Raw genomic sequence first — 144,179 nt, forward strand, 5'->3', positions numbered from 1 at the left:
CCGCTGAGAGAGAAGAATGGTCAGCTGTTGTAAACACAGCCGTCTGTCCTCCCTGGGAGGATCACAGAGCTCATGTGATCCTGCTATATAGGATCACATGTCTCTATGGCCATCTCAGAAGCCGCCACCCCCCCCCCCCCACAGTTAGAATCACTCCCCTAGGCTTACATTTAACCCCTTGATCACCCACACTTAACCCCTTCCCTGCCAGTGTCATTTTTACAGTAACAGTGCATATGTATAGCACTGATTACTGTAGTAATGTCACTGGTACCCCCAAAAGTGTCAAAAATGTCAGTCAAGGGTCCGATCTGTCCGCCGCAATGTCACAGTCCAGCAAAAAAAGAAAAAAAAAAAAAAATCGCAGATCGCCGCCATTACTCGTTAAAAAAAAAAACAACCAACAAAAATGACAAAAATCTTTCCCGTAGTTAGTAAACGCAATAACTTTTGCGCAAACCAATCAAAATACGCTTATTGCGATTTTTTTTTTTTACCAAACATATGTAGCAGAAAACAAATTGGCCAAAAAATAAAAAAATTTTGATTTTTTTACATTTTTTTGGGGGGGAATTTCATATAAAATAAATGTGAAAATAGTTATTTTTTTCAAAATTTACGCTCTTTTTTTGTTTATAGTGCATGATCAAAAAAAAACGCACAGGTGATCAAATACCACCAAAAGAAAGCTCTGTTTGTGGGAAAAAAATTACGTCAAATTTGTTTAGGTACAGCGTCACACGACCGCGCAATTGTCCGTTAAAGCCACGCAGTGCGGAATCGCAAAATTAGGCCTGGTCAGGAAGGGGGTAAAATCTTCCGGGGCTTAAGTGGTTAAAAAAAAAAAAAAAGATTTTTTTACACCAGTCCATACCCCTGATTGCCGCTACACCAATTGTATGTAAAAAAAAAAGAAAAAATTGTACATTTTTTTTTCATTTTCAAAAAAACTGACAAAAACGTTGCTTTAAAAAACTCGCCATGCTTCTTATAAAAACTTTAGACTGTCTACTTTTCAAAAAAGGGGTCATGTAGGGCAGTGGTCCTCAACCCTGGTCCTCGGGGCCCACTAACAGGCCAGGTTTGCAAGATAACTGAAATCCATCCCAGGTGATATCATTTGCTGCTCAGTGATTGCAGTACTCTAGTCTGCATCTCCCCAAGGTAATACTTAAAATCTGGCCTGTTACTGTGCCCTGAGGACCACTGTTTTAGGGGATATTTGTACTGTCCATGGCGGTTTCGGGCCTCAAGAAATTAGTCAGTACATCAGAACTGATCAATTTTCAGATATACCCTCCCTGTATATAGTTTGTGGATAGCTTTCCAATATATACACTGATTTGGGTTTTTTTATCCAAAGAAATGTAGCAGAGTACATTTGGACTTAAATTTGTGAAGAAAGTTTATTTATTTGCAAAATTTTATAACAGAAAGGAAGAAAAACGCAGTTTTTTTTTTTTCAAAATTGTCTTTTTATTTGTTTCACTAAACCAAAAAAAAAAAAAAAAACCCCAGGTTTGATTAAATACCACTACCACTAACAGAAAACTATTTGTGGGGAAAAAAAATTATTTTTTTTATGGATACAATGTTGCATGATCGTGCAATTGTTGTTCAAAATGTGACAGTGCTGAAAATTGGCCTGGGCAGGGAGAGGGTGGAAGTGCCCGGTATTGAAGCGATATTGGCAGTCAGCAGTACACAGCAGCCTGATGATCGTATATAGGCAGTAATAGGATTCATCTGTTCAGCCAATCAGGATGGAGGAAATGCAGTGGATCCAGTCCTGGGATCAGAGAAGACGGATGAGAGAAGATTTGGTCATCTTGTCTTCCTCTTTGCCTGTAATAGGAGAGATACAGAGATCTGTGAGCTCGGTCCTGTATATACCTTTGCACTAAATATAATAATCTACCTAGTTCGCCATCTAAATACCTTTTTTTTTTTTTCCCTCCCCTTCCCAGTCATGTGACCACAGAGCTCACTCTTCCTTCCTGTACGGTAGGTGGTCATGAACTCTTCCCAGCCGACAACTCCTCGGAGCTGTGCACATGATGTCACTGCTCTGTAGGACTAAATGCTTCTAATAGGGACAGGCAGACCCTGCAGCTTTCCTCATCAGAACACAGAGAGTGCACCAGGTGATTATAATGAACCCGACCCTTCCATTCAGAATCACTCTGCACAGGACATGGGGAAACAAACCGCTATTTCTTCAGAGCAACAAAAGGTAGAAATCTGCTACAAAGTTTGTTACAATCCCTGCAATGAACACACACTCACCGGCCACTTTACTATTAGGTACACCTGTTCAATTGCTTGGTAACATTTGCGTTTAGCACAGCAGAGTAGGGACTGGCCAGAGAGGGATTACTTTCACACAGTTGGCCAGTTTACCATGCATTGCAATATACCAGTGATGGCAAACCTTGGCACCCCAGATGTTTTGGAACTACATTTCCCATGATGCTCATGCACTCTGCAGTGTAGCTTAGCATCATGGGAAATGTAGTTCCAAAACATCTGGGGTGCCAAGATTCGCCATCCCTGCACTATACACTCACTGGTCACTTTATTAGGTACACCTGTTCAATTGCTTGGTAACACAAATTGCTAATCAGCCAATCACATGGCAGCAACTCAATGCATTTAGGCATCTAGACGTGGTGAAGACGACTTGCTGAACTTCAAACTGAGCATCCGAATGGGGAAGAAAGGGGATTTAAGTGACTTTGAACATGGCATGGTTGTTGGTGGCAGACGGGCTGCTCTGAGTATTTTTGGGATTTTCACACACAACCATCTCTCGGGTTTACAGAGAATGGTGGGAAAAAGAGAAAATATCCAGTGAGCGGCAGTGGTGTGGAGAAAAATACCTTTTTAGTCCCGGTTCACACAAAATAGCGATGTCAGACATCGCATGTGATTCGGGGGGGGGGAGCACCGCACTGAAAATCACATGGCTGTGCGATGCGAATTCTGCCATACAGATTGTACGGCTGAATTTGCATCAGATTCGGACAAAACACGCACAGGACCCTTTTTGGGACTGCACCAGAATTGAGGATCGCATGGGTGTTCACACCTATGCGATCCAATTAATGTCCAAACTGACAGTTCGCACCGCGATATGCAAACTGATCTGGGGGTGTCGTTAACTTTGTATTGACACCCCCAGCAATTCGCATATGGGCAGTGTGAACTGCCTGTGAGCTGAATGCGATGTGGGAACCCGCAGTGGATTCGCAGGGTTCCCGTATTGGATATGTGTGAACCGGCACTTAAGGTCAGAGAAGAATGGGTAGAGATGCTAGAAAGGCAACAGTATCTCAAATAACCACTCATTACATCCAGGGTAGGATGAACCTTGAAGCAGATGGGCTACAGCAGCAGAAGACCACACCGGGTGCCACTCCTGTCAGCTAAGAACAGGAAACTGAGGCTACAATTGGCACAGGATCACCAAAATTAGACAATAGAAGATTGGAAAAACGTTAACTGGTCTGATGAGTCTCGATTTCAGCTGCGGCATTCAGAAAGTGGGGTCAGAATTTGGCGTAAACATAAAAGAATGGATCCATTGTATTGAACACCTTGTAGAATCTATTCCATGAAGAATGACGGCAAAAGGGGGTCCAACCCGCTACTAGCAAGGTGTACCCAATAAAGTGACCGGTGGGTGTATATCACCCAGAGGGGGGAGGGGTTTTATTTCTCGACAAAACCATTACAGCCCAACTCCAGGTTTACAAAGTTTAAAATAGTTGGGCCAAGCTGACCAAATTAACCACTTAAGGACCGCCAGCTGCAGTTACACTGCGGCAGGCAGCCCCTCCTGCCCAAACCGACGTAGGTATGCGTCGGTCGCACACCTGCAGCTAGGGGGCGCCCCCACTCATCAGCGGGGACCCCGATGCGTGTGTCAGGTGGCTACGATTGCCGCCAGCCACCCGCAATCGTTCCCCACTGAGAGAGAAGGACGGTCGGCTGTTGTAAACACAGCTGACCGTTCTTCTCCCTGGAATGATCACAGAGCTCCTGTGATCCTTCTATATAGGATCACATGTCTCTGTGATCATTTCACAAGCCACACACCCCCCCCATAGTTAGAATCACTCCCCTAGGCTCACATTTAACCCCTTGATCACCCACAATGTTAACCCCTTCTCTGCCAGTATCTATTATAGTAACAGTGCATATTTATAGCACTGATTACTGTAGTAATGTCACTGGTACCCCCAAAAGTGTCAAAATGTCAGTCAGGGGTCCGATCTGTCCGCCGCAATGTCACAGTCCCGCAAAAAAAAAAAAAAAAAAAAAAAATTACTATTAATTACTAGTAAAACAGAAAAAAACAGACAAATCTTTCCCGTAGTTAGTAGACGCGATAACTTTTGCGCAAACCAATCAAAATACGCTTATTGCGATTTTTTTTTTTTTTTTTACCAAAAATATGTAGCGGAAAACAAATTGGTCTAAAATGTTACATTTTGATTTTTAATTTTTTTTGGGGAATGTTATATAGCAGAATGTGGAAATATTGTTTTTTTTTTTTCAGAATTGTCGCTTTTTTTTGTTTATAGTGCAAAAAAAATAAATAAAAAAAAAAAAAAAAAAAAAACGCAGAGGTGATCAAATACCACCAAAAGAAAACTCTGTTTGTGGGAAAAAAAGGACATCAATTTTATTTGGGTACAGCGCCGCACGACCGCGCAATTGTCCGTTAAAGTAATGCAGTGCCGAATCACAAAAAATGGCCTGCTCATTAAGGGGGAAAATCCTTCCGGTCCAGAAGTGTTTAAAATAGTTGTTTGGGCCAAGCTGACCAAACTAACTATTTCCATTACTAATTGCTTCTAGCGCTGTCAGTGCTGTGTAATATGTATACAGCCTCAGCCACATCCAGTATACAGCTCTGTGTCCTGCCAATGCTATGGAGATTTCCCATCCTGGTCCCCCAACAAAATCACTGCTCATCCATTCACAGGAAGCTTTGTAATCAGAGGAAGCCTCGTAATCATTCATAACAATACAAAGCGTCCTGTGAATGGATGAGCAGCACTCAGCCCAACTTTGTGTTCAGGGAAGGGGACCGGAAGTCTCCATCCCGCAGTGCTATATACACTGTGTGTATATATATATATATATATACACACAGCACTGACAGGAGGCTCCGGAATTCAACTTACCGCTTTGATGATGCATCGCTTTAACTCTTCAAACTCCTTTCCACAAACTCCTCTCTGCAGCTCCGCCTTCCCTGTGACTCCAGCAGACACGCACTTCCCATAGGACGCAGCCTGGAGGGAAATAATAAAATATGTGAACAACAATTTCCTGATTGTTAAATGTGACCAAAGGAGACTGGGGGGAGGGGAGACTGAGGAAATGCTTCCTCCTCCTCCTACAAAGTTACAATGTACAGTCTGATCACTGGGGGAGGGGAGACTGAGGAAACGCTTCCTCCTCTTTCTACAAAGTTACAATGTACAGTCTGATCACTGGGGGGAGGGGAGACTGAGGAAACGCTTCCTCCTCTTTCTACAAAGTTACAATGTACAGTCTGATCACTGGGGGAGGGGAGACTGAGGAAACGCTTCCTCCTCTTTCTACAAAGTTACAATGTACAGTCTGATCACTGGGGGGAGGGGAGACTGAGGAAATGCCTCCTCCTACAAAGTTACAATGTACGTCTGATCACTGGGGGAGGGGAGACTGAGGAAATACTTCCTCCTCCTCCTACAAAGTTACAATGTACAGTCTGATCACTGGGGGAGGGGAGACTGAGGAAATGCTTCCTCCTCCTCCTACAAAGTTACAATGTACAGTCTGATCACTGGGGGAGGGGAGACTGAGGAAATGCTTCCTCCTCCTCCTACAAAGTTACAATGTAGAGTCTGATCACTGGGGGAGGGGAGACTGAAGAAATACTTCCTCCTCCTCCTACAAAGTTACAATGTACAGTCTGATCACTGGGGGAGGGGAGACTGAGGAAATGCTTCCTCCTCCTTCTACAAAGTTACAATGTACAGTCTGATCACTGGGGGAGGGGAGACTGAGGAAACGCTTCCTCCTCTTTCTACAAAGTTACAATGTACAGTCTGATCACTGGGGGAGGGGAGACTGAGGAAATGCTTCCTCCTCCTCCTACAAAGTTACAATGAACAGTCTGATCACTGGGGGGAGGGGAGACTGAAGAAATACTTCCTCCTCCTCCTACAAAGTTACAATGTACAGTCTGATCACTGGGGGAGGGGAGACTGAGGAAATGCTTCCTCCTCCTCCTACAAAGTTACAATGTAGAGTCTGATCACTGGGGGAGGGGAGACTGAAGAAACGCTTCCTCCTCTTTCTACAAAGTTACAATGTACAGTCTGATCACTGGGGGAGGGGAGACTGAAGAAATACTTCCTCCTCCTTCTACAAAGTTACAATGTACAGTCTGATCCTGTGTCTCTACAAAGCAGGTAGTAGACTCCTGCCTTCCCCTAGTAAAAGCAGCACACTAAAACACTGGCTAGGCACACATTTAACCCTTTGATCACCCGTTAACCCCTTCCCAGCCAGTGTCATTAGTACAGTGATAGTGCATATTTTTGCCCGCAGTCCCACTATAAGACGCCGCCCCTCCCCCCCATTACTAGTATAAAAATTGCATTAGAATATCCCATAGTTTGTAGACACGACAACTTTTGTGCAAACCAATCATTATACGCTTATTGGGATTTTTTGGGGGTTTTTCTTTTTTAGTGCTTCTCATCTAGCAGAATAATATTGGCCTAAATTGATGAAGAAATTTAATTTTTTTTTTTTTAAATGTTTTTATTGGATGTTTGATAGCCGAAAAGTATTTTTTATTATTCGAAATTGTCCGTCATTTTTTGTTTATAGCACAAAAAAAATAAATCGCACAGGTGATCAAATACCACCAAAAGAAAGCTTTGTTTGTGGGGAAAAAAAAGGAAATCAATTTTATTTTGGCACGTTGTCGCACGACCGCGCAATTTTTTGTTAACCACTTGCCGACCGCTCACTGAGCTGGTACTGCGGCAAAGCGGCTCGTTATCGTCCAGCGATGTAGACCTACGTCACTGGACAACGCCCCCCTCTCGGCGGTGCGCGCGCGCCGCTGGAGGCGCGCTCCCGCTGTATTCAGTCACAGCGGGAGTCGGGCCAGGGGAGGAGCGGCGGTGATCACCGCAGCTCTTCCCCGATCGTCGGGGATCGAGTGTGGAAATCCGCCCACTTGTGTAAACAGAGCGGGCGGATCTCCTAAGTGACAGGCAGGGACAGATTGCAGGATTCAGCATAGCTGAACCTGCAATCTGTCCCTGTGTCACTCAGTCCCCTCCCCCCACACACGTCAGTAAGCATGAGGCATACATTAACCCCTTGATCACCAATAAAATTAACCCCTTCCCTGCCAGTGTCATTATTACAGTGACAGTGCATATATATAGCACTGATTACTATAGTAATGTCACTGGTACCCCCAAAAGTGTCAAAAATATCAGTCAGGGGTCCGATCTGTCCGCTGCAATGTCGCAGTCCCGCATAAAAATTAAAAAAAATAAAAAAAAAAAAAAATCGCAGATCGCCGCCATTACTAGTTGAAAAAATAAACAATAAAAATGACAAATCTTTCCCATAGTTAGTAAACACGATAACTTTTGCGCAAACCAATCAAAATACGCTTATTGCGATTTTTTTTTACCAAAAATATGTAGCAGAAAACAAATTACCCTAAAATGTTAAAAAAATTTTGATTTTTACATTTTTTTTTGGGGGGGGGGGGAATTTCATATAAAAAAAAATTGGATAAATATTGTTATTTTTTCAGAATTGTCGCTCTTTTTTTGTTTATAGCACAAAAATAAAAAAACTAAAATAAAAATCGCAGAGGTGATCAAATACCACCAAAAGAAAGCTCTGTTTGTGGGGGGGAAAAAAACACATCAATTTTATTTGGGTACAGCGTCGCACGACCGCGCAATTGTCCGTTAAATGAACGCAGTGCCGAATCACAAAATATGGCCTGGTCAGGAATGGGGTAAAATCTTCCGGTCTTAAAGCGGTTAAAAATACACTCATTGAGAATTTTTCTGTCAAAGACATGTAGCTAAATACATTTTGGCCCAAATATATGACAAAAATTGAATACATTGGATATTTGGTAACTTTCAAAGTAGAAAATGTCAATTTTTTTCGCAAAATTTTCGCTTTTTTTTTATTAATATCGCAAAAAATGAAAAGCGCACAGGTGATCAAATACCACCAAAAGAAAGCTCTGTTTGTGGGGAAAAAAGGACGTCAATTGTATTTGGGTACGGCGTTGCATGACCGCGCAATTGTCAGTTAAAGTTGCGCAGCGCCAAGTTGCAAAAAGTGGCCTGGGCGTAAAGCAGGAAAATCCTCCGGTGGTTTAGTGGTTAATGTAACGCAGTGTGAGCGAATTCAGATTCATCCGGAGTTTATCGGCTGGAACACACAGGAGAGGCGCTCAGACTTCACTGGCTGCATGCTTGTTGTAGGTCAGGTGACAGACCAGCAGCTCTTTATATACAGATCCCTCCCCCCCCCCGGCCGCTCACCTGAGCCCCGCACTCCGCCATCAGCCCAGACAGACCCCCGACCCTCCCCGGAGTCACCACCTTCCCCGACATCACTCTTCTATGGGCGCCGCCATGTTGCCAACCAGTACGGAAAATGCAGCCAACCATCTCCTGATTGGTGGGCCGCTGAAAGCTACGCCTACCAGGGAGGAGAAAACAGAGCAGGAAGCAAGTCCTCGATTGGTTGAGGGTGCTGGTATGAGCGTGGTGATTGGCTGAGGATGGAGACCAGTGCGTTGATTGGTTGGAGGAGAAAGACCAGGCTGGCACTCGCGGGGAGGAGACTGTGCTGTGATTGGTGGGCGGTGGCTGGCCCTGTCAGAGAGGCCACAGAGGCTGTCAAGGGAGGAGGATGGCGGTGTTGGACCGGCTGGCATTCCTTCACCAGGTACCGGGGCAGATCCGGGGGGTGGGGGGTGCCGTGTACTCTGTACGGGGTCCTACAGATATGAGGAGCGATCAGTGGGGCCCTCCATACCTCAGGGACCCTCACCAGCCTGCTGGAGCCCAACTCCACCCCAATGTCTGTCTTCTTTTTACCTTTGGAAAGGTTCAAATGTGTCAGACTTATATTTCCTGTCTGTGACCCCATTGGGGGGATTTCCTCTCACTTCCTGTCCTGGTGACACCTCTAGAGCGGTTGTCATGGTGACATAAGCCCCTCCCCCTCCTCTCTGTGTCTTATGAGAGGAGCTGGAATGTCCTCATTTCTTCCTGATGAGTCAAAATTCTGGGTCAAGAATCCGACCCGCCCGGGACCAACTCAGATCACGTTCCCAGCGATCCCTATTCCTCCCTGGTCCTCCCTACATCATATCCCAATCAGTTACCCCTTCATGCTGCTGCACACCCTATAAGAGGGCCTTAAAGGAGAACTAAACACAAGGGAGGGAGATTTTTTTTATTTTGCCATCTGTGTCCCATTGCAGAGATTTCTCATCACTTCCTGTCCCACAATAATAACAGGAAGTGAGAGGAAATCCTTCGAACTAGTGTCCCCATTGGAAGGTTTTCCCTCTATTCCTGTTCTGGTGACAACCCAAAATATGGGATATTCTTTCAAAAGTCTGACAGGGGGGTCTAATTCCTGACCCTAACACTGACCCTAACCCTGACCCTGGCACTGACCCTGGCACTAACACTGACCCTGGCACTAACACTGACCCTGGCACTAACACTGACCCTGGCACTGACACTGACCCAAACACTGGCACTGACACTGACGCTAACCCTGACCCTGGCACTAACCCTGACCCTAACCCTGACCCTAACACTGACCCTGGCACTAACACTGACACTGACCCTGGCACTGACACTGACACTGACCCTGGCACTAACACTGACACTGACCCTGGCACTAACACTGACCCTGGCACTAACACTGACCCTGGCACTAACACTGACCCTGACCCTGGCACTAACACTGACCCTGGCACTAACACTGACCCTGGCACTAACACTGACCCTGACACTAACACTGACCCTAACCCTGACCCTAATACTGACCCTGGCACTAACACTAACCCTGACCCTAACACTGACCCTAGCCCTGACCCTGGCACTAACCCTGACCCTAACACTGACCCCCAGAATTGACACTGACCCCCTAACACTGACATTGACTCACTGAAACTGATCCCCAGCACTGACACTGACTGCCCTAGCACTGACACTGACCCCCAGCACTGACACTGACTGCCCTAAAACTGACACAGACCCTCCCCGACACTGACCCCCAGCACTGACACTGACTGCCCTAACACTGACCCCCAGCGTTGACACTGACTGCCCCAGCACTGACACTGACTGCCCCAGCACTGACACTGACCCCCCAACACTGTCCCCTAGCAATGACGCTGACCCCCAACACTAACCTCAAACACTGATCCCCAATATTGACACTGACCACCAACACTAACCTCCAACACCGACCCCCCCCGATGCTGACCCCAAACACTAACACTGACCCCCAACACTGACCCTGACCCCCATGTCCTGATCAAACAATTTTTTTATTATTCTCATACTCTTCAGATACAATGTATCATTCTTTCCTCACAGAGGATACACAGGATTGATACACACAATGTACACATAGTGAATACCGGACAGCACAGCTCAGGACCCGCTCCATACTCCTACATATCGTTGTGTATTGCTGCCAGGAAGGGGTTAATCTAAAGGTGCAGTTGAGCTATAAAGTGTTCCTGTCACCTGCAGACATCTTCCCCCCCCTGCTGGAGGATTCTGGTACAGCACACAGTACAGGGATCACTGGCTGCATGGCAGGAATAAGGGAAAATCTCCCCAATGAGGATCTAACAGTCCTTTATGCAGTCCAGTTTTGGGATTCCCGTCCTATAATTCTTCTAATACTCTGTGATCTCTTCTGTCTTCCCAGCTTCCTGTGCTGCTGAAGGGGACCTCCGATGACGACACCCCCTGCCCAGGATACTTATATGAAGAGATTGCCAGTATCCTTTGTGAATTGGTCAGTGAAGTGTGTTGAGGGATCTGACATGGATCAGCGCTTGCCGAGTGGTTTCTCTCTAGAATTATCTAAAGATTAGGGTTCAGCAAAGTCCTAATTGGGGACGGGGGGGGGGGGGCAATAATAAAAGCTTTGTGTTTGATGTCAAGGTGCCTCAGTTGGATCGAAGGTTAGTGCAATGATTGTGGAAACCTGAAATCACAGCACATAGAAAAAGTGCACGGGGGTAATGAACCGACCTCTAAAGAGGAAGGGCCTCCTTCCCTGAATCCCCCCCCCCCCCCCAGTGTGCAAGGCTTCTGACAAGGGTGAGGTACTCTAGTCCAGTGGTCCTCAACTCCAGTCCTCAGGGCCCACTAACAGGCCAGATTTTAAGTATTACCTTGGGGAGATGCAGACCAGCATACTGCAATCACTGAGCAGCAAATTATATCACCTGGAATGTATTTAAGTTATCTTGCAAACCTGGCCTGTTAGTGGGCCCTGAGGACCAGGGTTGAGGACCACTGCTCTAGTCCACCAGATGTACTCCACTCCCTGGTTGGAGAAGACCCAAAGACCACAAATTCAAAATCTCTCTTTGACATCAGGACAGGCCCTGACAATCCTGCACCCTCCAAATAAGTGAAATAAATAGCGCCCTGGCCTCCTGGCTGGTATAAAAATTGCTCTGAACTAGCCAAAAAAGGCCATCCAAGAAGCCTGTGCAAGTATAGCAAAGTGACATCCCTGGTAGAACTCATTGAGGTTTCAGCACCCCTATGATGCCATCCACAGGGGGCACATCACTAGGAGCTCCTCGTGCCTCCCTGCCACTGACCAGATAAATGCAGCCCCTACCAGGAAGCCTTTAAGGAAGTCCTGCCTACAACCAGGGACTAGCCTAGGGAACCAGACAAGATCCAACCCAGGAGGAAAGGATCCCTTCCCCCAGTAGTATGTCACGGGCAGGGTCAGAGATTTAGTATCTATAGCAGTAGAGAGGCTGCCACTGACCAGCAGGATAAGTACAGAAGCAGCTGACCCTGGCAGATGACTTGGGCTCACCTGAGATGTTGACTCCAAGCACTATCCAGTCTTCACCAGAGCTCCTGATGGAGTGGATGGGTTTTTACTGTGTGTTACTACCAGGTCACTGTCCTCAGGATTGTCCCACCAGGAGGTGAGCAAGCCGGGGTCCAGTAGCAGATATAGGAGGTCTGGATCAAGCAGAAATGTAGTCAGTAAACAAGCCAAAGGTGGGTAACAAGTAGTTGCAGGTAGGGATCAAGCGGAAGTGTAGTCAGTGAACAGGTCAAAGGTCGGTAAAAAGTGGTTGTCGGCAGGGACCAAGCAGAAGTTTAGTCAATAAACAGGCCAAAGTTGGGTAAAAAGTGGTTGCAGGTAGAGATTAGGCAGAAGTGTAGTTAGTAAACAAGCCAAAGGCCGGTAACAAGTGGTTGCAGGTAAGGATCAAGCAGAAGTGCGGTCAGTAAACAAGCCAATGGTCGGTAACAAGTGGTTGCAGGTAGGGATCGAGCGGAAGCGTAGTTAGTAAACAAGCCAATGGTCATGAAACAAGTGGCTGCAGGTAAGGATCAAGCAGAAGTGTAGTTAGTAAACAGGCCAAAGGTTGGTAAAAAGTGGTTGCAGGTAGGGATCAACCAGAAGTATAGTCAGTAAACAGGCCAAAGTTGGGTAGAAAGTGGTTGCAGGTAGAGATCAAGTGAAAGTGTATTCAGTAAACAAACCAAAGGTTGGTAACAAGTGGTTGCAGGTAGGGATCAAACGGAAGTGTGGTCAGTAAACAGGCCAAAGGTTGGTAAAAAGTGGATGCAGGTAGGGATCAAGCGGCAGTGTAGTCGGTAAACAAGCCAAAGGTCGGTAACAAGTGGTTGCAGGTAGGGATCAAGCGGCAGTGTAGTCAGTAAACAAGCCAATGGTCAGTACCAAGTGGTTGCAAGTTGGGATCAATTGGAATCTTCATCGAGGAACAAGCCAAATGTTGGTAACCAGTAGTAGTGGAAATACAGATAGCAGCAGGTGTGACAGGAGTGAGATATCGGCTGGTGAGAGCACAATAATCTGGGAAACAGGAAGTGCAGAGATATGGCTTAAATAGGAAGTGCATGGGAGGAGCAAAGGGTTCAGGGTTTAATGGAAACACAAGGTTTAAAGCATGATTGTCCAGGGAGTTGTCCAGCATCTCAGGTGGCTCAGCAAGACAAGATACTGCCAGACACAACAGAGGTCGTAGGTTCAGACTTGGGTCCTGACACAGTACCTCCCTTATTACATCAATTAACCAGCCATCCCCCCCTTCGGTTCGGGCCGCCAGTATAATCTCCACCTCTAAAAAGCCACTCTCTATCATACAGGATATCCCTACAGGTCCCCGGAGTAGTCCAAGAAGAGTGCAAAAGAACAAGAACGCCACACACGTGTAACCAGTCCACTATACATTTATTAAACCTGGTTTGTCTCATCTCTCTAACCCACATATGTCAAACACAAGGCCTGCGGGCCGAATGCGGCCCTCCAGGCCTTGTCTTTTGGCCCTCACACCAAGTTTTGCAGCCAGAGCATGGCCGGAACTCCCTTCCGCCACCTCCGTCTCTCACCCTCTGCTCCCACTTCCTGCTGTCACTTGTAAATACAGAAGCCTGTATACAGCTTAGCTCCCAGATCTAACAGATTCCTGGACACACTCACAGTGGGGACAGATCTCCAGAATCTAAAAGAAAGCATGATCTCCCCACAAATACACAGGTAGTAGAGCCACTTACACAGGGAGGTGCTAAAGCCAGGTAGGTGAAAGAGATGCGAGGAAGCTTTATGGGGGGGTTGGGGGTTACAAACTCAGTGCACCCCTAAACCCTGCACTGTGTAGACAGCACACCCGACTACTGCACTCTGTACTTAACGCACCCCTGGACCCTGCACTCTGTACGTAGTGCACTCCTGAACCTTGTACTCTGTACATAGCATAGTCCTGAACTCTGCACTCTGTATGTAACACCCTCCTGAACTCTACACTCTGTACGTAGTGCACTCCTGAACCTTGTACTCTGTACATAGCATAGTCCTGAACTCTGCACTCTGTATGTAACACCCTCCTGAACTCTACACTCTGTACGTAGAGCACTCCTGAACCTTGTACTCTGTACATAGCATAGTCCTGAACTCTGCACTCTGTACGTAACACCCTCCTGAACTCTGCACTCTGTACGTAGCGCACTCCTGAACCTTGTACTCTGTACATAGCACAGTCCTGAACTCTGCACTCTGTATGTAACACCCTCCTGAACTCTACACTCTGTACGTAGTGCACTCCTGAACCTTGTACTCTGTACATAGCATAGTCCTGAACTCTGCACTTTGTATGTAACACCCTCCTGAACTCTACACTCTGTACGTAGCGCACTCCTGAACCTTTTACTCTGTACATAGCATAGTCCTGAACTCTGCACTCTGTACGTAACACCCTCCTGAACTCTGCACTCTGTACATGGCCTAGCTCTAAACTCTGCACATAATGCACTCCTGAACCTTGTACTCTGTACATAGCATAGTCCTGAACTCTGCACTCTGTATGTAACACCCTCCTGAACTCTACACTCTGTACGTAGCGCACTCCTGAACCTTGTACTCTGTACATAGCATAGTCCTGAACTCTGCACTCTGTATGTAACACCCTCCTGAACTCTGCACTCTGTACGTAGCGCACTCCTGAACCTTGTACTCTGTACATAGCACAGTCCTGAACTCTGCACTCTGTATGTAACACCCTCCTGAACTCTACACTCTGTACGTAGTGCACTCCTGAACCTTGTACTCTGTACATAGCATAGTCCTGAACTCTGCACTTTGTATGTAACACCCTCCTGAACTCTACACTCTGTACGTAGCGCACTCCTGAACCTTTTACTCTGTACATAGCATAGTCCTGAACTCTGCACTCTGTACGTAACACCCTCCTGAACTCTGCACTCTGTACATGGCCTAGCTCTAAACTCTGCACATAATGCACTCCTGAACCTTGTACTCTGTACATAGCATAGTCCTGAACTCAGCACTCTGTAGGTAACACCCTCCTGAACTCTGGACATGGCCTAGCCCTGAACTCTGCACATAATGCACTTCTGAACCTTGCATTCTGTACATAGAGCACCCCAGATACAACCGGCCCGTTGAGAGCAACCATACTGCTGATGCGGCCCGCGATGAAATTGAGTTTGACACCCCTGTAACTGGTTTATTAAACCTTAAAAGGTAAAGTCAACGTGTTTCAGGTGACAGCTTTCCCTTCATCAGGGCTTGAATGTTGATGCTGATCAGGTAAAATGCTGGACTAGCAAAGTGGCAAAAATTAGACTGGTGCCAATCTGAGAGGGGGGTTCATTTTCAGGAACTGAATGAGATAGAAGAGTGCAGATGATAAACCTGACTCTATGGTAATCCATTCTGTGATCAAAAGGTTTCCCAGATAGTAACATTGTCACCTATTGGATGAATGTCGCCGTATCTGAAAAGAATTGCTTTGTTTTGGTATCCCTAACCCGACCCCCAGGAATCTCCTACGAATCCTCCGGCAGCGGGCAGTGCCTCCTAGAATACCTGCTGAACCGCCTACAGAACAACTCCTGCCGTGTGAAGTTAAAGGTGGGTTTACCCAGAACCTCTGAAGGGGGGAGGGGACTGGGTGCTGCTTAGACTCTTCCTGAATTCTGTCTGCTCTCCAGGTGCTGAAGATTCTCCTCTATCTGTGCGCTCACAGCACCGACCCGTTCCTCCAGGATCTCCGGCGCAACGTGGCTTACATCCAGGAGGCTGCAGGTACGGCTTATTCCGCTACACTGATCTCTATATCCAAAACTAGTCCTGGAATGACACAGGCGTCTTCCTCTTTAACCACTTCTGGACCGGAAGGATTTTCCCCCTTAATGACCAGGCCCTATTTTGCAAGTCGGCACTGCATTACTTTAACGGACAATTGCACGGTCGTGCGACGCTGTACCCGAATAAAATTGATGTCCTTTTTTCCCCACAAATAGAGCTTTCCTTTGGTGGTATTTGATCACCTGTTCAATTTTTTTTTTTTGCGCTATAAACAAAAAAAGAGCGACAATTTTGAAATAAAAAAACAATATTTTTCACATTCTGCTATATAACATTCTCAAAAAAAAAAAATTAAAAAATCTAGATTTTTTTAACATTTTAGGCCAATTTGTTTTCTGCTACATATTTTTAGTAAAAAAAAAATTGCAATAAGTGTATTTTGATTGGTTTGCGCAAAAGTTATCGCGTCTACAAACTACGGGAAAGATTTATGTAATTTTTTGTTTTGTTTTTTGTTTTTTTTTTACTAGTAATGGCGGCGATCTGTGATTTTTAGCGGGACTGCGACATTGCGGCGGACAGATCGGACCCCTGACTGACATTTTTGACACTTTTGGGGGGACCAGTGACATTACTACAGTAATCAGTGCTAAAAATATTTACTGTTACTGTAATAATGACACTGGCAGGGAAGGGGTTAACCCATGGAGTGATCAAATGGTTAAGTGTGAGCCTAGGGGAGTGTTTCCTAACTGTGGGTGGGCGTGGCTTGTGAAATGATCATAGAGACATGTGTTCCTATATAGAAGGATCACAGGAGCTCTGTGATCATTCCAGGGAGAAGAACGGTCAGATGTGTTTACAACAGCCAACCGTCCTTCTCTCTCACAGTGGGGAACGATCGCGGGTGTTAGGCGGCAATCGGAACCGCCTGACCCGTGCATCGGAGTCCCCGCTGCCTAAAATCGGGCATTCACTTGCCCCCTAGCTGCAGGCGCCAGACCATCATAGGTCTACGTCAGTTCGCACAGGAGGGCCGCACTGCCGCAGTAAAAAGGCGGCGGGCGGTCGGGAAGAGGTTAAAAAATAAATGTGGTATTAAACCAGAAATGTCATATATTGCAGCTTACCAATCATTAGATTGGGCGACTGCATTCGTTTTTTTTTTTTTCCTTTGTCTTCATCTGGTGATCTGGCCAGTGACACACCTCTCTTATTAGAGCGCCCCCACTCTGGATGAAGGAGAACAGGGGGCCACTTATTAACAGCAGCATTGTGGCTCTCCTGCGTGAACCTACGTACCTGTATGTCAGCTCGTGGTCTGGGGCATGCTGCTGCTGTGATTGGACACAGCAGAAGCCAATCGGCGAGTCTGCCAGGACCCGACGATCATTCGGAAGAAAGGCAGAATGGCGGTCTGTCTATGTAAACAAGGCGGACCGCGTGTTTTGTCACAGGAAGATGGAGATCTTGTGTTTTTGCTGAGCATGGAATTTGCATGTTCTCCATGTGCTTGCATGGGTTCCCTCCAGGGAATCGGATTTCCTCCACCACTCCAAGGACATGCTGGTGGGTTGACTGGCTCGGCTCCTCTCTAAACTGGATCTTGTCTTAGGCCCCTTTCATACGATCGGACCGATCAGGTCCACCAGTCAGTTTTCCGGCGGACCTGATCGGGCCACCCATTCTCCTCTATGGTCTCTCCTCTATAAACAACAGAGCGATCCCCCGCTGAGGTAGCGGAGTCCGTCCAAACGGATCCCCACCGTGTGAAAGGGGCCTTAGACTGTAAGCCCCCATGAATGTACAATATGTAAAGTGCTGTGTAAATATGCAGCTGTGTGTGCTGAGGGGAAGGGATCAGCAAGTATCATTGCCAACTCATGTGTGGCCCTTCCTCTTCCCTGGCATGTTTCGGCTCTGTACTAGGAGACAATTCTGCTCCTGACTCCCTCTGTTGATGGTCATGTGACTAGAAGCCTAGATGTGTGGTCATGTGATACCCTTTGGAGGGGAGACTCATGTAGCTGGACAGGTTGTAATATATTGTCTGTTTTGCTGTGTTACCCCCTTTCCTTATTGATGTTCATTATCATTGCAGCTGTTAGCGGGGCTCCGGACCCTCTTCATGGTATCAGCCTGTACCAGAAAGTTCGATCCACAGCTCAGGTAAGTCCATGTCATAGGTGTGCTAGTGCGCGGAGAATGTACTACAGTGTCATTTTGGGCAGCAAATAAAACCTCAGTGAACGACCGTCTAGACCAGGGGTCTCCAAACTTTCTAAACAAAGGGCCAGTTAACGCCTCTTGCACACTGCAGCTTGAAAAAGCTCAGTACAGCTTTTTTTTTTTTTTTTAGCTAAAATGCAGTTCTGTTTGCATAGGCGCACAGTGCAATTAATTGTAATGTGCCTATACAAGAGGAGCCTGAAAATGGCGCCTGCAACGAGTGGACGCTAACCACCAGGGAGCACCCATCCAGGGGAAGGTGAGCATGCAAGCCCGAGCGGCTGCGTACAGCGATCCCGGCCCTGCCCGCACTCAGTATTAGCCCCCACCAGCTCTAGCCCCAGTCCTGCCTAGCGCCGGATACTGGACTTACCGAGGCGGCTCCAGAGGCTTCGAGCAAGATGGGAGCGGGAGTCGCAGGACGCAGCGAGAGCCGGTGAAGCCTGCGCCTGGTGCGCTGAGCACGGTGGACATCCCCCCATAGGCGTGCGCACAGGGTGTGCCTGGGCACACCCTAATCACCTAGGGCACATTAGCATTATCGCTCTGTTTGCCAGTGAGGAGATGGGAAAGATCTCCCTCGGACCTGCTCTGCCATAATAGAAGTGCCACACACTTCTATTTCACTTTGCCAGCAGGGAGAGTAATGTATCGGGGCCATATACATGTAGGCAAACACATGCATGTGTATTTAAACTTTGGGGTGCACACCCTAATGCAATAGGCTGCACACACCTATGCACCCCCCCCCCCCCTCCCCTGCAACGTGTCAGCCAGTCGGACAACGGTCAGACTTGGAGGAGGAGAGACACAGGGGGAAAGGAGTTTGGAGGAGCCGCAGCAAGGGGGAGAGTCGGACGTGTCCAACAAGACAGGAGGGTCTCGGTGATCGGAGGAGGCTGAGGAGGTGAGAGGGGTAAACCCCCCCCCCCCCCCCCCATAAAGATTGAACTGTAACGTAATGCTTTACTATGATTTATAGAGAGTGAAAAATAATAACTTCTCTATTTGCAATACCCCTATCATAATGTATGAGATGGATTTCTGCAGAAAAAAAAAAAAATGAATTGTGACTGTATCTGTAATAACGGTTGATAGCTTAGAGTATGTTGGGTGTCCAGTGCGCCCCTGTGCCTTTAAGGAGGGGTGGGCTCCCTCCAGGCTCACCTGCCCTCTGGCTATCTATTATAACGCATACCGTTAGACAGGAAAATTTGGTAGGTTGCACGCGGGTCAGTAAGTTGAGCTAGGAATTTTCTTTAGTCTTGTTTAACAGGCGTCACCCTTCCATGTGCCTCTTCCTCTTCCAAGGAGGGGTGGGCTCCCTTCAGGCTCACCTGCCCTCTGGCTATCTATTTTAATGCATGTGCTTACACTATGGAGGCTCTCAAAATTTAGAGTTGGGACTACAGATAATACTGGGGTGCTGTGAAGTGGTTGGTTGCAGGCTGGTCGGTAAATTGAGCTGGGAATTTTCTTTGGTCTTGTTTAACATGTGTTGCCCTAGTGGCGGCCCATCCATTGGGGGCGCCCCCCCTATCCATGCATCCGGCCCCACAATCTACATGCAGGGCGCCGGACGCATAGATTCCAATGGGGTTTTCTTTTTTTTTTTTTGAAGCATGTGATTAGGGCCAGAGGCTCTAATAGGCTTCAAAAAAGGGTGGGCTTGGGGCGCCGAGCACTGCGCCCTTAGCCCACCCAGTTGTGTTACAATGGCAAATGAATATTCGCTATTATCACACACAGATCCTCCTCCTGGCCAATCAGGAAGTGGGTCCTGAGACCTGTTTCCCGATTGGCTGAAAGGAGAAGCCATGCCATTGGCCGAGGAGGAGGGAGGAAACGCAGGTGACTGAGGGGAAGCCGCCAATGCTGTCGCTGCTGCCTGCCCTCCACATGGTGAATGAGCTGGCGACCCGGGGGAGGGGGTATGGTGTGGTCTGGGGGGGAGGGGGTATGGTGTGTTCTGGGGGGGAGGGGGTATGGTGTGTTCTGGGGGGGAGGGGGTATGGTGTGGTCTGGGGGGGAGGGGGTATGGTGTGTTCTGGGGGGGAGGGGTTATGGTGTGGTCTGGGGGGGAGGGGGTATGGTGTGTTCTGGGGGGGAGGGGGTATGGTGTGTTCTGGGGGGGAGGGGGTATGGTGTGGTCTGGGGGGGGGTATGGTGTGGTCTGGGGGGAGGGGGTATGGTGTGGTCTGGGGGGGGGGTATGGTGTGGTCTGGGGGAGGTGGTATGGTGTGTTCTGGGGGGGAGGGGGTATGGTGTGTTCTGGGGGGGAGGGGGTATGGTGTGTTCTGGGGGGGGAGGGGGTATGGTGTGTTCTGGGGGGGGAGGGGGTATGGTGTGTTCTGGGGGGGAGGGGGGTATGGTGTGTTCTGGGGGGGAGGGGGGTATGGTGTGTTCTGGGGGGGAGGGGGTATGGTGTGTTCTGGGGGGAGGGGGTATGGTGTGTTCTGGGGGGAGGGGGTATGGTGTGTTCTGGGGGGAGGGGGTATGGTGTGTTCTGGGGGGGGGTATGGTGTGGTCTGGGGGGGGGGGGGTATGGTGTGGTCTGGGGGGAGGGGGTATGGTGTGGTCGGGGGGGGGTATGGTGTGGTCTGGGGGAGGGGGTATGGTGTGGTCTGGGGGGGGTGTATGGTGTGTTCTGGGGGGAGGGGGTATGGTGTGGTCTGGGGGGGGGGTATGGTGTGGTCTGGGGGGAGGGGGTATGGTGTGGTCTGGGGGGAGGGGGTATGGTGTGGTCTGGGGGGGGGTATGGTGTGGTCTGGGGGAGGGGGTATGGTGTGGTCTGGGGGGGGTGTATGGTGTGGTCTGGGGGGAGGGGGTATGGTGTGGTCTGGGGGGGGTATGGTGTGGTCTGGGGGGGGGTATGGTGTGGTCTGGGGGAGGGGGTATGGTGTGGTCTGGGGGAGGGGGTATGGTGTGGTCTGGGGGGAGGGGGTATGGTGTGGTCTGGGGGGAGGGGGTATGGTGTGGTCTGGGGGGAGGGGGTATGGTGTGGTCTGGGGGGGGGGTATGGTGTGGTCTGGGGGAGGTGTATGGTGTGGTCTGGGGGGGGGGTGTATGGTGTGGTCTGGGGGGGGGTGTATGGTGTGGTCCGTCCGACGCCCCCCCCCCCCCGGCCCATGGAGCACCAGCCGCCACTGGGTGGGGGCAATGGCCATTTGTTTGTACTGTTTATGTTTTCACTTTACTTTTATTATATTTCTATTCATAGTTTGATTTATGAACGTGGGACAATTGTTTATGGAGGGTAGCGCAGCTCTTGTTTCTAAGTGTTTTAGGTTAAGATGATGATGTCATCAGTCTGCTGCAGGCCGGAGGAAGCGATTGTCCACACTAATGTTTAGGTCTGAGCGGAGCTTCCCTTTAATGCAGTCCTTACAGCAGAGATGCAAAGCAGTCATTTGTGGATGTTTATCAGAGTTCCTGAGAGCTGTCTGTGTTGCTTTCAGCCTGATTCCCCTTTTCATTCTGCACTGGTCATGCTCCGGTACAGGCCGGGGTCTGATTGTTTGCTGTAGGACAACAGTCGTATAACCCTCTCTGTAGATCCTTCTGTCCTCTCTAGTACAATGTTAGACGTTGATGTGGAGCTTTGTGTTTTCTCTTCTTCAGGAACTTGTCAGCAGTTTGTTCACAGATGTGTCACCGCACGGCTCCACCATGCCGCCTGCTAAGGAGAAACCCCCAACAGGTAACCCAGTGACCCCAAAGTCTACCTATCTATTTTATCTTCTAGAACAGGGGTGTCAAACTAAATTTCATTGCGGGTCGCATCAGCATTATGGTTGCCCTCAAAGGGCCGGTTATATCTGTAGGATTAGAGGTCCAGAGCACCCCACACCCCTTCCACCCTTACATGGGATGTCAAGAACCCCCCCACCATCAGAAGTCAAGAGTCACCCACCCTTTCTTCCATCACAATGCACCCCCTTACCTTGTGCTGCTGCCAGGAAGAAGATGCGGGTGAATCTGGGAAGAAGTGCAGGGTCTGGAGGAGAACCAGAGGAGGGCTTGAGTCAGCTTCCAGAGTCTGCTGAATGCTGAGACCAGGGGAGGCAGAGGCAAGGTGGTGGTGCAGGATCTGCAGTAGGAGTTCTGCCCTCCTCTCTGCTGCGGACTGCTGAGAAGGGGGGTGGGCAAAGATGAGCTTTTCTGCAGCGGCACAGAGGAGTGCAGGATCTGGCAAAGGAGTTCTGTCCTCTCTGCTGCCGACTACAGAGACAAGGTGGGGCTGAGACAGGAAGGGTGCCGCAGCTGCGGGAGAGGTGTGAGGGCCACATGAAATGTCTTGGTGGGGCCGCATTCGGCCCTTGGGCCTTGTGTTTGACACCTGTGTTCTAGAAGGTCCTTCTCAACCAGGGTTCCTTCAGAGGGTGCAAGGAGTTCCTTGAGGAGTGACAGTCAGTCTGTGGAGGAAAGAGATAGATGATGCTGAACATCCTCCAAATGAGGCAGACTCTATCTGACTTGAAAAATAATTTCACTGACCACATTCTCATTTACAGGAATGGGTTCCCAGGTGTGTCACCCCCATACTCTGCAAGGATTTGGATATTCTCAGGATAAACCCGGTTCAGGTAGATTCTCCTCTTGCTGTGTTTAATTACATTGTTCCTCCCCTGTATTCCCTGACAGTCCGAGAATCTATATTTTATGTAATCTATTTACTGACGCCCCCTATTGGCCCTTGAGAAATAAATGGCTTCACTGGCCAATGGTATAGTTAGGGAGAGACTGGCCACTGTTACTGGTCAAGTCAAGATTTGCATAAAATAGCGCCAAGATTTAAGGATTCTGGAGTCTGCCACTGAGTGCTGAGAGGGAGGAAGGGCTTCCAGACATGGCTGTCTATTCTCGCCGAGCGCATTCTCAGGTATAAATTACAGGCTTGTTTCTAGGCTGGAGAAGGACGGCTGGACACAGCAGCGTGGTGACATCACACAACCGTGTAGTCCAGCTACTCTTCTTCAATACCCCTTACAGAAGGTCCATACAGACCTGGGGCTGGAGGAAAAGTAAATAGAGCCTGGTCATGAACAACACATGGTTGGTTACATAATCACTACCAAAAACTGGTGAAGGATGGCTGGACGCAGCAGCGTGGTGACGTCGCACAACCGTGTAGTCCAGCTACTCTTCTTCAATACCCCTTACAGAACGTCCATACAGATCTGGGGCTGGAGGAAAAGTAAATAGAGCCCGGTCATGAACAATACGTGGGTGGTTACATAATCACAACCAAAAACTGGTGCCCCGACGCGTTTCGACCTATTATAGTACAGGCGGTTCCTGGATTACAAACATCTGACTTACAAATGGAGGTAGACAACAGGAAGTGAGGAGAAATCCCCCCCCCCCAGGAAGGGAAATTCACTCCTGGAAGAGTTCTCATGGGAAAAAGGTGAAGCTTTATTACTAATCCTTGTTTCCACAACAACCCAAAATTTTCAAAATCCAGTTGTCCCAGGGACAGAAATTGAGGTGATATCTTCTGAACAGTGGTACAGACAGCAAAACAAATAGTACAGGGGTGTTAACCCTTCCCTATGCTATCCAAAAAACGTAAAAATTCTTCTTTAGACTGGCGCTACACTTGTACCTGATCCGACTTGCAAACAAATTCAACAAACCTACAGTCCCTATCTTGTTTGTAACTCGGGGACTGCCTGTAGTGGTCTTCTTCAGGGGGTTTGTGATATCTACAAAATACATTGGATTTTGTAGATATCACCATCCCTCTGAAGAAGACCACTACTATAATAGGTCGAAACGCGTCGGTTCACCAGTTTTTGGTAGTGATTATGTAACCACCCATGTATTGTTCAATTTTTTTCCCTTGTTGGTACTTGGATGGTTTAAAAACATTGTAACCAGAGCTCATATTTTTATCCCATGTGGAATCAATTTTTAATAATTTGTTTAATAAAATTAAAAACCATAACTCTTTATAAAATCTGTTTTCAATAGTTATTTGTTGCTTAAAAACCCCCCTGGGGGAATTTTCTCTTTTTTTTTTTTCTAAATATAATTTTGGGGTGTGCAGCCCTCTCCTTCCTTTATGTATTTTCCCATTTCTAAAGTAAATAGAGGCCGGTCATTGCACCCATGAAGTACTGATTGCGGGTGCAATGCTTTGCAGGCTTCTTTGCAAAAATTAGCAAATGTACATTCATCATTGGAGTAATGTTGCTGCATTTACAATTTGTTTCCAAAAGGTAGACTATGCCTTTTTAGAGTCGGTTCACACTGATCCGACACGACTTTGGCGCGGCTTGCAACGACTTCACATAATGGAAGTCAATGCAAGTCGCTCCGACTTTGCAAAAAAAAGGTGCAGGAACCTTTTTCTAAGTCGGAGCGACTTGAGTCGCTCCTATTAGAACGGTTCCCATTGCACAGCACGGTCCGCTACTTGTCAGGCGACCAAGTCGCCTGACAAGTCGGAACAGTGTGAACCGGCAGTGTAAATTGAGGCATGATGCCAAAATTACTAAAAGGTAGATTTTGGGCATACATGCACTTTATACATCATAGGGGAATATACACTGCTCAGAAATTTTAAAGGAACACTTTTTTTATTTAGAGTATAGCATCAAGTGAATTAAACTCCTGGAATATTGATCTGGTCAGTTAAGTAGCGGAGGGGGTTGTTAATCGGTTTCAGCTGTTTTGGTGTTTAATGAAATTAAAACAGGTGCACTAGATGGGCAATAATGAGACAACCTCCAAAACAGGAATGGTTTACATGTTTTTCCCTACTCATTTTTTCTGACTGTTTTTCACTAGTTTTGCATTTGGCTAGGGTCAGTGTCACTACTGGTAGTATGAGGCGATACCTGGACCCTATAGAGGTTGCACAGGCAGTCCAACTCCTCCAGGATGGCCCATCAATACGTGACACTGCCAGAAGGTGTTCTGTGTCTCCCAGCACAGTCTCAGGAGCATGGAGGAGATTCCAGGAGACAGGCAGTTACTTTAGGAGAGCTGGACAGGGCCATAGAAGGTCCTTAACCCATCAGCAGGACCGGTATCTGCTCCTTTGTGCAAGGAGGAACAGGATGAGCACTGCCAGAGCCCTACAAAATGACCTCCAGCAGCCACTGGTGTGAATGTCTCTGACCAAACAATCAGAAACAGACTTCATGATGGCGGCCTGAGGGCCCGACATCCTCTAGTGGGCCCTGTGCTCACTGCCCGGCACTGTGGAGCTTGATTGGCATTTGCCATTGAAAACCAGAATTGGCAGCTCCACCACTGGCACCCTGTGCTTCTCACAGATGAGAGCAGATTCACCCTGAGTACATGTGATAGACGTGAAAGGGTCTGGAGAAGCCGTGGAGAACGTTATGCTGCCTGTAACATTGTTCAGCATGACCGGTTTGGTGGTGGGTCAGTGATGGTCTGGGGAGGAATATCCATGGAGGGACGCACAGAGCTCTACAGGCTAGACAATGGCACCCTGACTGCCAATAGGTATCGGGATGAAATCCTTGGACCCATTGTCAGACCCTACACTGGTGCAGGGGGTCCTGGGAGACCTCCTGGTGCACAACAATGCCCGGCCTCATGTGGTGAGAGTATGCAGTCGGTTCCTGGAGGAGGAAGGAATTGATACCATTGAATGGCCCCCACACTCGCCTGACCTCTTCTTTCCCTTCCTCTTATTCCATTTTCTCTTCCTCTTCCTGCTCTTCTTCTACCTCCTCTTCTTTCTTGTTTTTTTTTTTTTTTCCAGCATTACACTTACCTCAGTGGATGCAGCATCTGTCCCTGCCAGCTCTAAGACTGAGGACTGAGCGATCAAACATCGCTGATCGCTCGGTTCTCAGGCCTCCCTGAGCAGAGAGGTGGTGACTGTCAGTTGTCAGTCACCGCTGTCTGCTCTGCCCCCCCCCCCCCCACTCACTGGAGTGCTGAGCTGTGGAGGGGGCGTGAGCGGTTGGCTCAGTGCTTGCTGAGAGGCTGAACTGGGTGCCAATCCAGTGTTGTGGGGGCATCCGGACTCCATCGACTGCTTCAGCCCGCTGTCTGCTGAAGATGGGTCACTAGAGTGCAGAACGAACTGCACTCCTTTGATCCAACATTCCAGTCAACATTCCAGTTCAGTAGGGTTGAGGTCAGGACTCTGTGCAGGACAATCGAGTTCCTCCAAACCAAACTGGTCACACCATGTCTTTATGGAGGTAGATTTGTACACAGGGGTACAGTGATGGTGGAACAGAAAAGAGTCTTCACCAAACTGTTACTACAAAGTTGGAAGAGCACAATTGTCTACAATGTCTTTGTATGATGGAGGATTACCAGGACCCTTCACTGGAGACACCTGAACTCCAACATTTGGAGAGGGGTTCACATAATCTTTCCCATGTAGTGTAATACAATGTTCTTATATATTTAGGAACAACCAGTGAAGCTCTGCTCAGCGGTATACAGAGGGCCGCAGTAGCGGTGACCCAGGCAGTGGTTGGAGCCGGTTTTCAGTCTCCTTGTCCCGGTGACCAAGCTGATAACACATACAAAGCCGTAACAGTGCCATTAGGTGTTGGACAGCCTCTTGCCGATAAACCGGTTTCTAAAGGTGCATGCAGCAACAGAGGTAAACAGTTGTTTAAGTTATTGTGATATTTTTTTTTATTTTATTTATTTGCAATTTCAGACTTTTTTTAAAAAAAATCAATATACACCCCACAGTCCAAGAGACAACCAGACCATTCACTGGTCCAGAACATCCTGCAGCCAATTGGACTGTCGTAGCATTCACTAAGCCAGCATAATGTAGCCAATGGGTGTATTCAATTTTTCCTAGCACACCTTGAGCCAATCAGATTTTTTTGGACCATTGACATATCTGTACAATCCTTGAGCCAATCAGAGTATCAGAAAAAATTATATTCTGAAGCTACTAAGAATACAACATCCAGCTGTAGCTGAAAGAAAAGTATTTTTAATCAGTACACTTTGCCCTGTTTTAGGGTTAAAGAACCTTTTTTTTTTTTTTTTTTTTTTTTTTTTTTTTTTGACCAGAATGCATCAAAAATGGGCATGTAAAAGTACATCTGGAACTCAAAAATTGTGGTGTGAACAAGTCCTTAAAGAGGACCTGTTACCAGCAATATGCTATGACCTAGGCCCATAGGGGGTCTATTTTTCCCTTTATAAAGCTATAAAATTTTTTTATAAAAAATTAAAGTAACAAATAAAAAGAATCCAAAAAAAATGAAGGGGTTTTTAAGTCATCTTTAGGTCTAAAATGGCAAAAACAGCTCTGGTAGTTAAAAGTTTAAATATTTCTCTGGATTTATAACATAAAAATATAGAAGTGTTTATTTGTGATTGTGATTTTTTTTTTTTTTTTCTTTTACTGTATATAGAATCTGGGTGGAAACGGGCAAAAAAATAGTGGAGCTCATTTTAATAAATAGGCAAAATTCTAGTTCATAGGGGAAAAAAAAAAACAGGCACTTTATCTGAATAAACAGACCACAGTGTGATCCATTCTGGTGGTGCAGACTGGTAATATGTGATCTCTTCATTTCCTTCCCTTGCACGTTTTTTTTTTTTTCTTTTCGTTTTTACACATTATTTACATCTTGCAGGTTGTCACCACTCTCTGAATTTATAACCTAAAAATATAGAAGAGTTTTTTTTTTTTGTAATGGTGATTTTTTTATTTTTTTTTTATTTTTTCTTTTACTGTATGTAGAATCTGGGAGGAAACGGGCAAAAAATTGGGGAGCTCATCTTAATAAATAAGCAAAGTTATATTTCATGTGGGAATAAAAACAGGCACTTTATCTGAATAAACAGACCACAGTGTGATCCATGCCGGTGGTGCAGACTGGTAATATGTGATCTCTCCATTTCCACACATTATTTACATCTTGCAGGTTGTCACCGCTCGGGGGTGCCCGGCGGGGGCTGGGATGACAGCGACAGCGGCCACAGCTCACAGGACTCCGTCCAGGACAAGTCCTCCCGCAGTCTCTCCTCTGACGCCGCCAGCAAAACCGGCAGTGACTGCCAATCCCGGAGTAGCAATAGAGAGAGCGCAGAAACCACTGACAGGTAAAGTGACATTTACTGCTGGGAGAATAAAAATCTTCTCTCGCTTTCTTTGTAATCCTAAAAAGTTACAATTGAAGAAAAGAACAGCAATGCACCTTCACAGGATTCAAGATTGTTGGAGGGGGATTGTCAGACCTCTGCAGAGATACCACGGCTTCCACAGAGAGAGAGCAAGGGTCCTTCTCTGAAGAAGCCCGGCAGTCTGTGGCTACTTTCTAAAGAAAACACAATTAGTGTCCTTTTCCTAGAATCCTCATCTTTGCTCCCAGTGTTCCCAGCCCCAGCCTCCATTTGTATATAGGGTTTATACATATGTGTAAAAACTAGAAGTATTAAAACCCGCGCTATAGTGAAAATTGAATAAATAAATAAATACTTCCTGAATCTGCTACTCACTTAGGTAAAAACCAAGAAAAACTAAAAAACAATCTTGAAACATCGCTTACAGGCATATAATTGATGTGAAAAATAATAAAGTGAATCAGTGCATATATATAATCAATACATACAAAATTGATAAGCAATAAAGTGCATAAATGGATTAAAGTGCATTCATAAAATATTCGTAGTGAAAACAATGCGAATAGTGTATAAATTGTTGAATAAAAGTGCAGTCCAAAGTAGTAAATAGTTCACTTAGGTAGAACTAAGGATTCCACATAGGTGCCAAGGTGCTCTCAAAGAAGAAACCCTTATGGGGATGCACTCACCAGACCTGGAATATAAACAAACCTCGAACTGTGACAATATTCCCTGGATGGATGGATGGATGGATGGATGGATGGATGGATGGATGGATGGGTCTAGTACAGCCTCCAAGTACCTCTGTTCCAGCTCCTCTATGCTCTCTCCTTAATCAGATGTTCAAAAAAAGGGGGAAGGAGCCAGACATAGTGAAGCCTGTAGGGTGTTTTATTAGATAAAATATATTAAAACTACTCACAAAAGTGCAGTAATTAACAGCATTAGAATATAGCAGAATCACAACGAATCATTCCACTTCCGCGTACGCTGCCGGCGAGCGTTCAACGGTGGTTTCAGGAAGTGAACTTATATTGACAATATTTTTGTGACGTCATTCTGCCTTCTTAGGCCGCCTCCCTCGCCTTGGACATCCTCGTCTGGAGTCGGGACTAATCTCGCGGGAGTGTATCACAGCCCGGTGCCAGCCAGCCACCCACACCCACAGGCCCTGTACCAGCCAGCCAGCCACCCACAGGCCCTGTACCAGCCAGCCACCCACATCCACAGGCCCTGTACCAGCCAGCCACCCACATCCACAGGCCCTGTACCAGCCAGCCACCCACATCCACAGGCCCTGTACCAGCCAGCCAGCCAGCCACCCACATCCACAGGCCCTGTACCAGCCACCCACATCCACAGGCCCTGTACCAGCCACCCACATCCACAGGCCCTGTACCAGCCAGCCAGCCACCCACAGGCCCTGTACCAGCCAGCCACCCACATCCACAGGCCCTGTACCAGCCATCCACAGGCCCTGTACCAGCCAGCCACCCACATCCACAGGCCCTGTACCAGCCAGCCACCCACATCTACAGGCCCTGTACCAGCCATCCACAGGCCCTGTACCAGCCAGCCAGCCACCCACATCCACAGGCCCTGTACCAGCCATCCACAGGCCCTGTACCAGCCAGCCACCCACAGGGCCTGTACCAGCCAGCCACAGGCCCTGTACCAGCCAACCACAGTCACTGTACCAGCCACCCACCACAGGGTTCCTGCAAGCCAGCCATTAAGCATTAAACAAAAATTAACATGTTCAGTACCAGATTTGTGTCCAAAATTGTCTCTATTTTTCAAAACTTTAAATGTACAAAATATCGGCCCATACCGATACGTTGTGACCAAAATATCAGTATCGGCCCTGAAAAAACCATATCGGTCTATCCCTAGTACCTACATTCAAAATTCCTTACATGCAGACACTTCCTGCTATAGGGTGACAACGCTCTGTCTCTGGTACCCGAATGCCCTCACACGTTGTCACCCCTCCAGATAGACTGTCGATGAAGACTACAAGTAGCCACTTCAACATTACCCACCTATGGACCACTGTTGTCACCATCAGGAAATCTACCCTGAGAAAAAAACACGCAGCCATCACTGGAGTGTAATGTGGACAGGGAATGGCTGCAAAGAAGCTGCAGAAAATCACAACACTGAAATGTAACAAATCATGAAGTGGAAGCGAAAACAAGGATTTTATTTAAAAATTTATGATACACAGAGCCAAGTTATGTTTACATCCTTAACCTGTCACCATATAAGCGCAACACCTAAGAGCCATGGAAGTAGCCGATATTACATAATAATATATAGAGTTGTTAGTATTATATAACCGGACCGCTTCCTTCTCATTTTAGGGCCCCTGGTTGCATTTGTTACAGACTTGGCATTTGCACATGGCATTGTAATAAAAAGGCAGTATGTACCCCTCCCCCACCCCCTTGTCTCAGCCTGTAGGGTATGTAGCAGTGAGACTGACTTCTCTCTCCTCTCCCTGCACAGAGTGGAGCCGTCTCACCCCGGCGATTGTCTACAAGAGGCTCAGCTGGTTCTGACGGTGACCCGGGGGGACAGAGTGTTCCTGACACAGGACGAGGTGCAACACTTCATCAGGGGGTGAGTGGGGTGACCCTGCCGGGACGCAGCTTCTCTGACAAATTCATCCTGACAGGGACAGTCGCACACACTGCAGCCAAGGTTAAAGTCACTGCACAGCGAATTAAAGGGAACCTGTCTTTTATTTTTATTTTTGTAAAAGATCTGTACATTTTTAACCTCTTCCTGCCCAGCCCTTTTGACTCTTTAGGAGGGGCAGTAAAGTTTTGCTGACCACTGTCAGGAGCGCTGAAACCTCCTGTACCGGGCCCCCATCAGTTCAAAAGGGGGGCCCAGGCACCTGCCGAGCTGGAGGGATGGCTGTCCTGCCTTATTGCTGCTCTTACAGTTCCCCTTGTAGTGCTGCTGGCTTCTCCCCCTCTCCCTCCCTCCGGCTGCACTGCAGGGCGATCCATTCATTCCATTTATGTATTTTTTTATTTTATTTTTTAAAGATCTGTAAATTTTTAGCCTCTTCCTGCCCAACCCTGTTGTCTCTTTAGGAGGGGCGGTAAAGTTTTGCTGACCACTGTCAGGAGCGCTTATACTGCTGATCCCTTCTGTACCAGGCCCTGATCCATTCATATATCTGAACCCCCTACCCCCCCCCCCTGTCCAGGCCTCCCTGTCCCTGGACGTCCCAGAACCCCCCCCCCCCCCCCCCCCCCGCCGCCTTCTGTGGCTCGCCGGGTCTCACGTTCCACCCAGAGGCCCGAGCAACCAGCCTGCATGGCTGCCGAAGACCTGATCAAAGGGCTCTGATCGGGTCTCCATGTAAAAACCCGGGTACTCGGCGCCAAATTAAAAAAAATGACAGCATTCAAAACAGCCAAACTTGGCGTTTTGAATGCTTTTAACCCCCATATCCCTCTACAAAAGTACCAAGTAAAAAAAAAAATATCGACCAATACCGATACGCGATGACCAAAATATATATTTTTTTTTTTTTACCTTCATTCTATGTATGAAGGTAAAAACCTTCTTGGTGCAGCCCCTCCCCCCAGCCCCACTTAATACTTACCTGAGCCTAATTTTCCTCCAGCGCTGTGCAATGGAGCCTCGGCTCTCCTGGGTCTCTCCCTCCTCATTGGCTGAGACAGCAAGTGAGCCACCCTCTGTGTGCGTATAGACACACAGAGCAGCAGCTTGGGAGTGAGCCTGCTTGGGTGCCCCCATAGCAAGCTGTTTGCTCTGGGGGCACTTGGCAGGAGGGAGGGGCCAGGAGCACCGGCAGGGGACCTGAAAAGGGGCTTCTCTGAAAAACCATTATAGAGCCAGTAAGTATGTTATTAAAAACAAAATAAAAAATCTGCTGCAGACAGTAAATCTACCTTGAATGCCGCTGATGAGATAATGCCACCTCCTACAGGTTGGGGACCAGGGAGCAGGGGGGTTCAATATACTACCCCTTGCAGGTTTCCCCAAAAACTGAAATCGTATTATAAGGTGGGGTTGACCGGTAATTCGTCCAGTGTTCTTTTATAAATGGGATCCTGTTCTGTTTCCTTCAGATGCTCTCTCCTGAACTGTGAGGTTGTCTTCGAGATGTTAAATCGATCGCTGGAAGATGACAATGCTTGTGTGAAACTGGTGAGGAGAAGACGGTGAACCGCACTTCTGAGAATCGCTTTCATGTCACCCAATCCGCCCACTACATATATAACTGTGGAAGTACAGCTGGGGGACTCCAGTAGCCTCTCACCCGATGGTCGGGGGATTGCTGGCTGCATTTGTATGTCCATACTGGACTCCGGTACCAATCTGAGGTCATTCCACTGTAGACCTACAAGCCGCCGGTGCCGCTTTCTCTGCGTCTGTTTCCTCCCACACAAGTTAGGAAAATGTTTCTCTATTTAGTATTTCTCGACCTTTCAGTCACCGCACCCTTTACAACTATGCCAAACCTGGAGGCACCCCGGTCTACAGTGTAAAATATGTAAATGTTAGTCATCAGTGGAAAACCTGAGCCTGGGATAATGTACACAACCAACTGGATGAACCCCCCCCCCCCTTCTTATCACAGGGTCCTCCATGACATCAGACCTCTACTTAACACCAGAGCTCCCCTCCCCCATCACGTCAGAGGTTCCCCCCCATTATGTCACAGATTCTCCCCACCACTTCAGAGCCCCCCCCCCGTCACGTCAGAGTCCCCCCCCCCCCCGTCACGTCAGAGTCCCCCCCCCCCCGTCACGTCAGAGTCCCCCCCCCCCCGTCACGTCAGAGTTTCCCCCCCCGCCACGTCAGAGTTTCCCCCCCCCCCGTCACGTCAGAGTTTCCCCCCCCTGTCACGTCAGAGTTTCCCCCCCCCTGTCACGTCAGAGTTTCCCCCCCCTGTCACGTCAGAGTTTCCCCCCCTGTCACGTCAGAGTTTCCCCCCCTGTCACGTCAGAGTTTCCCCCCCTGTCACGTCAGAGTTTCCCCCCCTGTCACGTCAGAGTTTCCCCCCCTGTCACGTCAGAGTTTCCCCCCCTGTCACGTCAGAGTTTCCCCCCCTGTCACGTCAGAGTTTCCCCCCCTGTCACGTCCGAGGTTTCGCCCCTGTCACGTCCGAGGTTTCCCCCCTGTCACGACAGAGGTTCTCCCCCATCAAGTCAGAGGTTCCCCCCACCCCCATTATGTCAGAGTTTCCCCCCCATTATGTCAGGAGTTTCCCCCCCCATCACGTCAGAGGTTCTCCCCCCCATCACGTCAGAGGTTCTCCCCATTACGTCAGAGGTTCTCCCCATTACGTCAGAGTTTCCCCCCCATCACGTCAGAGGTTTCCCCCCATCACGTCAGAGGTTTCCCCCCATCACGTCAGAGGTTTCCCCCCATCACGTCAGAGGTTTCCCCCCCCTTCACGTCAGAGGTTTCCCCCCCATCACGTCAGAGGTTTCCCCCCCATCATCACGTCAGAGGTTCCCCCCCCTCATCACGTCAGAGGTTCCCCCCCCTCATCACGTCAGAGGTTCCCCCCCTCATCACGTCAGAGGTTCCCCCCCTCATCACGTCAGTGGTTCCCCTCCCATTACGTCAGAGGTTCCCCCCCCCCCATCACGTCAGAGGTCCCCCCATCAGGTCAGAGGTTCCCCCCATCACTTCAGAGATTCTCCCAGCAAATTAGAGGACCCCGTCACATTGGAGCTCCACTTTATATCATAGCCTCCCATCACATTAGAGCTCCACTTTATATGGGAGGTCCCCCCATTACATCAGAGGTCACCCATCACATCAGAAATCCACTTTATTACAGAGCCCCCCCACCCATCATGTCAGAGGTCCTCTCCCTGACAGGTTTCTCCCTTCAGGTCAAAGGTCCCCTATGACATCAGAGTCGCCCATATACATCAGAGGCCCACTATGCATGGTTTGCATCACATCAGTCGCCCCCCCCCATTACAGATCCCCCCCCCCCCAATCAAACCACCCCACCATCCAAATCACACAGCCCCCTCTTCACATCAGAGCCCATCCTTTTGGCTCCAGATGGTAGGAGGTAGAAGACATGTGGAGGAGGCGAACTTTTGTCTTCTGCTGAATGCTAGGGATGGCCCTGCATGCCGCCTTGGCTTTGGACCTGAGTCATGCATTGCTTTGGTGCGGGAGAGCCGGCAGCCATTACCATGGCAACGAATGATACCGTGTGTTTTGGCTGTAGCGTGTCACTGGTTGTTATGGTGCTGGATAGCTGCCCACACTATGGAGACCCATGAACCTGATCCAGGGCAGTCTGGGTCCTGCGCTTGCGTCACCGTGATTGAGAAATACTGAATTATTGTATGAATGGACCTGCACATCGCTGTTCTGGAAAAGCAGAATCCACTATATTTTTTTTTAGCACATCACAGAAAGCTCAACACCAGCACTACCTACAGACACGTTTTACCCCCAGTTGGGGCATCTACACTTAAGCCCCAGTAGAGGGCGTATCATCAAGTGGTGCTGGCGTGAAGTGTTCAATGATGCGCTGGAACAATAAAGTTGATTTTAGCCCTCCGTTGCTTCATTCATCCATACACATGTGTTAGAAATGTTGGGTCAATCTATAATCCAGGTTGTATTTTCTTGCAGCGCTCCATGTGTGCTATCGCTTCCCTCATGACCTCTGACCTGTTGTCACATGACCACATGTTGGCCGTAGTGAGATGCAACTTGCAAAAACTAAGCGGAGGACCCACAGGCCCGGTGATGGACAAAGCCAGAAAGGTGATGCTCATAGTAGTTTGAAAGCCTTGTGTATTGTTTTGGAAACATTATTATTATTATTATCATTATTATTATACCAAATTTATACAGCGCTTTACAACATGAGGGCAGACAGTACAATTACAATACAATTTAATACAGTAGGAAACAGAGCCCTGCTAATTAGAGCTTGCAATCTAAACATATTGATATAGACCAGCCTTTCTCAACCAGTGTGCCGCAGCACACTGGTGTGCCGCCAGAGGTCCTCAGGTGTGCCGCGGGATCATGGGAGAGAAGGGCTGTCAGATGAGCCTGATCTCCTGATCCCTTGCTGAACTTTACATCGGCACTGTGAAGGAGCTCCGTCGGCCTCATACATATATGTACATATGTGTCTGTATGTGTGTACTTGTGTTCGTGATGTATGTGTTTGTACACGTGTCTTTATATGTCTGTATGTGTGTGTGCATGTGTGTATATGTATGTTACTTTTAATCCTGACCCTACCCGCAGAAATGCAGGGAAAGAAGTCCCTGACTATTTTTTTTAAAAATTGCCCCGCACCAAAAGCACCCCACATTTGCCAATGTGTGGGCTACCATTAAGAATTAATGGCACCCCTAACCATCAGAGCATTTGTCTTTGTGTCAAGAATGAACGCGATTTTGCGCGTGTTCCGCAACATACAGTAATGTGAACCAAGCTTTGTGGACAGGGGTGCCTCAAGACTGTAAACACTTTTCAAGGACGCCCCGACTAGAAAAAGGTTGAGAAATACTGGTGTAGACAAATGTATCACAGTTCAACAACTGATCACTTGCAGAAAGACCCAGAGACGCTCTGCCAGCCTTGCACAGCTTCAAGATCCTCCTTCCTCTGCACTCATCCCTCCACCAGTCGGGGAGCACAGAGTCATAACCTCATCACTAGTCGCACTCCTCGGGATTAGGTGTCCTGTCTGTTCCAGGGATACCGTGCATGAATATCCCATGCACAGACAGCCCGGAATACATACACAAGATACGACTCTGCTCCTCCTTCAGTGGAAGTGATTGACAGCGGCTTCAGAAACCGTGCCTGGTCTGCTTTCTTTGCAGATGAGCGCAAACGAAGAGGTTCACCCTAATCCCGGCCCTTCAGCTTCTTTTTCACTCCCCAACTGCAGGATGTAATTTTTTTTCCTTATTGCAAGGAATATAAACATCCTTTGTAATAGAAATAAGCATGACAGGTCCTCTTTATTGAGAGATCGGGGGGGGGGGGGGGCACCACTCCCCCCTCCTCCTAAAAGTGATCTTGTGGGGAATCCGATCGGCAGCCGGGACCCGCAGTACAAAGAAATGCCTAGGTTAGCTGCCATTACAATGGTATTTAACATCTAAGTGATGACGTAAATGTACTGTGGACGGTCATCAAGTGGTAATTCTGCAGGTCCTTTGCTTTCAGAAAACATATATTTGGGAGGGAGGGGAGGTCTTTTACTAACTTGAAATGCTGTGCAGAAGGTGGAAAATAGTGCAAATAACAAAATACACTCCAGCCCCTTGATATGAGAAACAGGAGGCGGGGCCTGGCAGTGACAGGGTTAAAGCAACCTTGCAGGAACCAATCACAGACTGAGAGCAGATCTCGTATCTATAAACTGCTTGTTTGTTTTTCTGCAGATCCTGCTCCAGTTTGAAGCACTTACCAGACATTCTCCTAAACGTGAAGCTTCCCAGCATTCGCTGTTACCGGCCCCGCCCCAGAGGAGCACCCTGGACCTTTTAAATGACATTATACCTCAATCAGAAGAGGAGACTCTGCTGGCCCCATCCAATGTCCCCCCTTCTCCCTCTCCAGGACTGACTGCTGCTCTGGGTAATTGTTGTAGCACATTGAAGGAAGGCCAAGTTACGGACCCGGAGACATCGGCACCCGATCAGAATTCTGGAACCCGGCATTGTTCAGAAGCACCCTCCCTGAACGGCGTGCAGGGGTGTTTGTCGCTGTTTGATGGAATGGATTTGGTGACACAAGTGCGGAGGGGTGCAAAAACTAAATCGGCGTTAGAACGTTCCGTCACAAAACTTCACACGGATTCAGTATTACAGCAGAGAACTGCCCAGCCGTGTCTCCCCTCTGCATTCTCTTTTCTGAACACATGAGGAGCACTAACCCACACACAGCGTCCCCTCTGGTGTGGACAAGTATCTGCAGTGCATTGCATCTGTAAAATGATGGTGAATCTGTTAAGTGATCAAGCAAAATAAATTGAGGCCGTGGCGCCCTGGACCGGCCCGCAGGAGAACACGCACGAGTGCCAAAGGTGCACTGAGTATTTATATTAAAGTATAAGTAAACTCAATCACTCCCGTCTCATGTAAGCTTTAATTATTATTATTATGCAGGATTTATATAGCGCCAACCGTTTGAGCAGCGCTTAACAAAATGAAGGCAGACATTACAGTTACAATAATGCACATACGAGCAGCGCTAGTATACAACTACTATTAATAAATTAAAGTCCATCAAATGATGCCACAGGATCAGTGGTTGCGCAAAAGATGAAAAACTGTGAACTCTTCACCCAGGTGCTTAATATGGTTAAGACAGTGAACAAAACCAGCCACCACACACTGACTTTTACCAACGGTAAAGATGTGAATAGCAGTAAGCAGTTATGGGACCGCTAAACCCCGTTCACAGGAACCAAGTAGCTGCAGACATCCATTTTTGCATCGCAATCATTTCCAATCCTAGGCGGGAATACTCCTCATACAATATAAACACAGGACCCCATCCTCCTATTGGTGTTCCGATTCACACTCAACCTCATATAAGGGAAGATATTAAGAGGAGAAGGCCCATAGTGTAGTACTTTAAAAAGCAAGGTATGCACTCACCATGTAAAAGGCAAGCAGAGCATGTAAACACACGAGTATATGCTAGACAACGTTCCTTTGGTTACAACCAACAAAATGGCCGACCTCCAACTTCCGGGTGTGACGTGGTGACGCTTGGCAAGCTCCTTCGATGTGTTTCGTCACTACGACGTCTTGCCAAGCATCACCACGTCACACCCGGAATTTGGAGGTCGGCCATTTTGTTGGTTGTATCCAAAGGAACGTTGTCTAGCATATACTCGTGTGTTTACATGCTCTGCTTGCCTTTTACATGGTGAGTGCATACCTTGCTTTTTAAATAAAGGCTTTTTAAAGTACTACACTATGGGCCTTCTCCTCTTAATATCTTCCCTTATATGAGGTTGAGTGTGAATCGGAACACCAATAGGAGGATCGGGTCCTGTGTTTATATTGTATGAGGAGTATTGCCGCCTAGGATTGGAAATTATTGCGATGCAAAAATGGATGTCTGCAGCTACTTGGTTCCTGTGAACGGGGTTTAGCGGTCCCATAACTGCTTACTGCTATTCAAATCTTTACCGTTGGTAAGAGTCAGTGTGTGGTGGCTGGTTTTGTTCACTGTCTTAACCATATTAAGCACCTGGGTGAAGAGTTCAGTTTTTCATCTTTTGCGCAACCACCGCTCTCAATAAGTCCACTCCTTTTCCCTCTTTGGGGGTCCTTTATATCATGAGTTATCATGGCCCCTATGGGAGGTTCATACTGATCTCCAACCAGGCCATAGATGGAAGGGGATCACATGGCCCCTATGGGAGGTTCATACTGATCTCCAACCAGGCCATAGACGGAAAGGGATCACATGGCCCCTATGGGAGGTTCATACTGATCTCCAACCAGGCCATAGACGGAAGGGGATCACATGGCCCCTATGGGAGGTTCATACTGATCTCCAACCAGGCCATAGACGGAAGGGGATCACATGGCCCCTATGGGAGGTTCATACTGATCTCCAACCAGGCCATAGACGGAAGGGGATCACATGGCCCCTATGGGAGGTTCATACTGATCTCCAACCAGGCCATAGACGGAAGGGGATCACATGGCCCCTATGGGAGGTTCATACTGATCTCCAACCAGGCCATAGACGGAAGGGGATCACATGGCCCCTATGGGAGGTTCATACTGATCTCCAACCAGGCCATAGACGGAAGGGGATCACATGGCCCCTATGGGAGGTTCATACTGATCTCCAACCAGGCCATAGACAGGAAGGAATCACATGGCCCCTATGCTAGGTCCTTACTGATCTCCAAACAGACCATAGACGGAAGGGGATCACATGGCCCCTATGGGAGGTTCATACTGATCTCCAACCATGCCATAGACGGAAAGGGATCACATGGCCCCTATGGGAGGTTCATAGTGATCTCTGACCAGGACATAGAAAGGAAGGGTTCACATAGCCTTCATGGTAGGTTCATAGTAATCTCCAGGCAGGGCATAGAAAGTGATAACATGGCCCCCATTTTTTTGGTAAAAAAAATCCCAATAGGCGTATATTAATTAATTTTCTGTACTAGTAATGGTGGCGATCAGCGATTTTTTTTTTAATGGGACTGCAACATTGCGGCGAACAAATCCGACATTTAAGTGCCACTTTTTGGGGACCAGTGACACCAATACATTGATCAATGCTAAAGAAAAAATTCACTGTCACTGTACTGACACTGTCAGGTAAGTGATTAAAATCAGGGGCGATCAAGGGGTTAAGTGTGCTCCTAGGGAGTGTTTTTTAACTGTGTGGGGGAGGGGCCTAACTTGAGGAAGACGGAGATCCGTGTTCCTGCTTAGCAGAAACACAAGATCTCCATCTTCCTCTGTGACAGAACGGCGGTCTGCCTTACAGGCAGCAAAATAGGCCACGCCCACCAGGGGCCTTCTATTGAACACATGATAGTGATTGAGAGCTGTATGTATCAGGAAACGTGCGTACAATTATTAAAGTGACATTACAAGCCTGCTGACGCATTTCAGGGAACCAATCCTTGTCCACCAACTCTGTAGAGGGAGGAGTTTATCAGGGTGTCTTGGAGCCGCAGCGCGCTCCCGCCCCCACTCGGCAAGGGAGATTCCGATGCACGGGGCAGGCGGCTCTGATTGCCGCCTGACACCCGCGATCGCTCCCCGCCGAGAGAGAAGGATGGTCAGCTGTTTTAAACACATCTGACCATTCTTCTCCCTGGAATGATCACAGAGCTCCTGTGATCCTTCTATGTAGGATGACAGGTCTCTGTGATCATTTCACAAGCCCCGTCCCCATACAGTTAAAAACACGCCCCTAGGTACACATTTAACCCTTTGATCACTTACTGTGTTAACCCCTTCCCTGCCAGTGTCATTATTACAGTAACAGTGCATATTTTTAGCACTGATTACTGTAGTAATGTCACTGGTCCCCCCAAAAGTGTCAAAAATGTCAGTCAGGGGTCCGATCTGTCCGCCGCAATGTCGCAGTCCTGCAAAAAATCGCAGATCGCTGCCATTACTAGTAAAAATAAAAATGACATAAATCTTTCCCGTAGTTAGTAGATGCGATACCTTTTGCGCAAACCAATCAAAATACGCTTATTGTGATTTTTTTTTTTTTTTTTACCAACAACAATTTGTAGCAGAAAACAAATTGGCCTAAAATGTTAAAAAAATTTTGATTTTTAAATTTTTCTTTTTGGGAATGTTATATATCAGAATGTGAAAAATATTGTTTTTTTTTTTTCAGAATTGTCGCTCTTTTTTTGTTTATAGCGCAAAAAATAAAAATTGCACAGGTGATCAAATACCACCAAAAGAAAGCTCTGTTTGTGGGAAAAAAAGGACATCAATTTTATTTGGGTAACAAATCACAACCATGCAATTGTCTGTTAAAGTAACACAGTGATGTTTTGCAAAAAATGGCCTGGTCATTAAGGGGGCAAATCCTTCCGGTCCAGAAGTCGTTAATATTGCACCTTACCAATCATTAGATGTGGCGACTGCATTCGTGTTTTTTACCCCCCCCCCCCCCCCCCGTTGGGATTTGTATAAACAGCGATCTGAATGTGCAGTGCTTCAGAGCAGCGATCCCCACTTTCTCCCTTTCCCACCTGGCACACAGCAGGAAAGGCTGAAGGAGATTCATGGGACCTGTAGTCCCCTTGGGAGCATTGGTCTCTGAAAGTAAAGGGGCCTGAACTACCGCCCCCACTAGACCCTGCCCCCCTCCCCCGCCTCTGTTGGGACCTGTATAAACTTATAAACAGCGGTCTGTGTGTGCAGTGCTTCAACGCAGTGATCCCCACTTGCTCCCTTTCCCACCTGGCCGACAGAAGGGAGGCCAATCAGGAAAGGCTGAAGGAGGATCATGGGACATGTAGTCCCCTTGGGAGCACTGGTCTCTGAAAGTAAAGGGTCCTGAACTACCGCCCCCCCCCCCCACTAGACCCCGCAGAAGAAGCAGGATGACTGAGGACTTTTATCAAGTAGGACCTGTGTGCCAAGGGACTAAGCTACTGCCAGGATACAGTCTGTACTGAGTAGATCAACGAAGTCACCCCAGGCCACCGAGAAGCGAGCGGACACCTGACCAGAAGGACCACTGTTGCTGTGACGCTGGGTCTGGTGGCCATAACCGGTTGCTGTTAGAGGGACTAAGCTTTGAGAACCGACTTCACAGCTGCCTGCAGGTCTGAATGGGACTGTTCTTAAATGCCCCCCCCCCCCAAACACCATGGCGGGGATACTGTTTGCCGTAGCCACAAGGCAAAGCACTGAACACCCCCATCCACTGCCTCTGCATCCTAAAGGGGAGGTGGTTGGGGTTGGTAAGACCTTGGCTCAACCGCTTGTTTTCACCCCCCCCCCCCCCCCCAACCACACCAGGCCCTTCCACAGAGTCCTCCAGGAAGAGCCAAACAGCTGCAACCAAATTGTGTAAATCTGATGATGCAAAATGAGAGATGCCATCCATGCAGCAGAGTATACAAACATTTTATTATAGATATATTTTTATATAAAACTTTATTAACAATAAATGTGAAAATAGTAAAAAATAAAAAAATGGATCTCTTTATTTGCATAGAATAATATTTAGAATGTAAACAGGCAAATCCAGATTACCGGAAAATAATCCGTCCCTCATTAGGACTCCTACACACCATAGATGGATTATTATTATTATTATACAGGATTTATATGGCGCCAACAGTTTGTGCAGCACTTTACAATGTATAGGGGGGGGGGGGGAGAACAATTACAATACAGTTTAATACAGAAGGAATAGGAGGGCTTACAATCTAAAGGGAGGGGGAGGTGGTACAAAAAGTAATAGCTGCAAGGGGTGATCTGATGATGGCGACTCGGGTAAAGTTCTTAGGTGGAGGTTGAGTAGGCTTCCCTGAAGAAGTGAGTTTTTAGGGATCGCCTAAAGGCGGACAGGATAAGGGCTGACCAGACATACTGGGGTAGGGAGTTCCAGAGGATGGGATAGGCTCTGGAGAAGTCCTGGAGGCAAGCGTGGGAGGAGGTGACAAGGGAGCTGGAGAGCAGGAGGTCCTAGGAGGAGCGGAGAGGACAATTTGGGCGATATCTGTAGATGAGGTCGGTGATGTAGCTGGGGGAGATGTTGTAGATGGCCTTGTCCGTTGTGGTTAGTATTTTGGATTTTATACAGTGGGGGTAGCGGAAGCCAGTGAAGGGATTGGCAGAGAGGGGAAGCAGTCACGGATCGGTTGGTAAGGTGTATTAGTCTAGCAGCATTCATAATAGACTGAAGGGTGGATAGATAGCCTATGTAAAGGTCGGCCAGGGAGGAGGGAGTTGCCGTAGTCAAGGTGGACAATACCCAAGGAGTGAATAAACTGTTTTGTGATGTCGTAAGTCAGGAAGGGGCGAATTCTGGAAATGTTGCGCAGGTTAGGGCGGCAAGATGTAGCCAGTGATTGGATGTTGGGACTGAAGGAGAGGTCCGAGTCTAGGAATACAAGCACCTTGGCGTGTGTGGAGGGGCCAAAGGTTGTGCCATGGAGCTCAATGGTAAAGTCATGGGAACGGGGAGCCGGTGTTCTGCCGAAAACTCCAACCACGTTACTTCCGGTGACCGTACAGCAGCAACAATTGGAGATTTGCTGTTTTTCACGGAACAGCGGCAGCCTTTACCCTCCGGTACACAATGAAATGAGTGGACGTTGTTAGTCCACCAAAAATATTGCCAAAAAAAAACCACTAACTAAAAACATTGCTGCCTCCGAGGTGGCGACAATTTTTTTTCCTACTTACCCGGTGTTCGGTCAAAACACTCTACTCATCGTGTACCGGAGTGTATTGGCTGCCGGTGTTCTGTGAAAACAGCAACTCGTTGAAATCTCCAATTATTCCTTCTGTAGAGCCAACAGAAGTGACGTCGTTGGAGATTTTGGCGAGTTGGAGTTTTCGGCAGAACACCGGGAGGAGGAAATAATACAAGCTAAGCTTTAGAAAGATTGAGTTTGAGGAAGTAGTGTGACATCAATACTGATATGCAAAAGGATACTGATACTGATATGTCGCTCAATAAGTTTGTAAAACAGGAGGAGATTTGGGGTGGTGGACAGATGGATTGCATAGAAGTGGTAATGGAAGCCATAGAAGGTTATCAGCTGGCCCAGGAAAGAGGTATAGAGAGAGAATAGGAGGGGTCCAAGGTCAGAACCTTGGGGTACCCCAACGTAAAGAGGAGGAGAAGTGGAGGAAATGTTGTTGTATGTGACACTGAAAGTGTGGTGAGATATGAATCAAGGACAAGTCCATATATTCAATAACAGCCCCCCCCCCCCCCCAACCCACTTATACTCAACTTCTTAATGCTCTATACCCAGTACTCCCAGGCAGTGCCAGGACAAGGCCACCTAGAGCCCAGGGCAAAATATGCCAAACTTACCCCCCCCCCCCCCCCCCTCAAGATGTATGAGCACTTTCACCAAAATTCCCCCTCCCATAAAAAAAAAAATTTGGAAAATTGGGCACTAATCTGCATGATTACCCCTAAGCATAAATTCCCCCTCCTTCCAGTACAAACCTGCCCACTGCTAAAATCCCCCCTCCCAGCACAAATCTCTGTCCTCTCCATCCCCCAAATCCCCCCAGCACAAATGCAACCCCCCTTAAAAAAAATCACCCCTCTTAGCACAAATCCTTCACCCCTAAAATGTCCTCTCATTTTGCCCCCCCCTACTCCAAATCCCCCCATCCACCCTCCTAGCGCAAACACCCCCTAATGATTCCTCCTAGCACAAATCCTTCACCCCTAAAATGTCCCAGAGTACACATTTTGTCCCCCCTACTCCAAATCCCCCCCCCCATCCATTCTTCTAGCGCAAACACCCCCTAATGATTCCTCCTAGCATAAATCCTTCACCCCTCAAATGTCCCCTCCGAGTACACATTTTGTCCCCCCTACTCCAAATCTCCCCATCCACCCTCCTAGCGCAAACACCCCCTAATGATTCCTCCTAGCACAAATCCTTCACCCCCTAAAGTGTCCCCTCCGAGTACACATTTTGCCCCCCCCTACTCCTAATCCCCCCACCCGCCATCCACCCTCCTAGCACAAACACCCCCTAATGATTCCTACTAGCACAAATCCTTCACCATTCAAAAGGCCCCTCCGAGTACAAATTTTGTCCCCCCCTACTCCAAACCCCCCCCCCCCCATCCACCCTCCTAGCACAAACACCCCCTAATGATTCCTACTAGCATAAATCCTTCACCCTTCAAAAGGCCCCTCCGAGTACAAATTTTGTCCCCCCTAGTCCAAATCCCCCCCCCTTTCCTATCCACCCTCCAAGCGCAAACACATCTCCAATGATTCCTCCTAGCACAAATCCCTCCCCCCCCCAAAAAAAATGTCTCCTCCTAGCACAAATACCCCCCCCCCCTATCATATCACCACTTCTAGCACAAACCCCCCCCCCCCCCCCAATTGAACCCTCTTAACACAAATCTTTTTCTCCGACCCACCTCCCAACACAAATTCACCTGAATCACCACTCCTACCACACACACACATTTCTACTTCTAGAACAATTCTTTCCCCTTGTTGCCCCCCAAATTCCTCCTCCCAACACAAATCCCCTCCCCCCTCAATCTCCATGTTGTGCCCCCCCCCCCCTCCACCTCCCATGATACCACAGTGTCCCTCCTGCCCACCCCTTGTCCTGGCCCGCTCCCAGGTATATTTGGGCATGTGACCTCCCATGATGCAACACTCGGGCCCGAACAGACTATCACCAGATTTGAGCACAGGGTAAGGACATAGGAGGGATGGAGGGGCAGGAAAGTGTGTAATTGGGCCCATTCATATGTGTGCAGCACGTTAAGGCACACGTGTCAACATAAGCCACCAACACATCAAAAAAATCACATCTCCAAAAAAATTTGCCAGGAGGTCTAACTCTTCCCCCATTTTATCCAAAACTAAAAAAGTTTTCGGTTTAAATGCAAATTAGGGTCTAGTTATAAAGAAAAATAATTGCTGGACGAACGTCACAAGCAGTCGCCCAGCCGTAACGAATTTCCTCCTTATTTTGATTAATATGAATATTTTCTGTGATCATCAGCACCATCTAGTGACCAGAGCACACTTTCAAGATTGAGGTATTTCAGGAAAAATACTTTACTATGGCCACTAGATGGTGCTGAAGATCATGAAAAAAAAAAATGATATATGGGGAAGATTCGTAACAGCTGGGCGAACGCTTATAAGCATTCTTTTTTAATTAAATGGATCCCTTTAACTTAGCACATTGCCTTTTATTTATCTTGTGGTGTTTTCAGCTGCATGTTTATCTCTCCGTTTATTATTTTGGTATCCCGGAGATGCGACTTTGATCCAAAATATCCTGTATCCAAAAAAAAGGGCGTGTCAAATATCCCAAAAACAAACTTCCACCTATGGACTAAAAAGTATAAAAGAGAAAAAAACTATTTATTTACTAAGATGTGCTAGAGATCTTATACAAGCCAATGAAGCTGGATGTGTTTGGAAGCCCCCTTCGGCCTCTTCGTCGTCTATGATTGGTTATTCGAAGGTCGGACTTTTTTGACTCTCCGTGTCTGCGTGCCTTGGTTGGTCAGAATTCCACCTGATAGCTGCAGAGTCGGGACATTGATCGATTGATCTGCGTTCGGAGGAGGCCTCGCGGGTTGGACTTGCCGGCCGGCGCTCATTTGGTCCACGAAGGCCTCCACGGTGTCAAATTTGTTGGTCAGCTCCCCCAGCCGTTCCTTCAGGGCATTGAACTCCTTGTACAGGTCATCCAAGGCTTCGGAGAGGGATTTAATCCTGGGGGGGGGGGGGGGGGGAGAAGAGGCCGGGGGGTCAGAAAAATCTACCAGCAGAAGGCATATTGCAGTTCAATATAAGTAGATTAACCACTTGAGCTCTAGGGGGTTTTACCCCCTTCATGACCCAGCCATTTTTTGCTATTCAGCAAAATCTTAACCACTTCCCGACCGCCGCACGACTATTTACTGCAGCAGTCAGCCCCCTACAAGCAAAGCGACGTAGACCATGAGCCTGTAGGGGGCGCCCACGAGCCTGTAGGGGGCGAGCTCGCACCGTCGCCGGTGCGCTCCCGCCGCCGCTCGTTCCCTGCCTAGCCAGCGCATGTGACCGGCAGCTCCGATGTCCACCTGTCACTCGCGATCTCCCGCAGGAGAGGGAGAAAGACAGACGGCTGATGTAAACACAGCCGTCTGTCATTCTCCCTGAAGTAATGACAGAGGCTATGCAATCCTGCTATGTAGGATCGTATGTCTCTGTGATTACTTCACTAGCCACGCCCCCACAGTTAGAATCACGCCCCTAGGGACACACTTAACCCCTTGCTCACCAATAAAGTTAACCCCTTCCCTGCCAGTGTCATTATTACAGTAACCGTGCATATTTTTAGCACTGATTACTGTAGTGATGTCACTGGTACACCCAAAAGTGTCAAAAATGTCAGTCAGGGGTCCAATCTGTCCACCGTAATGTCGCAGTCCCGCAAAGAAATCGCAGATCGCCGCCATTACTCGTTTAAAAAAAAACAATAAAAATTACAGAAATCTTTCCCTTAGTTAGTAAACGCAGTAACTTTTGCGCAAACCAATCAAAATACGCTTATTGTGATTTTTTTTTACCAAAAATATGTAGCTGAAAACAAATTGGCCTAAAATGTTAAAAAATTGTGATTTTTAAATTTTTTGGGGGGGAATTTCACATAAAAAAAGTGAAAAATATTGTTATTTTTTCAAAATTGTCGCTCTTTTTTTGTTTATAGCGCAAAAAGTAAAAATCGCACAGGTGATCAAATACCACCAAAAGAAAGCTCTGTTTGTGGGAAAAAAAGGACGTCAATTTAATTTGGGTACAGCGTCGCACGACCGTGCAATTGTCCGTTAAATTCACGCAGTGCCGAATCGCAAAATAGGGCCTGGTCTTTGAGCAGCCAAATCCTCCGGGGCTTAAAGAGGTTGTAAACTCGCATTTTTTTTTTTTTCACCCTGCAAGAGAAAGACATAATGAGCTAGTATGCATCGCATACTAGCTCATTATGAAATACTTACCTTAGAACGAGCCCCTGCCATGCCGCCCGCTTACCTCTATGACGGGCGACATTTCCAGTCGCCCGTCTTCCGGGATCGCGGCATCCGGCCATCTGATTGGCCGGAGCCGCGGTGACGTCACTCCCGCGCACGCGCGCGAGAGCCGACGGTCACGGCACGGGGCTCTGAAGGAACGGCACCAGCGGCCGTTCCTTCAGAGCGCATGCGCCAGTGACGTCACTGGCTGCATGAAGGTAAATATCTCCTAAACGGTGCATGTTTAGGAAATATTTACAGTACCTATAGGTAAGCCTTATCATAGGATCACCTATAGGTACAAGTTGTAGAGGAGGGTTTACTTCCTCTTTAAGTGGTAAAGCAGGGAGGTTGAATGAGCATGAGTCTAATACAGAGCTCCCTCTAGTGGTTTATGTATAAATCTCTATATTATATACAATCACAAAAATATGGAAGAGCAATCATGTAAAAAATGGAAACGTCACATCAGAAAATGACTGTGCAAGGAATTGATGGATGAGTCATGAAAACATTAATATTGCAGGAGCTGACTAGAATGTTGCTGGAAGGACACTTACCTTCCGTAGTCGGGCAGGACAGTGTGATGGTCATATAGGAGAAGGTTCCGGAACTGCGTCATGATAGCAAACTTCCAGTTGTCTAAGACGTTGGTGAGGTTTGCACAACCCCGCATATTCACCTTCTCCGCTGCAGAGACAAAGATGGAAGACATTGTTCAGCACATCTGTTATTTGTATTAAAAGGACTCAGAGAAAAACACAGTGTGCCTGGGCTCTGATAGAAGCTTTCCCTCCATCTATGTCATCTATGCTTGTTACTGGGCTGACAATGTAAATATTGAGCATCATTGCCCCAGAACCGGTAATTAATCAAAGACTATCTGCTTCCATCAGAGACTAATAACAGAGCTGACAATGCTGACTTAGATATAAAGGTGCCAGGTCCAGGACTTGTCTGGTTGACTGAGATCTGTACTGTGAGGGGCACACCAGGGTGAGGGCTGATGAAAGAGGCGGTCCCTCAGGGGTGGGATCAGCAGGGGTGTGTACAGCACACAAGGGTAAGGGCTGATGAAAGAGGCGGTCCCTCTGGGATGGGATCAGTGGGGGTGTGTACAGCACACCAGGGTAAGGGCTGATGAAAGAGGCTGTCCCTCAGGGGTGGGATCAGTGGGGGTGTGTACAGCACACCAGGGTAAGGGCTGATGAAAGAGGCGGTCCCTCAGGGGTGGGATCAGTGGGGGTGTGTATGGCACACCAGGGTAAGGGCTGATGAAAAAGGCGGTCCCTCAGGGGTGAGATCAGTAGGCGTGTGTACGGCACACCAGGGTAAGGGCTGATGAAAGAGGCGGTCCCTCTGGGATGGGATCAGTGGGGGTGTGTACAGCACACCAGGGTAAGGGCTGATGAAAGAGGCGGTCCCTCAGGGGTGGGATCAGCAGGGGTGTGTAAGGCACACAAGGGTAAGGGCTGATGAAAGAGGCTGTCCCTCAGGGGTGGGATCAGTGGGGGTGTGTATGGCACACCAGGGTAAGGGCTGATGAAAGAGGCTGTCCCTCAGGGGTGGTATCAGTAGGGGTGTGTATGGCACACCAGGGTAAGGGCTGATGAAAGAGGCTGTCCCTCAGGGGTGGGATCAGCAGGGGTGCGTACGGCACACCAGGGTAAGGGCTGATGAAAGAGGCTGTCCCTCAGGGGTGGGATCAGCAGGGGTACGTACGGCACACCAGGGTAAGGGCTGATGAAAGAGGCGGTCCCTCGGGGGTGGGATCAGTGGGGGTGTGTATGGCACACCAGGGTAAGGGCTGATGAAAGAGGCGGTCCCTCGGGGGTGGGATCAGTGGGGGTGTGTACGGCACACCAGGGTAAGGGCTGATGAAAGAGGCGGTCCCTCAGGGGTGGGATCAGCAGGGGTGTGTACGGCACACCAGGGTAAGGGTTGATGAAAGAGGCGGTCCCTCGGGGGTGGGATCAGTGGGGGTGTGTACATCAGTCATCCCACAATCCTCTGCATTGGCTGAGATCATGTGACTAACAACCAGCAGGCAGGGAAATGACTGAACATTCCTGGTAAAGAAAAAGGTCACATTGGAGGGTGAATATTAATACAGACATTCCGTCTTCAAATCAGCAAAGTTTAGGATTTTGCCTCAGAATTGGTTGCTCTTCAGAACAGAGGATCCAGGCACAGGAGAGGCGAGTATATACAATGAGGAGTCGGAGAGCCGGAGCTACAGAGGGCTTAGTGTAAGGGTTACCAGGAGGGTTAGTGTTAGGGTTACAGGGAGGGTTAGTGTTGGGGATACAGGGAGGATTAGTGTTGGGGATACAGGGAGGATTAGTGTTGGGGATACAGGGAGGATTAGTGTTGGGGTTACAGGAAGGATTAATGTTGAAGTTACAGGGAGGATTAGTGTTGGGTTTACAGGGAGGAATAATGTTGAAGTTATAGGGAAGATTAGTGTTGGGGTTACAGGGAGGATTAATGTTGAAGTTACGGGAAGGATTAGTGTTGGGGTTACGGGGAGGATTACTGTTTGGGATACAGGGAGGATTAGTGTTGGGGTTACAGGGAGGATTAGTGTTGGGGATACAGGGAGGATTAGTGTTGGGGATACAGGGAGGATTAGTGTTGGGGATACAGGGAGGATTAGTGTTGGGGATACAGGGAGGATTAGTGTTGGGGATACAGGGAGGATTAGTGTTGGGGTTACAGGGAGGATTAGTGTTGGGGTTACAGGAAGGATTAATGTTGAAGTTACAGGGAGGATTAGTGTTGGGTTTACAGGGAGGAATAATGTTGAAGTTATAGGGAAGATTAGTGTTGGGGTTACAGGGAGGATTAATGTTGAAGTTACGGGAAGGATTAGTGTTGGGGTTACGGGGAGGATTACTGTTTGGGATACAGGGAGGATTAGTGTTGGGGTTACAGGGAGGATTAGTGTTGGGGTTACAGGGAGGATTAGTGTTTGGGATACAGGGAGGATTAGTGTTGGGGTTACAGGGAGGATTAGTGTTTGGGATACAGGGAGGATTAGTGTTGGGGATACAGGGAGGATTAGTGTTGGGGATACAGGGAGGATTAGTGTTGGGGTTACAGGGAGGATTTTTTGTTGGGGTTACATGGAAAGTTAATGTTGGGGTTACAGGGAGGATAATGTTGGGGTTACAGGGAGGGTTAGTGTTGGGAATACAGGGAGGGTTAGTGTTGGGATTTCAGGAAGGGTTAGTGTTAGGGTTACAGGGAGGATTAATGTTAAACAGAAAGTGGATACTAAGGTTACAGGGAGGATTAGTGTTGAAGTTACAGGGAGGATTAGTGTTGGGGATACAGGGAGGATTAGTGTTGGGGTTACAGGGAGGATTAGTGTTGGGGTTACAGGGAGGATTAGTGTTGGGGTTACAGGGAGGATTAGTGTTGGGGTTACAGGGAGGATTAGTGTTGGGGTTACAGGGAAGATTAGTGTTGGGGTTACAGGGAAGATTAGTGTTGGGGTTACAGGGAGGATTAGTGTTGGGGTTACAGGGAGGATTAGTGTTGGGGTTACAGGGAGGATTAGTGTTGGGGATACAGGGAGGATTAGTGTTGGGGATACAGGGAGGATTAGTGTTGGGGATACAGGGAGGATTAGTGTTGGAGTTACAGGGAGGATTAGTGTTGGGGATACAGGGAGGATTAGTGTTGGGGTTACAGGGAGGATTAGTGTTGGGGATACAGGGAGGATTAGTGTTGGGGATACAGGGAGGATTAGTGTTGGGGTTACAGGGAGGATTAGTGTTGGGGTTACAGGGAGGATTAGTGTTGAAGTTACAGGGAGGATTAGTGTTGGGGTTACAGGGAGGATTAGTGTTGGGGTTACAGGGAGGATTAGTGTTGAAGTTACAGGGAGGATTAGTGTTGAAGTTACAGGGAGGATTAGTGTTGGGGATACAGGGAGGATTAGTGTTGGGGATACAGGGAGGATTAGTGTTGGGGTTACAGGGAGGATTAGTGTTGGGGTTACAGGGAGGATTAGTGTTGGGGTTACAGGGAGGATTAGTGTTGGGGTTACAGGGAGGATTAGTGTTGGGGTTACAGGGAGGATTAGTGTTGGGGATACAGGGAGAATTAGTGTTGGGGATACAGGGAGAATTAGAGTTGGGGTTACAGGGAGGATTAGTGTTGGGGTTACAGGGAGGATTAGTGTTGGGGATACAGGGAGGATTAGTGTTGGAGTTACGGGGAGAATTAGAGTTGGGGTTACAGGGAGGATTAGTGTTGGGGTTACAGGGAGTATTAGTGTTGGAGTTACAGGGAGGATTAGTGTTGGGGATACAGGGAGAATTAGAGTTGGGGTTACAGGGAGGATTAGTGTTGGGGTTACAGGGAGGATTAGTGTTGGGGTTACAGGGAGGATTAGTGTTGGGGTTACAGGGAGGATTAGTGTTGGGGTTACAGGGAGGATTAGTGTTGGGGTTACAGGGAGGATTAGTGTTGGGGATACAGGGAGAATTAGTGTTGGGGATACAGGGAGAATTAGAGTTGGGGTTACAGGGAGGATTAGTGTTGGGGTTACAGGGAGGATTAGTGTTGGGGATACAGGGAGGATTAGTGTTGGAGTTACGGGGAGAATTAGAGTTGGGGTTACAGGGAGGATTAGTGTTGGGGTTACAGGGAGTATTAGTGTTGGAGTTACAGGGAGGATTAGTGTTGGGGATACAGGGAGAATTAGAGTTGGGGTTACAGGGAGGATTAGTGTTGGGGTTACAGGGAGGATTAGTGTTGAAGTTACAGGGAGGATTAGTGTTGGGGATACAGGGAGGATTAGTGTTGGGGATACAGGGAGGATTAGTGTTGGGGTTACAGGGAGGATTAGTGTTGGGGTTACAGGGAGGATTAGTGTTGGGGTTACAGGGAGGATTAGTGTTGGGGATACAGGGAGGATTAGTGTTGGGGATACAGGGAGAATTAGTGTTGGGGATACAGGGAGAATTAGAGTTGGGGTTACAGGGAGGATTAGTGTTGGGGTTACAGGGAGGATTAGTGTTGGGGATACAGGGAGGATTAGTGTTGGGGATACAGGGAGGATTAGTGTTGGAGTTACGGGGAGAATTAGAGTTGGGGTTACAGGGAGGATTAGTGTTGGGGTTACAGGGAGGATCAGTGTTGGGGTTACAGGGAGGATTAGTGTTGGGGTTACAGGGAGGATTAGTGTTGGGGATACAGGGAGGATTAGTGTTGGGGTTACAGGGAGGATCAGTGTTGGGGTTACAGGGAGGATTAGTGTTGGGGTTACAGGGAGGATTAGTGTTGGGGATACAGGGAGGATTAGTGTTGGGGATACAGGGAGGATTAGTGTTGGGGTTACAGGGAGGATTAGTGTTAGGGTTACAGGGAGGATTAGTGTTGGGGATACAGGGAGGATTAGTGTTGGGGTTACAGGGAGGATTAGTGTTGGGGATACAGGGAGGATCAGTGTTGGGGTTACAGGGAGGATTAGTGTTGGGGTTACAGGGAGGATTAGTGTTGGGGATACAGGGAGGATTAGTGTTGGGGTTACAGGGAGGATTAGTGTTGGGGTTACAGGGAGGATCAGTGTTGGGGTTACAGGGAAGTAGAAGGTGGGTGTACAATGTTATTTTAAAGTGACGTCCATATGGAAGATAAAGTCTACAAGGTATCCTGCACACAGCAGGCAGCAGTACTACCCCCCTCCCCCCCTCTGGGTAGATTTTACCTTCTGAGCGATAATCCCACTCCAGGGGTTCCCTCTTCTGCTTCAAGGCGAAGCCCATGGCCAAAACCAGCAGCAGACACAGCAGACTCCTCTCCATGGCTGCACCCAACAGACTGAAGAATGTAGATACAATCCTGTCTTTGCTGCTCTGGACCCCTGCGCTGTAAGGAGGAGGGAGGAGGTTAAAGTGGAATTCTAAGAAATGATTAAAGCTGCCTCCAGCCCACCATATGTGTGCCAGCAATGTAGGAGAGATAATAGATAAATAACTTAGGAAGATGATAACCACAGCACACACAGCGGCTCAATAGTTGGTCACCTTGCAGAACTGAGGCTTTGGTCTCAGTCTACAGCAGGTGCATTGTGACAGATTTAAGCCAATTTCATATTTAAATTTGCTCAGTCTAATCATACATTAATGTATTCTTAATTATAGTAAGTGCCTGAATCCATATTATTTTCCCCAAAATTCCCTGTCACTGGCGCTGGAAGGGGCAATCTCCAGCATGGGGTCACAGTGATAAAAACATGACAGTTTCTTTTTAAGGTTGAAGTCTGAGCAGATATATAAAAACTCCACGATATAATCAAGCTACAAATGCATCAAGAATACATATGTGCCCCGAATCAGAGATGGATGAGAGGACTCTGTGATGGGGGACTCTAATGTGATGGGAGGTTTCAGACTCTGTAATGTGGACATCTGTGGTGATGAGGGGCCTCTGATGTATGGGGGGACTCTGATATGATGGGGAGACCTCTGATGTGATGGGGGGGGGGGCTCTCATGTATAGGGGACCTCTGACTTTGTAAAGGGGGGCTCTGATTTCAAGAAGACGTAATGAGGAACCCCTGATGAGATGGGGGGATCTCTGATGTGAAGGGGGGACCTCTGATGTGAACAGTGGACTCTGATGTAATGCGAGGATTCTGATGTTAAGGGAGGACTTCAGAAGTGAAAAGGGGGCTCTGATGTGCTGACCTCTGATATGAAGGCTGACCTCTGATGTGAAGGGGGACTCTGATGTGATGGATGGACTTCTGATGTGATGGGGGGACTCCAATATGAGGGGGTGTGGCTCTGATGTGATGGGGTATTTTTAAGATTCTAAACCTCTGATGTGATTGGGGGACTGTTTTGTGATTTGGAGACTCTGATGTGATGGGGGGGGGGGACCTTTGATGTGATGGGGAATCTCTGATGTAACGGGGGGACCTCTGATGTGATGCGGGGTCCTCTGATGTGATGGGGGACCTCTGATGTGATGGAGGACCTCTGATGTGATGGGGGACCTCTGATGTGAAGGGGGACCTCTGATGTGATGGGGACCTCTGATGTAAAGGGGGACCTCTGATGTAAAGGGGGACCTCTGATGTGATGGAGGACCTCTGATGTAAAGGGGGGCCTCTGATGTGATGGGGGGACCTCTGATGTGAAGGGGGGCCTCTGATGTGAAGGAGGACCTCTGATATGATGGGGGACCTCTTATTTGATGGGGGACCTCTGATGTGATGGGGGGGCCTCTGATGTGAAGGAGGACCTCTGATATGATGGGGGGGACCTCTGATGTAAAAGGGGACCTCTGATGTGAAGGAGGACCTCTGATATGATGGGGTGGACCTCTGATATGATGGGGTGGACCTCTGATATGATGGGGGACCTCTGATGTGATGGGGGGGGACCTCTGATGTAAAGGGGGACCTCTGATGTGAAGGAGGACCCCTGACATGATGGGGAGGACCTCTGATGTGATGGGGACCTCTGATGTGAAGGAGGACCTCTGATATGATGGGGGACCTCTGATGTGATGGGAGGACCTCTGATGTGAAGGGGGGACCTCTGATGTGAAAGGGTACTCTGATGTAACGGGGGGGGGACCTCTGATGTGAAGGGGACTCTGATGTGAAGGTTGACCTCTGATGTAAGGGGGGGCTCCTTCCAGCAGTGTGTAGAGATGGGATCGGATCTGGGAATGGATGATGTCAGTGTAGCACAGCAGGCGGGATCCGCAGACACATAAAACACATCTGTTGTTGGAATATTCGAAGCACGCAAGAGAAAAAAAAGTTTTATAAGGAATATTTCCCGCAGTCACGCCACGTCCAGAACTGCAACTCCAGTACAAAGATTTTATTGGACAGATTGTTGCTCCCGGTGAGAACATACGGAGGAAAGATGCGGCGCTTTAGAAAGGCGATGAGATCTTTACTATATAAATACCAGAAATACAACACATGTGGGGTACAAAAAAAAAAGGGAGGGGGGCAAAGAAAAACAAGAGACTCACTTAATGCGTCCAATCAGGTGTTTGACTTTGAGGCGTATTTAAAGAACAAGGGAGGTGGGTCCAGATGCAGTGCACCTCCCACTGACAACTAATGATAATATAGTGTACAGATGTAACAAGCCTCCCATTACTCTAAATGATAAAGCAGGGGCGGGCACAGACAAAGCACACTTCCCTCTGACACCCAGTGATAAAGCAGGGGTGGGCACAGACAAAGCACACCTCCCTGTAACACCCAGTGATAAAGCAGGGGTTGGTACAGACAAAACACATCTCCCTATGACACCCAATGATAAAGCAGGGGTGGGCACAGACAAAGCACACCTCCTTCTAAAACCCAGTGATAAAGCAGGGGCGGGCACATACAAAGCACACCTCCCTATGACACCCAATGATAAGGCAGGGGTGGGCACAGACAAAGTACACCTCCCTCTAAAACCCAATGATAAAGCAGGGGTGGGCGATGACAAAGCACACCTCCCTCTGAAACCCAACGATAAAGCAGAAGGGGGCATAGAAAAAGCACACCTCCCTGTGACACCTAGTGATAAAGCAGGGGTTGGCACAGACACAGCACACATCCCTATGACACCCAATGATAAAGCAGGGGTGGGCACAGACACAGCACACCTCCTTATGACACCCAATGATAAAGCAGGAGTGGGCACAGACAAAGCACATCTCCCTCTGAAACCCAACAATAAAGCAGGAGTGGGCACAGACAAAGCACACCTCCCTCTAAAACCCAGTGATAAATCAGCGGCGGGCACATACAAAGCACACCTCCCTATGACACCCAATGATAAGGCAGGGGTGGGCACAGACAAAGTACACCTCCCTCTAAAACCCAATGATAAAGCAGGGGTGGGCACAGACAATGCACACCTCCCTCTGAAACCCAACGATAAAGCAGAAGGGGGCATAGACAAAGCACACCTCCCTGTGACACCCAGTGATAAAGCAGGAGTGGGCACAGACAAAACACACCTATGACACCCAATGATAAAGCAGGGGTGGGCACAGACTCAGCACACCTCCCTCTGAGACCCAATGGTAAAGCAGGGGCGGGCACAGAAAAAGTGCACTTCCCTTTGGACACTTAATGATAAAGCAGGAGTGGGCACAGACAAAGCACGCCTCCCTCTCACACTCAATGGTAAAGCAGGGGCAGGCACAGACAAAGCACACCTCCCTATGACACCCAATGATAAAGCACGGGTGGGCACAGACAAAGCACACCTCCCTCTGAAACCCAACGATAAAGCAGAAGGGGGCATAGACAAAGCACACCTCCCTGTGACACCTAGTGATAAAGCAGGGGTTGGCACAGACACAGCACACATCCCTATGACACCCAATGATAAAGCAGGGGTGGGCACAGACACAGTACATCTCCTCATGACACCCAATGATAAAGCAGGAGTGGGCACAGACAAAGCACATCTCCCTCTGAAACCCAACAATAAAGCAGGAGTGGGCACAGACAAAGCACACCTCTCTCTAAAACCCAGTGATAAATCAGGGGCGGGCACATACAAAGCACACCTCCCTATGACACCCAATGATAAGGCAGGGGTGGGCACAGACAAAGCACACCTCCCTCTAAAACCCAATGATAAAGCAGAGGTGGGCACAGACAAAGCACACCTCCCTCTGAAACCCAACGATGAAGCAGAAGGGGGCATAGAGAAAGCATACCTCCCTGTGACACCCAGTGATAAAGCAGGGGTTGGCACAGACAAAACACACCTCTGACACCCAATGATAAAGCAGGGGTGGGCACAGACTCAGCACACCTCCCTCTGAGACCCAATGGTAAAGCAGGGGCGGGCACAGAAAAAGTGCACTTCCCTTTGGACACTTAATGATAAAGCAGGAGTGGGCACAGACAAAGCACACCTCCCTCTCACACTCTATGGTAAAGCAGGGGCAGGCACAGACAAAGCACACCTCCCTATGACACCCAATGATAAAGCAAAGGTGGGCACAGACAAAGCGCACTTCCCTCTTACACTCAATGATAAAGCAGGGAGGGGCACAGACAAAGCACAGCTCCCTCTGACACCCAATCATAAAGCAGGAGTGAGCACAGACACAGCACACCTCACACTTATTCTCAATGATCAAGCAGGGGCGGGCACAGACAAAGCACACCTGCCTCTGATACCAAATGTTAAGGCAGGGGTGGGCATAGACAAAACATACCTCCCAATGACACCCAATCATAATGCAGGGGTGGGCACAGACACAGCATACCTCCCACTATACCCCAACCATCAAGCAGGGGCAGGCACAGACAAAACACACCTCCCTATGACACCCAATGATAAAGCAGGGGCAGGGGCAGGCACAGACAAAGCACACCTCCCTATGACACCCAATGATAAAGCAGGGGTGGGCACAGACAAAGCAAATCTCCCTCTGACACCCAATGATAAAGCAGAGGCGAGCACAGACAAAGCACACTTCCTTCTGAGACTCAATAATAAAGCAGGGGCAGGCACAGACAAAGCACACCAACCTCTGAGACCCAATGATAAAGCAGGGGCAGGTACAGACAAAGCACACCTCCCTCTGATACCCAATGATAAAGCAGGGGCGGGCACAGACAAAGCACACCATCTCTGACACCCAATGATAAAGCAGGGGCAGGTACAGACAAAACACACCTCCTTCTGACACCCAATGATAAAGCAAGGGCAGGTACAGACAAAGCACACCTCCCTCTGACACCCAATGATAAAGCAGGGGCGGGCACACACAAAGCACACCTCCTGGATAAGATGATTAGCGGATCTAGATGGGTCTTATGTCCTCGGACAGTTCCACATCCTTACCATCAAAACCCAACTGGACTTTAGAGCCGGTTCACACTGGTGCGATGTGGGAAACCCTTTGAATCTAGTGCCCGCATCGCACCTGAATCCCCGGCAGTTCACACTGCCCTCTGCAAACCACTGAGGGTGTCAATACAAAGTTAATGAAAACCTCAGATTGGTTCGCAGATCGCAGTGCGAACTGTGAATTCAGAGAGAAATCGGATTGCATGGGTGTGAATACCCATGTGATCTGATTTTGGTGCGGACAAAAAAAAAGGGTCATGCACGGGCAATGCGGTGCGAATCACATGCGATGTCTGGCATCGCACCAGTGTGAACTGGCCCAAATCCCCTAGATACATTTCAGGTGTGCAAAGTCGTATCGTTTCCATTATAGGTTAGAAAGTAGCCAAATCCTAATATCACAGGAGGAACTGGAAGGTGGGTGGTTGTATGTGGATGTATCCCCCTCCCCCCTTTTTTTTTGCCAGTTCCTCCTGTGATATTAAGTTTCTAAAATCATTGATTGTTGATGTATGTTAATGGTTCTAAGTATAAAAATATGATTGATTACTTATTTGTCATTTGTGATTTGTTATGATTTGTTATTAAAGGGAAACTCCAGTCAAAAATTAAATTGTTCCTATTATTATTATGTTACATATCTTTATCTTTGATATTATTCATTTTCTGGATAGCTGCTTGTGTACCTTAGAAAGTCTTATCTAAGCTGGACAATCAGCTTCTTCCTGTTCTTCACTGACAACAAAATTTGCTAATCTGTCTTTCCATCTCTCCTATCCTTCACAGAACATGATCTCCTCCTGTCTTCATAGCCTCGTATAGGAGAGAGAGGGGTACAAAGGAACATTTTTGAAAGTTTAGAAGGATCCATTTTTTATTTTCACCTTTGAAAACGTCATCTGTGACGAAACGACGTTAGGTCACGGCGTGCTGACGTCATTTCCTACAGCGTTCCGACTAGTGCGGATGTGCAGAGCCGTCCGGCCGGCGGATAATACAAGCGTTTTATCTTCTGTTTTAAATGTGAGTTTATTACCTTTTTTTATATTAAATACAATTACAGTTTAACACTATGGAGGTCTTTATGTTTTACTTATTTGGGGCCAACCACCATTGAGCATCTAAGGCGATTCAATACTTACCTTCTGAGTCAATCAAGTCGGAGTTTTGGTCTGTTTCCTATGTTCCTGTGGGAATTCTGAGGTCCATCCATCCAGGATATCCAACACTTATTTACTATCTGCATCTGGTAAGAGGCTTGGAGGTGTTGATACGCTAGATCTTTGGGGTGGAATCTATCTATTCTCATAAGAGAGTCTGGTAAGGGACTGACCTATCAGTGGTGGATAACCTCTGGTGGTTTCCTCCTCTCTGGTGGAGAATACCTTATTATTCCTGGCTCTGGCTCTTTTCTATCATATATTGCCAATAACACATTTACTTCTGGTAAGCAGTATTAATGTTGGTGGCGGATTGGTTCTATTCTTTCTTTTCACACAGTATTATTCCAGTTTAACACAACACTGGTGTTTCACAATTATCAGCACATAATACATTTATTTGTGGGGTTTTACGCTATGGCGTTTTTCTATTTTTTTCTATGATTTTACATATCCAAAATCCTGAGGTTTATCAAAGGATATCTACTACGTCATCAAGTTTGCCGGTTTGGATTCTGGGCCTTTGATATTCTATGTTCTGGTAAACACATTACCCAGAGGGAATTTGGATTGACAACACTTTTTTCGTTTCTCAACATTCACATTGTGGAATTATTGGACATTATTTGAACACTTTTTGGACTTTAATTAGTTCTATTTCATTTAGAGCGATTTTTGTTATATTTGTATTTTTAGGGGTGTGGTCACACTTGAAGTCGCAGCTTTTGTTTATTTGTCACCTTTAGCGCGGTTATTTTTTCCTTTAACCACTTGCCGACCAGTCACATTGACTGTACTGCGACAAAGTGGTTCGTTATCGTCCAGCGACGTCGCTGAACTCCTCCCCCTGTAGGCGGCGCTCGCGCGCCGCTGGAGGCGCGCTCCCGCTGTTTTCAGTCACAGCGGGAGTCGGGCCAGGGGAGGAGCGGCAGCGATCGCCGCTGCTCTTCCCCGATCGTCGGGGAATCTAGTTTGGAGATCCGCCCGCCTGTGTAAACAGAGCGGGCGGATCTCCTCAGTGACAAGGAGTGACAGATTGCAGGGTTCAGCATAGCTCAACATGCGATCTGTCCCTGTGTCACTCAGTCACCTCCCCCCACACACGTCAGTAAGCACCAAGCATACATTAACCCCTCCCTCTCTAATAAAATTAACCCCTTCCCTCCAGTGTCATTTTTACAGTAACAGTGCATATATATAACACTGATTACTGCAGTAATGTCACTGGTACTCCCAAAAGTGTCAAAAATGTCAGTCAAGGGTCCGATCTCTCCGCCGCAATGTCGCAGTCCCGCAAAAAAAATCGCAGATCGCCGCCATTACGCGTTAAAAAAAAAAACACCAAAAATGACAGAAATCTTTCCCTTAGTTAGTAAACGCAATAGCTTTTGCGCAAACCAATCAAAATACGCTTATTGTGATTTTTTTTACCAAACATAGGTAGCGGAAAATAAATTGGCCAAAAATGTAAAAAAAATTTAGATTTTTACATTTTTGGGGGGGGGGGGGGGGGATTTCATATAAAAAAAATGTTAAAAATATTGTTATTTTTTTCAAAATAAACACTATTTTTTTGTTTATAGCGCAAAAAGTAAAAATCGCACAGGTGATCAAATACCGCCAAAAGAAAGCTCTGTTTGTTGGAAAAAAAAGGACGTAAATTTCGTTTGGGTACGGCGTCGCACGACTGCGCAATTGTCAGTTAAAGTCGCACAGCGCCGAATCGCAAAAAGTGGCCTGGACGTAAGACAGCAAAAATCCTCCGGTGGTAAAGTGGTTAATATCCATTTTTTATTGCTTGTTACATGTGAGTTATGAGTTTTAGGCTCTGTTTCCACTAGTGCGACTTTTCATGCGAAGGTTTACCCCCCTTCATGGCCAGATCATTTTTTGCTATACGGCACTGCGTTATTTTAACTGACAATTGCGCGGTCGTGCGACGCTGTACCCAAATAAAATTGATGTTCTTTTTTTCCCAGAGCTTTCTTTTAGTGGTATTTGATCACCTGTGCGATTTTTATTTTTTGCTCTATAAACAAAAAAATAGCGTCATCTTCCCCTCTCATAGAACGGCGGTCTGTCTTGTTTACATAGGAAGACCGCCATTCTACTGAGAACGATCGCAGGGTATCGACAAACATCAGGCCTGCTGGACCCGCTGATTGGCTCCTGCTGTGACCAATCACAGTGGGAGTGGATCGCCGGCAGCGCGCACGCGCGACCCAGACCCAGTGCACAAAATCACGTACAGATAAGTGATTTTGTGCAGGAGGGCCGCCCTGCCGCAGTATATCTGTATGGGGCAGTCCAGAAGAGGTTAAATCGCAGTTCCACCCAAAAGTGGAACTCCCGCTCATTTGCTTCCTCTCCCCCCCCCCCCTCCGGTGCCACATTTGGCACCTTTTAGGGGGGAGGGGGGGAACGGATACCTGTTTTTGACAGATACCCTTCCCCACTTTCAGGATTCGGCGCCGCGGCGCCGTCCCTCGGATGTTTGGGCCCCTCCTTCTTCCCCCGCCGACCCAATAATAATGCGCATGCACAGTAGGGACCTGCCCGTGAACCGCAAGGCTTCACTGCCGGGTTCCCTTACTAGCAATGGTGGCGGCAGCACCCGACAGCCAATGGAAACATCGGCTGCGGTGCCGACATCGCTGGTTCCAGGACAGGTAAGTGTCCTAATATTAAAAGTCAGCAGCTACAGTATGTGTACAGTGTGTGTAGCTGCTGACTTTTAATTTTTGGAGGGGGGGGGGGTGAAACTCCGCTTTAAAGCGATATCAAACGCAAAACCAAAAATGTCACATATTGCAGCTTACCAATCATTAGATGTGGCGGCTGCATTCGTTTTCTTTTTTTTAAGGCTTTTTTCTCCCCTCTGTTATCACCTGGTGAGCTGGCCAGTAACACACCTCCTGTATTACATAGTTACATAGTTAGCGAGGTTGAAAAAAGACATCAGTCCATCCAGTTCAACCTATGATGTGTGTGTGTGATTTGATGTTAACCATACATTGTATACCCCTGTATGTTGTACATTGTATACCCCTGTATGTTGTATGTTGTATACCCCTGTATGTTGTATGTTGTACATTGTATACCCCTGTATGTTGTATGTTGTACATTGTACATTGTATACCCCTGTATGTTGTACATTGTATACCCCTGTATGTTGTACATTGTATACCCCTGTATGTTGTATATTGTATACCCCTGTATGTTGTATGTTGTATACCCCTGTATGTTGTATGTTGTACATTGTATACCCCTGTATGTTGTACATTGTATACCTCTGTATGTTGTACATTGTATACCCCTGTATGTTGTACATTGTATACCCCTGTATGTTGTATGTTGTACATTGTATACCCCTGTATGTTGTACATTGTATACCCCTGTATGTTGTACATTGTATACCCCTGTATGTTGTACATTGTATACCCCTGTATGTTGTATGTTGTATACCCCTGTATGTTGTATGTTGTATGTTGTACATTGTATACCCCTGTATGTTGTACATTGTATACCCCTGTATGTTGTACATTGTATACCCCTCTATGTTGTACATTGTATACCCCTCTATGTTGTACATTGTATACCCCTCTATGTTGTACATTGTATACCCCTGTATGTTGTGGTCTCCAAGGTGCCCATCTAATAGTTTTTTTAAACTATCAATGCTCCCTGCTGATACCACTGCTTGTGGAAGTGAATTCCACATCCTTACTGCTCTGACAGTAAAGAACCCCCTACGTACTTTAAGGTTAAACCGCCTTTCCTCTAGTTTTAGTGAGTGGCCACGTGTCTTATTGTATTCCCTTTTGTTCCTTATGCTAGGGTCGCCAGTACAGTATTTGTACATTGATATCATAATAACCCCCCTCAATCGTCTCTTCTCCAGAGAGAATAGGTTCAATGTTTGTAGTCTTTCCTCATAGCTGATGCCCTCCATTCCCCTAATTACTTTTGTTGCCCTTCTCTGGACTCTCTCCAGTTCCAGCACATCCTTCCTGAGGACCGGTGCCCAGAACTGGACAGCATACTCCAGATGTGGCCGGACCAGAGTCTTGTAGAGAGGGAGAATAATCTCTTTATTTCTGGAGTGAATCCCCTTTTTTATACATCCCAGTATTCTGTTGGCTTTGCTTGCAGCGGCTTGGCATTGCATGCCACTGCCAAGCCTGTTGTCTACTAGGACCCCCAGGTCCTTTTCCATCCTAGACTCACCCAGAGGTTCCCCCCCTAGTGAGTAGCTTGCTTTCTGATTTCTGGCACCCAGGTGCATTACTTTACATTTTTCAACATTAAACCTCATCTGCCATGTAGTTGCCCACCCCATTATTTTGTTCAGATCCCCTTGTAAGGTTTCCACATCCTGCATAGAAGATATCGGCATGCTTAGTTTAGTATCATCTGCAAATACTGAGATTGTGCCGGATATCCCCTCCTCTAGATCATTTATGAATAAATTAAACAGGATTGGTCCCAGGACAGAACCCTGAGGGACCCCACTTTCCACACCCGCCCAATCCGAGTACTCCCCATTAATCACCACCCTTTGCACTAATTAGAGCCCCCCCACACACACTCTGTATGAAGGAGCACATGGAGCACCTCTTGATAGCAGCGTTGTCAGTCTGGTGGGGGGAGTGTTAGATGGACTAGCAGATTTAGATACACTAACACATTGAAGCCAAGCTCCAGCTCACACTCTATAATCAGTTACAGTAACAGTTTTTTTTTTCCTTTTGGGATAAGGGTTTTACATTAGCTGATCATTGTAAGCACCCCTGCCATTGGTGAACGCTTTGTCTCATCCCTCTAACTGATACATCTGCAGAACAGCTTGTTTGGTTGATATACAACAGACTTACTGGCAGGATCACCAGGTGAAAATTAAGGAAAGAAAGCCTAAAAAAGGAAACAAATACAGCCGTCACATCTAATTGGTAAGCTGCAATATAAAAAATGTTTGCTTTTTGGGTTTATTACGGCATTAAAGGAGGAGGAGGTGTTTGGTAATGTCTACAATGCTCCATGGGGTCCAATAAAGTCTAATAGAGTAGAGGCCCCTGTATTCAGAGTCTTACCTGATGCCAGCAGCGCGCCTCGTGATCGTCTCTGGTCGCTCGCTCTTCTCTCTCCAGTTAAATCATCCCAAATCCTCGCCCACTGCTTTTTTTTCCCTGTCCTCTCCTTCCCCACCCTTTATGGGCTGTTCGGACTCCTAGAGGCTCACAGATCCCTGCAGGCTATAGAGGTCTGCAGACAACCTGTGAGAAAATCACCAAAGGGCCCCTGTGGGACACCAGTTTTGCCCCCCCCCCCCCCCCCATTCAACTACTGGCCAAATAAAACCCTGTATTCCCCGATTATTGAATGACATGGAAATCTATGAGACAAAACCAGGGCAGACAGAACCCGGCTCACCCACATCTGCTAGAAATTGGCCTCTAACTTAAAGTGATTGTAAACCCACTTTAAAGACATTTTTACCTATAAGTGCTATAAATATCTCCTAAACTTGCACCGTTTAGGAGATATTTACATTGCATGCAAGCGATGATGTCATCAGCGCGTGCGCTCTGAAGGAACGCCCACCCGTGCCGTTCCTTCAGAGCCCTGTGCCATGAACGGCGGCTCCCGCGCGCGTGCCCGGGAGTGATGTAATCGCGCCTCCGGCCAATCAGATGGCCAAAGGACGCGATCCAGGAAGCAGGGCGGCCGAACATGTCGGCCCTTTTTTTTTTTCTCTCTCTCTCTCTCTCTCCCCCTCTCCCCCTCTCTCTTCCCCTCTCCCCCTCTCTCTCTCTCCCCCTCTCTCTCTCTCTCTCTCTCCCCCTCTCTCTCTCTCTCTCCCCCTCTCTCTCCCCCTCTCCCTCTCCCCCTCTCTCTCTCTCTCTCTCTCTCTCTCTCTCTCTCTCCCCCTCTCTCTCTCCCCCTCTCCCCTCTCTCTCTCTCTCTCTCTCCCTCTCTCTCTCTCTCTCCGGGTTGGGGGGGCGGCACAGTGAAGGGTAGGCACATAGAGAGGGGGGGGGGGGGGGGGAGAATCAGAAGCAATCAGAACAGGGAGGGGGATTTGTGTCGGAGAAGCAATTACAGCAGTGGTCCTCAACTCCGGTCCTCAGGACCCACTAACAGGACAGATTTTAAGTATTACCTTGGGGAGATGCAGACTAGAATACTGCAATCACTGAGCAGCAAATTATATCACCTGTGATGTAATTTAGTTGTCATGCAAACCTGGCCTGTTAGTGGACCGAGGACCGGAGTTGAGAATGAGGACCACTGAATTACAGGAACTATGGCCTGTGTCTGTGGCTCTATACAGCTCTATACAGCTCTATACAGGAGGGAGAGAAGCTGGCTTTCAGCTGCTGTATAGAGCCACACAGGGCTTCCTTCTGTAATTGCTCCTCCGTCCGACCAGCACCGATTCCCAATGTTGTTGGGGCCCCCCTTTGTGCCGGGGCCCCCTACCGGAGGACTGGTGGTCCCCCCCTAACAGTGGCCCTGCACACAATTCAACTTTTGTTGTTTGATTTCCTTTAGATTTACCTTCAATGATGTAGTACAGGGGCTGGCCTGACTACATACAAAATTGAAAGTGTTTAGGTTTGACCTCATATTATTTGGTTTTGGTAAATCTAAAGGAAATTGTATAGTGTGTATCCAGTTTAAGTAATTTTCTAGCAAAAAATACTGATTTTACCTTGTAAGTAACAAGAGTCAGAAAAAGGCTTAGGCAGGAAGGGGTTAATAGATCATCTCCAGGCATCGGAGGACAAATATATACCGGCATTACCGTGTCATGTCAGACATTGGCTTTAATTAGGATATTGCTGCTAATAAGTTGTCACAATGATAACCCGCTGGATCTCTGAGGGCCCCACATCTGCACTAATGATCAGATATGACATATGGCGGGGGTAATGGGAACTGACAGGTTTGGACGCCAGTGACGCTCAGGAAGGTGTTTATTCACAGATTGCAGAGCTGCTCCTGATAATCCTGCGCCGTAAATCCATCATCGATAATTCCTTCAAGATGGGGGGGGGTTTGAAGAGGAACTCAGAGGGGTAAGGGGAGGATTTGATGGGATTTCTCTGGAAGTGGTCTGGAAAATGTTCCTACATGACAGCCCAGAAAACACGGAGAATACAGACCTGGGGGGAATCAACTTTTTATTTCCCAGAAAGAGATCTGATTATAGGGAGTGAAGTTCTCACTGATCTCCGATGTAAAGGGCATTCTTCCCAATGACCACCAATGTAAGGAGCATTCTTCCCACTGACCTCCAATGTAAGGAGCATTCTTCCCACTGATCACCAATGTAAGGAGCATTCTTCCCACGGACCCCCAATGTAAGGAGCATTCTTCCCCCTGACCACCAATGTAAGGAGCATTCTTCCCACTGACCACCAATGTAAGGAGCATTCTTCCCCCTGACCACCAATGGAAGGAGCATTCTTCCCACTGACCTCCAATGTAAGGAGCATTCTTCCCACTGACCACCAATGTAAGGAGCATTCTTCCCCCTGACCACCAATGGAAGGAGCATTCTTCGCACTGATCACCAATATAAGGAGCATTCTTCCCCCTGACCACCAATGTAAGGGACATTCTTCCCACTGACCACCCATGTAAGGAGCATTCTTCCCACTGACCACCAATGTAAGGGACATTCTTCCCACTGACCTCCAATGTAAGGGACATTCTTCCCACGGACCCCCAATATAAGGAGCATTCTTCCCACTGACCTCCAATGTAAGGAGCATTCTTCCCCCTGACCACCAATGGAAGGAGCATTCTTCGCACTGACCACCAATGTAAGGGGCATTCTTCCCACTGACCACCCATGTAAGGAGCATTCTTCCCACTGACCTCCAATGTAAGGAGCATTCTTCCCACTGACCTCCAATGTAAGGAGCATTCTTCCCACTGACCACCAATGTAAGGAGCATTCTTTCCACTGACCACCAATGTAAGGAGCATTCTTTCCACTGACCACCAATGTAAGGAGCATTCTTCCCACTGACCCCCAATGTAAGGAGCATTCTTCCCACTGACCACCAATGGAAGGAGCATTCTTCCCACTGACCCCCAATGTAAGGAACATTCTTCCCACTGACCACCAATGTAAGGAGCATTCTTTCCACTGACCACCAATGGAAAGAGCATTCTTTCCAAAGACAATATAACAGTCATTCTCCCAAATCACTCCTATTGTAAGGGACATTCTCCCCACTGACCACCAATGTAAGGAGCATTCTTCCCACTAACCTCCAATGTGAGGAGCATTCTTCCCACTGACCACCAATGTAAGGAGCATTCTTCCCACTGACCACCAATGTAAGGGGCATTCTTCCCCACTGACCAAGATTGGAAACCAGTTCAATTCTTTGTGGCCTCCTGTTCTTGATGTACAAATCCTAACACCTCAAGTTCCTGGGGACACGGTGGGTGTAGGGAATAAAACCAAGACACATTTTTTTTTTCCAAGCATCTTTATTTCAATCCAGCAGAGCTGAAATACACAGAGCCCATTAGGAGGCTCCTCCCCCCACCACACTCCTGTATACCCCAGCAAAGCGAATACACCAAGACGAGGAGAGTCAAAGCAGAGCAACGCGCCAAAATCCAGACACTTACTGGATGAACAAAGCACCACCGGCTTCCCACAACCCGACATCCCAGGAAGAAACTCTACCCTTGGAATTCTATTAAAAGAACCTAAGTTTGCAAAATAAAATTAGTTCAAGGGGAGATATTTGGGGCTTTGAATATTTGGGGACGGATGTTTTTAGCCTGGAAATGAAGACTATATAATAATCGGATTAAGGCGGGTATAGCGAGAGTTATTGTACCAATAAGGGTTTACCTTTATTTCAGCTCATCCCAAACCTGGCGTTCTGTATGGCTTAATGCTTATCTGCAACGAATATGTGTCTCATCCCACTTGCTCCAATCTACTGGCTCATACTGAATAGGGATGAGCGTGTCTTGACACGGCCCCACTGCACAGCCAAGCTCAGTGTGCTGCTGCTTCTCCTTCCCCCAGCTCTTATGCAGAACAGAGGGAATGTGATCATTTATAAAAGAAATCGAAAAAAAAAAAAAGGTATTTATAATATTTTTTTTTTTATATCTACAAAAATGTTTTGCCTTTCATTTCTATTTTAAACTGAATTGGTTGTTTTACAAGGTGATCATTTACAGGTCACTTTATTTTCTGTAAATGCAATATGGCCACCTGGAGGCGCTCTGTACACAGATGGTATACAGACCGCCCCCCAAGAAATCAACCACGTTAGGAATAGGCTACCAATGCGCCACAATCAATGCAAAAATATGCACGACCCTTTCCTAACAACACAGTGCACTGCAATGCATAGTATGCGCCTCAATGTGCTGTGATCTACTGTCCAGTGCTTTGGGGGTGCAATGCACAATGAATAGAACCGTACATAGAGCATGCTGTTTTAGCATGCATTGCCACAATGTATAGGTGTGAATGGGCCCTTGTACCACTATAAACCACCTTGCATTCCAACAATAGGCAAAATTTAGTAGACAAGTAGGCAAATTTTACCAAAATTTTGGGAAAGTGAAACTGATTTTGGCTCATACCTAATGGTGAGTCATGGGTCCACTTCAAATTGTATTCCAAGCAAGAACAGAGAGAGAAATATGAGTGACAACATATAGAACGTTGTAATGTAAACCTGACTGGGCCTCTCCCCCTCCGTCCTAAAAAGGTTGGGAACCACTAATTTAAAGGATAAGTTCAACTTTTCACAATAAAATTAAAAGTGAACTCCAAATATCCTGAATTCCCGTTTAGAGTAGGGATGCACCGATTCGACTTTTTTTGCACCCGATACCTGGCGTTGTGAAATCGCCGATACCGGAACTGATCCAGAGCTGCACACAAAGCATGCGGCTGCAGTACAGAGCAAAGCCACTGCTTCATGTGTACGGCTCCTCCATTCACAGGCGGAGTGCATCTGATATCACTCCGCCTTTGAGCCGGGACTATACAGGAAGTAGCGGCTCCCATCCCATACTACTACTGCACCTAGTAAGGGATGGCTGAGCCGTTACCAAGCAAAAACCGGATCGGCCAGTGGATCGGTCAATGTTACCGATCCCCCGATCCAGCTATAATGGCCATATCGGCGCCGATATCCGATCCGAATATCGGATCTGTGAATCCCTAGTTTAGAGCCCATTGCACATAGCAGCCATGATGCCCTGTGCTGCCAGTGTAGCAGTCTGTACACCATATTACACACCAAGCTGACCAATGAGAAACACACCTAAGGCTTCTTCTTCCTGGAAGGTGTCCCAGAAGAAGGAAGCACTTCTCATTGGTCAGTGTGATCACATGGTTGCACTGACCAATGAGTGCTTGCTATTGCAAGCATTATTATGGGTTCTCTCTCTCTTGGGCTAAGTTGTGGTGTTTGGCATTATGACCGCCATTTGCAGTGGGGTTCAGAGTAGGATAGCCACCTCCTATCTTTATTCGAGGACACGTATTAATTATACAGGTTCTGAGGCTAATATAATGCACAAAAGGCACCAAGTGAGTTTAGTTAACACCTTAATCAGCCACAAAACCTGTGTAATTATTGTGTGTCCTGGTTTGAAAGGATGAGGTGACCCTAGATCAGAGGGGTGGCCAGAATATTCAGAATCAGTTCACTTTTCATGAAAAGGTGAACTTACCCTTATACACTTACACAAGGCACATATGCTTCCAAGGTTGCTGTACTGAAAGCGGTCACCCAGTACATTGACCGAGCTGTCACAGGCAGTTGCTGGCCTCTGGTTATAATTGGAAGCCGATGGGCTCCCGATCACCTGACCACTGTGAAAGCCAATCACCATGATCACGTGATCAGGAAGTCTGTCCTGCCCCCCCCCCCCCCGGCATAAAGGCCCAGTGAAATGGCCACTGGGAGGGGGCAGGAAGGGGTTAACAAAGAGCAAAACGTAAAGTGTTACTAAAGCCAGGAGCCTGCATTCACTATATCTGCTCTCCCCCGGAGCCTGCAGTCACTATATCTGTTATCCCCAGGAGCCTGCATTCACTATATCTGGTCTCCCCAGGAGCCTGCATTCCCTATATCTGCTCTCCCCAGGAGCCTGCATTCCCTATATCTGCTCTCCCCAGGAGCCTGCATTCCCTATATATGCTCTCCCCAGGAACCTGCAGTCACTCTATCTGCTCTCCCCAGGAGCCTGCATTCACTATAACTGGTCTCCCCAGGAGCCTGCATTCACTATATCTGGTCTCCCCAGGAGCCTGCAGTCACTATATCTGCTCTCCCCAGGAGCCTGCATTCACTATATCTGCTCTCCCCAGGAGCCTGCAGTCACTATATCTGCTCTCCCCAGGAGCCTGCATTCACTATAACTGGTCTCCCCAGGAGCCTGCATTCACTATATCTGGTCTCCCCAGGAGCCTGCATTCCCTATATCTGCTCTCCCCAGGAGCCTGCATTCACTATACCTGGTCTCCCCAGGAGCCTGCATTCACTATATCTGCTCTCCCCAGGAGCCTGCATTCCCTATATATGCTCTCCCCAGGAACCTGCAGTCACTCTATCTGCTCTCCCCAGGAGCCTGCATTCACTATACCTGGTCTCCCCAGGAGCCTGCATTCCCTATATATGCTCTCCCCAGGAACCTGCAGTCACTCTATCTGCTCTCCCCAGGAGCCTGCATTCACTATACCTGGTCTCCCCAGGAGCCTGCATTCCCTATATCTGCTCTCCCCAGGAGCCTGCATTCACTATACCTGGTCTCCCCAGGAGCCTGCATTCACTATATCTGCTCTCCCCAGGAGCCTGCATTCACTATATCTGGTCTCCCCAGGAGCATGCATTCACTATATCTGGTCACCCCAGGAGCCTGCATTCACTGGTCTCCCACAGTACACAGAAAATGGAAATGCAATAGTTTAAAAAAAAATATATATAAATTGCTAAATTCCTTTTCTCATTAGAAGTATATAGCAGTCTTGTGACTTTCTATCAGTGTTTAAAGGTCGTAGGAGGAGTTTTCATTCTTCCCTGATTGTCCTATGAGGCTGCAGGACAGTGCTGATTGGCCCTGTGCTGATCACATGCACTCTCCCAAGAAAAAAGAAAACTAGCAATACACACTGAACTGAGCATGTGCAGAGTGCCCCCCCCCAAGGCCCTATTCTATCAGGAGAGGGATTGGCACAATGGAAGAAGAGGGGGGGGGGGGGGCGCGGAGAAGACAGGATCAAACAGCCTTTTTACACAATGCAGAGGATTAACCTCTTGAGTTCCACAGTAAGTATAACAAGCATGCTTTAACACATATACATACTGTTTTTTCTGTTGTGGGTTTAGTAACACTTTAAAGTGTCAAAGCAAGCTCTTACTCACCGTTTTAGCTGCATGCACTGTTAAAGTAGAAGTCCACCTTAATAGTTAAGAGCCCATTCACATTGAGGCGACGCGACTTCAGGGGGGCGACCTGTGAAGTCGCGTGCACCGCGACTTCGGCGTGACTTGCAGAGACTTCACATAATTGAAGTCAATGCAAGTCGCTCCAAGGTCGCCCCAAAGTAGTATAGGACCCTTTTTCTAAGTCGGAGCCACTTGTTTCGCTCCTATTAGAACTGGTCCTGTACTACTCAATGGACCGCGACTTGTCAGGCTGACAAGTCGCCTGACAAGTTGCGCTAATGTGAATGGGCTCTAAATCCCTGCATCTATAGACATCCACAATCTAACACTAACCTTTCTAGCCCTGTAAAGAAGAAATCAGTATACATACCTTTTTTTGAAGCGGATTCCACCCATATCCTACGCTGAGCGGTCAGCCGCCACTTCGATGTGGTGGCGGGTGCAGAGGACACAGCTGACGCCTATAGTAAGTCTATGGGTGACGTCACTTCCCATTCATTTCACAGCCATTGTCGGCCGTGTCCCCTGCAGAGCTTCCTCCGATGAAGATCAGATCGGATCGGCTTCGAAAAAGGAATGTATACGGATTTCTTCTTTACAGGGCTAGATAGGTTAGTGTTAGACCGTGGATGTCTATAGATGCAGAGATTTTACTTTTAGGGTGGACTTGCAGAGATTTTACTTTTAGGGTGGACTAACACTTCAAAGTGTTTGTTCTGGTCTTTGAGAATGAATTACTTGAAGTGAGTTTTAGCTCTCGTTCACATTGGAGGCGGGTTTTAAATTGTGTATGTTCAGCCGAACTCGACTTCAAATCCCCATTTCATTGCAAATTCGGGGGAGATTTGAATGAAATCTGTGCGGGTTCATGCACAGATGTCTATTGAAATCGCCCCCGAAGTTGCCAAAAGTAGTGCAGGAACTACTTTTGGAAATCGGTGCGTCGCGGCAAAGTCGGAGTCACCCCGATTCGGATGGTGCTGTTGCCGGCAATAGGCTGCGATTTGACATGTCAACGGGGGCTTATTCAATTTTTAACAAGTTAGAAGCACCTGCTGGTTGTTTTACATCAGATGGGTTTATAGCCGGTCATGATCACCAAAAGAAATCTGAGATTTAGAATATGGAGAAATGTAATATCGCTTGGACCGCATGGATGGTATACAAGGACTTCCTGTCTCACCCACCACTAATCTTGATAAAAGGTCAGCAGGTAAAGCCAACAAGTTGGGGGCACCAGGCTGTCAGACTGACTGTGACGGTACTCACCATCACTGGGACTGAAAGACAGATAATGGTTTGGATTGCTCCAAGTGGGACAGTAATATTTGTCAGCAAAATCTCTCGAGAAATAGGAAGATTTAATCCCACTTTACACTGTGAGACCTATAGCCTGTTGCCATGAAGTCTGACTCCTAAATAATCATAGCAATACGTAGATGTGTATTCCATGGACTTCAATGTAGGAGACGGACAGACTGTCATTGGCAGTCTTGTCCTATTGTCTGTTTTGAGGTGGGATGTGTATTGTGTTAAGTCTGCCTGTCCCATTGTTAAATGTAATGAGCCCACATTGTTCTGTCCAGATGGCTAGATAATTAGTTCAGGTTAATTCAGTTTCTGTATCAGTTTCATCTGCATGTGATAATGTAATCAGGCAACCCCTGACCTGTGTGTGTTAATTTGATCAGGAGGGGGATGTGCCCATGCTGTATATAAATTCTGTGTGACTGTTCAATAAAGAGTGATTCCAGTACAAGCTGAGTTGTCGGCTAGCTTTGTATGAGGGTGGCTGGGAAAATCTGGTATATAAGTTCATGACTGCAAGGAAGCCGTATACTGACGGAAGACCACAAACACAGTGTGGGTCGGCGGTTCCGTTACACTGACATTATACTAACCTTTGCCTAGTATTCTCTCCCATCGCCACCAGCATTCAAGCCCTGATGAAGAGGAGTTGTGACTCTGAAACGCTTTGAAATTACCAACTTATTTCAGTAAATCTGTGATGGTCTTATCTTAAACTTGTGGTACACTCTTCCATTACACTCTCTTTGGATCCATAAGAGGGACCCCATATTTTAGATAGCTGCCCCCCCCAAGACTGGAAATCACACCAAATTATATTGGTCTTTGAGTCCATCGCTCCTCCAACACCCATTTTGTATTTCTAAGAATCCATACATACACTCTTCTCCCCCCTTCCCTTCACAAAATTAAGGTGGCCCCCTGCTGGATGAACCATCTTACCATCTCTATGGACTACTTCCTCCCAAGCCTGATACTAGATGCTTTCTTTAGGATACTGCATGCCTTGATTTGTGAATATTGTTCGTTGTGGATGAAGGTGGTAGACTCGTATATATTCCCTGTAATGTCCTTTTAGTTGTGCTCTCCCAATAAAACTCAATTTGAATGAAAAAAAGTTGAGATTTCATTTCCTCTGTTATGTTACAAAAATGAATTTTCCCGCAATGCCTATAGCTACAGAGATGAAGGATGACTTGTTTTAAAGTGCTTTTACTGCTTGCTCAGAACAACCTTCTGAAATTGGAATGAGGGACACCTATTAGCATAAGTATGTAGGCATAAGACACCACCCCACTTAAGGGAGAATTCTACAAAAAAAAAATATTGGTTGAAGACACAAGTGCTTTTTTACCCCTACTATTCTTTTATATAGGCTTTTGGAATTTACAAATGCAACAATTTAGAAATTGGATGAACGGTTTAGCACTGGGAAACACTTTTTGATAGATTAGTGCATTTTATACAGAGCTGTGTAGATCAGACCAAAATGAGGGACAAATGAGGAAGAAATCAGAGACAGTAGGGAGCTATGGACATGCGATTTAGTGAGCATATTCTGGGTATGTGTTCACTTTAAGTCAATGTCTTATGCAGTAGTAAAACAATGAGGAAGACTATCGCGGTTTCAAAAAACAAGTCAGCAATGGCAGTTCATATGTTTCTATTCCATGTAAGTCGCAGCTGTTAGTACAAGCATTGAGTTCTATTGGTACAGAAGCCTGGATTGAATGTAACCGCTCCAAAATACACTAAAACCTTATTTTGGAGAAAAGGGTGGCATGCTTGGAGGAATCCTCCTCACTATCTGAGGATTTAGGCCACATGATCACAGACCCATGCAGCCCATCGCCAAAAAGCTAACTCCACCCAGGACACAAGGGACTCCAAGACCGTCATCAGTGCGTCGATGGAGGGTTGGGACCCAGAGGGCCCCGCGGCCTCAGAGAGGGAATTAGGTGGGGAGATGTGCTCTAAAAGACTCCATGAGTCACTAGGGGGACCCCACAAAAAAGTGTCACACACTATTAAGGGACACCCCGACCGCTCTAGCAGCCAGTCACAGAGCCCCAATCAATCAGCCAGAGAGGGAGAGGACCCCACCAGACTCGCCACCCTGCAGAAGCCAGGCACCGCAGCTACCAGGAGAATCTACACCGCACGTACGGCGATCAAGAAAGGAAAGGATCCAGGAGTCAGCACCAGGGGATGAGGAGGGGCTCCCACCATTGAAATTGTCGCCCATAGGGCTCCACTGTCAAGGCCGCCGCCGCTGTTTTCTATGGCAAACCACCGCAAAATGGCCTTCGGACTACACAAACATGGCCACGGTGCATTGCAGCACAAAGGCTACAAGAAAATGGAGGCACCACAAGGCTCCCAGGGACCCAGGAAGGATCCCTAGGCCTCAGGAGAGGCACAGGCAGGACAAGGCGTCCTGGCAGAAGCGCCCACGAGGTACAACCTCACCCCCCTCCCAACCAATCCTTTGTTCACCGGCGGTGCCCCCCCCGCCCCTATAACCAACATAGCGCCCTGCCCCTACCCCGGAAGGTGTGCCAGACCACCCAACACAGCCCCAGCATTAGTGGAGGGGGGGTAGGATGGGGGGGGACAGGTGAGGGGGAGTGCCTAAAAGGAGGGAGGGGAACCCGGGGGTTCCAACTGTCCCATGGAGGGGCAAACATCCACCCCAAAACCCTCCAGGGGGAGAGGGGGGAAAGCTACTTACCATACCAGGAACAAGGCGGGCCCCACTTCAAACAGAACCCCTCTTCATCAAAATGGGAGGCTGTCTGACAGAAGGAACACTGCGACTCGGGCCAAGACCCAGTCGTATGCGACCTCGCGAGGCGTTTAACTTGCAGACCAGCCCCGTCCAGTGGGCCTATGTTGTGGCCGACCTAGCGTGGAGCTAAGGTCTGCGTGCACTCGCTGGCCAGACCGGGGTGACCACTGGATCTACTGTAGATTATCCAGCCCGAGCCAAGCCCAGCAGTTGATTGTAGATCTCATAGGAAAAACCAGGAGAAAAAAATCTATCTAAAAGAAAAAAAATGTTGCCAGGACCAGAGATCCCAGCAAGGAACTAGGTCCTTACTCCTGACTAAGCAGAAAAAAACCTATAGCAGAGAGAGGGAGTATAACCCCTGGGACTGCCCATAGGCGTAGCCAGACATTTTTTTCTACCTAGTGTCCTAATCCTGTATGGGGGAAGTATAACCCAATGGTTAAGAATATGAGGAGCTGTGTCCGTCAATGAACGAAAGAGAAATACCAAATTTGTATTGCATGCACAAGACTCTAATCCTGTACTCTGGGCCCCTGACAAGTGAACGTACACTACACTGGGCCCCCTGGCAAGTGAACGTACACTACACCGGGCCCCTGGCAAGTGAACGTACACTACACCGGGCCTCTGGCAAATGAACGTACACTACACCGGGCCCCTGGCAAGTGAACGTACACTACACCGGGCCCCTGGCAAGTGAACGTACACTACACCGGGCCTCTGGCAAATGAACGTACACTACACCGGGCCCCTGGCAAGTGAACGTACACTACACCGGGCCCCTGGCAAGTGAACGTACACTACACCGGGCCTCTGGCAAGTGAAAGTACACTACACCGGGCCCCTGGCAAGTGAAAGTACACTACACCGGGCCCCTGGCAAGTGAAAGTACACTACACGGGGCCCCTGGCAAGTGAAAGTACACTACACTGGGCTTCTGGCAAGTGAAAGTACACTACACTGGGCCTCTGGCAAGTGAACGTACACTACACCGGGCCCCTGGCAAGTGAAAGTATACTACACTGGGCCCCTGCCAAGTGAATGTACACTACACCGGTCCTCTGGCAAGTGAAAGTACACTACACCGGTCCTCTGGCAAGTGAAAGTACACTACACCGGTCCTCTGGCAAGTGAACGTACACTACACCGGGCCCCTGGCAAGTGAACATACACTACACGGGGCCCCTGGCAAGTAGAAGTACACTACACCGGGCCTCTGGATTCCTGGAAGTGTTGGGAGTTATACGGACTGGTCCAGCTGGATCGATTTAAGAGAAAGGGGGAGACCATCTGGAATTAGTGCATGGCAATAAAACACTGCTCTGATTTTGGTTGTCAGTCCTTTAGATTCTCAACACTGGGGTTGTCCCGTTATCTAACATCAGGGGGGGGGGACCTGTCCCATCACTGACCTCCAGAAAAAAAAAAAAATACCCCTGTGCTCCATACACAGGCGGAAAGATGTTTTCTGAGTCAGATTTTCCACACAGAGCACTTGGCTGGTTTTCACGCTTTCAGGGCTTCGCTATTGCTAAATGTCATGTGATTTGGGGAGGGGAGAGATATTTAAAAATGACCTGTCCTTTCTGAAATGTCTTAATCATCAGCCAACCGGGTAAGAGGTCGCAATAAAATGAGAAACCTCGGCTTTGGCTAGAGGACGTGGAGTAAAAGCCGGACCCAAATATACTTAGGTTTGCTTTCAGCTAATGGAAGAGGCTCAGTTTGTTGTATAACTGAATGAAAAAGATGCTGGGGCTGATTTACTAAAATGGTTAACTTTGCAAGGAATTTCCCTTAGGGCTTGTTCATACTTGCTTTGGCCTCTGAAGAGCAATCTGCCTTCACATTGCTCTTTAGAGAGCATTTTACAGGAGGCATTGTATCACCTCCTCACCAACTACTTTAACCTTTTGAACCCGGCACTAGTAGGCCGTTGCGAGGTGCTTGCAGATTGGCCTCATTCACTTGAATGGGTCTCATTCAGCGAATGTAGCAAAGGGTGCATATTTTCAGGGTCGAAAAGCGCCATGGCCATGGCAGCTACAGGGTAAGCGGTTGTCATGGTGGTCAGTAGAAAGGTAGGGGAGGGGGTTGGTCTTTTCTTAGGTGGGGGGTTTGTATATGGTGGGGAGGGGCAGGGGTGATTTTGGGATCAGGTTTTTAGGTTGCCATTTCAATTTTTTTTTTTATGAGAATATTTTGTAATAAATATGCCTTCAAATTAGTGTCTGATCCCCATTTTCTTGTTTTGTTACAATTAGCCTTAGAGGGACACCACCCCACCCTACTTACGTAAGGCACCTCACTTGGGTAAGGCACCAACAGAACTATTCCCCTATTTTTTTTGGTTTAGAAAGGCAGCACAAACATTGGGGTTTCACTGCCCCTCAGTCGTTAGTGTGAATGAGCCCTTAGATTAGTGAATGAGGTGCTGCTGTGCCGACTTCCATCAGCCAATCACGTGCAAACAAAAATCTTTTTTTTTTTTTTTTTTAAAGTATTACACAAGATTGGGTATTCTTTTACCATATTTACCAGCAGCTTTTTTGCATTCAGTAAGTTAACCCCACTGTCTCCTTGCAGTGTCTTTGTAAAGTGCCAGAAGAACCCCTGATATCTCCTTGGCCCGTATTTCTTGGTATGGGGCAGCAGATGGATTTCTTCCTTGTGACAGTGTCTTGTTTTAGCAGCCAAACGCTGGTCCTGAGCACAGTCACATGACCAAGGAAGTGTCATTGCTGCTCCTTTTAGCGTCCGAGACAAACACTGGGGATTATAGTGCTGGCTTTGATGGAGGTTGGAGCAGGGGGGAAGGAGCTGGCAAGGTGAATACTTGGGTTGGGGTTAGTTGGAGTTTGGTAGGGTTTAGGTGGAGTTTGAAAGGGTTTGGGTGGAGTTTGGTAGGGGTTGGTTGGAGTTTGGTAGGGGTTGGTTGGAGTTTGGTAGGGGTTGGTTGGAGTTTGGTAGGGGTTGGTTGGAGTTTGGTAAGGGTTGGTTGGAGTTTGGTAAGGGTTGGTTGGAGTTTGGTAAGGGTTGGTTGGAGTTTGGTAGGGGTTGGTTAAGAGTTTGGTAGGGGTTGGGTAGGGTTTGGCTGGGGTTGAGTAAGGTTTGGTTGGGGTTGAGTAAGGTTTGGTAGGGGTTGGGTAGGGTTTGGTTGGGGTTGGGTAGGGTTTGGTTGGGGTTTGGTAAGGTTTGGTTGGGGTAGGGTAAGGTTTGGTTGGGGTAGGGTAGGGTTTGGTTGGAGTTGGGTAAGGTTTGGTTGGGAGGTTGGGTAGGGTTTGGTTGGGGTTGGGTAGGGGTTGGTTGGGGTTGGGTTGGGTAGGGTAGGGTTTGGTAAGGTTTGGTTGGGGTTTGGTAAGGTTTGGTTGGGGTAGGGTAGGGTTTGGTTGGGGTAGGGTAGGGTTTGGTTGGGTAAGGTTTGCTGGGACTGAACTTTACAAAAAGACACTGTCGCTTTGCCCTGAAGGGGCCAATTCTTTCATATAATTAACACCCTCAATGACTGGATAGAACAGTTCAGTGAAGCTTAAAGAGAATTTTAATTCCCTTGTTTCCCCCCCATGATGCACAAACTGCTGGGAAGAGCAACAAAAGTGACAACAGGCCAACACTCATAAGGCACTCATACAGCTTTATCACCTACGAAGGTCAAAAGTACAAAGATTTTACAACTCCTTAAAATCATAAACAGCTATGTGAACAAACTGCGAAATTCTCAATCACCCTGAAACCATACCGCCCCCCCCCCCCCCCTGTCCATCCTTGATACATCAAAGGGCTAGTCCACTCAAAAACTAAATTCAGTTTGGGGTGGCTGCCGTGGCCTTAGATTACACACACTGTGTCCTTGTATCTCCTTGGGACTTGAGCAGTGATACTGCTACGCTTCAGCTATGATGCAGAGTTCCCAGCTAGGCCTACTCACTGTGATCATCCCCTTGCAATGATGTCACTTCCTCTCCTGCATCCTAAGGCCCACTGGGCAATCGACAGGAAGTGTCCCTAACATACAGGCAGTGAAGTTGGCACTTGTAGAAGGACCCTGCCTTATGTACACAAAGGAAGAGATTGGACTCGGGAAGGGAGTATTACGTGGCTCGGCTTTTGGCATGTAAAATATTTTTTTTTTAATTTTTTACCAGGAATATGTTATGGTGCAGGGGGGGGGGTTGTCTTATTCCAGAACAGGGGGGTTCATAAAACTGGAGAGTGCAAAAGCTGGTGCAGTTTTGCAAAGAAACCAATTAGCTTCCAGGTTTTATTGTCAAAGCCTAATTGAAGATGAAGTTAGAAGCTGATTGGCTTCCATGCACAGCCGCACCAGATTTTGCACTTTCAAGTTAGTAAATCAACTCCAGGGTATTAAATATTTTGAAATGGTTGACTATGCCTTAGAACAGCAATGGCGAACCTTGGCACCCCAGATGTTTTGGAACTATATTTCCCATGATGCTCAACTACACTGCAGAGTGCATGAGCATCATGGGAAATGTAGTTCCAAAACATCTGGGGTGCCAAGGTTCGCCATCACTGCCTTAGAATTACAACTCAAGCCCAACACCAAAACTTCTTAAAAAAAGTTCCCCCCACCTCCTTCCACCTATCCTGTGTAGAAAAGATCTGCATACTTATCCTTTTTACTCCGCTCCGGTCACATGATCTGCCAGCTGAGGCTTCCTTGTGTCATGGAACGCTCAACAGCCATGACGTCACCCATAGGCTCCCAAAGCCCAGTGGTTGTCGGTGCTCCCTCCAATTTCCTGCAGCACCCGCTCACTGACACATGAGAGCTGGAGCTGCAGGATCTTGTGACAAGACCAGAGAGGAATAAACATAGGTAGATGTATACAGGTAAGGGAGCACAGTTAGGAGGAGGGGGGAGGGAACATTTTTAAGACTAGTTAGTTTTAGGCTGGAATTCTACTTTAAGGCTCCTTTCACAGGAGGCGGATTCCGTTCCAATCAGCAGAGGATCTGCTCACAGACCCCCTGCTAATCAGACCTGTCCACTTAGTTTCTGCAGAGGGGACATCAACAGAGCCCATTCTGCTCTATGGGTGGCCGGGAATAAGCGGACTCTTTACACCCGACTACCCTGCAATCCGATCTGCCTAAAATAAAGAGGAAAGATCCCTTTCCATTTTTTGGGCGCACCGGATTGGACCTGGAGGTAGGTGTATACAGAAACAAGTGCATTTACACCCGCCTATCTATAGGAAAGCATTAACCTTTCCGATCAGGTCCTCCTGAAAAACCAACAGGCAAATCTGATCTGATCACCCGTGTGAAAGGGGTCTAAGTGTTTTACTGGGTTAGACCCCATTCACACTTGTGCGAATTGTAATGTCACTTTGGACATCAAAGTCGCATGACAAGTCTTACCCTATATTTTCCAATGATAGCCATTCATATATGTGCGACTTAAAGTCGCAGCAACATCAAGGTAGTTCATGTACTACTTGGGTCTGACTTTCATGAAACTTGAGGGCCACAGACTTCAATGTTAACCCTCAAAAGTTGCATGAAAGTCGTACCTGAATGTTATACAATGTAACAATGGGCCGACTTTGCAGAGGTACAAGTCACATTAGAGTCGTGCCCATCCAAAGTTGCATTAAAGTTGCACCAAAGTTGCACAACGCATGACTTTGGAGTCGTACAAGTGTGAATGGAGCCTTAGAGTTGTTATTTATAAAAGGGCAAGTTTACAGCAATTTTTTTTTTCTATAAAAGGTGAACAATGTACACACCCTCCCCATCTCCCTGGTTCCTGCTGTACTTACCTCCGTGCATGCTGAGCTGTCAATGCCACAGGTCCTAGGACTTGAAATCCCTGCTCTGCTCCCTCTTCTATGTGCATCACTTCCGGGATGGATCAAAAAGCTTCCGATTGGTCAAGGGCGGCTCAGAAAAGAACAGAGATTTGAAATCCCCAAACTGCTACAGGGGCTGTGTGGGCACTGACAGCTCCAGTTGTTCAGGAACTACAACTCCCATCATGCCTAGTCAGGTCTATGAATGTCAGAGTTTTACAATGCCTCATTGGATGTGTAGTTCCGCAACAGCTGGAGGGCCGTAGTTTGGAGATCTCCGCTTTAAGGCCCCTTTCACACAGGGGAGTCCGTCAGCAGACCCCGCTTTTCTCAGCGGGGGAATGATCCGCCGGTCCCCCACTGAGCAGGGGGATGGCAGCTCTGTCTCCGTGCTGTGTGTGGAGACAGAGCCGTCAGGTCCCACTCTTCTCTATGGGGGGAATCGGATGAGAACGGACCGCCTGTCCGTTCTCATCCGATCCGCTGGACGGATGGAAAATCGGGTTTCCATCCGTCCAGATTTGACGGATCGGATGTCAGTGGACATGTCTCCACTGACATCCGATGCCCCATAGAGATACATGGGACATCCGTTCAGATCCGCCTGAAAAACAGACCGGCGGATCTGAACGGTCCGCCTGTGTGAAAGGGGCCTAAGGGTTTGATTTACTAAAACTGGAGAGTGCAAACTCTGGTGCAGCTGTGCATGGTAGCCAATCAGCTTCTAACTTCAGCTTGTTCAATTAAGCTTTGACAATAAAACCTGGAAGCTGATTGGTTTCTATGAAGAGCTGCACCAGATTTTGCACTCTCCAGTTTTAGTAAGGCTCCTTTTCACACACTCCGTCCCTTGGACGGAGTCCGTTTTTCTCAGCGGGGGATCGAGCCGCCGATCCCCCGCTGAGCAGGAGGATGACAGCTGTGTCTCAGTGCTGTGTGCGGAGACACAGCTGTCAGTTCCCCATGCATCTCTATGGGGGAAATCGGATGGGAACGGACCGTCGGATCGTCCGATCCGATCCGCTGGACGGATGGAAAATAGGGTTTCCATCCGTCCAGATTTGACGGATCGGATGTCAGCGGACATGTCTCCGCTGCCATCCGATGCCCCATAGGAATGCATGGGGGGGACCGTTCAGATCCGCCAAAAAAACGGACAGGCGGATCTGAACGGTCCGCCTGTGTGAAAGGGGCCTAAATCAACCACATTGTATCAAAAGGTTTAAAATTTAGGAAAAATGTAAAGACAAAGATCTGTGCAGTCAGGACTAGAAAGCAAAGAGAATTGCTGGCATTACTCGCCCAACAATTCGTCACTTCAGCCTTGCTTTACTGCAGAGCTGCAGTGACATTTCAGAATGATCACAGTGAGTAGGTGCAGCAGGGCCGAGGTCTTTCCACCAGACACAAGAATTATTATTATTATTTTTTTAACATTTTCTTTACTTTAGCAAGATGATAGAGCGAAGGCGGCAGTAAATTTGGAATTCATTTTCATGAATGGTCTGCAACATTGTCTCGTTTGTATTGGCCCTTTAAAATGACTCACAAAAACTAGAAGGGGGGGGGGGGGTGTTTAAATATTAAAAATATGCTACAAGAATTCTCAAACCAATTTTCTTCACCCAAAATAAGCTAACTGGTGCCAATGGGGATAACAGACAGTTCCCCTTTCAGGCAAATTGTACGTGTTCTGAAATGAACCCTAAACAGCAATGCTTCAGTACAATGACAGCCTGCAAACTTCAATACCACCCAGCAACCAATTCAACTTCCACCTGCAGAAATTTGGCCAGTGACAAATAAATTCTGATTGGTTGCTAAAGGTTACAACGCTTTGTCATTGCTCTTGTGCAGGTGCAGGCTTGTTGACCTTCTCTTTTTTTAGGGGGAGGGGAAGTTAGAAACAAACTCAAGCAACTTTTACTTCCTCTGATCTACAAACTATATATGTTTTTTTTTTTTTTTTAAGTACCAATCACGTATCCAATCCAGAACTTAAACATGACGTTCCTCTTTAATATTGTTTGCGGTGAGAGTTTTCAGAAGAAAGTAATACTTGCAGGGCATATTAAACGGTGGCCGCAACCAAACATTTTACTGAAGCCATTTTTTTTTTTTTTATGTACCAGATATGGCGATAGGTTACTGTGCGGTGCAGGATGAGGCAACGTTGGATTTTGGCTTCATCTTCAGCAGAATCTAGGTAACACATTGCTCTGGATGCTTTAATTGGTGGGTAGGAAAAGAAGGACAGGAATGTGTTACAATGCTATGCCCGGTGGTCGATGTCAGAGATGAAGGCGGTTCGATAAGCGAAGGTTGGAAAGAAGACATTTCATTTGCCGCCTCCCTCCCACCCGCTACGGGCTTGCCTCATGGCCGGGCAGGCGGGCGAGTAAGCTTTGGTTCTCTACAAACTACCCTCGGCTTCCCCTGTAAGAGTGGACACGCTTCAAAGGCTCCTCCGTCAAACAGCCCTATAGGCAACGCAGTCGAGAGTGGGGGCTCGCTGGAAATGTACTTGCAAAAAAAAGGACGGCTCCTTGGAGGAGGTCCATCTGGCCCAGCCCCCCTGTGGTTAGCGCTCTTGTAATTAGGTTCGGGGAAGCTGGCACATCTCGCAATGATCTGTGCCGGCTTGGTTCATAAAGGTGCAGTGCAGACAGGACCACATGGAGGAGGAAGAGGCGGCGTGTGCTGATCCCCCAGTAGCCCCGAAATCGTGAAGCTCTGATGGCTGTACTCCAACTGTGCCTGAGGGGGGAGAAAAGACAGTTAGATGAGAGTGGATAAAAAAAAAAAAAACACAACAAAGAAATATAACGAACTTCAGCTCCTTTCACATGGTCTGCCTCCGTCGGCGGACTCCATGCTGCTCAACTGGGATCGATACACTGATCCCCGGCTGAGTAGGCAGGCGACAGCTCCGTATCCGCTCTGTGTGCGGAGAGGGAGGTGTCAGTGTCCTGCTGCTCTTTATGGGGGAATCGGATGAGAGCGGACCGCCTGTCCGCTCTCATCCGATCCCATCCGATCCCCTGGACGGATGGAAAATAGGGTTTCCATCCGTCCGGATTTCACAGACAGGATCAGATGCGGATGGCAGCGGTTGTGTCAGCGGACAGGTCTCTGCTGGCATCCGCTGCCCCATAGGGATGCATGGAGCATCCGATCAGATCCACCTAAAAAACTGACAGGCGGATCTGATCGGATCGTTCATGTGAAAGAGGGCTTAGTAAAACCAGGAATCAGGCCCAGCTTTGATGTTGCTTTGGGGTGGACTTCTCGGTGCTCTGCTTTGGACAGAGGCCGCAACGCGCCAGCAATGTGATCAGAGTCTCACAACAGGAACCCCGGATAGGAATCTATCACTTATTTTTTGACTTGCCTGCTGGGCTGGCAGATGCCAGAATACCTGCAAGTGGTTGTAAAGGCAAAAGGTTTTTTATCTTAATGTGTTCTTCTGTGTGTAGCAGCCCCCCTAATACTTAACTGAGCCCCCTCTTTATGCAGTGATGTACACGAGTGCCTTGGCCATTTGGGACTCTCCCTCCTGATTGGCAGAGACACAAACATTGGCTCCCACTGCTGTCAAAGTCAGTTAGCCAATCAGGAGAGAGAGAGAGGGGGGCGGGGCTGAACTATGGCTCCGTGTCTGTGCAATTGGCTCCCACTGCTGTCAATCAAAGTCAGTGAACCAATGAGGAGACAGGCTGGGCCGCGGCTCCATGTCTGAATGGACACATGGAGCTGCAGTTCGGCTGGGGTGACCCCATAGCAAGCTGCTTGCTGTGGGGGCACTCGACACGAGGGAGGGGCCAGGAGAACCAAAAAGGGGCCCGGGAAGAGGAGGATCTGGGCTGTTCTGTGCAAAACCAACTTCAATAGAGCAGGTAGGTATAACAAATTTGTTATTTTTAAATTAAGAAAAAAAAAAAAAGACTTTAGTTTTAGTTGAACCTGATTGGATGCAACCAATGTTCAGTGGAAAATTTTCCAACAGGGTCTCTCCAGAACAGGGCCACCCACTGTGCAAATGTCAGTTGGTTGTGCAAATTTCGGCTTCAGGTTCACCTGGTTGAAATTTGCTCAGTGTATGGGACAGGAATGGGGGGCGGATAAATAGATAGATATCAATGGAGCCAGGTGCAGTGACATCACCACACTGGTAGTCCAATGATCACTTCCTCCAGCTCCATATCAGAAGTCCACACCTCCGTACGGATATGGTGCTGGAGGGATAGTCTGCAGGAGCCTGTGCATTGCACCCATGATTTCCTCCACATAGTCGTTGACATGGATATGCGATTTTACTCTTCATGTTTGTGAGTATGTTTTTGGCTTTTTAATACACTCTTTAAAGGTGTCGAAAGGTAATGCCTCCATTTTTGTATACTTTCATTGCACCCATGATGTTCTGGCTGCAGTGGTCCAGCTCGGACCAACTATATACAGCATATACTATACCTGTCTGATGCCCCTGGAAGCTGGAAATCACTGAAGCAGACACCATTACTACACCGATCTCCACTAGATTCCGGGTCCTGTGCTGAGTAGCTGCCCTGCTGCATTCTGAACACATTTCCTTAACCACTTGCCTACAGATCACTTTTACCCTCTTCCTGCCCAGGCCAATTTTCAGCTTTCAGCGCTGTGACACTTTGAATGACAATTGCGTGGTCATGCTACACTGTACCCATATGAGATTTTTATCATTTTTTTCACACAAATAGAGCTTTCTTTCTGTGGTATTTAAATCACCTCTGGGTTTTTTATTTCTTACCAAAAAAAAAAAAAAAAACAGAAAAAAGAAAATTTTGAAAAAAAAAAAAGTTTTTCTTATTTTCTGTGAGTAAAGTTTAAAAAATAAATCATTTTTCTCCTTCACTGATGTGCGCTGATGAGGCGGCACTGATGAGGAGGTACTAATATGCCGCACTGATAGGTGGCATTGATGAGCACTGATAGGTGGCACTGATGGACACTGATGGGTGGCACCATCAGTGCCCACAATCAGTGCCCATAGTGCTGCCAGTCAGTGCCTAGATGAGGCGGCACTGATGAGGAGGTACTAATATGCCGCACTGATGGGCACTGATAGGTGGCATTGATGAGCACTGATAGGTGGCACTGATGGACACTGATGGGTGGCACCATCAGTGCCCACAATCAGTGCCCATAGTGCTGCCAGTCAGTGCCTAGATGAGCAGGCACTGATGGGCACTGACTGGCAGCACTATGGGCACTGATTGTGGGCACTGATGGCGGGCACTGTGGGCACTGATGGTGGGCAGTAACTGGCACTTTATTTACATTTGTGTAATCAGGGCACGGATGATCAGTGCTCTGATTACTTGTACTTGTCTCCCCTATGAGTAGGAGCCGCTGATCGGCTCTCCTCACCACACAACAGTGTGAGCCGAGGAGAGCCGAATAACGGCACTTCCTCATTTACATGTGACTGGCTGTGATTGGACACAGCCGATCACATGGGTAAAGAGTCATGTCATTGACTCTTTACCGAGAACGAGGTCGCACCGTGTTCTGGCTGTTCTGGTGCGGCGTCATAAGACGGCATCCCAGAACAATAGCAAGTGGTTAATCAATGCAGTGGAGAGGCTGGGTGGTGATGTCATGCTCTCCACCTCATCCAATCAGGGAAAGCATTTGCATTCATTCACAAGGCACAAAAGCATTCTCTGTTTGCCGTTCATCTGCGCTCAGAGTGCAGCAGGACAGTCGCTTGACGCGGGACCCAAAAGCTATCGGAGATCACTGTAGTAGCAGTGTTTACTTCAGTGATTTCCAGAGGCATCAGCCAGGTACGGTATATACATAGTCGGTCCAAGCTGGATCAATGTAACTATATAATAATATCCAGACCTGGAATTCACCTTTAACCACTTCTGGACCGGAAGGATTTGCCCCCTTAATGGCCATATTTTGCGATTCGGCACTGCGTTACTTTAACGGACAATTGCGCGGTCGTGCGACACTGTACCCAAATAAAATTGATGTCCTTTTTTTTTCACATAAATAGAGCTTTCTTTTGGTGGTATTTGATCACCTGTGCGATTTTTATTTTTTGCACTATAAACAAAAAAAAGAGCGACAATTCTGAAAAAAATATATAATATTTTTCACATTCTGCTATTTGACATCAACATTTTTTAACATTTTAGGCCAATTTGTATTCTGCTACATTTTTTTTTTTTTTTTTTTTTTTACCAAAAATATCGCAATAAGCGTATTTTGACTGGTTTGCGCAAAAGTTATCGCGTTTACAAACTAGGGGAAAGATTTATGTCATTTTTATTTTTTTACTAGTAATGGCGGCGATCTGCCATTTTTTGAGGGACTGCGACATTGCGGCGGACAGATCGGACCCCTAACTGACATTTTTGACACTTTTGGGGGGACCAAAAAAAAGGACATCAATTTTATGTACAGCGTCGTACAACCGCGCAATTGTCCGTTAAAGTAACGCAGTGCCGAATCACAAAATATGGCCTGGTCATTACAGGGGAAAACCTTCCGGTCCAGAAGTGGTTAAAGATGTCAAATTCCTTCATCTGAAAGCAAAGGTGGACAATAAAAGGTTAAATGATCACGACTTCTCCCTCTACAGGTCAGGTGATGGAATGACACTTACTGCACAGCTGCTCGATGGTCGCCCATTGCTCCGACTTCTTCCATGTCTGTGCCAGCTCCTCGTTCCTGGTCCTCACCGCCTCCAGCAGCAGACTAATACTGTCCTGAAAGAGAGATCCACAAAGTTCAACCATCAGAAGGACCATCAGAAGGACCATCACAGGGACCATCAGAAAGACCATCAGAAGGACCATCAGAAGGACCATCACAGGGACCATCAGAAAGACCATCAGAAGGACCATCAGATGGACCATCACAAGGACCATCACAAGGACCATCACAAGGACCATCACAAAGACCATCACAAAGACCCTCACAAGGACCATCAGACTACAAACTTCCAAGCCTTGGGGTGTAACTAAAGGTGAAACTTTTTTTTTGTCCCCCCTGTTTTGGATGGAGTGAAGATGGATTAGACCCCCTGTCGGGTTTGTATTGTTAAATGTGCCCCCATAAGGGAGATTCACCCCCTCTATTTGTCCTGTTTACCGTTACCATGGAGAGTGAAAGTAATTACCAAATTTGGTGTTGTCACCAGAACAGGAATAGAGAGGAAATCTTCCAATGGTGACAGCCAGGGATGCCATCACTTTGGAGGGATTACCTCTCACTTCCTGTTGTGGTCATGGGACAGGAAGTGAATGGAAATCTCCCCAACGGGACAGAAACCGTAACATAAAACTGTGATAATGGGTTTTAACCTTTCCATACTCCTTCAGAAACTAAGAATAAAAGTTCTGGCTCCGCTTTACAGCCCAACTCTGGGCACAACAAAAAAGAACACCCTTGCAGTGCCCCCCTGTGAACAAACGTCCGACACAGATCAGCCGCTGGGACCTGCTACAAAGTTACAATGTACAGTCTTGATCACTGGGGCTTCAGCAGACTGATGATATAATCTCAGCCTAGGTAATGTCACCTGAAGCTCCAGGATACATTATTGATGGTAGGAGGTGAAGCTTGATGAAGAATGCTGTATGGAGTGATGTCATGCAGAATGTAAAGTTACTGACAGGTCCACTTTAACATTTCCCCGGAGTTCCTCCTCAGGTCCTATGAAAGTCGGGGGAAGGGCGTTGTGTCCCGATCACCAGGCAGACAAGGACATCCCAGCTGCTGAGCACATGGCAGTCAGTGAGTGCGCTCATTTCCTGGTGACCCCCGCCTGCCAAGGCCAGGAACTGACTGACACAGCCGGGTGGCTGCAGCTGCATCTCAGAACTGCTGGTGAGGTGCTATCTGTGCAGAGGGAAGAATGTTGGCGCACACTGTTCTGGGGGGGAGGGGGGGAGGAGGTCACACATAGACCAGAAAGCGGCCCTGAAAAGGGTCTTATTAGAGGAAACCGGCAGAAGGAAAAGCAGAGACAGAACAGACAGACAGGAGGAAAACTCCTCAACTCCTCCCCCTGATAGAGCCGTCTACATGGGAACATTCCTGACAGCGTACAGAGAATAATCAAAGCAGAACTCCGGCCCTCCCTTCCGTCTTACACAGGGGGATATAATCATCATGTATGAATACATAAGGGGGGATATGATCCCCATGTATAAATACATAAGGGGGGGATATGATCACCATGTATAAATACATAAGGGGGGGATATGATCACAATGTATAAATACATAAGGGGGGGATATGATCGCCATGTATAAATACATGAAGGGGGATATGATCTCCATGTATAAATACATAAGGGGGGATAAGATCGCCATGTATAAATACATAAGGGGGGAGATGATCGCCATGTATAAATACATAAGGGGGGGTATAATCACCATGTATAAATACATAAGGGGGGGGATATAATCTCCATGTATAAATACATAAGGGGGGATATGATCACCATGTATAAATACATAAGGGGGGATATGATCACCATGTATAAATACATAAGGGGGGATATGATCACCATGTATAAATACATAAGGGGGGGGATATAATCTCCATGTATAAATACATAAGGGGGGATATGATCACCATGTATAAATACATAAGGGGGGGGATATAATCACCATGTATAAATACATAAGGGGGGATATGATCACCATGTATAAATACATGAGGGGGGGATATGATCGCCATGTATAAATACATAAGGGGGGGGGATATGATCACCATGTATAAATACATAAGGGGGGATATGATCACCATGTATAAATACATGAGGGGGGGATATGATCGCCATGTATAAATACATGAGGGGGGGGGATATGATCGCCATGTATAAATACATAAGGGGGGGGGATATGATCGCCATGTATAAATACATAAGGGGGGGGATATGATCACCATGTATAAATACATAAGGGGGGGATATAATCACCATGTATAAATACATAAGGGGGATATGATCACCATGTATAAATACATGAGGGGGGGATATGATCGCCATGTATAAATACATAAGGGGGGGATATAATCACCATGTATAAATACATAAGGGGGGGATATGATCACCATGTATAAATACATAAGGGGGGATATGATCACCATGTATAAATACATAAGGAGGGATATGATCCCCATGTATAAATACATAAGGGGGGGATATGATCACAATGTATAAATACATAAGGGGGGATATGATCCCATGTATAAATACATAAGGGGGGGATATGATCACCATGTATAAATACATAAGGGGGGATATGATCCCCATGTATAAATACATAAGGGGGGATATGATCCCCATGTATAAATACATAAGGGGGGATATGATCCCCATGTATAAATACATAAGGGGGATATGATCACAATGTATAAATACATGAAGGGGGATATGATCACCATGTATAAATACATAAGGGGGGGATATAATCACCATGTATAAATACATAAGGGGGGGGATATAATCACCATGTATAAATACATAAGGGGGGGGGGATATGATCGCCATGTATAAATACATAAGGGGGGGGGGGATATAATCACCATGTATAAATACATAAGGGGGGGATATGATCGCCATGTATAAATACATGAAGGGGGATATGATCACCATGTATAAATACATAAGGGGGGATATGATCACCATGTATAAATACATAAGGGGGGATAAGATCGCCATGTATAAATACATAAGGGGGGAGATGATCGCCATGTATAAATACATAAGGGGTCCATAGAGTGAACTTGGTGTTGAGTTATTCACTTTCAGGTCATCACAGAGGACAAGGGGGCACTCTTTAAGTCTAGAGGAAAAAAGATTTAACCTCCATATGCGGAAAGGCTTCTTCAGAGTAAGAGCATTAAAATCGTGGAACAGACACCCCCAGGAGGAAGTTCTAGCTAAGAGTAACCATTTTCCCAGAAGGAGTTCTTTGATGATTCTAGTTCCCCCTCCTTATCTTCCTCCCCCTCCCTCCTCATTATTCTGCAATGGGGAAAGGAGTTTAGTAGGGGATTCCGGCTGTGGGTTCTGACACTCTTTGCATCTGGCAGTTTGCCATCAGCCTAGAGACCTTCCCCATGGCCTCAGCGATGGAAGCCAAAAATTCCTCTCCAGCTTTTTAGTGGGGTTAAGACAGGACTCCGAGGAATGGAGATAAGGGTCCAAGGAGCCTTAAACAACGTGTGTTGGCTTGCCTCCCCAGTCCCATTACCCTTGCTCCTGACTTCCACCATCTGGGTGAAAGGACCCCTTGAGGGGAGGAGCAGATGGGGTGCAGCTGAGAGAGGTGTCTCACAAGTGAAGGCTGCTGTAATGCTTGAACTGAACTCAGAAGTGGAGCAGGATTTGCTTCCTTAACACCCTGCTAGATGTATGTGCCTGCAGCGAAAGGAGGTCGGGGGGATGGGGGGATGGGGGGGGGGCGGTGCCTCTACAGGCAGGACTGAGCACACAGTGAGGGATACAGCCCACCCCAGTCTCTCCAAGGGTTGCTGCAACAGATTTTCCTAGTATCAGCAGGTGTTGACACCCTGCTCCTGGGCCTGGAGAATCCCGACACCGACCCCTCTGTGCACAAACACAGGAGCCCTGGCATCCAAGGACTATCCAACTATTAGGGGGACCCCCATATTTGAGAAGGGGCTCAGCTCCTGGCTCACCCCTACACAGCTCTGGGCGCTCCTTTCCCAGAAGGGCATAGAGGAGGTCTTCAGAGACAGGGCTCCATAAGATGGGTGAACCACAGCCCTGGACCTGCATAGCACCCTGTGACTAACTGCACCTTGCTGGATTGCTGTGCCAAGGGTGAGTGCCTAACACAGTGTCCAGTGCCCATCTTTTTAGTAACCTTACAGGCCGGCCTCATGTTTTCCTTGTAGTGGGACCCAGGTATGATCCCGGAGGTAAAATCAAAATCCACAAAGAATCTGTGCTACTAAAGTGATGACCATAAAAAGTGCATAAATGAATAAACCGTAATAAGTGGATCAGCAGCTAGCACAGGTCAATAGAAAAAAAAAACAAATGTGATACAATCATGTAGATAAAATAACTGTGATACCTAATAAAATAAAGCATAATTAACAATAATTCTGATCATGAATAAAAATAGTGTCCAAGTCCAAACAAAAAAGGAAAATCAACTCCAGTGATGAGCAAGAGGAAACTTTGGAAGAGGAACCACAAGTCCCAGCATATACAGAGATCCAAACTCCCCGAATTTCTAACAGCACCAATATGTGAGATAAGACAAATTGGCCTCTTACCAGATGGGTATGGCTTCCAAATTATTGGATAAGCCACTAAGCGCTTTTAAAGGCAAGTAGCCTCCATAAGATGAAAATCATCCAGGCGTAATATTCAATATGGAAATCCATGATTTATGTGCTCCATATGCCATAAAGATAAATAAAGGAAATGCAGAATGTGCACTTAACCCCACTCTCCAATACCCAAGGGTAACCTTTAAACTAGAGATCGACCGATTATCGGCAAAGCTGATATATCGAGGGCCGGTATGCACTTTGCCTGATATATCGGAATCGGCCTTTTGATTTAACGATATTTCGGGAAAGTGCTGTACCGGTGTGATGGCTGCAGCTAGAGGTATCACCCCAGTACCGGCGTCCATAGCCGACGGTCGGCTGTCATTCCAAGGAGAGGGAGGGGACGTCCCCCCCTCCCTTCCCGCCGCCTTCCGCGGCTCGTCCGGGTCTCCTGTCCCAACGGGAGACCTGGGCATCCTACCTTCACCGCCGCCGTCTGACCGGGTCTCCATCTGCACCGCTGGCCGTCTGACTGGGTCTCCATTTCTTTTAATTCGGTGCCGCCGAGTACCCGGAAGTGATGTCGTGACATGTCACTTCCAGGTACTGGCGGCGCCGAATTCAAAAACGTACAGCATTCAAAACAGCCAAACTTGGCGTTTTGAATGCTTTTAAGTGCAGAGGAGGGGGTTTGGGGTCTTTTAGACCCCCAGATCTCTCCATCACAGTACCTGTAGACGATTCTGATGTCTCTTTCTGGCACATCGCTTGTGGAATTTGGGAAGTATATCAAATGATTCTTCAGAATTTCCAACGGAGCGATGTGCCAGAAAGAGACCTCCGAATCGTCGCTGTCGCCACTTTCCGTACCAGATGACGAATTTTCCCACGAATGGCTATCACTCAGTTCTTCAAGTAACTCAGTTTCGCTGTCGCTGTTTTCCAGTTCATCTAAAAGCGCTTTTGCACAAAAGGGACGCTTTTTGGACGCCATGGTCCTTCTTAATTGAACTGGAAAAGTGCAGGCAGGGCACTGGAAAAGTCACCAGGTGAAATCCTGTGGTGAGATGGGATGATACAGTGTAATCCGTTAGGATAACAGCTTTGGATCATGCCATTGGGTTTATTTACATTTTTGAAATTGCCACCGGTTCCACCCCCTGCAGACCGGAAGACAGGTGCCGGCATCGGCCGAGCACATATCGGGAGGGCAGCGGGAGGATGGCAGGGGGATCGCAGGGGAAGGTGAGTTTTAAAGTATAAAACAACAGATTTCCATGCAAAACAATGTACCGCTTTTAGCACAGAAATCCTGACATAATCAGACCACCAGGGAGCTTAATAGCACTGAGTAACATTGGGAGGTGAAACCTCTGTATGAATCAACCTCGTGTAATTGCATATCGGAGCGGGCGATTGTACCCACGTATTGGGCCCACCTTGCGTTTTCACGGCATAGGATAGTTGAATGTAAAGAAAAACATTGAGGCAGGGAGTTTATACCTCTCTTGTAATTCCAGGAAGGAGCATAGCCTACCATTAGTGAAGATACGGTGTAGTTGGTTGATCCCATACGGGGACCATCTCACATCCCCATCCATCCTATCCAACTCCGGGTAGTACGCATTGTTCCAGATTGGACTAAATCTAGTAAAACCCATAATTCTATTTTAAAGTTTAATGGTTTTGAGGTAAGGCGCTAGGCTGGTGTGCCCTCCCATTTGTGTTTTCCTCTATGATTGGAGGAGCCTGTGTCCTGTACTGTACATCATTAGACCTTACTTATTCCCCCATCACAAGTCGCAAAATCCTCTCTGCCTAGAGCTCCAGTCTAAATGTTCAGTTATATTCCATCTTTTACATATCTGATGAATCGTTTATATGGTTTAATGCAAAGTTCATGGCTATCAGGTCCATTGCTCTACCACAGTTCCACTATGAGGAAGCCACACTTACCTGTAGAGGCATCACCTCATTGGTGACCAAGAAGAGTAGTAGGTGGAAATCTGAGATGATATCCAGGAAAACGGAGGATGGATTCTGGGACAGGTAATTGGCCAGGCTGTGAAAGTCCTGCAATAGACCCAGAAAAAAAAAAAATTAATGGTGACAAAGCTATAGTGCCATTATTAACCGCTTCCGGACCGCCCACCGCTGATTTACTGCGGCAGGGAGGCCCTCCTGCATGAAACAACATAGACCTACGTCGGTCGCGCGCGCGCCGACAGCGGAGCGCTCCCGCCCCCACACATGATACAGCATTATGATATAACTGGTGTGGTGGTGATCAGGGAGACTGACTGGTGACAGTATGAAAAAAAAAATGTAATTTAATAATTTGTAATTTTGTTTTTAATCACACTGTGATCAGAGCAATATAATGTTACTATAGTAACATTGTACTACTCTGGGAAAGTGATCAGATTTAATTTTTTTTAGTGTATTTCAATGCTATAAGCAAGCATTTTACTGAATGAAACTGATTTATTTAGTTTCTTTTGTTTAGCTGTGATTGGCCAGAGCTAATCACATGGTACAGATGGGGCTGTGATTGGCTCTGTCTGTACCATGGGATCACACTGACCAATCACAGCTAGCAATATAATTGTACATGATGGATGGCATGAAAGTAAGCCATCCATTGGTTTACAACTGTCGTGATCTGCTGTGATTGGTCACATGGCACTGTCAGCGAGTCGGTTAACTGATCAGCCATCGGCTGTGTCCAGCAACATGCTGCGCTGTAAGGCAGGATCCGGGAGGACATCATAGGACGTCCACGCAAATCGACGAGAGGCCCGCCCAGCCATCATTTTGTTATAGTCTGGAAGGGAACTGGTTAAAGCCCATCTCCCCCCCCAACCAGTCAAAAATGTGTCCAATTACCTAAAGGTAGTGGCCAATGCTCTACCAATCAATTCCTGTGTCTTCCACTGTATAATAAAGGTTTTTCAGGCCTCATGCATACAGGCGTATGAATTTATGCTGTCAGAAGTTGTGTGTAAACTCATTCTATTGGCTAGAATTTTCATGTATTTTAGCCATTCAAATAAATTTATTTACGCTTTCACACGGTCCGCTCCCTAGGCGGATCCGTGCTGCTCATCGGGGATCGATCCGCCAATCCCCACTGAGCTGGCGGATGACCGCTCCGTCTCCGCTTGCAGTGCGGAGAGGGAGGTGTCACAGCTCCCGCTGCCCTCTATGGGGGATCGGAGGAGAGTGGACCGACTGTCTGCTCTCATCCGATCCCTGAATGGATGGAAAAATAGGGTTTCCATCCGTCCAGATTTCGCGGACAGGATCGGATACGGATGGCAGCGAGTGTCAGCGGAGGTGTCTGCGCTGACATCCGCTGCCCCATAGAGCTGCATGGAGGATCCGATCAGATCCGCCTAAAAAACTGACAGGCGGATCTGATCGGATCGCCCGTGTGAAAGAGCCCTCAGTGTGTTTATATGCGTTTAGAGGTACGTTTGCGCAGAAAAAAACAAAATCAGGAAAAGCCAGGAATGTGTGCCTAGGCCAATTTTTTTACGCTGCGCATAAAAGCTCGCTAAAATGCCTGCTTGTCCACGGGCACATAAGCCAACGTGGTTGCATTCAGAGGCATAGAAAAAAAAAAAAAAACTGACAGCGGCGGTTTTTGTGTCCGTGTGCATGAGGCCTAACAAAAGCTTACCCTGTGCTGGCAGCTATTGTGGTAGGGACCAGTGATAAATTGCAGAAGTTTTTACCAGTCACTATCCGGTCCCCTCATAGTGTATATATATATATATATATATATATATATATATATATATATATATATATATATATACACACACATATACACACGCTGTAACTTTCCTACAGACTAATATACACTGATTTGGGAAAGTTATAGAGTGTATATATATATATATATATATATATATATATATATATATATATATATATATAAAAAAATGTATTCATCCTGATGCACTCATTTCTTGAGACCCTAAAATGCCAGGACAGTACAAATATCCCCCAAATTACCCATTTTTGGAAAGAAGACAATCCAAGGTATTTGGAATAGAGAGTTTTTTGAATTTGTAATAATTTTTGGAAAAAAAAAGAAAAAAAGAAAATAAATAAATATATATATATTTTTTTTTTTTCATACTGTCACCAGTGCAGTGCAGTACAGTGTCATCCTATAACTGGTGTGGCAGTGATCAGGGACACTGACTGGTGAAAGTAGAAAAAAATAAATAAAATGATTTTATTACATTTGTTTTTTTTTTTTTTTTGTTTTTTTACATACATTTTCCTAACACACTGTGATAACAGCAATATAATGTTACCATAGTAACATTGTACTACTCTGGGGAAGTGATCAGGTTTTTTTTTTATTTTTATTTTTTTACACATTATGATTGCTTATAGCAGTGAATAACATTGCTATAAGCAAGAATTTACTGAATGAAACATTCATTTAGCTGTGATTGGCCAAAGCTAATCACATGGTAGAGATTGGTGTTGATTGGCCCTGTCTGTACCATGTGATCACATTGACCAATCCCAGCTAGCAACAAAGTTGTACACAATGGATGGGATGAAAGGAAGCCATCCATTGTTTACAACGGTCGTGATCTGCTGTTATTGGTCACATGGTACTAGCAGCAAGCCGGTACACTGATCAGTCATCGGCTGTGCCTGGCGACAGACTGTGTTGCCCTGCTGAGTACTCGGAGGAAACCCACATAAGCACAGGGAGAACATGCAAACTCCATGCAGATAGTGTCCTGTCAGGACTTTGACCTCAGCGCTACAAAGTCAACCTTAAAGCGGAGTTCCAGCCATTTACTCACCTGTCCAACGGTCCAGCGATGCGGCCGCCGGAAGCCTCGATCCTCTCCCTCGGCGCCGGCATCACTGCTGTGGGCACCCGGCTGTTACAGTTTGCGGCTTCACAGCCGGGTACCCACTGCGCATGCGCGAGTCGCGCTGCACGCTGTGATTGGCCGGCAATCTTCTGGGACCTCTGACGTGTCCCAGAAGATTGCAGGGAGGGAGGGGGGAGAGGAGAACTTCCGCTCAGGGCGCCGCGGCGCTCCGAGTGGAAGTGGGAGCGGGTACCTGTCAAAACTAGGTACCCGCTCCCCCCCCCAAAAAATGACATGCCAAATGTGGCATGTCAGGGGGTTAGAATACCTAAAGCGGAAGTTCCACTTTTGGGTGGAACTCCGCTTTAAGGTTCGCCTTTAGGACTCAATAAATAAATCTTACTACAATCTTCTGCTACGATCCAGTTTCACAGTTCTAAACAGCGGCCATGCCTCACCTGAGTTTCACCCAAGGCGTCTCTGTTTTCGATAGGAAACAAGTTGGATGAGGTGGAAAATGTATAGACGGGATCCTTAGGGAACGTGGTGGTGATCTACAAGGCAAAATAAATCCTTTCAGGATGGACAGATCACAACCAGATATAATACTGTACATAGTCACTAATTCATTAGACTGCAGGCCAAGCTGAACAAAACAATGTAACTGTATGAGATCATTTCACACTAGAAATTTGTGTTTACAATTAGCAAAAAATGGATGGACAGAAATTCAAATGTGGTCACCAGGACAGGAAGTGATGGTGGATCTGTAGTCCCCAGACACAGCTATAGACAGAACGCAGGTGAATACTTACATCAATGATCAGATACTCTACAGGCAGAGGCCGGGCTAACTGGGTGATTTCATTACCGAACTTGTCAATGTCCTGCAAGGAAGAATTGCTGACAGTGAAACACAATACCAGGTTCCTTCAGAAATCTATGTGGCTGGGCATTTCATTCACTTCACAAATAACTTCCATTACAATCAGAATTCTAAGCTAATCTAATGAACACTTCTAGTTTAACCCCTTCAATACCGGGCACTTTTACCCCCTTCCTGCCCAGGTCAATTATCAGCTTTCAGCTCTGACAATTTGCGCGGTCAGGCAGCACCGTACCCTAATGAAAATGTTATCCTTTTTTTTCCCACACAAATACAGCTTCTTTTTGGTGGTATTTAACCACTTCAGCTCCAGAAGGTTTTACCCCCTTAATGACCAGGCCATTTTTTGCGATTCGGCACTGTTACATAGTTAGTGAGGTTGAAAAAAGACATCAGTCCATCCAGTTCAACCCATGATGTGTGTGTGTGTTTGCTGTTAACCGTACATTGTATACCCCTGTATGTTGTACATTGTATACCCCTGTATGTTGTACATTGTATACCCCTGTATGTTGTACATTGTATACCCCTGTATGTTGTACATTGTATACCCCTGTATGTTGTACATTGTATACCCCTGTATGTTGTACATTGTATACCCCTGTATGTTGTACATTGTATACCCCTGTATGTTGTACATTGTATACCCCTGTATGTTGTACATTGTATACCCCTGTATGTTGTACATTGTATACCCCTGTATGTTGTACATTGTATACCCCTGTATGTTGTACATTGTATACCCCTGTATGTTGTACATTGTATACCCCTGTATGTTGTGGTCCTTAAGGTGCCCATCTAATAGTTTTTTTAAACTATCGATGCTCCCTGCTGATACCACTGCTTGTGGAAGAGAATTCCACATCCTTACTGCTCTGACAGTAAAGAACCCCCTACGTATTTTAAGGTTAAACCGCCTTTCCTCTAGTTTTAGTGAGAGAGATCGGGGTTTTAGCTTAGCTGAAACTTCTGATCTTTCCCTGCCTGTCTGACAGAAGGACCCGCCTGCTTTGTTTACATAAGCAGGCGGGTCTTCTATCAGTTTATCTGACGATCACGGGAGGCCGGCGGCAATCCCCGCCGCTCCTCCCGCGGCCCACCTGCCACTGTGTCTAAACACAGCGGGAGCGCAGCCGAGCCACCATGCCGCAGTAATACTACGGTGGGCGATCGGCAAGAGGTTAATCATCACTCAGTCTTTTTTAATAAATAAAACGAAAAAGAAAATTGTGGGAAAAAGACAAGATTTTCTTTGTTTCTAAAATTTTGAAAATAAATAATCTGTCTTTGTAAATTTAGACCAAAATGTACTCTGCTACATTTCCTTGGTGAAAATAACCCAAATCAGTATATATTATTTAGTCTGTAGGAAAGGTATTGAGCCCACAAACTATGGTATGTATATATATATATATATATATATATATATATATCTATATCTATATCTTCATGTACTGACAGCCTATATTGTTTCTTGAGGCCCAAAAAAGCCAGGACAGTACAAATAACCCCCAAATGACCCCTTTTTGTAAAATAGACAGTTAAAGGTATTTAGTAAGAGGCAGGGCAAGTTTTTTTGAAGTCACATTTTTTGTAAAACGAGGAAATAAAAAAAGAAAAAAAAAAATTGCTGTGGCAGTGATCAAAAATACTGACTGGTCTCAATATGTACCAAAAAAACTTGTTTTAATTATTGTTTTTTTTTTTTTAATTACATTTTTTTAACACACTGTGGCCAGAGCAATTACCATAGTAACACTGTACTACTCTTAGGAAGTGATCAGTTCTTATCTTTTTATTTATTCTTAACACACAATATGACTGCTTTTATCAGTGAATTTCACTGTTATAAGCAACTATTTATACTGAATGAAATTGATAAGTTCAGTGTTTACTATTGTGGTCAGCTGTGATTGGCCCTGTCTGTACCATGTGATTACCGTGACCAATCACAGAGAACACCACAATAGTTCACAAAAGGGCATGAATCAAAGCCATTCATTATGTACAACTGTCATGCGATCTGCTGTGATTGGTCACATCTATCACATGGTGCTGGTACACTGATCAGTCATCTGCTGTATCCGGTGGACATAGCGGGTGACAGATCATGCTGCAGCGCAGCCTGTGGGGTGTGCATGAGTTGTGTTCCGGCAGGACGTCATATGACGTCCACCCAAAATGGTGAAAAAGTGTTAGATCCCCTTTACAGAAAAACAATGTTGCGATGACAGTCTCTGTAATCTGCACAACTGACCTTATAGAAGACGTCGGGAACATACTGCTCACTGCTCGACTCTTTGGCGTATCCCAGCTCCGGAGCATCTCTGCATGGCAGGAGGCACTCATCCCGTACCAGTGCCATACACTGATTGGACACCTGGTACCCCTCAAAGTGCACTTGGTTATCAGGACCACCTACCAAAAGAAACAGAGGAAGAAAGATGACTAATGTGAACATTGCAGGGTGATCACACAAAGGCCAGAACATTGTATGGTAAATGGGTAATAATGTGCAGGCCCCACAACGTATGATGGATGAATATTAATGAGAAGTTTGCCACATTTGGTGGATGTGCATGTATGGAAGGAGCGCCAGACTAAAAGATAAGAGAGTACAAAATTGTTTATTGATATTGAGCTAAAAGACAGTCAACGCGTTTCAGGGATCAAAGGAACTCCCCTTTATCAGGGCTTCAGTTAAAAAGGAGAACCTTGAGTGGACTCAAAGTAAGGCTTTCCTGTTTGAATCTGCGCACGGATTAGGATTCCTGGTCAGCAGTCAAAATAAGTCTTATTTTGACTGCTAATGCAGGCTGCTTATTTAAAAATCCCTGATGAAGGGGGAGATCCTTTTGACCCCTGAAATTCGTTGGCTGTCTTTTAACACAATATCAATAAACTAATTTGGACTCTTATCTTTTGGTCTGGAGCTCCTTCCATATACACACATTTTTTCCTGGTAGGAGTGTCCTACTCCTTTAGGGGGCAGTATAACTCAATAGTTAAGAATATCAGGAGCTGTGTCCGTCAATGAACGAAAGAGAAAGTATTTTAACCATTTGCCGACCGCCGCACGACTATTTACTGCAGCGGTCAGCCCCTCACAGGCAGAGTGACGTACTGTAGGTCTACGTCGCTAGCCTGTGAGGGTCTAAGGAGCGAGAGCGCGCCACCGGAGGCGCGCTCCCGCTCCTGAGTGGTCACGGACCCCCCCGCGCGTGTGACCGGCGGACCCGATCGTCCGCCGGTCACTCGCGATCGTCGGTGGAGAGGGAGAAAGGCAGGCGGCTAATGTAAACAAGCCGCCTGTCATTCTCCCCGCTGTATGAATGATGATCACACGGTTCTACTATGTAGAACCATTGATCACTGTTCATACATCTCAAGCCACAGCCAATCACAGTTAGAATCACGCCCCTAGGGACACACATAGCCCCTCCCTCCCAAAAAAAGTTAACCCCTTCACTGCCAGTGTAATTTTACAGTAACAATGCATATGTATAGCACTGATTACTGTAGAAATGTCACTGGTAACCCCAAAAGTTTTAAAAATGTCAGTCAAGGGTCCGATCTGTCCGCCGCAATGTCGCAGTACCGCAAAAAAAAAAAATTGCAGATCGCCGCCATTACGCGTTAAAAAACAAAAATCTTTCCCTTTGTTAGTAAATGCGATAACTTTTGCGCAAACCAATCAAAATACGCTTTTTGCGATTTTTTTTTACCAAACATATGTAGCATAAAACAAATTGGCCGAAAATGTTAAAAAAATTTAGATTTTTACATTTTTTGGGGGAATTTCATATAAAAAAAATGTGAAAAATATTGTTATTTTTGCAAAATTGATGCTCTTTTTTTGTTTATAGCGCATGATCAAAAAATCGCACAGGTGATCAAATACCACCAAAAGAAAGCTCTGTTTCTGGGAAAAAAAGGACGTCAAATTCGTTTAGGTACAGCGTCGCACGACCGCGCAATTGTCCGTTAAAGTCACGCAGTGCCGAATCGCAAAATAGGCCCTGGTCAGGAAGGGGGTAAAATCTTCCGGGGCTTAAGTGGTTAAGCTTACCTGTAGCCACTACAGTCACAAACTTAGAGCCAAAATGTCCGTCCGGTGAGAGGCGGCAAATGTTGGGGTGCTGGTTCTGGAAGAAGCCAGAGGTGATGCACTCTTCAGCGCTCAGATAATAAGCATCCTGTGAAAAGAGATTGTTTTTCATGGGAGAGGAAGAACTTTCAACAAGCTCACTGGATTAGGAATATTTTCCCATTTCTACTCACCATGTTCCTGCTGTAGCGGACCGTCCCTTTCCTGGTGTCTTCCGATACCAAGTCTGTGAATATCCAGCCAACCTGTGCAGAATGAGCAAATGGTAAGATGGGTTCACGAAGCACATTAAACTTATAGCAGAACTTTACCCATAACAACTTGATAAAAAATTATGTTCTTTAGCAAGGAACATACATTCCACATTAATAATATAATAAAATAAAAAATAATATAATAATAATTCTGCAACTAAAATCAGCTGTAAATTGCCTCCAGCATTGCTTCTGTTTCTTCTTGCTGGAGGCGGCCATTTTGCTGAAGCCCAGGTCCCCCTGAGCAGAAGTAAATCTTGAGGCTGTCAGCCGAGCAGCCTCAACAAATTCAGTACAGTGTCTAAAAACATAGAACAACTGAGCATGTGCAGAGTAAAAGGAGACCGCGTATTACCAGATTTAAACTGCTTTCCGCCCACGCCATTGTAAAACGATAGTCGGGCGCAAAAAACCCTGTTATTCTGGGAGGAGGTCATATGACGTCTTCATGAGAAGAGACCGCGTTCCGGTGTCACCCACTGTGTCCTATCCGATGGCATGCTGCCGGTACCAAGTGACCGTTGTGTCCAATCACAGCAGATCACATGACAGTTGTAAACAATGGATGGCTTCCTTTCATGCCATTCATTGTATACAATTGTGCTGCTAGCTGTGATTGGTCACAGAGTTCACATGGTACAGACAGGGCCAATCACCACCCATTTGTACCATGTTATTAGCTGTGGTCAATCAAAGCAAATCAAAATCTCAAGTAACACGCCTACATGGAGGAAACACCCCCTCTGTCCCGTGAGCTCTGCTAATGCACACTTAAGCCAGCGTTCTATCAGAAAACCCTACCCCATCAGATTTCCCTACCTACATAATTAACGGTGCAGGTTCGTCATGCACCAGCTGTAGCCGCGTCAGACATCCTGCTGCGCATGCGCAGAATAGGTAGGGAATTTTGATAACATCGTAAGGGGGTGAGGCAAAAGTCTTACTGCGCATGATCGGGCGCATGCACACCAACGGATCGGGTAGCCGCATTTCTTATAACAAACATCCATCCGATCTCCATGTCACACACTGAGCCGAGCCGACAATGGGACAATCCTATTCCCTACCCACACGTGCACGCCCACTGTCTCATTGTCAGGTCGGCGCAGTGTGGGGCATGGAGATCGGATTGTTGGGTCGCTGCAGTGTTGGTTTGGCGCAGTGTCGGGCCAGCACAGTGTGGGGCATGGAGATCGGATTGTTGGGGCGCTGCAGTGTGTTGGCTCGGCGCAGTGTCGGGCCAGCGCAGTGTGGGCCATGGAGATCGGATGGATGTTTGTTATCAGAGATCCCACTGCCTGATCCATCTATGGGCAGGCTGGTTGTACGGAAGTTGATCTCTCAATCGACTTCTGTACCACCGGCCGGTTGGAAATGTTCCACTCGATCAGTGCTGCAGGCTATAGCCAGCGGAGCTGATGAGTGTATTCTGATGGCGGGGAAGCCCCCCCCCCCCACTGTCGGAATGCAATAACTCCTCGAGAGGGATTCCCCCCATCTACCTCCAATGTATGGATCATGGGGGAATTTATTAATTTCCTGTCAATCAACCCGATTCAAAAGAAAGAATCAATCCGACTGAAAAAAAAATGAATCACGTATGGCCAAGCCTTAGAGCAGTAATCAGTCCTTGCCTTTCTTAATCCAAGTTTGGCTGCAATCTCATCCACCACTTTTGCCTTCGGATCATCCAGCAGTTCCAAGCTGTTCTGCGTTCCAATCTATGGGAGGGAAGACAACGACATAAGGAAAAGGGGGCTCATTACATGACAAATGAGAAATCTTTTGACCACTTGCTGACTGCGCACTGTAGCTTTACTGTAGGGGCTGGCTGCGCAGAATCATGTATATAGATATTGAAAATATATGTAATTTATTTAATATATTATATATATATATATATATATATATATATATGTAATATATGTCACTGTCTTTTTAAAAATGGCGCCGCCCAGCGCCGACGTGTCACCGCGCATGTGCCGCATGCCAGGGAATAGCTGAACGTGTACGGGCTTTCCCGAGCATCGGCGGCACATTTGCGGTGATGTATTGGCGCCGGACGGGCGCGATTTTTAAATCGAAGGCGCCTCACCGAAAGGTAAGGGAGACTCCTCCGCAGCCCCTGCATTTCCTCATGCAGTGCTGCGGGCATGGTACAGGACATTCTCCTGTACCATGCCCGCAGCACTGCATCTCCTGTGCCATGCCTGTACGTACTGTGCCATGCCTATACCATCACCTGTGCTATGCCTATACACTCGCCTCTACCATGACCTGTGCCATGCCTCTACCATTACCTGTGCCATGCCTCTACCATGACCTGTGCCATGCCTCTACCATGACCTGTGCCATGCCTCTACCATGACCTGTGCCATGCCTCTACCATGACCTGTGCCATGCCTCTACCATGACCTGTGCCATGCCTCTACCATGACCTGTGCCATGCCTCTACCATGACCTGTGCCATGCCTCTACCATGACCTGTGCCATGCCTCTACCATGACCTGTGCCATGCCCTTACCATGCCTCTACCATGACCTGTGCCATGCCCTTACCATGCCTATACCATGACCTGTGCCATGCCCTTACCATGCCTCTACCATGACCTGTGCCATGCCCTTACCATGCCTCTACCATGACCTGCGCCATGCCCTTACCATGCCTCTACCATGACCTGTGCCATGCCCTTACCATGCCTATACCATGACCTGCGCCATCTCCTGTACCATGCCCGCAGCCCCTGTTTTGTGTCTCGTGGTGGTCCAGTAGCTGCTGCATTTCCCACCCTAGGATTATACTCGAGTCAATAAGTTTTCCCACTTTTTTGTGGTAAAATTAGGGGCCTCGGCTTAAAACGGGTCGACTTATACTCGAGTATATACGATAAATAGATATTTGATCTGCTGCAGATTTTGTAAGTTTGCCCACTTACAAAGAAATGAGGGGGTCTATCATTTTTATCATAGGTGTATTTTAAATGCTAGAGGCAGAATATCAACCAAAAATCCAGAAAAAAAAACGATACAAATGTTATAAATTGAGTTGCAGTTCAGTGAGTTTTAGATCCCCTACCAACCAACAATAATTCTGGCTACAGTAAGGGCTCATATGGTACACAGATTACTCCTGTCAATGTAAGAAGGTGCTCCTAACGACAACTCGTTACCGGTATGTGAATAAAAGACACCCATCCACAGAATCTCTTTCTTCCATTCATACCTCATTTAGTGTATTTACACTTTTGAGTTTGCCACCGGTTCCACCAACCCTGCGTCGCAACGCTCGCAGGGAGGGAACTGGAAGGCAAGTGCTGGCAATCGGCCGTGCACAGAGCACGAACTGTCCCAAAACTGTAAAAGATTTTATTTTTAATTTAGCTGTATATTGTCAAAGAACACCATTGGAATGAATTTGAGCAGAGACTGCGAGCCAGGCCTTCTCGTCCACATCAGTGCCTGACTTCACAAAATGCGCTTCTGGAAGAATGGTCAAACATTCCCATAGACACTCCTAAACCTTGTGGACAGCCTTCCCAGAAGAGTTGAAGCTGTTATAGCTGCAAAGGGTGGGCCAACTCAATATTGAACCCTACGGACTAAGACTGGGATGCCAATAAAGTTCATGTAAAGGCAGACGTCCCAATACTTTTTATATATTTCATTTATATTTTCTTTAATTTTCAGTCATGGCTTTATTTATTTTCTATTATTTTTATTTGTATATTTTATTTTCTATTATTTTATTTTTGTATTGTTTTTAATTATAATTTTTATTTTAAATTCCTTTTTTAATTTTTTAAATATTAAAGCTGAAATCCAGGCTAGTTGCCTAAATACAAGAGTCATGTGTATTCGAACTTGAATCATGGTGTCATTTGTGTATTTCAGTGCCTCTCTGCAGAAGCATCCTGTAATAAAGACCAATCACTGCTGCTCTCTGCTCAACTCTCCGCCCCCTCCTGTAGGTTTCTGCAAGAAGCCTGTAGAGGGTGGAGCCTGCTGTGCCCCTCCCACAACTCTGCTCTCTCTCCTTGTGCAGGGTGACTGGTCAGGTGTCCGCCCACTCCTCTAGTTTCCTGTAGTGGATGGAGCCTGCTGTGCTCCTCCCACAACTCTGCTCTCTCTCCTTGCACAGGATGACTCTGGTCTGGTCTGCCCCCCTCCTGTAGTTTTCTGCAGGCAGCCTGTAGTGGGTGGAGCCTGCTGTGCCCCTCCCACAGCTCTGCTCACTCTCCTTGTGCAGGGTGACTGGTCTGGTGTCTGCCCCCTCCTTTGGTTCTCTGTAGTGGGTGGAGCCCACTATGCCCCTCCCACAGCTCTGCTCACTTTCCTTGTGCAGGGTGACTGGTCTGGTGTCGGCCCCCTCCTTTGGTTCTCTGTAGTGGGTGGAGCCCGCTGTGCCCCTCCCACAGCTCTTCTCACTCTTTGTGCAGGGTGACTGGTCTGGTCTCCACCCCTCCTGTAGTTTTCTGCAGGCAGCCTGTAGAGGGCGGACCCTGCTGTGCCCCTCTCACAGCTCTGCTCTCTCTCTACTTGTGCATGGTGACTGGTCTGATGTCCACCCCCCTCCTCTAGTTTTCTGCAGGCAACCTGTAGTGGGTGGGACCTGCTAGGCCCATCCCACAGCATGTACAGCCCAGTGAAGAAGTCGCTGCTACTTTTATATTGTATAATATATCTGGACTTATTAATGATTTTTGATGCGTCAAATGAAGATTTATATCCTTTGTGTCTATTAAAGTGGTTGTAATCCTCAGACATGAAATAGGAACAAAGCATATTCCTCTATAGTGTGTACTGGTCCCAATCCAAAGCACTAAGTGTCATTTCTGTCTGCTGCCTCCTTCCTCTGCTATCAGCCTGAATCATATCTGACAAGTTATCCTGACACGAAGAGAAAAAAGGGTGACAGGGGAGGGACCTCCAGCACACAGCCTGCGATTTACAGCCTCAGCCCTGTTCCTGTGTGGAGAGGGGGGGGGGGGGTCTCTGAGTTCTCCTCACTGAGCTCTACAGAGTGCAATTTAGCTCCCCGACCCAAGTTTTCTGAAAGCTCAGACAAGCTTTATAAATTCTGGACTTTGAAAGATGTAGAGAAGAGAAAACTGCAGATAAACAGGTACAACTTATGTAGGAGGATGTGTTTCATCTCTGTGTATCACCTGAGGCCAGTCACTTCACTGGGTATATATGGAAGGGTTTACAACCACTTTAAATGTATTTAGCCCTTTTTTTCGGGGGTTCAGCTTTAACCATTTTAGCCCGCCGCCTGTGGCTTTGACAGTTCTTCCTTCAGGACGGGGCACTGCCACTCTCGGCTCACAAATCTTACCTGTGGAGGTTCATAGATGGCAGCCACCTCAGCCCGGATACCCAAAGGGATGTCCTTGTGTTCCGTGTACCGCCCGTACAAGTAGCCGATGTGCTGATTGCCGGTCTTGCGCCAGAAGTCCAGGAAGCGGTCGGCGATGGTGTGATTCTCGAACATAATGTTGTCCACGTGTCGGTATTTCTATGATGAAGGATCAAATCTTAGGGATGTTTACATTCCTTGTAAAAGGAATAAAAGTGAACCAAAAAAAAAAAAAAAAATTAAAAAAGGGACAGTGTAAAAATACCTGTCGGTTGAGGGTGATGGCGCTGGGCTGGCATTTGGTACAGATGCCCTCCGGCCACGGTGGGTGCCCTTCACAACCAGACTTGATCTTGCAGCTGATATTTTCCAAGGCCACAAATTTCCCTCTGAAAATAGTTTGGAGACAGAATACAGAGGATTCAGAAAAATGGCTCTAGTGAATGGTAGCTGTAGGCGGAGGGATTGCGGCGTTGAGGTGCTGATTTCAAGCATGTACACTAGGGCAGTGGTCCTCAACTCCGGTCCTCGGGGCCCACTAACAGGCCAGATTTTAAGTATTACCTTGGGGAGATGCAGACTAGAATACTGCAATCACTGAGCAGCAAATAAGATCCCCTGTGATGTATTTCAGTTATCTTGCAAACCTGGCCTGTTAGTGGGCCCCGAGGACCGGAGTTGAGGACGACTGCACTAGAGGCAAGGTGCACTTATTAACCACTTAACGACCGCCCACCGCATTTTTACTGCTGTAGGCAGCCGCTCCCAAAGCGACGTAGATCTACGTAGTTCGCTCTCAGGAGGCTAGGGGGGCGAGCGCGCGCCACCAGCGGCACGCTCCCGCCCCAGCTCATCAGCAGGGAAGCCGATCAGTGTGTCAGTCGGCTCCCGATTTCTGCCCGACACCCGCGCACGACCACGCAATTGTCAGTTAAAGTAACGCAGTGCCGAATCGCAAAAAAAATGGCCTGGTCAGGAAAGGGGGTAAATCTTCTGGGGCTGAAGTGGTTAACAGCTTCCCGACTGCCCACCGCAGTTATACTGTGGCAGGGCGGCCATCCTGCGCGAACCGACATAGCTATACACCGGTCGCGCGCCTGCAGCTAGACGCGCCGGCGCACTCCCCCCCCCACTCGGCAGCAGGGACTCCAATGCATGGGGCAGGTGGCTCCTATTGCTGCCTGACACCTGCGATCGCTCCCCGCTGAGAGAGAAGAACGGTCAGCTGTTGTAAACACAGCTGACCGTTCTTCTCCCTGAAAGGATCACAGAGCGCCTGTGATCCTTCTATATAGGATTACAGGTCTCTATGATCATTTCACAAGCCACGCCCCCCCCACAGTTAGAATCACTCCCCTAGGCTCAAATTTAACCCCTTGATCACCCACAATGGTAACCCCTTCCCTGCCAGTGTAATTATTACAGTAACAGTGCATATGTATAGCACTAATTACTGTAGTAATGTCACTGGTACCCCCAAAAGTGTCAAAAATGTCAGTCAGGGGTCCGATCTGTCTGCCGCAATATCGCAGTCCCGCAAAAAAAAGTTAAAATAAATAAAAAGGACATAAATCTATCCCCTAGTTCAGGGGTAATGAATTAAAATTCAAGGAGGTCCGGTCGCTAACATTTTCTTTGGGCCGAGGTCCGAATCTCAAGTCTGTGCTATGACTCAGAAAGATGGGCAAAACAAAACGTGTCCATCAGTGTTGCTCTTAACATAAAATATGCCCATTAGAGTGCCCCCTAACATAAAATGTGCCCATTAGAGTGCCCCCTAACATAAAATGTGCCCATTAGAGTGCCCCCTAACATAAAATGTGCCCATTAGAGTGCCCCCTAACATAAAATGTGCCCATCAGAGTGCCCCCTAACATAAAATGTGCCCATTAGAGTGCCCCTTAACATAAAATAAGGGAAACGCTGATGGGTACATTTCATGTTATGGGGCACTCTGATGGGCAAATTTTATGTTAGGGGGCACTCTGATGGGCACTTTTTTTATGGGGCACTCTAATGAGCGCAACATAATGTGCCCATCAGTCTCACACTCTATAAAACATTCTCATAAGCTTTAAGAAGTGCAGCTATTGTAGTAAACCACATTGCTTTCTCCCTTTAACATGTGCCCCACATACCTTAAGGGCAGGAGTCCGCAAGCTGTGCCAGGAGCCGAGCCAGGAGCTGCGAGCCACATTCAGCAGGGGGTGAGGCGCGCACATAATGTCACGCCCCAACTCGCTGCCCGGCTGAGATGGAGCCGCAGTCAGGAGCAGGGGGACGGGTGCACATGTGACGTCACGCCCCTACTCGCTGCCCGGCTGAGAGGGAGCCGCAGTCAGGAGCAGGGGGACGGGTGCACACGTGATGTCATGCCCCTACTCGCTGCCTGGCTGAGAGGGAGCCGCAGTCAGGAGCAGGGGGACAGGTGCACACGTGACGTCACGCCCCTACTCGCTGCCCGGCTGAGAGGGAGCCGCAGTCAGGAGCAGGGGGACGGGTGCACATGTGACGTCACGCCCCTACTCGCTGCCCGGCTGAGAGGGAGCCGCAGTCAGGAGCAGGGGGACGGGTGCACATGTGACGTCACGCCCCTACTCGCTGCCCGGCTGAGAGGGAGCCGCAGTCAGGAGCTGGGGCACGGGTGCACACGTGATGTCACGCCCCTACTCGCGGCCCGGCTGGGAGTGAGTCGGGAGCCGCAGTAAGGAGGGGGGCGTGGCACACACACAGGATGTCACTGGTTGTTGGGACACCCGCGGTCCCAGCAAACCAATGGCTGATTACAGGTAGCGGCCTCGCGGTCCGGGCGGAAGCATCGTGCGGTCCGTCCTTGGACCGCGGTCCGCCATTTAGTGACGGCTGCCCTAGTTTGTAGTCGCAGTCAAAAAATTGCAGATCTCCATTACTAGTGAAAAAAAAAAAAAACCCAATAAAATTGACATAAATCTTTCCCGTAGTTAGTAGACGCGATAACTTTTGCGCAAACCAATCAAAATACGCTTATTGCGATTTTTTTTTTCTTACCAAAAATATGTAGCAGACAACAAATTCTTTTTTCACATCTTTTAAAATTTATTGACATTTATTACTAAGCCACGATACTACATATAACACCCTTGAAGCGCAGTGCTCCCCCCCCCCCTTATTAATCAAAATACTCTTATTGCGATTTTTTTAACCAAAAATATGTAGCAGAAAACAAATTGGCCTAAAATGTTAAAAATTTTGATTTTTCAATTTTTTTTTTGGGAATGTTATATAGCAGAATGTGAAAAATAGTTTTTTTTTTTTCAGAATTGTCGCTCTTTTTTTGTTTATAGCACAAAAAATAAAAATCGCAGAGGTGGTCAAATACCACCAAAAGAAAGCTCTATTTGTGGAAAAAAAGGACGTCAATTTTGTTTGGGTACAGCGTTGCACGACCGCGCAATTGTCCGTTAAAATAACGCAGTTCCGAATCGCAAAATAGGGCCTGGTCATTAAGGGGGTAAATCCTTCTGGTCTTAAAGTGGTTAAAGTTGCGAATCCCCATTCAAATAACCCCCCACCATTATTTATTTGTTTATTTATTTATTTCAGGTACTTATATAGCGCTGTCAATTTACGCAGCGCTTTACATATACATTGTACATCCACATCAGTCCCTGCCCTCAAGGAGCTTACAATCTAAGGTCCCTAACTCACATTCATAGACAGTAGGGCCAATTCCCCCCTAACTATTCCTTATCTTACATTAGGGGGAAAAAAAAAATTTTTACTTTCTTAAATCCTAAGAATTATTTTTTTTCCCCTTTATTTTGCATTTCACTTCTACATGAAGAAAGTCCATTAAGTCACTGAGTGGCCTGCAATGATCATAATTGGCTGACCCCCCCCTCACTAGTATTTGTCCTCTGCAACATTCTCCCGCTAGCTTTAAGCTACATGCAGACGGGGCGACTGAATTTATGCTTCAAATACACAGCAACAAGTATGTAGAAAAATGCCTCTAATGTTACGCATGTGCGTGTGTTTACATACGTATGACGTTTAGAAGCGTGTGAGCGTAAACTGACTATTCTATTGGCTGGAATATTCATTGATTCATACATTAATACATTTAGGCACATGCAGGCATAAACTACACTAAAACCTCCTCTATAAATGCAGATTTGGGGAATTTTTATTTTATTTTATATATATATATATATATATATATATATATATATATATATATATATATATATATATATATTTATATATATATTTTTTTTTTTTTTTTTTTTTTTACGCCTCAAAACACTGCTCTAAAATACACCTGTAAATAGGAAACCTAGAGTTGCTATCCAAGGCATAAATAATAAAAAAAAAAAAGGCAGATGCATTTAAAATGTGGCATTTTTTGCTGCCTGTGTGCATGAGGCCGTAAAAACAAAGACTACTTCATCACTGTGCTGTACATAGCCTGTGCAGAGAGGAGAGCTGGGGCTGCCTGCAGAAAACTAAAGAAGGGGGTGGAGACAAGACCAGTCCCTCTGCACAAGGAGAGGAGAGCTGTGGGAGGGGCCAGCCGGCTCCGCCCACTACAGAAAACTACAGGAGGGAGCGGAGACAGAACCAGTCCCCCTGCACAAGGAGAGAAATCAGAGCTGTGGGAGGGGCCTTGCAGGCTCCACCCAATACAGAGGACTACAGGAAGGGGCGGAGACAAGACAAGCCCCCCTGTACAAGGAGAGAATGCAATGCTGTAGGACAGGGGGTCTCCAATCTATGGCCCTCCAGTTGTTCAGGAACTACAATTCCCATCATTCCTAGTCATGTCTGTGAATGTCCGAGTTTTGCAATGCCTCATGGGATGTGTAGTTCCGCTACAGCTGGAGGGCCGTAGTTTGGGGATCCCTGCTGTAGGAGCCTGCAGGCTCCAGCCACTACAGAAAACCACAGGAGGGGGCAGAAACCAGACCAGCCCCTCCTGCACAAGGACAGAAAGGAATGCTGTGGGAGGGGCCAGCAGGCTCCACCCACTACAGAAAACTACAGGCAGGAGCAGAGACAGGACCAGCCCCCCTGCACATGGAGAGAGAGCAGAGCTGTGGGAGGGGCCCTGCAGGCTCCACCCACTACAGAAAAACTACAGAAGGGGACAGAGACAAGACCAGTCACCCTGCACATGAAGAAAGCAGAGCTGTGGGAGGGGCCCTTCAGGCTCCACCCACTACAGAAAACTACAGGAGGGGGAGGAGACAATACCAGTCACCCTGGACATGCAGGTTGAGCGGTCTTTATTTCAGGAAGCTCCTGCACAGAGATAAAGTGCTGGATTATGGCACAGGTCTGTAGATATACATAATGGGCACCAAGCCCAGAGTCCAGCTTTAAACGTCTTTTAGCGTTACATAAAAAGATAGGACAGTGCAGGTCATGAAAACGAGACGACCGGCCTCGGCCGGGCATAACACACATCGCGCTTGCATGAGGGATACTTACTTGTCAGCACCTCCTGTCAGCTTCCTGATGTAAGCATGGAAGGACATATGTTTGACTGGGGGCTCCAGATGGTTCAGATAATCTTCATCGAACGGCTGCAGGACAGAAAGGTGACATTAGAAGACGTTTCAGAGCAGGAGGCTAAGCAAAAACCGCCAGATACAGTAGCTCACAAAAGTGAGTACACCCCTCACATTTTTGTAAATATTTTATTCTATCTTTTCATGTGACAACACTGAAGAAATGACACTTTGCTACAATGTAAAGTAGTGAGTGTACAGCTTGTATAACAGTGTAAATTTGCTGTCCCCTCAAAATAACTCAACACACAGCCATTAATGTCTAAACCGCTGGCAACAAAACTGAGTACACCCCTAAGTGAAAATGTCCAAAGTGTCAATATTTTGTGTGGCCACCATTATTTTCCAGCACTGCCTTAACCCTCTTGGGCATGGAGTTCACCAGAGCTTCATAGGTTACCACTGGAGTTCTCTTCCACTTCTCCATGATGACATCACAGAGCTGGTGGATGTTAGAGACCTTGCGCTCCTCCTTCCGTTTGTGGATGCCCCACAGATGTTCAATAGGGTTTAGGTCTGAAGACATGCTAGGCCAGTCCATCACCTTTACCCTCAGCTTCTTTAGCAAGGCAGTGGTTGTCTTGGAGGTGTGTTTGGGGTCGTTGTGTACAGAGACCGCCATGTACATACATAGGAGACTAAGCAGAGACCGCCATGTACATACATAGGAGACTAAGCAGAGACCGCCATGTACATACATAGGAGACTAAGCAGAGACCACCATGTACATACACAGGAGACTAAGCAGAGACCGCCATGTACATACACAGGAGGCTAAGCAGGGACCGCCATGTACATACACAGGAGACCAAGCAGAGACCGCCATGTACATACACAGGAGGCTAAGCAGGGACCGCCATGTACATACACAGGAGACTAAGCAGAGACCACCATGTACATACACAGGAGGCTAAGCAGGGACCGCCATGTACATACACAGGAGACTAAGCAGAGACCGCCATGTACATACACAGGAGGCTAAGCAGGGACCGCCATGTACATACACAGGAGACTAAGCAGAGACCGCCATGTACATACACAGAAGACTAAGCAGAGACCGCCATGTACATACACGGGAGACTAAGCAGAGACCGCCATGTACATACATAGGAGACTAAGCAGAGACCGCCATGTACATACACGGGAGACTAAGCAGAGACCGCCATGTACATACACGGGAGACTAAGCAGAGACCGCCATGTAGATACATAGGAGACTAAGCAGAGACCACCATGTACATACATAGGAGACTAAGCAGAGACCACCATGTACATACACAGGAGGCTAAGCAGAGGCCGCCATGTACATACACAGGAGACTAAGCAGAGACCACCATGTACATACACAGGAGGCTAAGCAGAGGCCGCCATGTACATACACACAACACAATGAAACCTGGCTCCTAGCTCAGAGCACTTACCTCCAAGGGGACGCAGTGCACACATTTTCCCAGAGGGCCATGCCGACACCTATAATGGAAAACATACATATAAAATTAGGAGAGGGTGACGACGAGGAAGAACTCCAGCCAAACTATTAAAAGACCATTTTTTTTTTCCAAAATGTTTTTTTTGTTTATAGCGCAAAAAAGGTGCAGAGGTGAGTGTGGGCAACCACACAGGAGCTTAAGATTTGGGACTGAGGGTCTTGTCTGATCACATCAAAGCTGCGAATAGTTATTTGCCATGCTTCACGGGGCATTTTTTATAAATAAACTGGAATTTTATTTGGATACTACACCATGAGGAGTCCGTCTCTCTATGTGATTTGTGTCCCCTGAGATCCGCATACAGGAACTTCTCCCACGAAGACGCACAGATCGCTGGACCAGAGATCACGGGGATCTCATAAGTGCGCTTTGATCTCCGTTTGCCATAAAGTAATAGAGGTCAACAACATCTGGTGAGTTTGCAACTAACCCCGCAGAATACAGAGGGTGTCACCATCACTACTTTTTTGGACAAATAGCACTTTGCACATCTGAGGAGTGTATTCACCTGGTTAGAATTCTAAAACGAGTCATCGCTACACTTTGGCTGCATTCCTTTTGGACTGTATTTGCACTTTTTTTTTTACATATAATTGGACTGAACTTTTCACATAAATACTTTTAGATATAAAATTTGTATATATTTGGACTGAATTTGCACATTTCCTCATATATTCCTCAATCACTTCATCTATTTATGTATTTATTAAGAAATACATTTTTTTTTACTGCACTTGAGCACTTTGTCACGGTTATAATTTTGTCAGCACTGGGATTGTTATATTATGTAATATATATTGTTTAAGGATTTTGCGCTGCTAATTGCAATCCGATTTTGCGTTGCTAATTGCAATCCGCAATTTATTTATTTATGGTCTTTCACCCCTAGGGGTTTGAAGCAGAAGCAGTCCTATTTTAAATTATATATGTTAGTTTGGCGTGAGAATTTTCACTTTATAGACAACAAAAACGTGTAGCAGAATACATATTGGCCTAAACTGATGAAGAAATTAAGATTTTTTACATTTTTTTTTTTATAGCAGAAAGTAAAAAAGAAAATTGTATTTTTTTTTTTCCAAATGGTCGGTCTCTTTTTGTTTATCCACTTCTGAACCGGAAGGTTTTCCCCCTCAGACCCCGTTCACACTGGGGCGACCTGTCAGGCGGCCTGCCATAGAGAAGCTGTGGACCCGGTCTAATAGGAGCGACACAAGTCGCTCCGACTTAGAAAAAGGGTCCGGAGCTTCTTTGGGGCGACCTGGAGCGACCTGCATTGACTCCAATGTTATGAAGTCCGTGCCGGCCTCTCCGAGGTTGCGGTGCGAGCTGCGCACCGCGACCTGTGAGGTCGCCCCGGCAAGTCGGATCGCCCCAGTGTGAACGGGGTCTTAATGACCAGGCCATATTTTGCGATTCTGCACTGCATTAGTTTAACGGATAATTGCACGGTCGTGTGACGCTGTACCCAAATAAAATTGGTGTCCTTCTTTCCCCACAAACAGAGCTTTCTTTTGGTGGTATTTGATCACCTGTGCGATTTTTATTTTTTGCGCTATAAACAAAAAAAGAGCGACAATTCTGAAAAAAAAAAAAAAAAAAAAATTATATATTATATATATATATATATTTTTTTTTTTTTTTTTTTTTACTTTCTGCTATTTAACATTCTAAAAAAATAAAAAAATAAATACATTTTTTTTAACATTTTAGGCCAATTTGTTTTCTGCTACATATTTTTGGTAAAAATAAAATCAAAAAAAAAAAAATCGCAATAAGCGTATTTTGATTGGTTTGCGCAAAAGTTATTGCGTTTACTAACTACGGGAAAGATTTATTACATTTTTATTGAATGATTCCTGTGTTACCCATTTTCCAGCACCTTATGCGGATTTATGTGCCTTAATGGTCTTCTGGGACTTTATCTATACCTATGGACAGTTCCTTTACCCATTTTTCCAATTGTTGCTGCTATTGTTATTTATCTTTGTCGCATGTGATTTGCGCTGCACCCTTTTTTTGTATCTATTTCTGACTGGGATTCGCATTGTGTCCTGGGTCGGTGTTCAGCAAGCATTTCAATTTTTAGTTTATATTTATATTTTTATCACCTGTCTGCGCTGATTGTTTTTTGTGTTTTTATTACATTTTTATTGTTCTTTTTTTTTTTTTTTCTAATAATGGCGGCGATCTGCGATTTGTTGCGGGATTGCGACATTGCGGCGGACAGATCGAATCCCTGACTGACATTTTTGGGGGACCGGTGACATTACTACAGTAATCAGTGCTATACATATGCACTGTTACTGTAATAATGACACTGGCAGGGAAGGGGTTAACACTGTTGGTGATCAAGTGGTTAAATGTGAGCCTAGGGGAGTGATTCTAACTGTGGGGGGGGGGTGGCTTGTGAAATGATCACAGAGATCTGTAATCCTATATAGAAGGATCACATGAGCTCTGTGATCATTCCAGGGAGAAAAACGGTCGGCTGTGTTTACAAAATCTGACCGATCTTCTCTCTCAGCGGGGAGCGATCGTGGGTGTCAGGCAATTGGAGCCGCCTGCCCCGTGTATTGGAGTCCCCGTTGCCGAGTGGGGGGCGGGAGCGCGCCGCGCTCGCCCCCTAGCTGCAGGCGCGTGACCAACGTCGTTTTGCACAGGAGGGCCGCACTGCCGCAGTAAATCGGCAGCGGGCGGGAACCGGTTGTAACGCAAAAAATAAAAACTGCAGAGGTGACCAAATACCACCAAAAGAAAGCTTTATTTGTGGGGGGAAGGGGGAGGGTGGGGATATCAATTTTATTTGAGTATAGAGTCGCACAACTGCGCAATTATCAGTTAAAGCAACGCAGTGCCGTATCACAAAAAATAGCCTGGTCCTGAAGGTGCGTAAACCTTTAAGAGCTAAAGTGGTTAAAAAAAAAAAAAAAAAAAATTGGGGGGGGGATGAAAACTACTTTAATTATTTTTCCAAGCAGGATTATGAGCCAACTTCATATGCCAACACATGTATACAGGTCTACTGTAATAAAACCTTGTTGGTGAAGGATCGGTAGATGACCGGTGTACTTTATGTTTATTTCTATGGAGTACGTACAGCTGGGGGTCTCGGTTTCTGTAGATCTTCCCTTCCTGTTTGTTCAGGTACTGGTCAATTTCATCTTCCGCCACTTGAGGCGCACTTGTCGGTCGTCCAGCCTGCGTCCCTGCGGACATATCCATGACCTCAGAGGAGGGTCCAGCGATGCCGGATGGGTAGAGGAACAGCATATCCCCATGTCTACAGAAAAAAAAACAAAGCAGGGAATGCAGATCACGCGTCACTAAGGTGATTCATTATTTATTCAGCGCAAACAGCAACCGACACCTAGCAGATCGCTTACATCCTCCTCTGTCTGAGCGATTCAATACAAAGCCTGACCACAGCCAGGACTTCTCCTGTGCTGCCCTATTATCCCAGAACACTTTCTCTGTCATTCTAGAAACCCCCCCCCCCCCCCATTCTATACAGGCAGCTCTGACATCTGGCTAAGCTGCACACTTTAGCAATCCAATGCAGAAGCCTTAGAGGTCAGCAGAGCCTCACACATTGCACCGCTGGATAGAAGGGGTGGGGCTTAGTGTGCAAAAGTCAAGGCTCCCCTGTCTGGTAATCTGAGGGCTTTCCAGAATGGGGGGAGGGGATGTTAACACCTAAAAACCAATTCAGGTGGGCTTTAGTCACATCACTTACCTGTATAGAAGAATGTTCCACGGGTTCTGGAGAAATCTTCACTGCAGGGCTGCCCAGTCCTCCTCCTACTTACCAACTTCCAGCGCCGCGGGGGGGGGGGGGGTTACCAGCTTTGTGTCTTCAGGCTCAGTGGCATTGAAGGGGGTCCAACAGGGACATGCCCCTCCCTGCCCCCCTCCTCAAATACAGTGCATCCAGAAAGTATTCACAGCGCTTCACCGTTTCCACATTTTGCTATGTTGCAGCCTTATTCCAAAATGTATTCAATTCATTATTTCCCTCAAAATTCTACAAATAATCTCCCATAATGACAACAGGAAAGAAGTTTGTTACACTCCTCAACCCTGCAATCTGTATGCAGCACACTCGTGAGCTCTGCAATCTGTATGCAGCACACTCGTGAGCTCTGCAATCTGTATGTAGCACACTCGTGAGCTCTGCAATCTGTATGTAGCACACTCGTGAGCTCTGCAATCTGTATGTAGCACACTCGTGAGCTCTGCAATCTGTATGTAGCACACTCGTGAGCTCTGCAATCTGTATGTAGCACACTCGTGAGCTCTGCAATCTGTATGTAGCACACTCGTGAGCTCTGCAATCTGTATGTAGCACACTCGTGAGCTCTGCAATCTGTATGTAGCACACTCGTGAGCTCTGCAATCTGTATGTAGCACACTCGTGAGCTCTGCAATCTGTATGTAGCACACTCGTGAGCTCTGCAATCTGTATGTAGCACACTTGTGAGCTCTGCAATCTGTATGTAGCACACTTGTGAGCTCTGCAATCTGTATGTAGCCCACTTGTGAACTCTGCAATCTGTACACTGCAAACTTCTAAGTGTCTACTGTAAGTAGCTGGTCTTACAGATACAACCGGCCCTTTGAGGAAAACACTAATGCTGATGCGGCCCACAGTGAAATTGAGTTTGCACCCCTGATCGAAGGCATTGCTGATGCCACATTTTTTGAATGACTGTACAGCTATTTTCTCCTTCGCTGAGTGCCATGATGTTTTCACCCATTCACAAACTTGAGTGATAGTGGGCCTCTTTATTCGTCCAGTCGGTGTCAGATCATGATTACCAGCAGCCATCCATTTCTTCCACTCTTCTCGCATTAAGACTTTAAAGCGGTAGTATCCCGCTTTTTGACACTTTTACCTACAGGTAAGCCTATAATAAGGCTTACCTGTAGGTACAAATAATATCTCCTAAACCGGCACGGTTTAGGAGATATTTACAGTGCATGCAGCCGCTCGCGCGAGCGGCGCATGCGCTCTGAAGGTCCGGGGGACCTTCAATTAAGTTGCCGGGAGCATGCGCGGGAGTGACGTCATCGCGGCTCCGGCCAATCATCGCGCCGGAGCCGTCTCTTCCGGCCAATCAGCGCGCCGGAGCCGCCGAACCCGGAAGAGACGACGAGGGATCATGGCAGCGCCCGCAGCGATGTCCGGGGGTCCGTGTCGGGGCTTCGTTCTAAGGTAAGTTACACATAATGGGCTAGTATGCGATGCATACTAGCTCATTATGCCTTTGTCTTGCAGGTTTTTATTTTTTATTTATTTTTTTATAGGGTTTACAACCGCTTTAAATGAGTTTGCTCTGCAGGGGTTTGGATTCCTCGTGTGATGCAGTAAAGTCAGTCCAGCCCAGGCAGCTCACGTACACAGCACAGCAGCGGGGCCGCCAGCGCTCATTCCTCCCACATTGTGACGTGAGCCGTGCCCTGCTCATTCACTGAAAGGCTGGCCGGGCACTGATGCACCGCTGACTCAAACTCCTCCTCTCTTCCGCCACAGAGGAGCCGAGTGTCCGGCCCAGTATTCTAATATGGCGGCAGATGCGGTGAAGATGGAGGGGGGACTGGGGAGGCCTGATCAATAATCGCTCTATAAGACGCACGGACATTTACCCCCATTTTTTGGGGGGAAAAAATGCGTCTTATAGGGCGAAAAATATGGTATTTACTCGGCGTAACATCATCTTTGATTCTTTACCAACCAGAATGTGAATATATATGGTGTTTTTTTGCATCAAAATTCATTAAAGTGTATTTTATTTTTTTTAAACAATTGCGTTTGAAAAATTGCTGCGCAACTATCGTGTGACATAAAACATTGCAATGACCGCCATTTTATTCTCTAGAGCAGTGATGGTGAACCTTGGCACCCTGGATGTTTTGGAACTACATTTTCCATGAAGCTCAACTACACTGCAGAGTGCATTGGCATCATGGGAAATGTAGTTCAAAAATATCTGGGGTGCCAAGGTTCGCCATCACTGAGTCAAGAGTCTTAAAACCTCCAATCGTTATATATTATATATATATATATATATATATATATATATATATATATATATATATATATATATTTTTTTTTTTTTTTTTTAAGTAGTAATTTTTATTCATTTATTTTTATTAAAAAAAATAAATTAAATAAAATAATAAAAAAAAATGATTTTTTTACCAAAATTTTATTAAAAATGCCAGAATTGCATGAGCATCATGGGAAATGTAGTTCCAAAACATCTGGGGTACCAAGGTTCGCCATCACTGCGTCTAGAGTCTTAGAACCTCCAATCGTTTATATATTATATATAATTATATATATATATATATATATATATATATATATATATATATATATATATATATATATATATATATAAATTTCCTCTTTTTTTATTAAAAAAAAAGAAAAATTAAAAGAAAAATAAGGATTTTTACATGTAGGAGAGAAATGCCAGAATTGGCCCTGATGCGAAGTGGTTAAATAAAAGTCGCTTAAAAAAAAAAAAAAAATTAAAAAAAAAAAAAAAAAACACATTTTTGAAAATGACCAGAATGGAGATTTTTTGACTTACTTGATTTTCAGGAGGTGAAGAGACTTATTTGGACTCGCTGATATTTCTCCTGTCCGGTTTCTGTTCAGGTACACGGAGAAGCCGTTATTTCTAAAACCAAATTCTTTTGCTACCTGAAACACAAATCATCAAAAGGTCACTCAGAAGACATAAGTCACACAACAACATAGCTGAAAAATAACTATAGACAGAAAAAAAAAGTGTGATGTTTCCCCTTTGACCTTTTGGCTGTTGTCACCCACTGTGGGCTGATACCATATCTGCCATCAATCATTTTATTCCTGAGCTTTACATGAAAAAGCCCATACCTGGCATCCATTTATATGTGCATGCTCAATCAACTGATCAGCAGACTGCGCAATTAAAGTCTGCAGCACTCTGTGGCCAGAAGGGAGGGGCATGCATGTCTACAGGGATACTGGAGATGTGTTCTTTAAGCATGCACATCTAAAGGGATACTGGACATGAGTTCTTTCCTCCTGAAAGAAAATCCGAGGTGTGAGGTTTGTAGGAGCCTTCCAGCCCCTTCCGACAAACTTAGAGCAAGGATCAGCAGACTGGTCCAGCGATGTCCCTGCGTCTCAAAAGTGATTAATTGCATGCTAAATGGCAGGAAGTGGGGGAAGATATTACATGCGCACATTCGATTTCAGCTTTAATAAGAAACCTTAGGTATAATGTGCAGACGCCTAGATGTCCTAAATGCCACTCTGTCCCGAACTGCAAAGTTCTGAAAGTTGTGAGAGCCTCCCACCTTCCTATTGGTCAGTGATGGAGCTCATCATAATGATGGGCCAATAGGAACGTATGTGATGTGTTGGGGGGGGGCGGGGAACACTAACACTCTGAGCACCGGCACTTTCTAACTGCCATCAACTCTATTATTTTCAATTTTATGGCCATAGAGTTTAATTTTGAACTGAGACATTAGAAAAGACGCTGTTAAGCCCCGCAGACGCTGTTAAGCCCCGCCCACACGGGGTCTCTATGGTAACAGAAAAATAATTTACAGACCAGTGTTCCAACAAAGGGTTAACGATCACTGTACAGCAGCAAACCATGGTTTTTCCATTGCAGGCCTCCCCTCCCCCCCCCCCCCCCATCAGATCCGTATCTTCTGCATTATTGAAGATTTATGGGCGGCGACCTACTCTACGCAAATTGACAAAGAAATAAAAACTCCATCAAGCTTCGATTTTCTAACATCGCCGGAAAACTCAGCCCAGTCCAGGAACCCGGCCTCGGGGGACACCTCAAGGTCTCCTACAATCTGAAATCCTTGTAAAAGGCGCATCTAATGCAAACTTTAAAAAAAAAAAAAAAAAAAATCTGTAAAAGGAAACACACTTTCTGTCTTTCTATGTATAAAAAAAAAATTCTGAAAATAATTCCTAGAATTAAAAAAACAAATTCTAGAAAAAAAAAAGCCTAACAAAAACTCAAAAAAATCTGTGGAAAAGAACTAAAAAGACACTGCCAAAAAAACAAAAAGATACTCTATTCTTTCTGTTCATGAAAAAAAAAAAAAAACTTTCAGGGTAAAAAAGGACTTAAAAAAATTTGTAGAAAAAAAAAAAAAAAAAACTCAGAACTAAAACTCTGCAAAAAAACAAAAAGATACTCTTATTTCTGTATATTAAAAAAAAAAAAAACATTAGCTGTGAAATATGTTCATGAAAAAAAAAAAAAAAAAAAAACACCTTTCAGGGTAAAAAGGACTAAACATTTTTTAAATAACAAAACAAAAAGATACTCTATTATTTCTGTATATGTAACAAAAAAAACATCTGTGGAATATGTTAATGAAAAGAAATCTAAAACTTTCAGGGTAAAAAGGACTAAAAAAATGTTTGAAAAAAAATATCTAAGAAAAAGTCAGAAAATAACTAAAAAAACACTGCAAAAAAAAAAACAAAACAAGAAGATACTCTATTATTTCTGTATGTTAAAAAAAAAGCATAAGCTGTGAAACACATTCATGAAAAAAAAAAAAAAAAAAACCTTTCAGGATAAAAAGGACTAAAACAATTGTAGAAAAAAATATAAGAAACAACTCAGAAAATACGTAAAAAAACACTCTGCAAAAAACAAAACAAAAAGATACTCTATTATTTCTGTATATTTAAAAAAAAAAAAAAAAAAACATTATTCATGAAAAAAAAACTTTCAGGGTAAAAAAAGACTACAAAAATTTAGAAAAAAAAATATCCAAGAAAAAACTCAGAAAATAACTAAAAAAACACTGCAAAAACAAAAGAAAAAAAACAGAACAAAGCAAAAAGATACTCTATTATTTCTGTATATTTAAAAAAAAAAAAAAAACATTATTCATGAAAAAAAAACTTTCAGGGTAAAAAGGACTAAAAAAAATTGAAAAAAAACTCAGAAAATAACTAAAAAAACATTCTGCTAAAGCAACAAAGAAAAAAAAAAACCAAGACAAAAAGATACTCTATTATTTCTGTATATTAAAAAAAATAAAAAAAATAAAAAGCATTAGCTGTGAAATATATGAAAAAAAAAAAAAAAACTTTCAGGGTAAGGGACTAAAAAAATGTTGAACAAAAATTAAGAAAAAACACAGAAAGTAAGTAAAAACACTCTGTAAGGCCCCTTTCACACTAATGCGACGCAATTTTACCGCGATTTTGCCGCGATTTCGCGGCGCGATTTTTGCCGCGATTTTGCCGCGATTTTGAGAGCAATGGCAAGTCTATATGCCTCAAAACGCATTAAAATCATGGAAAAGTAGTGCAGGAACTACTTTGAAGTCGGTGCGACTTCAAAACGCACTAATATGAATGGGGCTCATTGAAAATAATGGGAAACGACTTGTCATGCGATTTTGCGGTCCAAAATCGCGGGACAAGTCGCACTAGTGTGAATGGGGCCGAAAAAGAACAGGGTAAAAAGTACTAAAACAATTGTAGAAAAAAAGAAAAAAAAATCAAAGAAAAAAACTCAGAAAATAACTAAAAAAAAAAAACACTTTATTCTTTATATATATATATATATAAATAAATAAATATAAAAAAAATGAGCTAAACATGTTCAAGAGATAAAAAAAATAAATAAATGAAACCTTCCAGGCTTATGGAGGAAAGTTCTGGTCACCACTTTCAGTATTTGGGAGGATTAGGAGGATTATCGGTCATTTTATGGGGATTGTAGCAGTGACACGGCTGACATCTAGGTGTGGGGGGGGGGAGGGGGGATTGTATTCTCCACCCATTAGTGAGGGGTCACCAGGGGTCACAGGCTGCTTTCCTCTTAAAGAGATTTCTATCCACTTAGAGGTGAAGTGTAATGTATCCATAGATCTTCTTCTAGCCTTATAGACAATGTTACTTTGTATCTCTATCTCCTGTCTGATCAATGTTTATAAACAATGTTACTTTGTGTCTCTCTATCTCCCATCTGATCAATGTTTATAAACAATGTTACTTTGTGTCTCTCTATCTCCTGTCTGATCAATGTTTATAAACAATGTTACTTTGTGTCTATCTCCAGTCGGATCAATGTTGGACCCTCTGTGCTGCTCACAGTATAAATCCGATTCTCCCTTTCATTGTCTGACCAGCACTGCCAGCATGGAATGACACCATACTGACCAGTCACTATGGGAGACAGCACACCTATGGAGGGGGAGGAGGGAGGGGGGCGGTGTTACCACGATCCTCAGTCCCGCCCATAGAACAGGACTCACCTTTATAAGAAGTGTCGCCGCAGTGTCACGTTTGCTTGCAGTGATGCGTTTTACTCCTTCCGGAGACTGAATGCGGATTGTCTGCGGGGGAGGAGACAGGAAATATTACAAATACATCATAAACAATAAAATTATATATTCATCACCTCCACATCCTGTCCACCCTGTGTGTCACGCAGAATCCTGTCCCCCGGGTACATTGTCCACCCTGTGTGTCACGCAGAATCCTGTCCCTCGGGTACATTGTCCACCCTGTGTGTCACACAGAATCCTGTCTCCCGGGTACATTGTTCCCCCAGTATGTCACACAGAATCCTGTCCCCCAGGTACATGTCCCCCCAGTGTGTCACACAGAATCATGTCCCCCGGGTACATTGTCCCCCCAGTGCGTCACACAGAATCCTGTCCCCCGGGTACATTGTCCCCCCCCAAGTGTGTTACACAGAATACTGTCCCCCGGATACATTGTCCCCCCATGTGTCACACAGAATACTGTCCCCCGGGTACATTGTCCCCCCCCAGTGTGTTACACAGAATCCTGTCCCCCCGGGTACATTGTCCCCCCCCAGTGTGTTACACAGAATCCCGTCCCCCGGGTACATTGTCCCCCCATGTGTCACACAGAATACTGTCCCCCGGGTACATTGTCCCCCCATGTGTCACACAGAATACTGTCCCCCGGGTACATTGTCCCCCCCCCCAGTGTGTTACACAGAATCCTGTCCCCCCGGGTACATTGTCCCCCCCCAGTGTGTTACACAGAATCCTGTCCCCCGGGTACATTGTCCCCCCCCCCCCAGTGTGTCACACAGAATCCTGTCCCCCGGGTACATTGTCCCCCCAGTGTGTCACACAGAATCCAGTCCCCCGGTACATTGTCCCACCCAGTGTGTCACACAGAATCCAGTCCCCCGGGTACATTGTCCCACCCAGTGTGTCACACAGAATACTGTCCTCCAGGTACATTATGCTTCCTATGTGTCACACAGTATCCCATCCCCCTCAGTGTGTCACACCAGAATCGTGTCCCCATGTACATTATCTTTCCTGTGTGTCACACATTATCCTGCCCCCCTCAAGTGTGTCACACAGAATACTGTCCCCCAGATACATTATTATTCCTGTGTGTGACACAGAATCCTGCCCCCCCCCCGTGTGTCACACAGAATACTGTCCCCCAGATACATTATCCTTCCTGTGTGTCACACAGAATGTTGCCCCCCAGGTGCATTATCTACCCCATGTGTCACACAGAATCCCATCCCCCGGGTACATTGTCCCCCTAGTGTGTCACCCAGAATGTTGCCCCCCAGGTACATTATTCTTCTGGTATGTGTCATCCCGTCCCCTGGGTACATTGTCTTCTTGTGTGTCACACAGAATCCCATCCCCCAGGTACACTGTTCCCGTGTGTCACACAGAATCGCATCCCCAGTAACATTGTCCCCCCCCCCCCCACCTGTCCCTCGGGTACATTGTCCCCCCCCCCAGTGTGTCACACAGAATCCCATCCCCTGGGTACATTGCCCCCTCAGTGTGTCACACAGAATCCTGTCTCCCGGGTACATTGTCCCCCCCCCCCAGTGTGTCACACAGAATCCCGTCCCCTGGGTACATTGCCCCCTTAGTGTGTCACACAGAATCCTGTCCCCCAGGTACATTGCCCCCTCAGTGTGTCACACAGAATCCTGTCCCCCGGGTACATTGCCCCCTCAGTGTGTCACACAGAATCCTGTCCCCCGGGTACATTGCCCCCCCCCCCAGTGTGTCACACAGAATCTTGTCCCCTGGGTACATTGCCCCCTTAGTGTGTCACACAGAATCCTGTCCCCCGGGTACATTGTACCCCCAGTGTGTCACACAGAATCCTGTCCCCTGGGTACATTGTCCCCCCCAGTGTGTCACACAGAATCCTGTCCCCCGGGTACATTGCCCCCCCCCCCAGTGTGTCACACAGAATCCTGTCCCCCGGGTACATTGCCCCCCCCCCCCCCAGTGTATCACACAGAATCTTGTCCCCTGGGTACATTGCCCCCTCAGTGTGTCACACAGAATCCTGTCCCCCGGGTACATTGCCCCCCCCAGTGTGTCACACAGAATCTTGTCCCCTGGGTACATTGCCCCCTTAGTGTGTCACACAGAATCCTGTCCCCCGGGTACATTGTACCCCCAGTGTGTCACACAGAATCCTGTCCCCTGGGTACATTGTCCCCCCCAGTGTGTCACACAGAATCCTGTCCCCCGGGTACATTGCCCCCCCCCCAGTGTGTCACACAGAATCCTGTCCCCCGGGTACATTGCCCCCCCCCCCCAGTGTGTCACACAGAATCTTGTCCCCTGGGTACATTGCCCCCTTAGTGTGTCACACAGAATCCTGTCCCCCGGGTACATTGTACCCCCAGTGTGTCACACAGAATCCTGTCCCCCGGGTACATTGTACCCCCAGTGTGTCACACAGAATCCTGTCCCCCGGGTACATTGTTCCCCCCCCCCAGTGTGTCGCACAGAATCCTCTCCCCCGGGTACATTGTCCCCCCCCCAGTGTGTCACACAGAATCCTGTCCCCCGGGTACACCAGAAGTTCTGTCAGTCAGTGATTGGCCCCAGCAAAGCTCTCACTGAGGAGGGACTACAACTCCCAGCATGCTCTCTGATCAGACTATGAGGAGGGGGGGCAGAGTTTGCTGGGAGTTGTAGTTCTCACCCCCCTCTTGGGGCCCAGCTGGGACCTGTCTATAGATCATTGATCTCCAGGACCCCCCCAGGGACCAGCCACCCCTCCCCCCTGGCTCCAGCACACCCGGACAGGCGGTGACAGCGGCCCCCTCAGTAGGACAGGACACCATGACACAGGGAAACCCACAGACTGTAGGCCCGACCCCTCCCCCTTCCTTCCCCACCACCACCAATACTCACAATACTCTCCGCCATCCTTCCCCCGGCCTTTCCGCCCACCGCCCGCTCCGATCTCCGGGGATTCCCGGCCTCTGACGTCTCCACCGGCCGGTCCTACACCGCGGTGTATCCACGATCTCCCTCCGGCGGCTATGGGACTGAGTGCAAGGGTTCCGGGGCTGCAAGGTTCCGCCTCCTGCCAGAGAGAGGCAGCGCCGACCATCGCCTCCTGCCGATCACATGTGGTACTGCAGTGCCGCTGGAGGAGGAGATGAGAGCGCCTGTTCCTGGGCTTGTTCTGAAAATGCCACTTTCTTGGCTGTGTCTGAATTCACCAATAAAGGCAGGATGTTTAAATTGCTGGCTGTGGACACTGGGACAGGAAAATCCTTCATCATCAAAAATAAGAAGAAAATATATGGGCTGGAGTTATGTGATTCATAAGTAAAATTGATTATTGATATTTTTGTTTTAGCAATTATGTATCTAAAATGTATTATTATTATATTTTGTAGTGTTTAAGATCATACAATTAATATTTTTTTCCCTATACATAACTGCTACAAAATATAATAATAAAAAAAATAATAATACCAAAATAATATTATTAATAATAACAAAAATATTATTTTTTAGGTACACGATTGCTACAAAATGGTCGTTCTCTATTTTCCAGGCTCCAAGAACTGGAAAAGCACAGGCAGGGCACTGGAAAAGTCACCAGGTGAAATCCTGTGGTGAAATGGGATGATCCAGTGTAATCCGTTAGGATCACAGCTTTGTATCATCTCATTTGGTGTATTTACATTTTTGAAATTGCCGCCGGTTCCACCCCCCTGCGTCACAACGCTCGCAGGAAAGGGAACCGGAAGACAGGTGCCGGCATCAGCCGAGCACAGAGCGGGGAGAGAGTGTGAGGACGGCGGGGGAGGATGGCGGGGAATCGCAAGGAAGGTGAGTGTGAGTCTGGGGTAATCCCGAGTGTGGCTCGGGGTTACCACTTTTGGTACTGAAAATTAACCCCGAGCCACACTCGGGAATACCGCCAGGGAGGTTAAAGAGTCATTGTAATCATTTGATGAATATTTTTGTTTTGTTTGTTCACTTTGCAAGTGTAAAATTGATAAAAATAAACCAGTAAAATATAAATATATAAAAACATTTGCACCTGACATCATTTTTTTCTTAGCTGGCTAAAATTTCTGCACAGTATTGTACATGGTAAAATGCTGAAAGTAAGATACTACTTTTATTAATTACAACACTTCACATATTTTAAATAAAGATTCTATTAACCACTTGCCGACCGCCGCACGACTATCTACGTCGGCGGTCAGCCCCTCACAGGCAAACTAACGTAGGGCTACGTTGCTTGCTTGTGAGAGTCTAGGGAGCGAGCGCGCGCCCCCGGAGGCGCGCTCCCGCTCCCACGTGGTCATGGACCCCCCCGCGCGTGTGACCAGCGGACCCGATGTCCGCCGGCCACTCGGCGATCGGCGGGGGAGAGGGAGAATGTCAGGCAGCTTGTGTAAACAAGCTGCCTGTCATTCTCCTCGCTGCAAAGACACTGATCACATGGATCTACTATGTAGATCCGTTGATCAGTGTCCTTACAGCTGAAGCCACAGCCAATCACAGTAGAAAGCACGCCCCTAGGGACACACACAGCCCCTCCCTCCCAAATAAAGTTAACCCCTTCACTACCAGTGTATTTTTACAGTAACAGTGCATATGTATAGCACTGATTACTGTAGAAATGTCACTGGTAACCCCAAAAGTGTCACAAATGTCAGTCAAGGGTCCGATCTGTCCGCCGCAATGTCGCAGTACCGCAAAAAAAATCGCAGATCGCCGCCATTACGCGTTAAAAAAAAAAACAACAAAAATGACAAAAATCTTTCCCTTTGTTAGTAAACGCGATAACTTTTGCGCAAACCAATCAAAATACGCTTTTTGCGATTTTTTTTACCAAACTTAGGTAGCATAAAACAAATTGGCCGAAAATGTTAAAAAATTTAGATTTTTACATTTTTTTGGGGGGGAATTTCATATAAAAAATGTGAAAAATATTGTTATTTTTGCAAAATTGACGCTCTTTTTTTGTTTATAGCGCGTGATCAAAAAATCGCACAGGTGATCAAATACCACCAAAAGAAAGCTCTGTTTGTGGGAAAAAAAGGACGCCAAATTCGTTTAGGTACAGCGTCGCACGACCGCGCAATTGTCCGTTAAAGTCACGCAGTGCCGAATCGCAAAATACCCCCTGGTCGGAATGGGGGTAAAATCTTCCGGGGCTTAAGTGGTTAATACAAACAAGATCAATGTGTATAAATAACAATCAGATGTTTGGTTACTCAGCTGCCAAATTCGAATCGAGAAAAAAAAAATTAGTAAATTTGAAGAAAATTAGAAAAATACATAGAACAAATTCTGAATATGAAATCCAAATATGAATTCCGAATACGAATCCCGAATATGAATTGAATGAATCAACCAAATTTACAGAAACAAAATAATTATTCAAACTAAATAATTCGAACAATGAGTCTAAATGAAATAAAACAAATTTTTCATCATGCACATGTCTATTTTCCGGGTTAGAGAGTTGTCGTCCCCAGCAAATTTAAGTGATAATGCCCTGCATGCCCTTTGAAATATGGTCAGCAGGCCTATAAGGGCCAATAAGGATGCTTATGGATAAGCCTAACTTTAAAAGAAAACCGGGTGTGGGGGGCACAGAGTAACCATATTGTGAGTGTATTGGAAGCTGCTATAAGAAAAGCTGACAAAACGCACAGGAAGAGATTACAATCAGTTAGGAAGCTGTACTTTAATTCTGATTGCTAGCTCTTTGTGCTGCTTTGTTTTCTAATTATTGGGAGATTTTTTGTCTATCATTTTATTTGGCAGATAATTTGGGGTCAATGGTCACTATTAGCTGCTCATTTTCACTGCACCCCCCTATACCCATAGATAAAATAAAAGTTAGGCATACACTTTTTAGGCCTCTTATCCCTGAATAAAACTATCCTGCAGTTGGCAAATTTTATCCTGCTGAATCCTCGGCAGTACCTTAATTCTTGTAGAAAAGACCCAGCCTGTGGTTTTTGTCTCTAGTAAATTTGGGCTTGGCCTTGCTCATTAAAAATGTCCTGCTGCTCGTCAACTTTACACTGCTATGTGATCGGCAGCCTATTAACAATTTGACCTATGGAAGATTTACCCCGCTTAATGACCAGGCCATTTTTTGGCAATACAGCACTGTGTTACTTTAATTGACATCTGTGCAGTTGTGCGACACTGTACCCAAAAAAAGTTTATGTCATTTCTTCGCACAAATAGAGCTTTATTTTGGTGGTATTTATTTTTTTTGTTTTATTTATTTTATAATTTTATTATTATATTTAATATATATATTATAATTATATTATAATATTATAATATAATATATTATTATAATATAATATATTATTATAATATAATATTATATTATAATATTATAAATATATATAATAGATATATATTTAATAGTATAATATTATTTATTTTATTTATTTATTTTGGTGGTGATCACCTCTGCGTTTTTTTATTTTTTGCGCTATAAACAAAAAAAGACTTTTTGAAAAAAAAAAAAATATATTTTTTACTTTCTGCTTTAAAACATATCCAATAAAAAATAGAAAAAAAAAATTAAATTTATTCATCAATTAAGAAAATATATATTCTGCTGCATATTTTTGATAAAAAATCCCAATAAATGCATAATAAATGGTTTGCACAAAAGTTATAGCGTCTACAAACTATGGGATAGCTTTATTTATTTTAATTTTATTTTTTTACTAATAATGGCGGTGATCAGCGACTTATAGTGGGACCGCGATATTGCGGTCGACATTTTGACACTAACTGACACTTTTGACGCTTTTTGGGACCCAGTGACACTAATACAGTGATCAGTGCTAAAAAAATATGCAGTCACTGTACTAATGACACTGGCTGGGAAGGCGTTAATCTCAGGGGCAATCAAAGGGTTAACTGTGTGCCTAGCCAGTATTTTACTATACTGTGGGAGGTGCTTTTACTAGGGGAAGAGATAGAATTTATTCCCTATCCGTTCTTTCTGATCAGAACGACGATCTGCCTGATGATCGGGGGGTGTCGGAGGACATAGAGTCCGCAGTACTCGTCAATCGGCTCTCGCTGTGTGTAATCACAGTGGCGATGCGTATGCACTCCTTCCTGTATTAGTGTCACTGAGTCCCAGAAAGTGGGAAAAGTGTCAGTTAGTGTCAGAATGTCCACCGCAATATTGCAGTCCCGTTATAATGCGGAAATGTAATCAAATTACATGAATGGGGTTTTCAACCACTTTTATGTCACACACTATGAATAAAGGGTGCTGTGGAGATGCTTTGAGGGAGGGGGAGGGGGGGCAGGGCCATGACACTCTGCATTTATGATAAATCCTCATTTTTTATCAGGTTGACTGACAAAGGGTGTCATTTTAGCTGGAAGACTGAGGACATCTTGTGGCAAGAAATTGTTATTGCAGGGAACAGGTCTTGAAACTGAGGGTGAATATTGCTCCAAAAGCTGATTTCTAATTTTCTTGCCTTTCCTGAAGTCCAATATTAAATCATTTAAAAAATTTGACAAGAGTTGGGCATTACAATTTTGAGCACAGGTTCTTTTGATTAAGTGAAAAATATACTTCTTTTGACCTTGGAGCCATGCCGTACAGTGCATCCGGAAAGTATTCACTGCACTTCACTTTTTCCACATTTTGTTATGTTACAGCCATATTCCAAAATAGATTCAATTCATTATTTTCCTCAAAATCTTACAAACAATTCCCCATAATGACAACGTGAAAGAAGTTTGTTTGAAATCTTTGCAAATTTATTAAAAATAAAAAAGGTAAAAATCCCATGTACTTTGTTGAAGCACCTTTGGCACCAATTACAGCCTCAAGTCTTTCTGAGTATGATGCTACAAGCTTGGCACACCTATTTTTGGACAGTTTCTCCCATTCTTCATTGCAGGACCTCTCAAGCTCCATCAGGTTGGTTGGGAAGTGTAGGTGCACAGCCATATTCAGATCTCTCCAGAGATGTTCAATCGGGTTCAAGTCTGGGCTCCGGCTGGGCCACTCAAGGACATTCACAGAGTTTTCCCGTAGTCACTCCTTTGTTATCTTGGCTGTGTGCTTAGGGTCGTTGTCCTGTTGGAAGATGAACCTTCGTCCCAGTCTGAGGTCCAGAGCGCTCTGGAGCAGGTTTTCATCAAGGATGTCTCTGTACATTGCTGCATTCATCTTTCCCTCGTTCCTGACTAGTCTCCCAGTTCGTGCCACTAAAAAGCATCCCCACAGCATGATGCTGCCACCACCATGCTTCACTGTAGGGATGGTATTGGCCAGGTGATGAGCGGTGCCTGGTTTCCTCCAGACATGACGCTTGCCGTTCAGGCCAAAGAGTTCAATCTTTGTTTCATTAGATCAGAGAATTTTGTTTCTCATGGTCTGAGAGTCCTTCAGGTGCCTTTTGGCAAACTCCAGGCAGGCTGTCATGTGCCTTTTACTGAGGAGTGGCTTCCGTCTGACCACTCTACCATACAGGCCTGATTGGTGGAGTGCTGCAGAGATGGGTGTTCTTCTGGAAGGTTCTCCTCTCTCCACAGAGAAACGCTGGAGCTCTGTCAGAGTGACCATCGGGTTCTTGGACACCTCCCTGACTAAGGTCTTTCTCCCCCGATCGCTCAGTTTGGCCGGGTGGCCACTCTAGGAAGAGTCCTGGTGGTTCCAAACTTTTTCCATTTACAGCTGATGGAGGTCACTGTGCTCATTGGGACCTTCAATGCTGCAGACATTTTTCTGTACCCTTCCCCAGATCTGTGCCTCCATACAATCCTGTCTCTGAGGTCTCTCTACAGACAATTCCTTGGACTTCACGGCTTGGTTTGTGCTCTGACATGCACTGATAACTGTGGGATCTTATATAGACAGGTGTGCGCCTTTCCAAATCATGTCCAATCAACTGAATTGACAGGTGGACTCCAAACAAGTTGTAGAAACATTTTAAGGATGATCAGTGGAAACAGAATGCAGCTGAGCTTAATTTTGAGTGTCATGGCAAAGGCTGTGAATACTTCTGTACATGGGAATTTTTTCATTTTTTATTTTTAATAAATTTGCAAAGATTTCAAACAAACTTCTTTCACGTTGTCATTATGGGGAATTGTTTGTAGAATTTTGAAGAAAATAATGAATTGAATCCATTTTGGAATAAGGCTGCAACATAACAAAATGTGGAAAAAGTGAAGCGCTGTGAATACTTTCCAGGTGCACTGTATGTTGTGTATGATGAGCGCCCCCTGGTGTGTGTTGCGTATGATGAGCGCCCGCTGGTATGTGTTGTGTATGATGAGCGCCCCCTGGTGTATGTTGTGTATGATGAGCGCCCGCTGGTGTATGTTGTGAATGATGAGCGCCCGCTGGTGTATGTTGTGTGTGATGAGCGCCCGCTGGTGTATGTTGTGAATGATGAGCGCCCCCTGGTGTGTGTTGTGTATGATGAGCGCCCGCTGGTGTATGTTGTGTATTATGAGCGCCCCCTGGTGTCTGTTGTGTATGATGAGCGCACCCTGGTGTGTGTTGTGTATGATGAGCGCCCCCTGGTGTATGTTGTGTATGATGAGCGCCCGCTGGTGTGTGTTGTGTATGATGAGCGCCCCCTGGTGTATGTTGAGTATGATGAGCGCCCCCTGGTGTGTGTTGTGTATGATGAGCGCCCCCTGGTGTATGTTGAGTATGATGAGCGCCCCCTGGTGTGTGTTGTGTATGATGAGCGCCCGCTGGTGTGTGTTGTGTATGATAAGCGCCCCCTGGTGTGTGTTGTGTATGATGATCGCCCGCTGGTGTGTGTTGTGTATGATGAGCGTCCCCTGGTGTATGTTGTGTATGATGAGCGCCCCCTGGTGTGTGTTGTGTATGATGAGCGCCCCCCTGGCGTATGTTGGGTATGATGAGCGCCCCCTGGTGTGTGTTGTGTATGATGAGCACCCCCTGGTGTGTGTTGTGTATGATGAGCGCCCCCTGGTGTGTGTTGTGTATGATGAGCGCCCGCTGGTGTGTGTTGTGTATGATGAGCGCCCCCTGGTGTGTCTTGTGTATGATGAGCGCCCCCTGGTGTGTGTTGTGTATGATGAGCGCCCCCTGGTGTGTCTTGTGTATGATGAGCGCCCCCTGGTGTGTGTTGTGTATAATGAGTGCCCCCTGGTGTGTCTTGTGTATGATGAGCGCCCCCTGGTGTGTGCTGTGTATAATGAGTGCCCCCTGGTGTGTGTTGTGTATGATGAGCGCCCCCTGGTGTGTGTTTTGTATGATGGGTGCCCCCCTGGTGTGTCTTGTGTATGATGAGCGCCCCCTGGTGTGTGTTGTGTATGATGAGCGCCCCCTGGTGTGTGTTGTGTATGATGAGCGCCCGCTGGTGTGTGTTGTGTATGATGAGCGCCCCCTGGTGTGTGTTGTGTATGATGAGCGCCCCCTGGTGTGTGTTGTGTATGATGAGCGCCCCCTGGTGTGTGCTGTGTATGATGAGCGCCCGCTGGTGTATGTTGTGTATAATGAGTGCCCCCTGGTGTGTGTTGTGTATGATGAGCGCCCCCTGGTGTGTGTTGTGTATAATGAGCGCCCCCTGGTGTGTGTTGTGTATGATGAGCGCCCCCTGGTGTGTGTTGTGTCTGATGAGCGCCCCCTGGTGTGTGTTGTGTATGATGAGCGCCCGCTGGTGTATGTTGTGTATGATGAGCGCCCCCTGGTGTGTCTTGTGTATGATGAGCGCCCCCTGGTGTATGTTGTGTATAATGAGCGTCCCCTGGTGTGTGTTGTGTATAATGAGCGCCCCCTGGTGTGTGTTGTACACCTGCACTGTGACGTGTTGTAACACATTGCAATGTTTAATTTTTTATTTATTTTTTTACTTTATTGAAAGATGACAAACTTTTTGTGCAACTCTGTACACAGCAGTGCTTTGCGACAGACACACTGCCGCGTTGTTGCATGTTGCATTTTTATCCAACATACCGCAACTTACCTGTATGGTGTGAACAGGGCGAACAGAGAACAATCGACCTTGCATTGATCAATATAAATCAGTGCAGCTCAATGGACATGGTGTGAATGAGGCCTTAGTATTTACTATAGTACATGTATTCCTGCAGCACCCCCTAGTGACAGCTCGCCAATCAGCACTCTGTAAAGTATAATTACCCCCCTGTATACTATCAGTAGACATATAATTGCAGGAAAATGATGAACAGTGAAATCTGATTGCACATTACAATTGCTCTTTGCATTTGAGACGCCTGTGGGTTCGTCCGAAATATACGGGGATTCGGGGGAATAAAACAAGTGCCGGGAAGGAAGGGGTTAAGTGTAGGAGATTTAATTGGGCAGCACTGGGAGCCGGGCTCACATGATGAGTGGATGACCGGAGTCTGCTGATCTCATTGCTGGGGATGGAGGAAGGAGCTGATGTTCCCCTTTGCTCTATGACTTGAGAAGATGGGAGGAAAAATCCTTCCCTTCCTCCAGAAACTTTGTCTGTTCCCCCGAAATTCTGCGAAGGAACCCGATGAGTCCAGCACATTGCTACCCAAGGTGACTATCGCAACAATGTATCCTTACTGCAGGCGACTATCGCTACAATGTATCCTTCTTTCCTGAAAGTGACTATCGCTACAATGTATCCTTCTTTCCTGAAAGTGACTATCGCTACAATGTATCCTTCTTTCCCTGATGTGACTATCGCTACAATGTATCCTTCTTTCCCTGATGTGACTATCGCTACAATATATCCTTCTTTCATGAAAGCGACTATCGCAACAATGTATCCTTCTTTCCTGACAGCGACTATCGCTACAATGTATCCTTCTTCCCCAAAGGCGACTATTGCTACAATGTATCCTTACCACAGGCAACTATTGCTACAATCTATCCTTCTTTCCTGACAGCGACTATCGCTACAATGTATCCTTCTTCCCCAAAGGCAACTATCGCTACAATGTATCCTTACCACAGGCAACTATCGCTACAATGTATCCTTCTTTCCCAAAGGCGACTATCGCTACAATGTATCCTTCATTCCCCGAGGCGACTATCGCTACAATGTATCCTTTCCCGAAGGCGACTATTGCTACAATGTATCCTTACCACAGGCAACTATCGCTACAATCTATCCTTCTTTCCTGACAGCAACTATCGCTACAATGTATCCTTCTTCCCCAAAGGCGACTATCGCTACAATGTATCCTTCTTTCCCGAAGGTGACTATCGCTACAATGTATCCTTCTTTCCCAAAGGTGACTATCGCTACAATGTATCCTTCTTTCCCAAAGGCGACTATCGCTGCAATGTATCCTTCTTTCCCGAAGGCGACTATCGCTACAATGTATCCTTTCCCAAAGGTGACTATCGCTACAATGTATCCTTTCCCGAAGGCGACTATTGCTACAATGTATCCTTACCACAGGCAACTATCGCTACAATGTATCCTTCTTTCCTGACAGCAACTATCGCTACAATGTATCCTTCTTCCCCAAAGGCGACTATCGCTACAATGTATCCTTCTTTCCCGAAGGCGACTATTGCTACAATGTATCCTTCTTTCCTGACAGCAACTATCGCTACAATGTATCCTTCTTTCCCAAAGGCGACTATCGCTACAATGTATCCTTCTTTCCCAAAGGTGACTATCGCTACAATGTATCCTTCTTTCCCAAAGGCGACTATCGCTACAATGTATCCTTCTTTCCCAAAGGCGACTATCGCTACAATGTATCCTTCTTTCCCAAAGGCGACTATCGCTACAATGTATCCTTCATTCCCCGAGGCGACTATCGCTACAATGTATCCTTCTTTCCCAAAGGCGACTATCGCTGCAATGTATCCTTCTTTCCCGAAGGCGACTATCGCTACAATGTATCCTTCTTTCCCAAAGGTGACTATCGCTACAATGTATCCTTTCCCGAAGGCGACTATTGCTACAATGTATCCTTACCACAGGCAACTATCGCTACAATCTATCCTTCTTTCCTGACAGCAACTATCGCTACAATGTATCCTTCTTTCCCGAAGGCGACTATCGCTACAATGTATCCTTCTTTCCCGAAGGTGACTATCGCTACAATGTATCCTTCTTTCCCGAAGGTGACTATCGCTACAATGTATCCTTCTTTCCCGAAGGTGACTATCGCTACAATGTATCCTTCTTTCCCAAAGGTGACTAACGCTACAATGTATCCTTCTTTCCCGAAGGCGACTATTGCTACAATGTATCCTTCTTTCCTGACAGCAACTATCGCTACAATGTATCCTTCTTTCCCAAAGGCGACTATCGCTACAATGTATCCTTCTTTCCCAAAGGCGACTATCGCTACAATGTATCCTTCTTTCCCAAAGGCGACTATCGCTACAATGTATCCTTCTTTCCCAAAGGCGACTATCGCTACAATGTATCCTTCTTTCCCAAAGGTGACTATCGCTACAATGTATCCTTTCCCGAAGGCGACTATTGCTACAATGTATCCTTACCACAGGCAACTATCGCTACAATCTATCCTTCTTTCCTGACAGCAACTATCGCTACAATGTATCCTTCTTTCCTGACAGCAACTATCGCTACAATGTATCCTTCTTTCCCGAAGGCGACTATCGCTACAATGTATCCTTCTTTCCCGAAGGTGACTATCGCTACAATGTATCCTTCTTTCCCGAAGGTGACTATCGCTACAATGTATCCTTCTTTCCCAAAGGTGACTAACGCTACAATGTATCCTTCTTTCCCGAAGGCGACTATCGCTACAATGTATCCTTCTTTCCCAAAGGCGACTATCGCTACAATGTATCCTTCTTTCCCAAAGGCGACTATCGCTACAATGTATCCTTCTTTCCCAAAGGCGACTATCGCTACAATGTATCCTTCTTTCCCAAAGGCGACTATCGCTACAATGTATCCTTCATTCCCCGAGGCGACTATCGCTACAATGTATCCTTCTTTCCCAAAGGCGACTATCGCTGCAATGTATCCTTCTTTCCCGAAGGCGACTATCGCTACAATGTATCCTTCTTTCCCAAAGGTGACTATCGCTACAATGTATCCTTTCCCGAAGGCGACTATTGCTACAATGTATCCTTACCACAGGCAACTATCGCTACAATCTATCCTTCTTTCCTGACAGCAACTATCGCTACAATGTATCCTTCTTTCCCGAAGGCGACTATCGCTACAATGTATCCTTCTTTCCCGAAGGTGACTATCGCTACAATGTATCCTTCTTTCCCGAAGGCGACTATCGCTACAATGTATCCTTCTTTCCCGAAGGTGACTATCGCTACAATGTATCCTTCTTTCCCAAAGGTGACTAACGCTACAATGTATCCTTCTTTCCCGAAGGCGACTATTGCTACAATGTATCCTTCTTTCCTGACAGCAACTATCGCTACAATGTATCCTTCTTTCCCAAAGGCGACTATCGCTACAATGTATCCTTCTTTCCCAAAGGCGACTATCGCTACAATGTATCCTTCTTTCCCAAAGGCGACTATCGCTACAATGTATCCTTCTTTCCCAAAGGCGACTATCGCTACAATGTATCCTTCTTTCCCAAAGGCGACTATCGCTACAATGTATCCTTCTTTCCCAAAGGCGACTATCGCTACAATGTATCCTTCTTTCCCAAAGGCGACTATCGCTACAATGTATCCTTCTTTCCCAAAGGCGACTATCGCTACAATGTATCGTTCTTCTTTCCCTCGAGGCGACTATCGCTACAATGTATCGTTCTTCTTTCCCTCGAGGCGACTATCGCTACAATGTATCGTTCTTCTTTCCCTCGAGGCGACTGACTATCGCTACAATGTATCCTTCTTTCCCAGAGGCGACTATCCTTCTGTCCCTGAGGCGATTATAGCTACAATGTATCCTCAAACTGACACCGATGATGGGGCTCTATTTCCCCCTACTGATACTAGCGATGGGGCACTATTCCTCCCCCCAGTGCCAAAGTAGCACTGTTTACTCCCATTATCGCCAAGACAATGTCTACTCCCAATGGGCGCAGTCTGGCCCCCCTCAAGTCTAAAGGACAGTAAATTGCCCCTTAGCTATATAGTCGGTACTGGAAGGCGGGGAGCTTACTGCTGAGCTGTGGAGTCACTGTGGGGAGGGGGGAGCAGGGGAAGTGGAGCTGTTGAGGAAGTGACTTCAGTGCTTCTGCTGTGAATTTGGCAATGAATTGCTCCTCAGTGTTTGCAGTTAGAGGTCTGTGAGAGCTTGTTTTTGAAGTTTATTTTCTTGTGAAAAATCTATAAATACGTGAATAAGGCAAACTTCACAGATAACTTATTTTTGATGCCTGACTCATTTGCAGCATGTTTGCCAGTCTGTTCCCAATGAAGAGAAATGTGAAGACCGCATTCATTTCATGCTACAATTTGATTGAAAAACCTCCATTTATCTTTACACAACCCTAACACTGATAAAATATTCTTATAAAGAAGATTGCAAATTTCCATCACTTCCACTATCTGCTCCCCCCCCCCCCCCTTTAACACTGCTCTATTATTGGTGGAATTGGTTCCCCCACGTTCCACTAAGAACCCAACTCTCCGGGAGTGGCAATCTCCTGGGTCCCTGCAGCCTCAATGGTTCCTCCTGCTGACCTCTGCCTCGTTGCTATGCCCTATAATGCATGGAGGTCAGAGGGTGGAACCATTGAGAGCTGCAGGGACCCAGATGATTGCCACTCCTGGAAGCGTTGGTTTCTCAGTGGGTTTTGAGGGACCAGTTCTACTGAATGGGGGAGTGTTTGGTAGGAGAAGCAGCTGGGAAGTATTTACAGTCTTCTTTTTACAGGTAGTAAATTTTCTGTAGCTACAGGATTGCTGTAAAGCCCAACCCCGGGATGAGCAGACCCTGGACAATACCCTTCCTTTTCTGCTTCATTTTCTTTTAGCTCTGTCAGTTCCCATCACTTTTCATCAGGGGCCTACAAGGGCAACCATTGCTGGCTTGGCTGTCTCTGCTTCCCATACTTTCTGTCCCGCTGGCGCTAGAGCAAGCATGCTCCAAATAAAGGCAGATTTCATGGTCTTCATACTTCTATACTGGGTGTGTGACATGGAAAGTGGAAGAGTAGCAATGCAGCCAGGAAGCTAGCATTTTCAGATGGAGAGAGGTCTCTGATGGCTAGGGCCTAGTAGACATGTGCAGGGGCCTAGTAGACATGTGCAGAACGAAAAAATGTATTTAGTTTCGATTCAGGATTTACATAAATTTGTTTAGTTTAATTTGTTTTCAGGATGCCTTTGGCTTATTCGAATCGATTCAAAGTTTTTGAATTCTGAAAATTTTAAAATCAATTTGCATTCCATTCTAATTTTAATCGAATTCCATTCAAAATCAAATTTATTCTATTTAAATTTTGAAAGATGGTTATATTCTTTCTATTCTATTGTTTTTATATTCTATTCAAATTTATTCTATTCGAAATTAGAATTTTCAGAAAACAGTTGTATTGTTATTTTTTTCCTATTGTCTATTCTTTTCTATTTTATTTTTTTATTCTATTCTTTTCTATTCTATTGAAATTCCAATTTATTCTATTTGAAATTTGAAATTCCATTCCTAGTCCATTTGATTTTCTATTCTAGTCTATTCAGTTATTTTATTTTCTATGCCAATCTATTTTGTTATATTTGAATTCAAATTTATTCTATTTGAATTTTGTGAAATGGTAAATGCTTTCTATTCTATTGTTTTTTCAAATCAAATCTATTCTTTTCTATTCTATTCAAATTTGAATTTATTCTATTCAAAACTTGAATTTTGGGAGAAGGTTATATTCTTGGAATTCTATGCTATTCCTTTTTTTCTATTCTATTCTTTTCTATTGTATTTGAGTTATGATTTATTCTATTTGAAACTAAAATTTCGGAAGATGGTTCTATACTTTCTATTGTATTATATTGTGTTCTATTTTTTTATTTTATTATATTCCTCTAGTTTCTATTCTATTTTATTCTGTTCTTTTCTATTGTATTCGAGTTCTGATTTATTCTATTTGAAAATTTCAGAAGATGGTTCTATACTTTCTACTGTATTCTATTGCATTCTATTTTTTAGTCTATTCTATTTCTCTAATTTCTATTTTATTCTGTTCTTTTATATTTTATTCTATTTTGTTCTGTTTTACTATATTCTTTTCTATTCCATTCTTTTATTTTATTTTTTCTACCCCTTAATTTTCTATTGTATTTTTTTTTTTCGATTTACTGTTATTTTGTATTCTGTTTTACTCTGTTTTACTCTATTAAATTATATTATTTTCTATTTTCTGTTATAATATTTTCATTTTGATTCTATTCCTTTTTTTTCTGTTCTATTTTATTCTCTTTGGAAATTCTAATTTGATTCCAAAAAAATTTGAATTAAAAAAATATTTGAGTTTGATTTAACCTCTTTACCACCGGAGGATTTTGCTGTCTTACGTCTGGGCCACTTTTTGCGATTCGGCACTGTGCGAATTTAACTGACAATTGCGCGGTCGTGCGACGCCGTACCCAAACAAAATTTACGTCCTTTTTTCCCCACAAACAGAGCTTTCTTTTGGTGGTATTTGATCACCTGTGCGATTTTTACTTTTTGCGCTATAAACAAAAAAAGAGCGTAATTTTGAAAAAATAACAATATTTTTCACATTTTTTTTGAAATTCCCCCCCAAAAAAATGTAAAAATCTAAATTTTTTTTACATCTTTTGCAAATTTGTTTTCTGCTTCCTATGTTTGGTAAAAAAAAATCGCAATAAGCGTATTTTGATTGGTTTGCGCAAAAGTTATTGCAGTTTACTAAGGGAAAGATTTCTGTCATTTTTGGTGGGTTTTTTTAACGAGTAATGGCGGCGATCTGTGATTTTTTTTTTTTTGCGGGACTGTGACATTGTGGCGGACAGATTGGACCCTTGACTGACATTTTTGACACTTTTGGGGGTACCAGTGACATTACCACAGTAATCAGTGCTATAAATATGCACTGTTACTGTAAAAATGACACTGGCAGGGAAGGGGTTAATTTTATTGGAGAGGGAGGGGTTAATGTATGCCTGGTGCTTACTAACGTGTGGGGGGAGGTGACTGAGTGACGCAGGGACAGATCGCAGACTAAGCTATGCTGAACCCTGCAATCTGTCACTGTCTGTCACTTAGGAGATCCGCCCGCTTTGTTTACACAAGCGGGCGGATCTCCAGA

At 46.4% G+C, this 144,179-nt stretch overlaps 4 protein-coding genes and 1 long non-coding RNA gene across 5 annotated transcripts in view; 2 read left to right on the forward strand and 3 right to left on the reverse strand.

Moving 5' to 3' along the window:
• Nucleotides 1–1,721: 1,721 nt before the first annotated feature.
• LOC309567047 lies at nucleotides 1,722–8,709 on the reverse strand. Its single transcript, XR_014225916.1, has 3 exons — nucleotides 8,595–8,709; nucleotides 5,193–5,303; nucleotides 1,722–1,845 (listed from the first exon to the last, which is right to left on the reverse strand). It is a non-coding gene; the product is annotated as an uncharacterized lncRNA (long non-coding RNA).
• A 183-nt stretch (nucleotides 8,710–8,892) lies between these two features.
• TEPSIN (TEPSIN adaptor related protein complex 4 accessory protein) lies at nucleotides 8,893–37,166 on the forward strand (the record flags this gene model as incomplete). The annotated part of the gene is made up of 13 exons (XM_082271809.1): nucleotides 8,893–9,003; nucleotides 11,017–11,089; nucleotides 15,656–15,747; nucleotides 15,828–15,921; nucleotides 18,026–18,093; nucleotides 21,775–21,853; nucleotides 22,668–22,739; nucleotides 26,561–26,758; nucleotides 28,050–28,227; nucleotides 30,757–30,870; nucleotides 32,361–32,439; nucleotides 34,903–35,037; nucleotides 36,684–37,166. Exons 1-13 carry the CDS (start codon nucleotides 8,968–8,970, stop codon nucleotides 37,164–37,166), a joined length of 1,701 nt encoding a protein of 566 aa, XP_082127935.1. The 5' UTR covers nucleotides 8,893–8,967.
• Nucleotides 37,167–45,857: 8,691 nt separating this feature from the next.
• LOC309567616 (uncharacterized protein) lies at nucleotides 45,858–64,675 on the reverse strand. The gene is made up of 4 exons (XM_082273026.1): nucleotides 64,599–64,675; nucleotides 53,218–53,378; nucleotides 48,059–48,188; nucleotides 45,858–46,218 (listed from the first exon to the last, which is right to left on the reverse strand). The coding sequence occupies exons 2-4, from the start codon at nucleotides 53,312–53,314 to the stop codon at nucleotides 45,945–45,947; spliced, it is 501 nt and encodes a 166-aa protein (XP_082129152.1). The 5' UTR covers nucleotides 53,315–53,378; nucleotides 64,599–64,675; the 3' UTR covers nucleotides 45,858–45,944.
• A 19,194-nt stretch (nucleotides 64,676–83,869) lies between these two features.
• On the reverse strand, nucleotides 83,870–129,062 carry NPLOC4 (NPL4 homolog, ubiquitin recognition factor). The gene is made up of 17 exons (XM_082272603.1): nucleotides 128,895–129,062; nucleotides 125,979–126,059; nucleotides 122,273–122,385; nucleotides 118,774–118,956; nucleotides 115,608–115,656; nucleotides 114,108–114,202; nucleotides 108,904–109,027; nucleotides 108,618–108,797; nucleotides 104,918–105,004; nucleotides 103,203–103,274; nucleotides 102,991–103,117; nucleotides 101,179–101,339; nucleotides 98,851–98,922; nucleotides 98,494–98,589; nucleotides 95,142–95,258; nucleotides 88,528–88,630; nucleotides 83,870–84,629 (listed from the first exon to the last, which is right to left on the reverse strand). Exons 1-17 carry the CDS (start codon nucleotides 128,907–128,909, stop codon nucleotides 84,469–84,471), a joined length of 1,836 nt encoding a protein of 611 aa, XP_082128729.1. The 5' UTR covers nucleotides 128,910–129,062; the 3' UTR covers nucleotides 83,870–84,468.
• An 8,306-nt stretch (nucleotides 129,063–137,368) lies between these two features.
• The window catches only part of TSPAN10 (tetraspanin 10), a 19,003-nt gene continuing 12,192 nt past the window's right edge, over nucleotides 137,369–144,179 (forward strand). The window contains exon 1 of the mRNA XM_082272913.1: nucleotides 137,369–137,532. Within this exon, the coding sequence (XP_082129039.1) occupies nucleotides 137,437–137,532 (96 nt within the window). The 5' untranslated portion in view covers nucleotides 137,369–137,436. The remainder of the gene's footprint in view (nucleotides 137,533–144,179) is intronic.

Source organism: Pelophylax lessonae (genome assembly GCF_965119305.1).
Source record: "Pelophylax lessonae genome assembly, chromosome: 11".
Classification (NCBI taxonomy): Eukaryota; Metazoa; Chordata; class Amphibia; order Anura; family Ranidae; genus Pelophylax; species Pelophylax lessonae.

Bases quoted from the DNA above. Each gene is read 5' to 3' on its own strand.
- LOC309567616 (XM_082273026.1), bottom strand. From the start codon at position 53,314: ATGGAGAGGAGTCTGCTGTGTCTGCTGCTGGTTTTGGCCATGGGCTTC. The intron at 48,189-53,217 runs GTAAAATCTACC...TTGTCTCTGCAG, and splicing joins GTGGGATTATCGCTCAGAAG to CGGAGAAGGTGAATATGCGG. The intron at 46,219-48,058 runs GTAAGTGTCCTT...CCCCCCCCCCAG, and splicing joins GTCCTGCCCGACTACGGAAG to GATTAAATCCCTCTCCGAAG.
- NPLOC4 (XM_082272603.1), bottom strand. The intron at 98,590-98,850 runs GTAAGTATTCAC...TTTGCCTTGTAG, and splicing joins TAGAGTATCTGATCATTGAT to ATCACCACCACGTTCCCTAA. The intron at 95,259-98,493 runs GTGAGGCATGGC...GGTCTATTGCAG, and splicing joins ACGCCTTGGGTGAAACTCAG to GACTTTCACAGCCTGGCCAA.